We start from the raw sequence: 144179 nt of genomic DNA, 5'->3' as shown, positions 1-144179 counted from the left end.
AAATCAAGCTCGAGGGGAGTTCATAACTGGGAAGATACCCAAGGTCAACACAAGGCTGATATTAGGAGTGAGGGACGGAGACAGCTGGAAGGGCTTAAGTCTATCCGCAGAGTAGCAGTACTTCAACAGTCGTGAGTCTTCTGCAGCGTAAACAGGCTCTCCGTTCGCGGGCAATTCCACACGGAGCATGGCCCCACGTTCCCCTCGCTCAGTCTCAAAGGCACCGGCAGGCCTAGAGGGCTGTGAGCTCTGCTTCGCGTCTGCGTCAGCTCGCGGCCGCACCAGGATCCTCTCCTCCGCGAACGCCCTCCCTCCCCAGGTGCCTCCAGCTTCTGGGCGTTTCGGCCCCTGGCCTCCGGGAGGGTGGGGCTGCGGGGCTCCCGCCCACTTCCACCAGCGCCCACCACACAGTCGCTCTCCTTGGGGCTCATCCTCCACCTAGGCTCGGAGCTGGGAAGTAGGGGCCTTGCTTTTCACACATTTTTAAATTTCTCGATTACCTTCAGGGCCTAGGCTCTTGAAACTTTCAAGTTCCTTTTTTGCGTTTCTGCCATAAGAACCCATCTCCGTGGACGACTCCCAAGGGGTTCCGGGGCTGTCCGTGGGGGAGGGGCGGCCGTAACAGGAACTACGGGGAGGGGGAGAATCATCCAGCAATAGTTTATTTTTATTTTTCTTTCATCTCACTACGGTGTTCAGCCCACACGGCACAAGGCCCGGCATGGAGCAGCCACGGTCACTCTAGAGCGCTTCTCCCCAGTCCCCTTTCATCGGCCTTTCTTTCCGGATTCAACATTGTCTGGGCCTCCGCAGCTGTGTGCGTCCCTCCCTCAGGTGCCTCCGCAGCTGTCTTCCCTCCCTCCCCCTCCTTTCCCGTCCTGCCCTGCCTGGGCCTCTCCAGGGGGCGCTGCACAGGAAGCTTCCAGAAGAATACAGAGCCGCTGGGAAGTGCTTCTGTCCTTCAGGCCCCCGTGTTGCCACCAGCTACTCTGACTTGACCATCCATCTTATATAATTACCACTAAATTCGAGGCTCAAGTTCTTATGTGGCCCCCTGAATAAATCCAAACAAATCCCTGAGGAAAAATACGGAACCCAAGATGAATCAAACCGGGTTTGCCTTTGCTGTGTGCATCAGCTTGTTAATGTCATGTAGCTTCTTTGGTATGAGTGATCCCAGTCACAGTCCAGTTGTTAGCTGGAGAACAAAACTCTGCTCAGGCCCTGAAGTCTCACCCAGGGGGAGGCCCGGGGCTGCTCTGGCTAGAACACCGCTTCCTGAAGACCTCATTTGTGAATCCAATATTTCCTCTGTAGAATTCTCCATCACTTCTGAAATGCTGAGGCCTGAATTTTGTCTATGGCACAGGTTTGAAGTCTGAGACTAAATTAAATTCTTTGGAAATTATTATTCCAAGATTGTGTTATATTCAGCAAATCTTACAACTCAGCCTTTAAACCTAGTATGGTTTCCTAGCCAATGAACTCGTCAAAGAAGCAGCATTTAGCCAAGAAGAAATGGGAGTAAGAAGGTAGCAAAAGTCTGAACGTGAACCTCCGTAGGAGAGAGCACATGACACCACCCCTGAGACACTGATGTGGCAAGGTAGAAGGAAGGGAGCCGCACGTTTATAGAGAGATTTACAGTTTGTAAAGGGCTTTCCCTTATGTCACAGCATTTGTTTTAAGGGTTTACTCTGGCGGTAGCACAGAGTTTCCGTGTTCTAGAAAGAAGGCTGAGCTGGGGCCAGAGCCTGGGGTCATCTCTTAGCTGTGTCACTGATTAGTTACTAACAAGAGCAGAGATCCTGGGTCCTCAACCCCTCTCCTGAGAAGTCGCGTAATGATAAACTGTCCCTCTCCCAACTTGTTTGTTGCATGTGAGGAAGCTGGGTTGTGCCCCCCTTGAAGATTTCTGTGAGGACCCCTTGCATTCCTCAGAAGAGATCAGTCAGCCACCAGGGTGGACCTTTTCCAAAGCCAAAGTGTGAGGGTCAGTGAGCTCCTCTACCTGCCTGCCTGCAGGAAACCATTTGATGGTGTCCCCTGTCATCCACCACGCTGTTCACCTTGGCCACACACTGTGAGTAAACAGTGGAAGAGCAAGGGAAGGAAGCCGGGATTTTTTCCAACAGCTGCAGGAAGGGTTGACCCAACATCAGTGCATTCAAATCTGACCATCATGCTTCTGCTTTGGAAAATACCATCCTGTCAGCCAACTGACACATTCCAGGAATAAAGGGAGCCTGACACCAGTGTGCTTCAACACTCCTGAGACTCTAGAGGGACACATGGCCTGTCAGGCTGGGGTTCTCTCATGACGGTCTGCTTCTGCGTCGGCAAAGCAAGGCATGCCACGTCTAGATCACAAGGATCTGCTCAGGGACTGCCTTTTCCAGGGCAGCTTTTAAGAGTGGTGGCTGGAGCCCTGGGCCCCAAACCCAGGGGGAATGTTGATCCTGGCCCTGCCAGATTTGGGGGGGTTGGTGGCTCACTACACCCTACAATACCAATCAACAAATGCAGATTGGGAAGACCACGTGGGCGTCCCAAAGGCAGCTAGAGGTGCGTTTGTACCCATGACCAAGCAGCCCCATTCCTTTAGGCCTTCCACAGAACTCCAGAATTTCAGTGCTCAGCAAGCACTCTGCGTTATCCAGAGTCAGCCAGAAACTAAAGGGGAGTCTGTTCAACCCAGAGGAAAGAAACAGCTCAGCTCAACCTGCCCATTTTCTTTCTCATTTTTCAAAACCCTTTACCCTCCTCTCAGAAGCCTCCACTGGTAGAGAAAACCAAGTACTGACTCCAGCTTTTCTTCCCCCTTTCAGTTTATTGGCTTTGAGTTTGATGCTTCTGCCTCCCAATAAGATACTAACCTTTTCTAAGGCTGTTTGATTTCTCTTCACTGTTTCTATTATTCTAAGGTGCTTTACCTGTCTTCAAAGAATGGATTCATATCTAACTTTCTGGATAAGATTTCTCCTCCAATAGCACAGGGCCAGGATTTGGGGTGCCTCACACTTATTTTGCCTTCAAAACTATTCCTGCCCATATCTACTATTTTGGGGTGGGAGAATTGCTATTGAGGCCTCTGTGGGAACAGTGGACCTGCCTTAGCCTGGTTTCCTGACCCAGGATGATCTTGACATTATTCATGGAAGACTGTTCTCATCCTGATTTTTTTGGGAAATGGTAATATAATCTCAGCCCAGAAAGGCATCAGGAGACTTGCATGGTTGAGAAATGCCACCTCACCCAAGCAGCCAGCAATGGTATCCTTTCTTTTCTAAAGTCAAGTTACTTTTCCAGACTGACTTGCATTTCTTCACAGGGGTGGGAAAGTCATGAGAACAGCCAGGGAGGAGAGAGGGGCCTGTGGGCAGAGCTAGAAATAAGTGTTAGATCCAAGGGGGAACATGGAGTCTAAAATTGCCCTGAGAGCCTGGGAGTCCCCATCCATCACAAGAGAGAGCCTCGGAATATTTGTTCCTCATCCCCCAAGGCTGCCTGCTCCAAGGCAGTGGACTCACTCCCAGCAGGAAGAAATAAGCAGCGAATAGGGAGAAGGTTTCACTTCCCAAGAGCCAAACGTGGTGCTATAAATGCACAAAAAAAAATCCAGTCTTCTCACTTGAACCAATGATTTCAAGTGCTTCTCCTATGTTGGGTTGCACAAACATTGCAGAAGAGGGAGGACAGAGACCATGAAAAGCAAGGGCACTGAGAATACTAGGTCTTATAATTAATTTAGGAGATACTAGGACTCGGGGAATTGGTTTTCAAAGTGCTTGAATATGGCTCTAGCCAGTTGAGCAACGAGATTGTGTGTGAACTCTTCAGAGAGTATAAGAGGGTATAAAACTTCAGGCCTGCAGAACAGCCTGCCTTCTCTGAACAGCTGCCAGCAGTGACCCTCAGGATATGGCACTGATTTGGTTCAGGCCCCAAAGTCTCTACCAACGGCCTCATCAAATGAGATTATGCCCCAGGCGTTCTGTGAAGATTCTTTGAGTAAGCATTACTCCGAGAACATGGCAGCCGGCCAGGGCCTCTTAATGTTTTGCTGGGATTAATGTTCCCACTCGTGGTTTAGTTTCTCCTTTCTTTCTCCTTTTTCTCCCCTGTCTACCTCTCTTTCTGTCACAGTGCTGCCGTTGATGGTTGATGGTGTAACACTCAGCTGGTATGGTTGATTTGCAAACTCAGCCCTCAGGAGATTCGTTTCCACACACAACCTCTGGCCTCTCTCCCCCAGGGCCTGATTCAAGGGCTCAGGGACTCACAGCCAAGCAAGTGTCAGGAAGAGGCAAGAGTAATTTTGAGGTAGAATTATGGTTTCCTACCCCCCACACACACACATAAAAATTAAAGTTACTAAAATATCTGAACATAACCTTACTAGGTATTGCTAATCACTTAATAAGTATTACCATCTTGTCCCAGATTTCCTGGGTTCCTTTAACATATCTACAGTCACCTACAAACCTGCAGAAGGTTCCAGAACATTCTTTGTAGCCTCTTCCTCTCCAGAGGCCTTTTTTCTCTCATCAGCTTTGAACGCTCAGCCACTTTAGTTCACACTGACTTTCCAGAGAAAATAAAGGGACTCAGGCTGCTAAATTTTACTCAACTCAAAGTATTTGCATTTGTAATAGACTGGATTAGCCTTTTCTCCACACCACTGGAATTTTTTTTTTTTTTTTTTCAATTGCTTACCAGCCCTTCCTCCAGGCTTGCATCAAGCTAACTCTTTGGAGGATTCCAGACACCAAGAAACAAATCAATGTGCACCCTGATGCTTTTGCCTGATGATTGAATGTTAGAATCATTCCTAATTCTGGCACTACTTTTTTCCTTAGTACTGAACAAGGTCTGATCACCTTGATTAAGAAGGTGACTTTATGGAGCCTTTATAATCAGAAGCATTCCTTGTAAAAGTGGCATTTTCTAAGGAAAGCTGTTTGTGTTTTGACTCACTCTGAGCAATAGATTGGGAAATCTGAGATGTGGGGAAAGAAGAAAAGCAGTCTTGGGGATGGCCTAAACCTGGGCCTGGGACTGTGTTAGACCTGTGCCCCCCCCCACCCCCCCACACGCCCTGTGGTGACACATAATGACATGCTGACATAAACATCAACATTTTTACAGAAAAGGTAAGAACCTCAGCCCTGGGCAGAGAAGAGTCTCGGTGAGGCTCACTCAGGGCTTCCGTTTTCCTTCCACTCTGCAAACGCTGGGGTTGACTTCCATGTGTGCCTTGCTGCTTTGGTCCCAACCCAATTGCCTTGGAATGATGTGTTTTTTGCATCAGGTCCCCACAAATACAAAACGCACCCTGACTCAAAATAGACTTGAGTCCCTTGAATACTACCTTCAAGGGAGGCTTTGCATCCCCCCACTCTTCGGGACCTTGCCGGGCGGGGACTGATGCTGGGCCCGAAACCCTGTAGTGTCGGTGTTTTCTCCTCTCTGTCTGTGGTCGTGTCTGTGCTGCTAGGTAGTTTTTGTGATTGTAGGGTTTTGGTTTTTGTTTTTAAAGCAACCTCCAATCGTGTCAGGTAGACGAGGTACCAGACATCTGGCAGATCATGGTCACCCTGAAGCAATGCTGTTCAACAGCCTCACACCACTTCCCCCTTGTATGATTAAGATGTGGTTTCGAATACCTCAAACGCAGTGGCTCACACAAGCCTGCAGTCCATTTTTCTCTCACACACAAGTCTGGAATCAGGTGGACCAGCACTGGCTTCCTCGAGGCCTCAGCGAGATAGGGCCCAGCTCCCTCTGTCTTGCTCTGTGGAGCTTGCACCCAAGGCCACCCGGAGGTCAAAGCTGTCGGGTTCACACTCCTGTCAGAAGGAAGGAAGAGAGCAAGGATAAGGGCATGCTCTCTTCCTCTAAAGATGCTTCTCAGAGATGGCACAACCATTTCTGCTTTCATCGCCCCGACCAGTACTTTGTCACATTGCCACGCCAGCTTCAAGAGGGTGGAAAATAGAGTCTTTTTTCTGGAAATCCTATTCCTTGCTACAAAATGGGGTTTCTATTATTATAGAAGAAGGAGGAGTGGGTACTTCTGAGAATTGCCTGCCACACAGCCTTCATTCTATTCCCCTCAACATACGTATTTTTATATTGCCGCAGTAAATTATCTTTAATCTTATTCTGTGCTCAAATCCATCCCAGACATTGCCAACAGACTCCAAAACTTCAAACTAATTTGGATCGAAATCTCCTGAAACTTCCCTCAGAGGCTAGCTTTGCATTTCCTACTGAAAACCCACTGGCCGTTCTTAATCATGCAATAGTGCTGGCACCTTGCTTCTTGACTCCTTGACTCACAGAGCAGAAGGACACACGGGCACACGCGCATACACACACACATACATACACACACACGCAGACACACAGACACACACACGTACACACACACACACATACACACAGACACACACACACAGACACACACATACACACACATACACACACATATATACACATACACACAGACACATACACACATACACACACACACACACACACATATATACACATACACACAGACACACACACACATACATACACACACATACACACACACACACACGCTCCCGAATTCTTATTTTTCTACTCATCTACAAAGAAATTATAACCACAGACGTTGATTGTTGATGGACCCCTGTGGCTTTCTTTTGTGACTAGAAGGTAGTAATTTTCCAATCTCTTGTTCAAGAAGGACGCAGGCTCCTCCCCCGAATCAGAATCAGAGAGCTGTGCGCCCTGACATCTTTGGGCTATCTAAAAACAATGCCTTCTTACTCTTTTTAGGAAAGGCTGCTTTTTAATCATAAAAGTAACATTATAGGTAGAACACGGCGAAATGGGTAAATGAAAATATCATGTATTATCCATGAGCTCATTAGTCTCACACAGGCACTGCTGTCACTGGGACAATTTTCTTTCAGCCTTTTTTCAAATGGGCATAATTTTATAAAATGTATATATACATCTTTATTTGACATTATTTCCTAACATTTTTCATATTCCTACATTAGTTTTCAATAAGCCCATTATTTTAATAACTACATAATGGAGTAGATATATCATAATTTCTGTAATAGGTCCCCGTGGATGGCATGCAGGTTGCACCCAATTCTTCTTCTTTCCCCGAGATATTAAACAATAGGGATTCATAAAGATGCTTTGTATATTCAGAATCCCAGGGACTCAGAATTTTATTTATTAAGTAGATATTTTAAAAACTAATTTGTTTTTATTACACAAATAATACATTCACGTGTTTAAAAAAAAAAAGTACCCAGAGAAGAAGGCATCAAATGACCTGCCCTTGTCCTGGGCACAAGCCCCACTCCCCAGAGCTATGTTTCTGCTTTCATTCCCTGGTGATGACCTTCCATCATAACTTTAAACAATATTTATGTGACTTTAAATATTTACATCTATGAGTGGGTGACTCCTGAATTTATATTGTCCTCTTGAGTGAGGATTCTATGTGCACCAAGGTCTAATGGATTCATTTTTATTTACTCTCTGCTTTTTTCACATTCCCTGGCTCATACTCACCTCTCTCTGTCTCTTGTTTCTGATGCTATTAATCTTCTGGACTCCTTACTTATGTTTCTTTGGAATACTACTTTGAATCATTTTTTCAAAAGAATGTATTGGGGGTAAACTTTATGATTGTTTTCAGGTCAAAAAGCACCCACACCCCACCTGGTACTGGATGGATAATTCAGCTGGGCACAGAACTCTAAGACTAAATCCCTTTTTCCTCAGGACTCTGAACACAGTCTTGTAAAGACAAACCTCACAATGGCACGGAATACTCTTCCTCCCTGGGATCCAGGAGACTCATTCTACAGCAGGGTTTCTCAGCTTCAGCACTACTGACATTTGGGGTCCAATATTTCCTAGTTGTGGGGTCTGTCCTGGACATTGTGGAATCTTTCACAGCATCCCTGCCCTCAACCCACTAGATGCAATTTTGGTTTAGTAACTGTGCTAACAGAACTAGTCATGGTAGGGTTAGGGCACGGAAGGGCGTTTTATCCATGGCAGTGGCAGGATACACACAGGCAGGGAACTGTAGGGTGACATTGGAGTTGGGTCTGAACAAAGGAGAAGGAGGGTTAGTCGGACAGAGACTGGGGAGACCATGTTCCTGACAGGGCGAAGAGCAGCAGAGAAATCAAACATCACACCCAGAAGACTTTAAGCAGAGCTCTGTGACAGGGACCTTATGGAGAGGAGGGGATGGGGTAGGAGAAGAAGGGAGGGCCAAGTCCTAGAGAGGGTGCTGTGTTCCAGTAGAAGGAGATGTTCGTCAGGACAGTTTGGGTTGCAGGTGACACCAAAACCATTCCTCTTTCCTCTCCTTCTTCCTTCCACCCCACCCTTCATTACTCTATCTCTCCTTCTCTTGGCTCGGACTTTCTGGATCTTCTTGGTCATTGTCAGTCCTCAAGTGATGGATCATTGCAGATCAATGATTCCAGAGGGGAGGGGGTGCTGTTTTCCTCACAGCTCCAGCGAAGTCCCTGAGAAAATGTGGATTAGCCCTGCTATGATTGGCAGGGCATCTTTGACCAGGTCGGTGGCGATGGGGTAACCCAGGGCAGATCTGTGTATGCGCCCACCCCTGAAGCAGGGAAGGGGGTGGGAGATGCTGACAGGCAAAAGGCACGTCTCCTGTATAGGGAGCCACTGAAGGGATTTTAGCGTGATGGCTGCTGCACCAATGTAGAAAATGGGTGGGAGGGAGGGAACAGCAACTAGAAAGATGGCTTGGCAAGCCTTGTAAAGCCCAGGACTGAACTGAAGAGGGCTGTGGGGCTAGAGGGGAAATGTCACACTGAAGAGATGTCCAGCAAGAAGAATACGCTCCAGGTGAGGGCAGCTTGAGTCTGGGCGTGAAGCAGGGGGTCTAGGATGACAGGCCGATTTGTGATTTACGAGAGGGTATCCTCTTGCCAAGCCTCTGCAGACAGACCTTTCCTTGCTCCCTGCAGCGCTCTGGAGCTGAAAAGCACTGGGAGCTGAGAGAAGACACATGTGATAAAACAAAGGGAAGTGGAGAGGGTCTCAAGAGTACTGGGGATTTTTATTCCCTTTCTCACATTTCCTGCTTTTCTAATATAAATGTAAATTTTTTAGCAAGAAAAAGGGGCAGGGGCCTCTGACTAATTGAATCAGCGTGTATTAATTATGCATTAGTGAAGATGATTCCACAATTCATCGCAGTCCTCACAATCAGTCTTCAAGCGAAAGGCAAGCGTAGAATATAATTTTCTGTGATAATAATGATATCCGTTAGAGGAAAAGAGTCCTCTGCACCACTCTAGCTGGAAACCTAATCAGGAGTAAAGTACTTGACACGCCGTCTGTTGGGGGTTGACAAACAGCCAGGCTCTGTGGCCAAACAGCATGCTTGGGCAGAGGCGTGCTCCAGGCTGGGCTGACGGAAGTGTCTGAACGTGCTAACCTATCACAGACACCACCGACTCGGTGGCTTAATGACAGAAATTTATTTACTTACAGTTCTGGAGGCTAGGTGTGTAAGATCAAGGTTCTGGCCCATTTGGTTTCTGATGAGAGCTCTCTTTTTGGCTTGCAGAGGGCCCCCTTACCACCATATCCTGGCATGGCCTTTCCCCGGTGTGCCTATGGAGAGAGCGAGCTTATAAGGACACCGGTTCTATTGGATCTGAGCCCTACCCTATGACCTCACTTAATCTTTATTATCTCCTTATAAGCCCTATCTCAAGTAGGGTTACGCAGTTAGGGCTCTAACATGTGAATTGGGAGTTGGATGGAGACACAATTGCCACAATGCAAGTAGTTTTTACAGCGGGGGAGGGAGGGAGGCTACCTCATTTCTAGAACTTCCGAGGCTACTTGAGCTGGAACAGAGGGTGAGCGCTGGAATGGCTAGATCGAATATGATATCGAATGCTTCTCCATCATTTTGCAAGGCTCTCCTGGCATTCCTTGTCCAGCCTCCGGGTCAGAGAGGGCGGAGGAGGCCAGCATTTCCTCGGAAGTCCCCAACCCTTCCCAAAACCCAGATCTGGAGCCTTGAACATTTATAATATGGAGAAGCAACAACAGAGCCACAGTCAGCCACGTAACACCTGCAGGCTGTCGAAGGCTGGGAATTGACAACCAGAGGTTTCGCCAGGAACATGTGCTTCAGGTTTCTCTTGTATAAAACGGGGCTAATGATAACCAGTCTCACAGGGTGGTCACGCACCTTAGATGAGACGATGCGTGTACATGGCTGGCCTTTCAGAATTCAGTGCTTTTGGTTTTCTATTTTGGCACGATGGGGACTATTCCAAGGACTTCTACTCTCCTTGCCTAGAAAATAAACCTTGCTCCACAGGACAGAGAGCCAATATAGAGACTCTGCCAGCTGCTAATTTCATTGTTTCTGACCACACCTTCAAGAGCCTGGGAAATAGGACGGACCCGTCAGACACGTGAGATAGACATGGACCAAAATGTGACCTTGTGCCCAGCAGCTGATCTCACACTCTGACTGGTAGCATTGTAAGAGCTAAGACTGATGAGTCACTAAGTGGCTGGGTTTTTCCCTCCTGAATGCATAATTATCCTGGGAAATGTCTCCAGGTCCCTTAAAAAGGACTAAATGGGTGATTTAAAGGACATTTTCGTGCCTTTCTCATCAGGTCCTTCCTCAAGTTTACATCACACCCCTTCACTCAGGAACCTCCAGAGCTGTGAACCATCTCCAGCTTGGGAATCGGGGGAAGGGCCTTGACTTTCCATCATGAAAATTCAGGTCAGCCTTCTGCTTATGAGATGGAGTTCCTTCAGCTACACAGTTGAAGGAATGCCGCCCATCCCTCTGAGTTCTAGCGACACTGTGAGCAATCAGCCACCAACAAAGGACCCTGAGGTCAAACCACTCTGATGTGCCATCTGGCCATTTGTCCATAACAGAAACTCTATCAACCTTGCCCCTGGCAGATACATGCCGCTCCTTAGCTCCCCAGCCCAGGAATCTCTCTATCCACACCAAGACCAAGGAGGCCATTTCCTTGCAGCATGTCCCACTTTCATCCCGGCCCTCAGAGCACAGCCACCTCTGTACTTCTCAAAGATATGAGGACTCGGAAGAAGCTCAGTACACCAGCTTGAAGAGAGTGAGGAACAAATGGCCAAAGACAAGCTATTAAAGTAAGTAAAGGCCATTGGACACGGGGACTCGAGGCATAGCAAAGGAGTTGGATTTTCTAGCAGTGGAGCCATTCCAGGGTCCTGACCATGGAAACAGCGTGATCACACCTCATCTTCAGTAACTACTCTGGCTGTGGGTCGAGATTGAGGGTGGATCGAAGGAGAGCAAGAATGTTCAAGGGACAAACAGTCTGGAGGCTGTCGTGGCCATCCACGCCACAGACCACGGGGTCCTGGACTTAGGAGACAGCAGTGGCACAGGACAGAAGGGATTGGGTCCAAGAGGTTGTTAGGGTGGTCAGAGATTGTTGGCATGCACAGTGCTCCCCCAAGAGACCTCTCAGCAGTGGTGAGGCGGCGCCTCTGCAGCATTTCCTGCCCTCAGAAAACGCACCAGCAGCTCCTAGGCTTTGAGCAAGGCCCAGGACGCCCTGACCCCGGGCCCCTCCCGGGGGCATCCCCTGCTCTAGTGCCGGGGGTCCACACGTCCATCACTAGCTCTGCGAGGGAGGCTGTTGGTGGAGTCAGTGCCGGGGATTTCAGCCTCACAGCTCACAGCCTGCTCGCGGGGTGACGGATGCCTCTGCGCGGCTTGCCATCGATCCACGTCCTCGCCGAGGACTCGAACAACGGTGGCCGCAACATCTACATCAGGCGCCGACTCGTGTCTGCAAGGCGGCGCCAAGACTCCCGGGACTGTGCCGGGCGACATCCGCGTGGCAGCACACGGCTCAATTCCTGCTTCTCTCGCCCCTTTGTAAATTGCCTTTGTCAGCTTCTCCTAGCAGAAGCTACTCTCTTCATCAATCAGAACCAATGGGCTGTGGGAATGAAAAATTCCCCTTCCCAGCCGGCTGAAGAAAGGGGTTTCAGGTCTGAGCGCTCCCTCTTCGCTCTTGGGAGCCACCAACAGGCTCCCACACCCAGCACTCGCGCTGGGCCGGGCCTTCGGCTCCTACCCCATCCCCACCACACACACACACACACACACACCCATGCTGCCAGCCAGCTGGGGCCAAACACTCAACTCCCACCTAATGGTTTTGGTGTCTGAGCAGAATTCAGATTTGTAGCAGTCAGAACTGCCTGATTTCTGGTCATAATAAAGACAATATCTGCTTATATGTGTTTGACACTTACAGTACCCATTCAATCTTTCATTTGCTCCTTTATGAAGCATGTGCTGAACTCTTCCTTTCTGGAGGCAGGAGATTTGCATAGATGATTTTGGACAAGATACCGCATAAGGTCAAGAGAGCTACCCCTGGGACCAGGCTGCAGGATTTGGTTTTGCTCTACGACTGCTGGCCAGCTGTGCAGCTTTGGCCAAGTAAGTCACCAAACCTGTTCTGTAAAATGAGGACTGAAGATTAAATGGAAGAATGGATGGCGTGTGCACAGAGCAGTGCCTGGATCATAGAACAGTGCCTGGAACATGTAAGTGATGCCCATCATCTATCATCATCATCAACAACACCGTCATTATTTTTATCAATATGTGAGAGAGGATTGTTGCTAGGCCCATTTTATAGATGGAGGAACTGAGTCTCTGAGGCTTAAAGATGTGAGGTGACTAACTCATACCTGATGCCAGCAGGTGTGTCCCGGCTCCAAGCCTAATGCTCTTTCTCTGTCAGTCAAATAGTTCTATAGAGTGAAGAAGGCTCTTTCACCTGCATTAGATAAGAAAGAATCCAGAGCTCATCACCCCCAACAGAATGTGACCAGCCTCCTCTATGGACAATCTCCTCCTTGTGGGCAGGAGAAAGCACCCCACCCCCAAAAAACTCCCTAGGAGGAATCTCCAAGGATGTCCCTTTCAAACACAGCTGACAGAGCTGGTCAGGGGACTGGGAGGGACAGAGGAAGGGTCACTGCCTCAAGGGACACTACCCAGCCATTCTTGTAGGCTCTCCTAGGCCACCTGCGAACAGGCGTGCCCTGGAAAGGTAGGCTTATCAAGTAAATTGCGAATAGTTTCTGAGGTTGTCGAGGACACAAAGGTACGGGTGTTACCATTAGTCCCTGTCTTTCTGCATCGAAAGCTGCTGGCTGGCCATTGTCAGTGCTGGAGAGGACAGCCACGAAGCAGGACACACTGCTCCCCAGCCAGGGATGAATGTGGCTTGGATTCTGCCTTCTGTTCTGCTAGGGGTGGGAGTGCAGTGTGGAACCAGGGCAATCATTTGATGCAGGCAGATCATTTGAGCCAGGTCATGCTGACATGAGGCTCCTAAGCCCCTTTCTTCCTGGGGCGGATTCAGTCCCGGCTCCTGTTCTCCTGAACTTGGCCTTGTCTGGCCAGACTTCTCCCTTACAGCACCCCTCACTAGGCCCCTCACTGCTACTTCTCTCCCTCTCTAGACTCTGACATAGTTCTCCGTATCCAGTGGCCAGACCTGGCTTCCTGAGGGCTCTCTCAGGTCGGTTCTGGGCCCTGACGGGGTGGCCTGCTGTGCACACCTTCCCTGCCGCAGCCCGGAGCCAGGGGATTCTGTCACACCTCTAGGAAGAACTGGCCTTTCTTCCAGGGTGCTCCTGCCTAACTGCCCTGAACATGACTGCCGACAGAACCGGCATTTGCCGGTGGCCTCCCTCTGCGGCCCTTAGCCATCCATTTCCCTTCACGCGTATCTCCTGAGTGACAGGCCTAATCCATCTCGACCAGCCCACCTCGGAGGCATTAATGCAGTTGATGGCCTCCTGACAACAGCTCGAGGAAATACATGAATCTCTTCGTACAAGGTGGGGGAATGCGTGTGTAAACAGAGGAGCCAATTTTAACCTAGCGAAGGACTGGATACAAATATTGGAAGTTAGAGTGAAAGCACTTATGTGTGCTTACAATTTGTGTCTTCCTGCCTTCTACCCAACTTCTTTCCAAGAAATGTTATGTCTCCTACCGCTAGAATCCCGAATATACCAAAAGCAAAACAGCAACGATCCAAACAAGAAAAAGGCATTTGCTGAAACATACGCTCACTCTGGGCCACAGGAGCTATGCTTGTCGGGTGCTCGGAAGGCCAAACCCGAGGGGAGCAGACACTAGGGACACTTAGATAAGGCTCCAGAGCTAATGTCCGGGCTCCTCCAGGTTAACGGAGGGGCCCTGCACAGCCTTTGGATGAGGAAGTTGAAGTGTGTTGAGAAGATTGCACTGTTTGCCATGTGACCGCTTAGCGCTGCTACGTCTGCAGTCCTTTCTGGAACTTCGGGGGTGAACTTGGTGGTGGCTGGGGTAAGCAGAGGCAAGGACACAGCTGCCGTCCCTGGGCACACAGAGAAACGTGCCCACGGGCGCCGCCGTGCAACTACACATTCTGTGCCAGGTCCCTGAGGACGTCTCCCCGAGCGCCGGCAAAACCGCCATGTTTCCTGGGTCAGGGAAGACTTTGGACACACCAGTGTGGGGAGGGGAAACAATGATTGGCGACTCAGTACTCATGAACATTGGGCGCGTTTGGGGCCAGGAATTGGATAGGTGCTTTCCCCCTCCTGCCGTCTCTCCCAGCTGCATTCAAATGAGGAGGTCCTTTGTGGAGCCAAGGGTCATAAGTGCGATATATTTTGTTCTGGTTGGCGTTAAGCGCACAAAGGAACAACCTAGGTAAGTCCCCCCAGATTTACCTGTTCATTGATTTATTTTTTGCCATTTCCACCCCAAATTGCCCATTAGAATAAAATGTTTTCGTTTTATGTTTTATCAAGCTAGGAGCTGCCTCTGTTCTCTTGACCACGCAAAGCTGATTCTGACTTTATTGCAATGAGCCAGAAGTCACAGGACACAAGAGACAGATACACAAAGAGCTTTCCACACTCCTCATTCCCTTCAAATGCCATGTAATATCCAGATAGAGTATCCACACTGCTCTCAGCTTCCTGTGCAGAGTGGTTGTCTTTTCCCCTCTGGTCAGGGCTGGTCCCCAGGGCTGGTGCTGCTTCCTCCACAGTGGGTGGGCAATAGGAGGCACAGCATAGACCCAGAGGGGCGGCCCACATCTTCGGCTGGCTCACTGCATGTCCAAGGGGCTCTGTTCTAAGGCAAGATGTGCAGGGACCCAGACACTTCAGGTTTCCTCAGGTCACAAATTGTGATCGATATGCAATGTCAACTCTCTACCTTCTTCGAGATAACTAAGGACAGTTTCCCCTTGCTCTTTAACAGTAACATAAAAAGAAAGTACTCATGAGTTCTAGCCCACAGGCACAAGAAGGGGATTTGCAGATGTTACCTGCTCTCTACCCATTCTGTGGCAAGATGCCGTCTCTTCAAAGAAGAGGGCACAGGGGCTTGGGTGTATTTTGCTTCAAGAAGATGGAGAGAATCCCCATATATCGGCTTCCCAGAGGAAGTGTCTCAGGGTCTCAGATCCCTGTGGAGGGACTGTTCTGAAAGCCCCCTGGATAGGACATTGCTGAGCAAGAGGTTTCTTGATACAAGAAAGCTTTCTCTTTCTGGACCCACTTGTCTCCAGCAGGAATCATTTCAGAGCAGACGTGGAGTGGCAAGTCTCTGGTAGCTGCAGTATAAAACCGTGTTGAATTCTACTGCACGATGTTCGAGGGGTAGACATACTTTTTGCCCGAGACAGAAATTCTACGTCTTTTCTGTCCCCGGGTTTCCCCATGCAGCAAAAGCTCTCGATTTATAAACACTTTCACTTTCTCCACCACCACACCTGGGCTATTTTTGGTCCCTTACTGAAGAATGGAAGTAAAATTACATTTTAAAACCAACCATTAGTTTATCGACGCTGAGAAGGTTTGTTAATCAAGTCAGACTTTTTCCTTTCTTGATCAATACCTATCTGGCTTGTCCTGCTAATAGACAGTTACCCAATTACCTGTCTCTAATCGCAGGCTCGGCATCCTTGAAAACTTCAGCTTGTTTCATTGATCAGGTAACAGCTAAATTGGCACCCAGGCTCTTGCAGAAGAGATTTAATCTGGCCTGCAGCTGATTAAAACACCTCCCCCAAACCGGTGCTGGATGAAATTTTATCACTTTTACAGTGTATTCAGGACTTAGCACAACATGTGACAAGGCCTCGCAGGGGGAAATTGAACTTAGATGTCCGTTGACCAGTCCTCAGAGACTTCCAAATGTACAATGGGATAAATGTGTCCCAGAAACACTAAATTCCTGGCTCTTATCTCCTGGAGATAAATTTCTAGAGTGGAATTCTTGAGTCAAAGGGGCAGTTTCTTGAAAAGTCTGATGATTTGTTGGTTGCAGAACAAGAAAGACCAGAATATAGATATCATCAAAATATAATGATGGGAAAATACACTGTTCCCATCGTAAGCTGATTCAATACAAGGGAAACTTCCTGGGAATCACAGTATGATAAGTAATAATCTTATAGAAACCTTTAAAACAATTCCTATGTCCTCAAGCACTTACATTGTTAAAATTTACTTAACAAATCTCTCATATGGTGAAAAAATTTTAATTAAAATGGAACTATAGACTGCAACTCACTCATACAGAGTAATCACTTACCCTGTCCTTGGGGATTGAATAATGAAGCTGAAGGCTTTCTAATTAACAAGGAAAAAAAATATCTAACTAGTATCTATGACATTCGTTTTCACCTCAGCCTTACAAAAGGAGAAAATGCAATGAATTCATTTGCAATAATTTGAAACTCTAAGTAGAAAACCAAAGTATATCCAATATTTTATAATGTGTAAGTGATATGTGATGTAAATAGAAATTATTTATAAATGGATTACATTGTATTTGTAATGGGGGAACAAGGAATTCCTTGTCCAGTATCATCCAAATAAGGAACAAGCTACCTTAGTGTAAGACGCCATGGAAACCAGGGGGATAGTCTGCCTTAACTTCTGCCAAGAACTTCTGCCATGACTCCACATAAACCATGTAGGTAGCTGTACGAAGGAAGCTCAAATTCAAAATCTGTACTCAAAAATACCTGAAAGGAGAGAAAAAAGCCTATCGTTTTTGGAATAATGCTTTATAGTCTTGTTTAAATGATATCACAGTTGGGTTCCAATGAAATACCTTAGCCTCCCCATCTACAACCAGAAATTAACAAGGAGAAGAAGAGGAGGAGGAGGAGGAAGAGGGGGCGTTGGAGAAGGAAGAAGAAGAAACGTATCCTTATTAAATGGTTACTTACCACCCCCCCCCCAATAGGTGTCAATTTCCTGTCTGTAAAAGTCAGGACTATATAATAAAAGAGGAGACAAATATAAAGGTAACAGATAAAAGAAATACATGCAAACAACAAATCATAGAATTTCCAGACTGTACCTTTCTCAATCAGTCATACTGCTCTGAGTTAAACTACTCTAAAACAACTGACATTGGTATTCGGAGCTTCGTAGAACAGGAGCAGAAATAGGAAATCTTGGGATTTCTGGGGGCCACACTTTTCTAGCTACTTCCAGACACTAGAAACGCACTCTGTTTGCTGGGTTAAGCAAGATCCAGTTTGCCACTTCACAGGACAGTGTTGAGGACCTGCATGGATGAGCTGTCTTCAGTAGAACGTCTCCAGGAGCTCCCACGAGGTCCTCCTTTCCCTCCTTCTGCAGCCATCCACAGTGGCCTTTCCCTGCTTTGATATCTCCTGCTGACAGGGGCTCGGGGAGGCTTGGGTTCACCACAGCAGGCCTTTCAGCTTTGCTCAGGAGCAAACTGGCAGGTTCTCCCCTCTTGTGACTTAGTTTTAGCTACTGCTTTCTGAGAAAGCAGAACAGCTTCTATCCTTCCTTCTTTTTTTTTTTTTAATTATGATGTTAGTCACCATACAGTACATCATTAGTTTTTGATGTAGTGTTCCATGATTCATTGTTTGTGTATAACACCCAGTGCTCCATGCAGTACGTGCCTCCTTAATACCCTTCACTGGGCTATCCTTCCTTCTGAGCAAACGTCAGAAACTGTCTCTGTTTTGAAATACTAAGTCGTGCTATCTTTCAAGGTTGATATCACCTTCAAGCTGGGAATGGGGACATTGAGTGCTTGCCTCAATTGTCCCCAGACCCCCAGATGGGGGTAACACCTGGGAGCCCTTAAATGGAAAGAATGCTTTTTATAAAGATGGCACTGAGAAAGAAGTGTTAAAGTGTTTTCTGCTAGTGACGAATTGGAGCCAACTTCCCTGGGTTTGTCACAGCACACAGTAGGTTCCTAGGCCTATAGTAGATGCTTGAAGACTGTTGCCTGGATACCTATACCAGGCAGAGGAGTTGGGTTTTTATTGCCACTTCTGACACAAATCCCTTCATGTCAGACCCGGGCACCTAGGAGTCAGGGGTGGCCATGAACCAAGGCTGATCCACTCAGGAACATCTAGAATAGTCTACTCACTACAAGGTTTCCTGCGGAGTTTAGGAACTTTCTGACTGTTTACATTCTTCCTTTCTTCCTCCAACGCCACAACCTCTATCCTGATTTCACTCCAGTCTGTTTACCTTTCTTTTTTTTTTTTTTTAAGTTCTTAATTTAGGGGCCCTGGGTGGCTCAGTTGGTTAAGCATCTGCCTTGAGCTCAAGTCATGATCCTAGGGTCCTGGGATCGAGTCCTGCATTGGGCTCCTTGCTCAGCAGGGAGCCTGTTTCTCCCTCTGCCTCTGCCTGCTGCTCCTCCTGCTTGTGCTCTCTCTCAATCTCTTTCAAATAAATAAAGGAAATCTTTTTAAAAAACAGTTCTTAATTTAAATTCCAGTTAACATACAGTGTAATATTAGCTTCAGATGTACAATATAGTGGTTCAACACTTCCAAACATCACCCACTGCTCATCACAAGTGTCCTCCTTAATCCGCATCACCTATTTCACCCATCCCCCCATCCACCTCCCCTCTGGTAACCATCACTTTCTTCTCTGTAGTTAAGAGACTGTTTCTTGATCGGCCTCTCTCTCTCTTTTTTCCCTTTGCTCATTTGTTTTGTTTCTTAAATTCCACATATTAATGAAATCATGTGGTATTTGTCTTTCTCTGACTGACTTATTTCACTTACCATGATACTCTTACTCCTTCCATGCTGTTGCAAAAGCCAAGATTTCATTCTTTTTTATGGCTGAATAATATTCCATTGCATATTTTTTTTTTTTTAAAGATTTTATTTATTTATTCGACAGGATAGAGACAGCCAGCCAGAGAGGGAACACAAGCAGGGGGAGCGGGAGAGGAAGAAGCAGGCTCATAGCCGAGGAGCCTGATGTGGGGCTCGATCCCATAACGCCAGGATCACGCCCTGAGCCGAAGGCAGACGCTTAACCGCTGTGCCACCCAGGCGCCCCAATTCCATTGCATATTTATACTACATCTTTCAATGTCAGCTTGCTTAGTCCCTTTTCCCTTATGCAGCCCCAAATCATAGACTTTAGGAGAAAAAAGAACATTAGTGATTTTCTACTCCAGTGCTTTCATTTACATATGAAAAAATCGAGACTCAAACAATTACATGATTCGCTCAAAACCACATAGCTGGTAAGTAATACTTATGATAGTTAACACCTGAATATTTACCACGTGTCAGGCACTGCTAAAGTCATTTACAGATACACATGATCCTCACAACCACTTGCGATGTAGGCACATGTGATATATCCACCTGGCTAAGCTACGGTCGACAGTTAGACAACCATATGCTAATCGAGGTGTTGCTCAGAAGATATTTTGTAGATTTAATTAAAGTCCATGATCAGCTGACGTTAAGTAAAGGAGATTGTCCTGGATCATCTGGATAGGTTTTTGGAATTGTTTAACTGGCACCCACAAATGTGTGAGCCATTTCCATATTACAAATATATATCCTACTGATTCTGTTTCCCGGGTTGAACCCTGACTGATATACTACTGCTATTATGTTCATTTTACAGATAAGGAAACCGAGGAAGTAGAGAGATTAATTAACTCATCCAAGGTCACATAGGCAAATAGTAGAGTGAGGATTCAAAGCTCAGCCCCTGGATTCCAAATCCTGGGTCTTATCCACTGCTTCCTGTCCTAGGCCACAAAAATAACAAAAATATATCCTCTTGCTCCTAACCCAGTGATTTTTTTCCACAAAAAGGAGTCTATTAGTTATATATTAGCAACAATAAATTGCCAATTATTTTGAGCTGTTTTGTTAACTTTTTCCTGATATAAACATGAGCCACTTTGTCTTCACTCACTGATGAGTTCATATTTGTGATTTCTAATGGACTAAAAACAATTTACTCTCTAACAGAAATATCACTGGGTTGTCTGTCATTCTATTTACTTAAAAACAAGAACAGTTCTGCTAGCCATAACACTTGTGATTATTACAAATTTGGTAGTTTGACCAAGTACGGATTTCAAGTCTAAAAATCAAACACAGAGCTATTATCTGTATCTAAAGAGAAAATTCACACAATTATGATTTAAAGTTTCCTTAATATTTCATTTGCCAATGTCAATCATTTGTTAAACTGAGGTAATATACAAACATTAAAAAAATCCTTAGCTTTCTAAATAGATATTTAAATTTTACAACTTGAGTTGAAAATAAACAACCAAGACCAGCCAACATTTTCAAGAAATAAGGTCTAAAATTAAAAAAAAAAATTAGGCTGCATCAAAGAAATGGAAATAAGGTGAATTAAGGCAGCTGTCATTCCCTTAGGTATGCTCATTGTCTTTTCCTTATGGATTTATATTTAAAAAAATTCAAAGCGTAGGGATGGTAAGAGTTCAGATGATCCTTAAAGCCCCTGCACCTTCTGACAGTACAAAAAGGTGAGAATTTGAAGCATTTTGTTGGAGGCGGGATTTGAAGAAACTTTCTATGAGGGTGGCCCTCAGCGGCACCACACAGGTAAGAACTGACCTTACCTTGTGGTGGGAGATGGAGACAAGAGCTCTTTGAAGGAAGAGGGAAGCCAACCATGACCTCCTTCTGCTTCCTACTTGGAGCTGGCCCCAGCTTGGTGTGTGGAGATGCCTCAATTTTAAACCAAGTTCATGGTTTTGATTAGTAGAGGGGACTGGGTTTCTAAGTTCTGAATGAAGACTGTGCTGAAATATAGACTAACTGGAGGGTTGTCATGACTTAAGAGTGACCAGGAAACCCATGTGGTGCCCTGTTTTTCCTTCAGGGAAGGAGTTGGCCCTACCAAATAAATCTAAATGGAAACAAAAATAAAATGATTTTTTTTTTTTTATAATATTATGTTAGTCACCATACAGTACATCCCCGGTTTAAAATGATTTTTTAAAAACCTGAAGAGACACTTATATGAGACAAGTCTATTCTAGGTGCCATTTACATGAGTTGCAACATTTCCGTAAAGTTTAGCCCCCTTCGTGCCCTCCACGGGGGTGCCTTCCTCTCCAGAGCACATAACACCGTTCTGTCTTCTTGGAGCATTCTTCGCAGTCTTAGGTGCTTGGAGCTGCAAATTCAAATACCTGTTTCTTTCTCCGACGTTACTTGTCATCCTGTCAATATGAAAAGAGAAAAATGCAAGCAAACAACTTATTCTTCTTGTTTGTCCCTCTACTTCTGTCAAATCATTAACCTTCACAACTTCTTCAGCTGCCATACTCCTCAACTATTGCTATATTTTAAGCCTTTTAACTTCAAATATTATTTTGGGCCCCAACTATACAGTCAGTACTTCTCTACTCTGCAAGAACAAGCACTGTGGTAGGTCTTAGCGTATATCGTTTTTAATCTGTTTCATGAGAAGGTAAGAGAATGGGAGGTATTTTTTTTATCAACACACACACACACACACATATTTAGAGGGAGATGCTTATGGATTTGTACTCAAACAGAAGACTATAAAAGAAGAGTGCTACTCCCCATAGCAGTAATCTTACATAAAATTTCCTTGTGGATATACCTCAGATGTTTGGCCTCATCTCCCTCAAATTTGTTCTTTTGGGTCCTTCCTTTCCTCTCTCCCTCCCTCTGTTCCTCTTCTCTTTCTAAAGCAAAGCCTCTGTTCTAATGTGAGAAGTTATGTCTTTTCCTTCCTCTGTGGCAAGAACACCTTTGCTCATCTCCCGGGATGATGCAAGCCTTTCACTAATGGAAGTGTCACAGAATCCCTGGCCAAGAAGGATGAGCTTTCCCTTTCTAATCTGTAAAGAAGGATAATTGTCAAATGTGTAAACAGTGAACTGGGCAGGGCTACTGTAGACCAATGACCTTGGATCTTCAGTGTGCATCATTTTAAATATCTTGACTCCGTCACCTTCATGAAAGACAGAAAGAAAAAGAGATAAAGCAAAACAAACCCCAAATCCCACGGAAAGCAAAATCGGTTTCCATTAACTCAAGTGGCAAAAGAAAGCAATTGTATAGGGTTATATATTTGGAAAAGCCTCTTTGCGTTTCAATAGCTCGCCACCTGCAAATATAACCAGCAAAATTGAATTTAGGTTAAATGGATAAGATGCAGCGTCTAACTCAAGGGTTACAATACATGAAAAACATGTATTCATTAGCAGATTATAGTTACATTCTGTGTTTGTTCCAGGGCAATAGCACATGGGCGCAGATAAGAAATGTGATACCCAGGGCCATATACTTGTTTACACCCCGTCATCCTTTCAGAGTTCTACTAAATTCTCCCAAATTGCCGTCTTTCTGAGAAAATTGTATTGCTGTTTACATGGGCTCCTTTCTCCTCTGGACATTCCTCTGTTGGCAGTCACTGTCACAAAGTATTACATTTTCCTCCCTTGATTCAGGTCCAGGTCAGAGGCAGGATGGAAATAAGTGACATGTTCATTCAAGGCAGAAATTCCTGACTGAGTTTTCTGGCCTGACTGTGACCTGAGAATACCTATGACCCTAAAAATGACCTTCTTCTCTTGACCAAAAGAGTCCATGACCACTTCCATTCACTTTTAGTTTCCCCAGGTTTTTTTGGTCTATGACATGCCCAACCTTGAGTAGGTGAAAATCACTGCAAAGAAACACCTCGAAAGAACCTCCTTTAGTGTCACCTAGTCAGAGATGAGCATGGTGCTGTGAGAACACAGAGGTTCATGGGTAAAAGGACTGGCAATATTGTGGGCAGTGCCGGGGCTAGAACCCAGGTGGCAGAGCTTCCCATGCCCCCCCGCCCCCGGGCTCCCTCCGTTTGTCCATCAGAGATGTCATGGACACATCATAGCCTCAAGGATCAGAAGAGCAGTTGACCCACTTGCTGCATCTCTGCTGAAGTGGGAAATTATATGGACATGGAAGACGGGGTTAGCTCAGCAATTTTGTTCACACTGGCCCAGACCTGCCACCGTCTAGCCATCTATCCCACAACCCCTATCCTCATTTTTATTTTAAGGCAAGTTTATTGAGGTATAATTTATGCACAATAAAATTCCTTCCTTTTTGATGCACAGAATGATAAATTTTGAGAAATCTATGCTGGTGAATAACTGTCCTAATAATCAAGAGAGAGAGTATTTCTCTCATCCTCATCCCATAAGGGGCCCTTCTGCCCGCCCCTCCATACTCTCGCCCCCTAGTCCCAGTGCCCAGAAAACTCTGATCTGTTTTCTCTAATTTTGCCTTTTTCAGAGTGTCATATAAATAGAATCGTGCAGTGTGTAGTGTTTGTATCTGACTTTCTTTTACTGAACAGAGTGCTCTGTGATTCATTCATGCTGTTGTACACAGCAGTATTTCATTCTCCTTACTCCCGAGTGCTATTGCATTGCATGGATGTTCCATACTTGCTTATCCATTTACAACTGATGAACATTCTGGTTCTTTCCGGTCTGGGGAGATTATGACTACAGCTGCTATACAGATCTTTCTGTGGGCGTGGATCTTTAGTTATTTTTTGGGTAATACTTAGGAGTGGAGTTGCTGGGTCATACAAAGTATACACTAATTTTATGAGAACTTGCTAATTGGCTTCTGAAGTGGGTGCACCATTTTGCATTCCCAACGGCAACGTTAGGGAGTTCCGGTTGCTTCCCATCCTTGTCGGCACACGGCACTGTCCATTTAAAAAATTTTAGCCATGTAAGTGTATCATAGTATCTCATTATTGGTTTAAATGTACATTTCTTTCTTGATAATGATGTTGGACATATTTCATGTGCTTATTTGTCATCCATATTTCCTCTTTTGTGAAGTGTCTGTGCAAATCTCTTGTGCCGTGTTCAATGAGTGATCGATTTTGTTGTTGAACTGTCATAGTTTTATTTTGATTCACTTGGCTCAGACCTCAAACGGGGGCTGCAGGACTGCAGGAAGCAAGAGGCAGAGTGTGAAGCTGTGGGTTTGTGGTTCAAGGTGCTTCTGACACTTTTTGGCTTTTGGGGCTCTGGCCCTGGAGGCTGGGCTTCCTCCTTGAGCCTCAGTCCTCAGAGCAGGGTTTCTGGCACCTGCTGCCAGGCCTCCCTGATGGCCATCCTCTGCCCACCCTGGGCAGTGGTAAGGAGGTCCTTACCCTTCTATCAGAAGTGAGCTAGTGAGTTTCTTTGGGGTTTGCACTTTTATTTCTGAATGTGTATCTTGACTGCCCATTCTTATGTCTCATCCTGTCCCATCCAGCCAGCACTCATGATTCAAATATAGCCCTTCATGTCAACAAGACCAAAGCATGTCAGTACAGCACTGAAGCTGTCTTGAGGCTGAGACTCCACTGTTGCATTGGTTTCGTTTTATGTCTCTGTCAGCATTGAGTCCTCTAAGAAAGTTAACATGTTTCTTAGGTCTATCTGTGGTACTCACCCTCTGCTGATGCCCCCCCCCCATCTAAATCCCACTGTCATTTCAGGACAAATTGAAATCTCATTTTTCTCTGTAAAGTTTCCCTTGACCTCCCTCTGTCCCCCAATCCATCCTAAAAGACACTTGTTTGCTCCCTCACGCTCTTGCTTTCCTCTGCAGTCTTTAGGAAGCACTAATTATTTCTTCACATTCAACACCACCTCCCACCGTTTAGAGGATTTGTGGTATCTCTTACCTCTTTGGCACCTTGAGTAGTTTTTGTTTGTTTCATGTTTGTCTCACCTGTTCAAAGGCAAACTCCTTAAGAGAAGAAGATGTCGTCTTATTCATTTTCCTACCCTCCACACGCTGCTGTGCATGTAGTCAGTGCTCAATAATTGCTTGTTCACATCTCCTGTCTAATCAAATTCTCTGTGTTTAAAGATTCTCTTCCCCTTCTTTGTGTTGTGGCAAGGACAGTCACTGGCAGCTGTGGGGGAGGGGGGCGAGGAGGGGGCGAGGGGCTGTGAAGCAGGAGCAGGAGCTCCCTCTCCCTAGACTGCTCCAGTTGAGGCAGTGTCCCCAGGGCCAACTAGGGTTCCCCCAGATCCATGTTGAAATCCTAATGCCCAGTGTGATGGTATGAGGAGCTGTCATTGAGAGGGCTCTGCCCTCGTGAAGATGATTGGTGCCCTTGTCAAAGAGAACCCACAAAGCTCCCTAGCCCCTTCTACCCTGTGAGGACACAGTGAGAAGTTGGCAGTTTACAACCGGGAGGAGCCCCTTCACCAGAACCCCTCCACACCAGCTCCACGATCGTGGACTTCCAGCCTCCAGGACTGTGAGAACCAATGTTTGTTGTTTATAAGCCACCCAGTTTATGGTAATCTTGTTATAGCAGTTTGAACTAAGACAAGGTCTTTTCTCCCTGCTGAGGGACCTGGTTCCCATGCATCTGGTGACCTATGGTGCAGATCTAGTCTTCGTCCATACCCAGCCCCCATGCCCCTCATCAGCTCTGCACACCAAAGACCACCTGACTGCTAGCTCCTGCCACCCTCTGCCTGAGTACTTTCCTTCCATTGCTGCAGAGCCTGTGCACCAGGAAGCCAGAAGTGCTGGTGAGTTTCTGCTCAAGGAAGCAGCCTTCAACCAATGACAGATGGGGAGTTGATGGATAAGTGTCTCAGCTTCCCTACCACCTCCTCCCAAGGTGGAGTGGCAGATATCTTCTACACTGTCCCCTGAGATCCTGGCATGGCTGAGCTGTGGTTCCCCCTGCCCCTCTCCTCTATTGGCTTCCTTCTTCTCAATCGTACCTCCCCACTTCCCTACCAGGGGTTCCTAGGGGCAGCCTCCAAATAATCTACTTGCACTTAAAACTTTGTCTCAGGATCAGCTTCTGGAAAAACCTTAATCAGGACAATTTGTTTTCCATTCTTTTGGACATCTTCCCCCATGTGTCGAAAACAGAAGCCAAATCTTTTCAGAGCAAGCCCTGGTTGATGACAACAGAGGCAGAAGGACTGATTCTGGCAGCCTGGTCAGGCTTTTCTGAGTGGTCCACACAGCCCACTCTGGGCTGCCTCCCAGTGCTTCCAGTAGATTCCAGGTCTGGTCATTTCTAAAATGCAGAGCTGACTGCAGTAGCACCTAAGAGAATTCACTGGGTCTTGGCTCTACGTGCTTCATACAAACCATGCAACTTCAGATTCTCTGAAATAAGTGGCTGTAGATAGACTGCATTTCCATAAAATTATCAACACCCTTCACGTACGTAGAAACCAAAGAACTATTTACATTCACAAGATTTGCCTAAGTACTTTCCTAAGTAGGAAATAGATGGGAACATTTTATCTAACAGACCGGCAGAATACTTTAAGAAAATTAGAAAATATTCTTTCATTAAGTAAGGATCAGTCTAGGATTAGAACAAACCTATTCTGCGGTATCCACTAAGGAGCCCAGTCCACTTTTAATACAGTAAAATTTCCTTCTTTACTGGTCTCTGTCATGTTTGAATCCATAAAGCAATATGACCCAAATTTGACATTATTTGTCAGTATAAAAACATGGTGTTCTGCAAAGAATTATAAATGCTTCACTGAACGCTAGTAGCCAGTCTTCTCTTGAAAAATGGAAATCAATGTCTACTGTAATATGCAGCACTCTTAGAAATAAGACAGATTCTATGGGGCTTGGTCGGTTAAGCATCTGCCTTCAACTTGAGTCATGATCTCAGGGTCCTGGGATCAAGTCCTGCATTGGGCCCCCTGCTCAGTAGGGAGTCCGTTTCTCTCCCTCCCTCTCCCTTTGCCCCTCTCCTTGCCTGTGCTCTCCCCCCCTCTCTCTCTCAAATAAATAATCTTTAAAAAGAAAAAAAAAGAGAGAAATAAGACAGATTCTATACAAGTGACAGAATCCTGCCTGAAACAAGCTTGAATATATTCAATCCAGCCATTGCTGTCATTACTGACAATGGATGAAGCAAGTTCTTGACAGAAGGGATTGGGAATGCTGGACTACAGGGCAATGAGAACCATAGATGACATACTGCAGTGTTAGCATCAACCACTGTACTCACTGTCTAGTGGGGTCCCCTATTCAGGCATAATGTCAGTAATTATTGAGAACACCTGGCCCACTGTCACTAGGGACTCGCACCTCTTTTGGTCTGATCTGGGTGGGTCTGGGAATGTCTTTTAATGTGGTCATGTTCTGCTGGTGTTCATCTATGTGTTGTGAATGCTCTTACTATCTTCCTCATGATCGGATTTTTACTCACTTGCAGAAAATTCTCGGCTTCTGCACACTCGGTTGTTCCGTGTTTACTTCAGTCCAGAATCTTTACTTGATGGCGGAGAGTATTCTATTTCCTTCATCTTGTGCAACAACGGACGGGCCACTGGTTACTCACAACCCAGAACGGCACCTCCCTACTGTACGGGGGGGGGGCAGACTGGCTCTGTGTCTGTGTGTCCCCAGGCAGCCACCAGTGCTGCCGTCATAGGAGGCTTTATTATGCACACTTGATTTTAGGTGTGGGGAAAGAAGCATCCAAGGCTCATAAGATTTTTAAAAAATGTACTAGAATATGAATTCCAGGACTAGGTATCATCCCAATTTCATGATACAGAGTGATTCTCTCCCACCTGCATTCTCTGTAAGATTCTCTTTGAACATTAAACTATTGACATTGAGGTATGTTATGCTGACCAGTGTGTCCCTTTGGCTCAGGTCTTTGTTGGTCAGAGCTGAGCTCTCTTGAAATCACATGGAGTTTGGAGTTTAGGTCAAACTCATTTATGTCTCTGTAAATGTCTTGCTTGGAGATGATGCTTGTTGTTAAAACAATTAAAGGCAGAGCAGATGCAATAGATCTTTAGAGAAAAAAAAATGTTCCCTGGATAATGAAAATCAAGTGGATAATGTTAATGTGGAAATGGCTTTCAGAAACGGTTAGAGTGGTTTATCATAATATTAGTCGCAGACCTCAGAGGACATTAAGAAAATGTTATGCATGTATTAGAGTACAGGGAGTCTTTTCTGGATCATATAACTTTAGATATAGATGACCTGTCATTTCTTAGATTTGTTTAATGGCTTCAGTGCTCAGAATCCTACTGAATGGTGAAACTTAAGCTTCTTGAATGTGCGGGGCCAGCCAAAAACATTTCCCTGCACGTGTTTGCTGGATCTCAGCAACAGGTCAAAGGCCAGGTCACAATCATTTACCATCTCGTATTAAAATCACATACTAGTTCAGGGCTTTGTGCTATCGATTATTCCTTCCTTCTCCCATATCTTCAACCTGTTCCCTGCAGCTGGCTGCTTTCCACTAACGTTTAACATTGTAAAATGCTTGAGGCTCTCCTGTCTTAAAATTTAAACGCCTCACTCTACCCCCTTCTTTTCACAGTCAGATTTCTTAAACTGACTGGCTTCAGTTCCTTACCTCTCATTTCATTCCTCAACCCTATGTGAACACTTCTTTTGCCCAGATCACAAATGGCCTCCTTGTCATTGAATACAATGGCCACCTTTCAGTCTAAATTTCCCTTGACCTCTTGGCCACTTTTGGTGTTGCTGATGTCCCTGGGATCTCCCTGGGATGGGGTAGAAGCTGGCAGGTTGAGGAGGTAGCTCTCCGGGACACCAAGTGAAATTATAAGAGGTAGGGGGTGTGCAGAGGAGGTGGGAACTAGGGGAATGTAAGGACTCAGAGTCACGGGACACACATCACTCCTTCGCAGTTTTGCCCACATCGATACGGGAAACACAGCCCAGCGCCCTGTGTCATTTGTTGCAGGGAGGAAGGATTCTGAGTGGCTTTGTAGCACCTATTTTTTTTTTTCCTTTCTCCTTTTCAAAATTCACCTGATTGAGTAAGGATAAGATGACAGTTTCCAGGCAACACAGAAAAATAAGCACATCATCCTTCTCTTTGAATTTCTGGTGAGTTTATCAAGCATAATATGCTCATTATAAGCAAACGTTTTTAGCTGCTGAAACTAGACAGGTTAGCGATCATGTGTGTTTTCCCCTCCTTTTCTCTCCAGTCACATGTCCTTCCTCCACATCAAGCCATTGCCAGCTTTGTGAAATTCTATAAATAGCCGTAACTTCTTGATTTACAGACTACGTCTTCACCCTCGCCAATATATTTGTCTCCACCATGATCCTGTAGCCATGACTTCTATCCAAGTAGCTTTCTGAGGTGCCTAGAAGGGCAGTCATGAATTTGTTTTCTTTACAGTTTTTTTTTTTTTAATTTCCTACACAGAGCTTTCGGCATATAGATATATGGGGCCATAAATGGTGTTCTTCACAATGGTGTCTCTGCGGTCTCCTTCTCCTTTCCTCCCAGGCACTTCGGTAGCCACTTTGAGGTTGTGCCTTTTCTGTGTAATGCCCACTGATGAGCAGCTCTCTCTGCTGGGAGACCCGTCTTACACACAGTAGTGTTTAACGCCTCGGCTGAATCTCAAACCCCCCCACACCCACCGACATTCATTCTTCCTCCCTGGGTCTGCCGTGAGTGGGTGCCCAAGAACACCTGTGTGTTTGGCTAGAGTATTGTGTTCGTGGGACTGATTGTTCTGCCCAACAGCGTGTCCAGTGAGTGAAGACGGATGTCATGTCTGCAGTCAGGGCAGGCCACCGCCTCCGTCTCTTCTGTTACAGGAAAAGAGAATGTTTTCTGCTTTGACTAAAAAAAAAAAAAAAAAAAAAAAATCCAAAGACTTTACAACAGCTTAGAAGGCCATTTTCCTGTTAGCACCACACAAACCTCCGGCTACTTTCCCCTCACTGTGCTCGGGCCACACGGCCGTCCTGCTGTCCCCGAGCTCTCCTGCCGAGGGTCCTCCTGCCTGAGGACCTTTGCTCTCCATTCCCTCTGCCTGACTGCTCCTCTCCCCACTTCCCACTGGGCTTCCTCTTCACCTCCAGCAAGCCTGATTGAATGGGATCCACAGCCTGCACACTCTGCCGCAGAACTTCCAATACCCGGAATTCTTGCTCCATTCTTTTGTCCATAGCAAATGATGTAATTTACCTATTTGTTAGTTTATTGCTTATTGCTTGTCTCCCCAGTGCCCTGCCAAGAGTGCAGGGATAGCTGTCTCTTCCTGCTCTTCAGTGCGTATCCCAAGTGCTGAGAAAATGTCACATGTGTGGTAGCTACTCATTTTTTAAATTATTAGATGAATAAATTAACGAGGAGGTGGATATAAAAAAGTAAAAATGCATTATTTCCTGTATAAGTAAATTTCAACTGGTTATTTTTTCTTTTTCTGACAAATGTCTCGGACTGTATCTTGAATCTTCATGTTTTTTCACAGTTTAGAGGAAAATTGGTGCTTGGAAAACGACTGAAGAGTTTCAGTTGCCAGAAACTATAATTTTGACAAAGGATCGGGTGGTGAGCAGGTTTGAAAAGGAGGTGTGGGTGGCACCCCAGATGAAACAATGAGTTGGAGAGATTTAGATTCAGGAGATGGCCCTGAAGGGTGAAGCAACAGAACCGTGTGCTGACCCACTGAATGGCCGCACAAAGGGGAGGGAGCAATCCAAGCTGAATTCTGTTTCTTGTTTGGAAGGGTCCCAGGCAGGGAAGTCTGCTGCTGCTGCTGCTGCTGCTGCTGCTGCTGCTGCTGCATTTGCTTTCAGTGGTGATGGACCTCAACCATGCTAGCAGAGCCAGAGCAGGAGGGCCAGGAGACCGTGCCAGTCGTCCAGGTGCAGAGAACAGCTGACCTCAGGGAAGACAGGCGTCCCTCAAGAACACGACAGGAACATGTTTGTGATTGTATCAAGGTTGTGTGGCTGCTGACACTGTGGTTCCTCCTGGAGGTGAGTGTTTATGGTATGGACAATGAACTAATCTAAGAGTTGTCCTCACCCCTTAGCACCCTCTGGGAGAGAACTCGTCACTCTCAACTTCCCAAAACTGGGAACAAGAGCTTTACTGAGCAGTGAATTGAGCCAAGTGCTCTGGAGCAGCTTCTCTGTGCCAGACCTGTGTGGAGCCATGTGAGACACGAGAGCCATCAAGATGCTTCTCCTTCAGGGACAAGACCACTGTATAAGCAGATCATCAATACAGTGGCCATTGAAGATGGTAATAAAAACCCTTTAATCTGATTGTTGAGAGGTGGTTTCCATTTGGAAGAATCAGGGAGGCTTTTATAGAGAAGGTGGTGGCTAAACTGTAATAGAATAGGTGGGACCTTGGTGGGCAATCAGTGGCTCATTCCTGGCAGAGGGGACCCCGTGGAGAAGATGTGATGTTGGAAAGGGAAAATATCATAGACATTCATTCAGTAAAATGCATAGCGCTTTTCAGGAGCAGTAGAAGATGATAAGGACAGAGAGGAAAATAGCATTCAAACTGGGGAAGACCCCTAGCAACAATGACATGTCATTGGATGTTTTTGAGCAAGTGTCTAAGTGGATCAGGGTGAAGTTTCTCCCTACATGTTAAGAAGTGGATACTAAAAAGAACGCCCCCCGCCCCCCTGCTGAGGAGGAGCCTGCTGAGTCCTGAATCACTCTCAGGTCCAGCTACCATGATAGACGTGGGACATCAGAAGGTAACATGGAATATTACCAAAGCCTAGGAGGCCGCTCCCTCTGCTCCAAGCTTTGGATCAGTACAGCCAAGCCTCTCGCTGGACCTTGCTGAGATGGGAGGCCACGGGCCCTAGTGAAGAAAGCATATCCAGGCCTGGGAGAAACTGCAGTCATATATCTGAAACTCATGTTCCCTGAGTAGATTTTTTACCTCAAATTGTTTCTGCCAGCTTGCCAATTTCTTTTTCTGCTTTTACATTAAGTCAAATTTTTTTTAATACAACCTTTAAAAGGAAACATAATAGACATACCAAGTGAAAAATAAGCAGAAGGGAGCTGTAAATCATATTTCTAAAAGTAGTAAGATAGAATAATCACATCCATTTGAGAACCGTGGTCACAAAGGCATCGTCTAATGTCTGATTAGGTAGTCCTCTTCAAGAAATAAATATAGATGTCGACAATTTTGTTGCTTTCTGTGCATGTCATCATAGGCCTGACTTCTTTAGAGGTTACAGGGCATGAGTAGAAAAATTGCTCTAAAAATATTCCTCTGTAATTTTTCAATTTTTAAATAAAATTGGTTACTTGGCTCAGAAAGTACCGCACAAGAGATAAATCATTTTTAAGAAACATTGAACTACTATTCAATTTTTTTCTTTATGTGGTAGACATTCTCACTTTAAAAATAAATATATACTTTACAAATTAGAGCATAGCAGGAGCATTTGTTCTACCAAAGTTGACAAGAAAACATGTTTGAAGGAGCATGCCATCTGTTTCTCTGCCTTATGTTGACACGTCCCTGTTCCTTCGAATGTACCTACACGCCTCAGTGTACGTCATGTATTAATAACAGACAGTGTGGCAGATGCTCCCATTTTTGTTGCTTTTGGGAAAATGTCACAGATTGTATTTAGCTATTCCATGGTGATATTGTCTCATGTTGAACAACCACTGCAGACATATGCTGTTCTGTAAGTAGCCAGAGCTAAGCACCGACCCGTGTCTTTATACCTTACCTGAGGGCTCTGGCTGTGGAACTGTATTTAAAACCATGAAGGTCGTTTTAGCCCATTTGGGACGCTATAAAAGGATACCTTAGAGTGGGTGGCTTGTAAACAACAGAAATTTTTCACTGTTCTGGAGTCTGGGAAGTCCAAGATCAGGGCGCTGGCAGATTCTGTGTCTGCTGAGAGCCCATTTCCTGGTTCACAGACTGCCATTTTCTTTCTGTGTTCTCACAGGGTGGAAGGGGAGAGAGAGATCTGTGGGGTCCTTCTCATAGGATACTAATCCCATCAGGGCCCCAACCTCATAATCTCAGCACTTCCCAAAGGCTCCACCTACGAATACCATCCCATCAGGGATTAGGTTTTAACATAAATTTTGTGGGGACACACCTTTCAGTCTATACCAAATGTATAGCAGCCTTGTCTGGCTTCTTCACACATCTTTGTTCTCTCTTCTGTAAAAGGCCTTAACAGGAATTTAGGGGTTTAAAAGTCTTACATATTTTGATTAACGACCATGTGTCCAGAAATACATCATTCTTACTTTAAAAACATTGTGTAAATGCACACATAGGCGTGCTCCCACACGTGCACATACACCAGGATGAGCTTGCATTTTCCCTTAAAGATATTTGGCTAAAGTCCACAGGACCATCCTGGTATTTGAGGTAAAATCCAGTTTGAGTTTGTCTTCAATCAATCTACACATTTGTTTCAGTAATGCCACTCAGTTCTACTCACACACATCTTTGTCTTTTCACAGTATATCTTTGGAGTGTTGCTACTTAGTTAAAAAGCAATGCTTAATAAGCTTTACTGTTTGAACACAGTTACCAGATAGAAGCTCAGTGTGTGTCTATTGGTGAGAATTTATAGACCTGGTTTGACGGCTCTGCCCCTCCACAATGTGTAGATACTTTGTAATGCGTTATTGGATTCTGGCTTCTTTTGCAGCATAAATGCATTGATTAGGTTACATTAAGCGTTCTGTGTTTATATGCAATCATAGTTTTATTTTCCTTTTAGTGTAAACACCTCTGATGAACATAATGTACCCTTCATTTAAGTGTGACATTTCCCTGCTTCCCTCCCACCTAGTCTGACCTTTTACATATACACTCAATACTGTTCTGCTGCAGGACGTGAACAGTCCTTCCCATAGCATGATGAATCTAATCAAAGGTGTGTCTTAAGAGAACATGGAAGTATTGATGCTGATGTTCAAAGAGGAACAGGGTGGCTCAAGAAGCTGGAGGGAAGAAGAAATTAGGGAGGATAGGCCATTCTGAGGTACCTGTGATACTAGGAATATGACCTGAGTAACTTATCTTACAGTCCCAATCCAACAAACATAGCCTCCAGGGAACCAAATTTTAAACACTATTTACCCTTCCAGGTGATGTGCAGAAGAGTCCAGAAACTGCCACATGAAGAAGGAAACTGCTGAGGAGCTCCTTTTCTTCCCTCCCTCTAGCTACACACACACAAAAATGGCTAACAGAAAAGGAGGGAGGAAACTGGTCCTGGGTTGTCCCTGAGAACAAGTTAGTATCAAAGTGGGGAAGTGCAAAGGGACCAAGTTTAACAATATAATAATGGCATGTAATTTGTATGTAGGCTTGCCCACTAATGGAATGAATGGGCTCGGGAGCTCCAGGGCACCAGTGCTTCCACAGGAACCACTGATGTGCTTCTCTGTTGGAGGATAAAATCGGCCAAGGTCAGTGGTTCTTGGAGCCGGCTTTTCTTTAGAATCACCTAGAGAATTTCTTTAAACTGAAGATTCCTGGGCCCTACTTCAGACTTACTAACCAGAATATCTAAGGGAAGGCCCCAAATATAGTCCTTTCATAGATTCTGCAGGTGGCTCAGATGTGCCTCAGCAGTGGGTAGCACTTGGAACATAGAACTTTCAGATGCCATTTCAAATTGAACTTCTATCCATGTATCCACAATGATTGCAACAGCAGTAACAATCATAAAAATAATACCTTTGTCATCAGATGTCTGTTCCTCTTTCCAAGCCCAAGCTTTGCTTTCCTCCATCTTGGATTCACTTTCAGCCAGGATCTCTCCAAGGGATGATAAACTGACAACTAACACATGGTTCCTCCCAAGTAATACTCATTTGCCAAAATCTTATCTTTCCCATAATATGAATAGAGACATGAAAATAAGCAGGAAGGAATTTTTAAAGAATTATGTGCTGTTAACCTGAGAACAGTACAAGACAAATTAAGTTTGGTTTAGACACAAAGACAAGCACCGTGTCACTAAAAGGCATCACATCTGGAATATGTTACTGTGGGTATATGCAAACATTCCTTTCCAGGAATCTCTGGAAACCATGTGGGGTCCTACATACCCAAGAGGACTGAGTCTTGTCTGTAGGTCAGAGACTCTTACCACCCTAAATTTTGTATTAACTTTCAACTCCCAAATGCATCTGCAACTCCAACAGCTTTCTCAGGTCTAGCTTCAGTGTTTCTCTGGGATACGTGTGTCTGTACCTGCTGGCTGGGGTTGTAATAGTTGGTGTGGCCCAAGGCCTGGCTTCAATTTTCCCAAGGAACCTTCATTTTCATGGTCTTCTTTGAAACCAGGGCACAGGAAGATGACTGGACTTTTGTAGTTGCTTTGTTCATTCTTTTGTTTGTTACTTAACTGCCCTCTCTAGAACGAGAGGATTAAATTTGTTTGATTGGTACAAGGATGTATATCCAACACTTATGACTTTTGTTGAATGAATAAATCATAAAACTAATTGGTTTGAAAACTGGAAACAGAAGGGAGATTCATGGCCAAATTGTAGACGCTGCTTACTTTCTCTGCAGAGACTTTGCATACACTAGGTCCATCTGAAACACTAGGTCTCTCTCTTCCCTTCTGGAGACAAGAACCCTGGGCGGGTGACTCCAGAATGATGAGTACCAAAGACAGTCTGTGGTCTGCAAGCTGTGCTTGCCTTGGGAAGAGGTCATTTGGTTGAGCTCATTAACTTCAACAAACTAAGTCACAGACCACTGAATACCATCCTGCCAAGAAGCTGGGAAGGTGTGAGTGGTGTGCAAACTGTGAAGGGCTGTTCACTACACAGAATATCTAGACGTTCCATGGGAGTGTCCAAGACACTCCATGATGTGAAATCAGGGAACTGAAGATAGATGCTTAGTGGGGTCAGTGGAACCAGGTCAACCAATTAGAAGCCTTTCAATCTCCTCCTCATTTTGCTACCTCCTTCTCCTTCTTCTCCTCCTGCTTCTTTTGCTTCTTCTGTTTCTGCTTCTTCTTCTCCTTCTCCTTTTTCTTCATCTTCTGCTTCTGCTTCTTCTCCTCCTCCTTCTTCTTCTCCCTCCCTTCTCCTTCTTCCTCCTCCTCCTCCTCTTCTTCCCCCTCCTCCCCCCTCCTCCTTCTTGTTTCTTCTTCTCCTTCTTCAGAAAAAAATGTTTATTGTCTAGAAATATATATTTAAAAATTCCCCACAAAAGATGCTATTCTCTCATTTCCCCATCTTCTTCCTCTTCAACATCCCTGATACAAAGGACATTATTAGACCTTATTAAAACTTTACCCAAATGTCCAGACAACGCTTCATCCATGTATTCTTCTGTGTTTACAAGCTGCATGTTCACATAGCCATCTAGAGATACCAGGTAGCCTTTGTACTCCATTCCTCATTTCAGTTTCACCATACTGGCTTTCCTGTGAATCTCCTGAGGAAAGGCTTGGGATTGAGGAGCAAACTCATCCCAATTACAAGCAAATGTTGTGGGCCACTCACCACCAACCCAGCTGTTGTTTGTCCCTCGTGACTGGAGTAGCTACGGCTGGGTACAGATCCTCCTTTTACTTTCTCATTTATCTGTATTAGTAAAATTTTTTTCTTTGGACATGTTAACATTGCAAATGAAAAATATTTTACTGCTTTATCCTATAAAAATTCCAACTTATTGAACCTACCTTGCCATTTCTAAGATTGTATTTGACAGAGAATGCCGTCTTCATGAGAATCAGTTGCAAGAGTGATCTAGGTGGTGGCCTGAGAGCCAGGAGGGGGTAGTTTGGAGACACCATTCCACAGGTAACCTGTCCCCCCTGAGAGCTGCCAAGTGGCCTTCACTGCCCCACCACAAATTGTTTTTGGATCCAACATCCTATAATTCACACTTAAACAAGAGACAATGGAATGAACATCTTGAAATTTTTAAAGAATTTCTTTTGCCACCTACCATCTAAACATGACAGACCAAATCTTCTGAAGAGTTTTCAACACCCACAGCCTGGCAACTGAGAGTAAGAAAAAAACTCATGCACAATATACACTTTCAAAAGTATTTTTAGTTTCTTCCATGAAGTGACATTTTATTTTACTCTTCTTAAAAACACTTAACTGTCAGCAAAGGTTCATGTCTGCTAAGTTCTGTAATTCCTATGAACAACGTGCTTAGTTCTTCAAGACAATGGACAGCTTCATCCTAATTTGTTTGCCCATGTTTTATCAGGCTCAGAGCAATTTGGTGTGGTTGTGAAACAATGGAAGTTTACCAAGGGGAGCGGTGGGATCTGCTCTTCTAGAACAAAGAGAGTCCAGGTCCTAATCTAGAACAGGATACACTTAGATCTACTCAAGTTCATATATATGAGATATATTAGTGTCCTTGGAGGGGGGAAATGGCAGATCCAAAGTAGGCAATTTGAGGGTAGTTTTAAAAATGGATTACTTACAATGGTTTAGGTGGGATTTGGAGACCTAGTAAGGAAATTCCCAGGGCTAGCAACAGCAGGGAGGCACCACCCCTAGGCCTTAGACAGATGGAACAGTTACAGAAACTCAGAAAGAGTAGCAATATAAAGAGAACTTTCTAGTCCAGATCTCAGTCTCTTGTCCACCTTCCAGTCTCCTGCCACTGCCTCTCATTGGCCAAACCTGTCAGAAGTCAGGTGACAAAGGGGCACGTTGATTTAGCCTCCTGGGGCAGGATGGAGAGAGTGGACAATGGATTGCAGGGCAAACAGAAGATATGCAGTGGATGGAAACTGAGCGAGGCAAGGGTAATCTAATGAATGCTCTTATTCATCTCTTTGTTCATTCTTTCACTTATCAAACCTACATTAGGTAAGCACTTTCTGTACTTGAAAGCACTTTGGAAAACACAGGCAAAGGATGATAAGTTGTCTCTTCTCTCAAGGAGCTTTAATTTTTTATTGAATGTGGAAACCAGACACAGCCATGTGGAACGTCATAAAACAAAAGCTCACTGAGAGTAATAGTATGGCAGAGCGTATCAGAGGTGGGGCAGTCTGTGTGGGTGCTGAGGCAAGGCAGGCTCAGGGGAAACGTAAGAGGATTTTCACAGGGCTTTGTGGGACTCAAGGGAGAGTCTTGAAGCCATTAGTCTCCACTTCAGTACCTCTGTGGAGTAATGGACTGGCCTAGTGAATTGTCAATGAATTCTAGGACTATAAAAGAACTAAATAAACGTACCATTTTTTTAATTGAGTACTTATAATGCATCAGTCATTTCACATGTAATATCTCAAGGAAGCCTTACAATGAGGTTGCTGAAATGAGTGTTATTTTTCATATTTTACGTACGAAAATAAATGAAATTCCAAGAGGTAGAGTTACTTATCTAATGTCAGATACCTGGTGTTAGAGAAACTGGGACTCAAAGCCAGGCATTTCTGACATAAAAGTCTAAGCTACTAAGCTCTTTAAAAAATGGCAATAAAGGACTCAGCAGTGGTGCCTGCCTTGGGTGTAAACATTGTCCTGGTAACACCCCTGTGTGTTCTCAGATAACTGGTAGTTAGAACTTTCTCCCTGTTTTAAGAAGCTGCTTGACTTATAATAGGTTATGTTTTCACAAATGCTGCCTGCACTTAGGTACAGTATTGGCCCCTCAGGAAATCTGAATGGAAGTGCTATTGTTGCATTTTTCCTACGGAAAACCATCTAATGACTTCTCATTATGCTTGGAATTAATTCTTTGAACTATATGGGCAAATGATCTGGCTTCTCCTACTTCTGATTTGATCTCTTACTATCTACCACTTACTCCACTCCAGCCACCCTGACTTTCTTTCTCACCTTTGAATAAGCTTTGCTCTTCTCATCTTAAGCTGTTTGCCCTAGGTGTTTTCTCTGTCTAGAATCCTCTCCCCACAAATCTTCACAAACTGGCTCCTTTTGTTATTTAGTCTCAACAGAAATGTCAGATGCCTTTTCTGACCATGTCCCTCCTACTCAATCTGTAGAACTGCATCCTGTTTTATAATCACTGTAACAGACATCTTGTTGGTCTATTTATTCTCTGTCCATAGGAGGCTTGGACAGCCTTATGCAATGCTAGATAACCCCATGTCTTGGATAGTGCCTGGATCCTTAAATCTTTCCAAATGAATGAATAAACTCATGGAGATGAACTCTGGTTCAGAAAGAAAAGTAGTAACAGTATGGTATATTTATTCATTATTTAATATCACTTACCTCTCAGGTATTATTTCTACTTATATTTTAAGATGAGAAAAGTGACATTTAGAGATGCTCAAGGTCATGCGAGCAATGGAGCAGGACTACACACACCTTTGACTGCAGCTCTACTGAGCTTTCAAAGCCACTACGTATGAGTTACGGCCCCCAAGTACTGTCTTAAGTGGGGTCAACACTGATTTTTCTCTCATGTGTTAGTATAGAAGTGATTGTCTCCACCAGACAGAACATGTCATCACTGGGTCCAGGCTAGCTGTTCTGGTTTTAGCCATTTCCTCACCAGAATAAAGGGGGAAAGCGGTGGGGGAGGGCCACAGCTTCCTTGTGAAGGTGTGATCAGGAAGTTATATGCACCCCCTTCATCGAGCTACAAGAAGAGCTGGTGGATGTAACAGCTGGTTGGGAGATGTGTAACCAATTAAAACTTGACAATTTCTATTACTAAAGGGAAGAATGGGACACTAGATGTGAAGGATAGTAGGGAAACTGTTAGGTCTAATACCAACTGCATTAGGTAGAGATTAGTATCATTTTCATTTAACATATGGAGAAACTGGGCTCCAAGAGATTAAAGACCATAGCATTAGTCAGGAAAAGGGCAGAACTCATGACAAGATTCCATTTTAGTCTCCCGTTTCATCATTATCATCTCTATTTCTCTCTCTGCCTCACACACACACACACCACGGCTCAGTGTTCTGTGCTTTGATGGGATTTACTCCATTTTCATCCTTGGAATGTCATTTCAGCCTTGATATATTAAAGAGAATTCAACCAACAACAAAAGAAAGTAAATAGAGGTGAGGGTCCTGAGGGCTAGGCCAGGTCTGACCATTTACAGCAGAACTTGCCTTCTCCTGGGTAGAGTGGGTGCCCCGGGAAGCTGCCTCCACGGGCAGTGTGTTCTGATAAGTCAGGACCTGATCTTGGGTGGAGGGGCTTTGTAAATAATGAGCCAGGAGTCCCTGACTCCTGCCAACAAGAACAAATAGGCCATTAGTAGGTATGGTGGACACGTCTCGTGTACTGGGATAATAATCCTTGTTTACAGCTGTTGTCCCAGTGCACTTATTAAAAGCATCCCCCTCAAAATTGCCCTAGTTCAGATGATAAATTATATGGTCACCCTATCAACAGCCCTATGTTACCATTGGTATTCAGCCTTAAAAATATTGGGGCAAAATCTCTAAAGATGTTGGACAGCTAACTAAGCAGAAGAGGTACCTAAATATGAGTCCCCGAATTTGGCTGCCACTGTAAAGTACTAGTAAGAAACTGATCGACTGTTTAAATTAACGGTAATTCCAGCCTTCTGGATAAGCCCAAATAATCTCAGTATAAAGGTTAATTTTATAATTCATTCCTAGATTATCAAAGGGAGTAAAAATGTCTTGGAGGGTGTTTTATGCTGCAGCATCATTAATGATTAAAATGTCTGGGAACAGAAGCATGTATAGTTACAAATTATTCAAACCACACAAGACTTTATAAAATTCTGTCTATGAGAGGCATTCAATAAATAACCCAGAATTCATCTATTTCATGTCTATGCCCTTTGGTTTCAATGACATTCTCATTTTTCAAAACAGTATTGAGTTACACTGCACATGGAGTTTCAGAAAAGTTCTTCCCAGTTAATCAAAATTTACTCAATTTGTAGCACAACAATTTTATTGCCCAGAGGTCGTTATTGACACTCTGTATCTATGAACCTGGTTGACAAATCCTAGAGGGAGACTTGCAAAATGACAGTCCTCAAGTAACTTTGTTTTTCGGGATCAGAAAAATGAAATTAAAAAAAAAATGAAATTAAAGAGCAACACATAAAAGTAAGTTTCTGCTTCTTGAAGTTAGAATGAAGTAAAGGACATACTCATTATCTAAGAATAATGGGTAAAAGAAAAAAACAGCAATCTAAAGTGAGCTCACTTAGAACAGGGAACAAAATTGTACAGTAAAAGAAAAGAAAGTTACCATAGGATTTAAAAAAATTAAAAACTACAGATTTTGGTGTAACTTTCCATCAAAAGTGTACTTCAACATATACCATATTTCATTTGATGTTTTAATGACCAGAAAGAGGATCACTTAATAAAAATGTGTGAGGGCTTCACTGGTCTCCCCAGGGGATTCTTTTCAACCTGTTCATATACAAATACTCTCTTTTGGAATGCTTAGCTACACAGTCTCCATGCCCTTCTCTTCTCTCAGTTGTCAATAGGTCTAACTCCACCACGGCCTCATTTATCAAAGTCTTAGCTTGTGTGATTTAAGCAGTTTTCTAACATCACTTCCACCAACCTCACGAAATCCCACATCTTTGGTAAAGTTTGCCTTTTTTCTTTGCAATCAACGTGCACTGTATTAACAATGAATTGTTGGATATTCTAAACAACAAATGATCCTGGAGTCCAATCAACAACGACATTGATGTAATTGCTGGGAATCAACACTAAATGGAGTAGAATATTGAATAGGGAATAACTTTCTGTTTGGTCCATAGACAATATCTTCCTTTTAAGGCCCCGGGGCAACTGTGTAGTAGCAGGGCCTTAGGTAATAACTTCAGGTAGCCAGGACTCCCCTGTACTGTAGGCTTGAGCCCCAACTCCATCAGCTTGTTCTGTGGTCTTGAGCAGGTTACTTCATCTCAATAACCTTACAAGCCCAAGACACCCAGATTCTTTTCTGGGATCTAAGAAGTTCTGCATATATGTTTTAACGTGCATGTTCTCAGGGAGTGTGTGCATGTTTCTCTCAATTCTCATTAAGAATCTAAACCACTAATCATGAAGTATCTCACATGATCTCTAAAGTTGCTTCCAGCTTTCACATTCTCTGATTTCTGATTTTCCCTGGGTAAAACCATCTATAGGGAATGAAAGTAGAAGTTTGGGTTAGGCCACGGAAGGGAAAAAAAAAATCTGTAAACTGTTACCAGTAATTAGTGCTGAAATGTAGGAGGTTACCCTACATCAATTCTAACCAATGATCCACCTCCCAGCAGCCCCCAGAAGCTTGTTCTGAGAAACTAAAGATTTTCAAGTTTGTTTTTTTCAGAGAAGCCAGAATGCTATATAGAAGATTGACTGATGTATGTGCAAATTGTTAAAGAAATATTGGTCACTCCACTCAATGTACTTCTAAGGATTTGAAACATCACTAAATAATTACCATCCTACATTTGTAATTAATTATGACTAAGATCATTGCAAATATCAGAACTAGAAAGATAGAAAATGACACATACTATCTGATGTGGGCAGAGCAAATAGGGGTTCTGAGAGCTATAGTAACTGGGCCTTTAATACAGCTATTCTAAATCTTGACATCATCATAGCTATAACTTTATCAAATACTAAGTGCTAAATTTACCTTCTGAACTTTAAAGAGACCTCAATATGATATTCTTATAATAGCAAATAGGAAAGAAGAATAGGGAAATTGCTTTGATGACATCAGTCCCACTTTTAAGACTCTTTAGAATCTTCTTCATTGGATTAAAAAAAATCTGAGTATCATTTATTTATTTATCCATCAGGAATTCAGGATGGGGAAATCTGGTGTGACACTATTGCATTAGTGTGCAGGCCTATACTCATGAAATCTTGAATGACAATACTCAACAGTGGAGAGGCTAAGGCCCAGGACTGCAGGAAAATAGTTTGTATTTTTTATTTAGCATTCACAGGCAAATAGAACCTACCCCTCTGTCAATGTGGGTCTTAAGAAGTGTATGGAAAGACTTGACACAGTGATAGAGAGTAAGTTAATTCAAATATAATCAGAAACTAGAACACGAAAATTTGTTAAAGTGATTTACTGATGTACTTTCTTAGCCAGAGAAATTTTTTGATTTTTAAAGGGGTTGGAGAGACCATTTGTTGGACTCCTGATCAGACCACGATTCCTTACAGGTATGAAAAACACATATGAACAAAACAACTGAACCTGTCTGGAAAGACAAAGAGCATAGTTTACTAATTCTAGAATATGCTAGGATTTAAATTCAAACTGGATAGAAAGAGTAAGTAACTGACAATAGGAAGAGATTATTTTCTATTGCCAAACTGCCATGAGCCTATGAAAATCACAGATTTTCCAAATTGCACCATGTGAAAGTAAATGAATAGTTTTGAAAGAGATTGATACATTTTTATGACCATGACATTTGAACATTTGTGGACATTTGCCTTCCCAGCATTCATTTCCCCTTCTTTCTCCTACTTTTTCACTGGCATCCACCCTTCCACACTGTTGGTGCATGGGTCTATGGAACTCCATCCAAAGCTCCACGGGTGTCCTTGTGCTCAAATATGTGACTCAGGCCTGACAAATTACAGCAGCTCTTCCTTTTAGTCACAGTGATTGGAAGAGTAATGAGTATGACCAAAGTTACGGTAATAATTTTGAATGTCTGGGCTGCTAGGGATGCTACTGAAAACAGTCCTCTTTCTCCAGACCTAGAAGGGTATGAAAACATAACTGCCGTAGCAACTTTGCCAGGCACCATCTTGAAAAGCCCGAGCATGATATATTGCTACTGTCTAAGCCTCAGACCTCACTCCAGTTTAATCAAAAAGGTCCAGTTCTGAATCATGCGCTGCATTTGTCATGTCTGTGAAGTCCCCATTAGTGCAGAACAGTTTCTCAGTTTTTCTCTGACTTTCCTGACCTCAAATCTTTTGAAGATTATTGGCCAGTCACCTTTGGAATTTTCCTCCACTTGGGTTTTTCTGATATTTCCTCACAGTTGAATTTAGATTACGCATCTTTTGCAAGAATATCACAGAAGTTCTTCTAAAGGCCTTGTATTAGGTGGGGCAGGATTTCAATGTGTCTCATTGATATTTATTTTTTGACAACTTGAAAATGTGACGTCTGCCAGATGTTTTCACTATAAAGTTACCTTTTCCCCCTTTGCAATTAATAAGTGTTCTGTGAAGAAGTACATTGAAATTATGCAAAATATTATTTTTTCGTAAATCAAACTTCCATTTATTTATTTATTTATTTATTTATATCTGAATGGATTCATAGTTTCCTATGTTTTTCATAATCATTATTTCTTCTGATGCACAAATTGTCCCAGTTTGGCCCGTCTCACTTACTTCTGAGTCTTTGTGACCTATCTTCATCATTTGCTGATCACTTATTTCTCTGGCTCTGTTCTGTAGAAAGAACCTGAACTCAACCCCACCACGGACACACTGAATCTACAGCTCCATGTGGAACAATTTCCTCTGAAAACTAGCTGAACAGTTCCTACGCATGGACAAACAAGAAGATCTCACCATAAACCTCACGCTCAGCATGGCGACCCACAATCAGGAAGTAACTTACAAACCCAGAGCTTCAACCTGGGGAGTGAACTGTTCATACCCCCATCAGACACCCCAGATTTTAAGACCTTTACCCGAAAGATGAGCTCCCAAAACATGAAAACCAATGGGGCTCACTTCCACAAGACCCAAGAGGCTATGATGAACTGAGCGATGCCTCTTTAAGGGCTCATGTGTGAACTTACTCCCTCCAAGGCCCGGTGCAGAAGCAGCTATTTGAAAAGTCCAGACTTTATGTAAAATAGATTCATTTGCTAATCTTAAAGCATCATCCAGAGAGGCAGGGTCTGTTGGGATACTCTCCAGGGATGAAGGAGAGGGCAGGCACCATTTTCATGCTCTCGCTCTACCTTGCTAAAGGTGGCAGAATGCTTTTTTTTTTTTTCTTAAATCACTTTAACTCCCTTTCCCCTCAGTGGGTAGCATCTTTGCCCTCTAACCAGTGGGATCCATCTTTGCACTCTCCTTCTGCATCTTCTGCACGGGAACTTTAACAGATGTCTGATGCCCTAGTTCTTACGTCTGGTGCTCTGGTTTTTGCAGCTGCAGCCCAAGGACACCCCTTGATTATACAATTCTGGAGGCCAGGGGAGCTTGCATTCCTGGGTCCTCTGGGATTGTAACAATTAGAAAGATGTTTTTGGCAGACTACCACCCACAGGGCACTGCACAGATAGCAGACTGAAACACAACCCCAGGTGTTCAAAGAAAGAGGCCTGTTTACTTATTCTGGAGCCTGGGGGACAGGCTTCAGGTTTGGAGCACATCTAGAGGCCTAAGGAGGGGTTCTCAGGGAACACAGGCCAGGTGACACACCATTTCTCTGCTCTCCCTCTGCCACACTATACCTTATCAGTGTCTCTAAGAAAGGAGATTATATGCTTGTCTAGAGCCCTGGTTTTTGTGACTATTGCCCAGGGGATACCTCCAGATTACCTGGTCTGGTGGCTTCCAGGGCTTACACTTGCAGTCCCACAGAAATGTATATATTTGCATACTCTAAAAGCTGCTGCCTGAGGATCTGACTTCCAACCAGCCTGAATCTAGGTGTTCACTCAGATCTCCTCCTTTGGGACACTGACAGATCTTAGCACACCTTCAACTACTGGGTGCTACTGAAACCCAAATAGGCTGCCTGGACAATCACAAAAGCTTGAGAGACAACCAAGAGCTAGGACAAGGTAGATGATAAAGTTTATCTCCTACATGAGGCCACTCCTTGAAGACTAGAAGAGGTGGCTGTTCCATCTAATACATAAAAACAGAGTCAGGCAAAAAGATGAAAGAAACAACAAGATAAAACCTCAGGAAAAAAATTTAATGAAATGGAGTGAATTATTTACCAGATAAAGAGTTTAAAGTACTCTTTAAACTTTAAAGTGGTCTAAAGACACTGACTGAACGTGGGAGAAGCATGGGTAAACACAACAAGAATTTCTCTTTCTTTCTTTCTTTCTTTCTTTCTTTTTTTCTTTTTTTCAAGACACTGAATACACTTTTATTGAGCCTTTTGATTTACAACATGAAGTAAAAGGAAAGTAATTTTTTTTAACCAAATATTTCAAACTTTAGGGAATTATAATGGACTACATATATTAAAAGTTGGGGATTGGGTAAACAATATCTGGATTCTTGAATTTTCCAGTTGACTCTTCCCTTACAATAGTAACCAGCTGTAATTAGTTACGTATATTTCCTTAAGGCCACATTTTATTGTTGCTGATGTCTTCACCGAAGACAATAGCAATCCGAAGCATTGCTATTTCAGTCAATATCAACTAATTCCACTTCAAAAATGAATTTTGCATTTGGTGGAATTTTAGCATCAGACTGTCCTTTCTTTCCATAAGCCCATTTTGGTTCAATCTCTAGTTGAGCCTTTTCTCCTTTACTCATAGTTAAGAGTGCTTTATCCCATCCTCTGATAACTTTGCCTATTCCAACTTTAAAACTTAAGGGCTTGGCGTTTTTCTTCTTTGAACTTGTTTGAATATTAGTATCAAAAACTGTCCCATCCAACACAGTAGGAATTTCAGCAAAGAGATTGAAAATACATGAAAATACCAAATAGAAGTCATAAAGCTGAAGAATAACTGAGCTGAAAAGAGACTAAAAGTGTTCAATAAAAGACTAGATAAAGCAGAAGAAAGGATCACTCAATTCAAAGATAGGGAAGTGGAATTCACCAAGAGAAACAAAATGAAAAAAGAATTTTAAAAAAAGTGAAGATGGTTCAAGGGACTTATGGGACAACATCACATTATAGGAGTCCCAAAAGGAAAATAAAGACAGAAAGGGACAAAAAAATTATTTCAAGAAATAATGGCTGAAAATTTCCCTAACCTGGAGGGAGGAAACAGACATCCAGATCCATGAGGCCCACAGAGTTCCAAGTAAGTTGAACCCAAAGAGACCCACACCAAGACACACTTAATTAAAATGTCAAAAGTTAAAGATGAGAAAAGAATCTTAAAAGGAGCAAGAGAAAAGCAACTTGTTACATACAAGGGGACCCTCATAAGACCATCAGCCAATTCTTTAGCAGAAACTTTACAGACAAGAAGAGAGTAGCACAATATATTCAGAGTGCTGAAAGTAAAACAACACATGCAACCAAGAATACTCTACTTGGCAGAGTTACCATTCAGAATTGAAGGAGAGATGGTTTTCCAGACAAACAATAGCTAAAGGGTTCATCACTAAACTGGCACTATAAGAAATGTTAAAAGGACTTCTCTAAACTGAAAAAGAAAGGGTGTTTATTAGTAACAAGAAAACAATGAAAATATAAATCTCACTGATAAGGGTAAATATATAGTAAAGGTAGTGGATTAATCATCTATAAAGCTAGTATGAAGGTTAAAAAAGAAAAGTAGTAAAAACAACTATAACCACATTAATTAGCTAAGAGATACACAAGATAAAAATAAATAAACTGTGACTTCAAAAAAATAAAACTTTGTGGGGAAGAGTAAAAATGGAGAGCTTTAGAATGCATTCAAACTTAAGATGTTATGAACTGAAAATAGACTGTTATAAATATAGGTTGTTATATGTAACCCTCATGGTAACCACAAACCAAAAATCTATAGTAGATATACAAAAGATAATGAGAGAGAAATCTAAGCATACCACTAATGAAAATCATCAAACCACAAAGGAAGAGCGCAAGAGAAGAAGAAAGGAATAAGTGGAACTACAAACAGCCAGAAAGCAATTAATAAACTGGTAATAACCACATACCTATCAATAATTACTTTAAATGTAAATGAATTAAATTCTTCAATCAAAAGACACAGAGTAGCTGAGTGGATAAAAACACAAGACCCACCTATGTGCTGTCCATAAAAGACTCACTTCAGATGCAAGGATACACGCACGGATTAAAAGTGAAAAGACTGAGAAAGATATTATATGCAAATGGAAAACAAAAGAAAACTAGAATGGCTATACTTACATCAGACAACATAGACTTTAAAATAAAGGCTGTAATCAGAGAAAAAGAGGGGTATTATATAATAATAAAGTAGTTAATAACAGAAGGATCTAACATTTGTAAATACTTATGCAGCCAACATAGGAGCACCTAAATATATAAAGTAAATATTAACAGACCTAAAGGAAGAAATAGACAGCAGTTTAATAAAAGTAGGAGACTTTAACACCCCATTTGTGTCAATGGATAGATCATCCGGAAAATAATCAGTAAGGAAACATTGGCCCTAAATGACATATTAGACTTAACAGATATATGTAAAACATTCCATTCAAAAGAAGCAGAATATACATTCTTCTCAAGTGCACAAAGACCATTCTCCAGGATAAATTATATAGGCCATAAAATGAGTCCTGATAAATTTAAGAATATTGAAATCAGGGGCGCCTGGGTGGTGCAGTTGTTAAGCGTCTGCCTTCGGCTCAGGGCATGATCCCAGAGTCCTGGGATCAAGCCCCACATCAGGCTACCCCGCTGGGAGCCTGCTTCTTCCTCTCCCACTCCCCCTGCTTGTGTACCCTCTCTCGCTGGCTGCCTCTCTGTCAAATAAATAAATAAATAATCTTTAAAAAAAAACCAAAAAACAAAAGAAGACTGAAATCATATCAAGCATCTTCTCTAACCACAATGGTATGAAACCAGAAATCAATAACAAGAAGAAAACTGGAAATTTCATAAATACATGGCAATTAAAAAATATGCTACTGAACAACTAATGGGTCAGTGAAGAAACAAAAAATATACCTCAAGACAAATAAAAATGAAAATACAATATACCAGAATGTATGTGATGCAGCAAAAGCAGTACTAAGAGGGCAGTTCATAGTGATAAATGCCTACCTCAAGAAACGAGAAAAAGCTCAAACAATCTAATTTTACACATCAAGGAACTAGAAAAAGAACAAAGTTCAACATAAGTAGAATGAAAGAAAACAAAGAACAGAGCAGAAATAATTGAAATGAAGACTAAAAAGACAATAGAAAAGATCAATGAAACTAGGAGCTGGTTCTTTGAAAAGATGAACAAAATGGCAAACCCTTTAGGTACACTTACCAAGAAAAAGACAGAGGACTCAAATAAATAAAATCAGAAATGAAAGAGGAGCCAATACAACTGATATTGCAGAAATCCACAGAACCATAAGAGACTACTAGAATAATTATATACCAACAAATTCGACAGCCTAGAAGAAATGCATAAATTCTCAGAAACATACAACCTTCCGAGACTGAATCATAAAAAAACCCAGAAAATGTGAATAGACCGATTACTAGTAAGGAGATTGAAACAGTAATCAAAAACCTCCCAAACAAATGAAAGTCCAGGACCCTATGTCTTCACTGGTGAATTTTATCAAACATTCTAATTGGAATTAATACTAGTTGAAATTAAATTTTCAGACTCTTCCAAAAATAGAAGAGGAGGGAACACTTCCAACTCATTTTATGAGGCCAGCATTTCCCTGATACCAAAACAAGAAAAAGACATCCTCCCGCCAAAAAAATAGGGAAAGAGAAAATTACAGGCCCATATCCCTGATAAACATAGATACAAAAATCCTCAACAAAATATTAAGAAATCAAATTCAACACTAAATTAAAAAGATCATACACCATGATCAGGTGGAATTTATTCCAGGGGTATAAGAAGGGTGCAACATCCACAAATCAATCAATGTGATACACCACATTAACAAAATGAAGGATAAGAATCATGTGATCAATTCAATAATTGCAGAAAAAGCATGTGACTAAATTCAACATACGTTTATGATTGAAAGTCTCAACAAAGTGAATACAGAGGGAATGTACCTGAGAATGATAAAGGACATATATGACAAGCCCATAGCTAACATCATATTCTTTCCTCTAAGATCAGAAATAAGACAGTAAGACAGTTGCCACTTTTAATCAACATGATATTGAAAGTCCTAGCCAGGTAAATTAGGCGAGACAAAGAAATAAGCATTACAATTGGAAAGGAAGAAGTAAAACTGTAACTATTTGCAGATGACATAATATTATATATAGAAAAACCCTGAAGACTACCAAAAAACTGTTAGAACTAATCAAAGGATTTAGTAAAAGTTGCAGGATACAAAATCAATATACAAAAATATGACACATTTTTAATAACAAACTATCAGGAAGAGAAATTTAAAAATAATCTTATTTACAATTGCATCAAAAAGAATAAAATACCTAGGAATAAATTTAATCAAGAAGGTGAAAGACATGTGTAGAAGGTGAAAGACATGTATGCCAAAAACTATCTGACACTGATGAAAGTAACTGAAGAAGACACAAATAAATGGACAGATATTCTGTGCTGATGGATTGGAAGAATTAATATTGGTTAAAATACCCATATCACTGAAAGCAATCTATAGATTCAATGCAATTTCCATCAAAATTCCAATGGCATTTTTGACAGAAATAGGACAAATAACTCTAAAATTTCTATGAACCACAGAAGACCATGAATAGCCAAGGCAATCTTGAGAAAGAACAAAGTTGGGGGGGTGCGTGGGTGGCTCAGTAGGTTAAGGGTTCAATTCGTGATTTTGGCTCAGATCATGATCTCGTGGTCATGGGATTGAGACCTGCATCGGGCTCTGTGCTCAGCGCGAGTCTGCTTGAGATTCTCTCTCTCCTTTCCCTATGACCCTTCCCCTGCTCCCATTCTCTCTCTCTCTCTCTCTCTCTCAAATAAATTAATAAATAAATAAATCAGGGGCTCCTGAGTGGCTCAGTCGTTAAGCGTCTGCCTTTGGCTCAGGGCGTGATTCCAGAGTCCTGGGATCGAGTCCCGCATCAGGCTCCTCCGCAGGGAGCCTGCTTCTTCCTCTCCCACTCCCCCTGCCTGTGTTCCCTCTCTTGCTGGCTGTCTCTCTCTCTGTCAAATAAATAAATAAAATCTTAAAAAAAAAAAATCCTGAATTCCCAAAGTAATGTTGAAAAAGAAAACCAAAGCTGGAGGCATCACAATTCTGGACTTCAAGCTGTATTACAAAGCTGTAATCATCAAGACAGTATGGTACTGGCACGAAAACACACAGAGATCAATGGAACGGAACAGAGAACCCAGAAATGGACCCTCAACTCTATGGTCAACTAATTTTCGACAAAGCAGGGAAGAATATCGAATGGAAAAAAAGACAGTCTCTTCAACAAATGGTATTGGGAACACTGGACGGTAACATGCAGAAAGATGAAACTGGACCACTTTCTTATACCATACACAAAAATAAATTCAAAATGGATGAGAGACCTAGATGTAAGACAGGAATCCATCAAAATGCTAGAGAACACAGGCAGCAACCTCTTTGACCTCTGCTGCAGCAACTTCTTGCTAGACATGTCTCCAAAGGCAAGGAAAACAAAAGCAAAAACTAACTTCTGGGACTTCATCAAGATAAAAAGCTTCTGCACAGCAAAGAAAACAATCAACAAAACTGAAAGTCAACCTATGGAATGGGAGAAGATATTTGCAAATGACATATCAGCTAAAGGGTTAGTATCTAAAATCTATAAAGAACTTATCAAACTCAACACTCCAAAACCAAAAAACCCATCAAGAAATGGGCAAAAGACATGAACAGACATTTCTCCAAAGAAGACATACAAATGGCTAATAGACACATGAAAAAAATGCTCAACATTACTCATCATCAGGGAAATACAAATCAAAACTGCAATGAGATACCACCTCACACTAGTGAGAATGGTTAAAAAATTTTTTAAAGATTTTATGTATTTATTTGACAGAGAGAGAGAGTGAGCAAGCACAAGCAGGGGAAGTGGCAGAGGGAGAGGGAGAAGCAGATTCCCCGTGAGCAGGGAGCCTGACACAGGGCTCCATCCCAGGACCCTGGGACCATGACCTGAGCCAAAGGCAGACGCTTAACCCACTGAACCACCCAGGTGTCCCTAGAATGGCTAAAATTAACAACTCCGGAAACAACCGATGTTGGTGAGGATGCAGAGAAAGGGGAACCCTCTTACACTGTTGGTGGGAATGCAAACTGGGGCAGCCACTCTGGAAAACAGTATGGAGTTTCCTCAGAAAGTTAAAAATAGAAGTATCCTATGACCCAGCAATTGCACTACTAGGTATCCCTCCAAAGGACACAAAAATAGTGATTCTAAGGGGCATGTGCACCCCCAATGTTTATAGAAGCAACGTCCACAATTACCAAACTATGGGAAGAGCCCAGATGTCCATCAACAGATGAATGGATAAAGAAGATGTGATATATATACATACACAAAATGTAATATTACTCAGGCATCAAAAAGAACACAATCTTGACATTTGCAATGACATGGCTGGAACTAGAGTGTACTATGCTATGTGAAATAAGTCAGAGAAAGACAAATACCATGTGATTTCATTCATATGTGGAATTTAAGAAACAAAACAGGATCATAGGGAAAGGAAGGAAAAATAAAATAAGATAAAAACAGGGAGAGAGACAAATCATAAGAGACTGTTGACTACAGGGAACAAACTGAGGGTTGCTGGAGGGGAGGTCAGTGGGAGATGGGGTAACTGGGTGGTGGGTCTAAAGGAGGGCACGTGATGTAATGAGCACTGGGTGTTAATATGCAACTGATGGATCACTAAATTCTACCTCTGAAGCTAATAATATACTATAGGTTAACTAGAAATTAAATTTAAAAAAAGAGAAAAAAATACGAAAAAATCACATACAAAAAAAAAAAAAGAAATGCTATCATCAGAAAGATAAGAAATAATAAGTGCTGGCAAGGATTTGGAGAAAAGGAAACCCTTACAGTTGGTGGGAATGTAAACTGGTGCAGTCATGATGGAAAACAGTATGGAGTTTCCTCAAAAGTTTAAAAACAGAACTATTATATGATCCAGCTATTCCACTTCTGGATATTTATCTGGAGAATATGAAAACACTAATTCTAAAAGATACATGCACCCCCATATTCATCACAGCATTATTTATAAGAGCCAAGATATGGAGCCCACCTAAGTGTCCACTGATGGATGAATGGGTAAAGAAGATGTATAAAGAAACACACACACAGGGATACTATTAAGAAGGAAATCTTGCTACTTGCAACAACATGGATGGACCCCCTCAGGGCATTATATCAAATGAAATAAGTCAGACAGAGAAAGACATAAACTGTATGATTTCACTTACATGTGAAATCTAAAACAGCTCAAAAAACAAAACCCAAGAAACCCTCAAGCTCAGAGATAGAGAGAAATGACTGGTGGTTGCAGGGGTGGAGGGTATAGGCAAGCTGGGTACATGAGGTTAAAGAGTACAAACTCACAGTTATAAAAAAAAATAAGTCCTGGAGATATAATGTACAGCATGGTGCCTATAGTGAATAATACTGTACCGCATACTTGAAAGTTCCTAATAGATCTTCAGAGTCCTCATCCCAAGGAAAAATAAATTTGTAACTGTGTATGACACAAACATTAATTAGGCTTATTGTGGTGATCGGCTCATAAGATACGCAAATATATGTTGTTTGAATCATGATGCCATACACCTGAAAGTAATGTCATATGTCAATTATACCTCAATTAAAAAAATGCAACCAGAATGTTTAAAAAATGTTAATAGGCAACCTTTATTGAGTGCTTACAATTGGGAACTTTGAGAGGATCTGAATAAATAGCACTCCTTTACCCTGATCAAATTCTGAACAAACTGAGAAAAAAGACAAAGGAGTGGCTGATAGTGGCCAAAGTAGCACCCTGTTACCGATAAAGGGTAGGGTCTGGGAAACGGCTTGTTTCCATGGGCAAATACTTCTCTCCAGGGCCACCCCTAGGATGGGCAAGACCTTTGAAAATATTTTTGTTGGGCCCTTGTCTATATAAACAATTTGAATAAAAAATATTTAAAACCCATGGGTCCAAGTGACGTATTGTGATTTATCAATCAAAATTTAGAACAAATAATGAGAAGACATACTTACATACTTGTCCGTGGTCCTGTCAGTGCACATGAAGATTTTCCATACTATTCAGGCATCACTTCTTTCTGTCCAGGTGCAGGAGCCATTCAATCACGTTCTTTATTGTCAGATGTGATGTTCCTAGCTAATTTCATATCTCCCACACTGAGGAAATGATAATAGCATTATTACTCATGATGCCATGGCCTTTCAGAACCTGTTTGTACTGAAACAATACAGGTCTTCTTGCCTCTGCAGTTCCCTAATTCCATTTATTTAATGCTGGTTACATCATTGCATCACCCTGAAGTGTCCCCTGAGAATAGCCACAGCCAATGACTACTCTATCAAAGGTCGGTATTGTACTTCGTCGATGATGACCACATATGCAAGTCTCACTGAGAATATGCAGGAAGATATGAATAATTTCAGTTTCCAAATGCATTAAGTGTAGTGTTCTGAATCTTACAGCATAAACAGAGCAGCATGTCTTCCAACTACATCCTTTCCTGAATTCCTTAGGCCATAGTCTCTGCATTTCTAGAATGTCATCTCTTTCCATGGGAATGACACCCCTGCCTTCCACACATCATGAGCAGAGAGGAGGGGTGATGAGCAGCTCCTTTTGCACAAGAAATGCCAATCCCTCATCCAGCACCGTTTAAAAGCACCTTGTGAGGAGAGCATGACATCGCCACAGTTGGAGGCAGGAGAAGGCATGAATGGAAAGGGCCTGCTGGTGTTGCAGAGGAATGGTCTCAAGTGTCCTCAGAGGGGATGGGCATAGACACTCTGGAGTCCGCCTGCTGGGGGTTGGCCCCCTGGGTTCTAGCGGTGGGGGTGGAACAGGGGAAAGGACACCTGCGGCCCCCACCCTGAGTCACGTAGACCAGGTGGCACCCTGGTGACGTAGGCCCACACATGCAGCTCAAGCCAAGACCTGAACTTGCTTTGCTTCGGAGGTGAGCGAGAGGTACTCCAAGTCAGCTTGATTCTGGGGGCTTCATCTTGCCCAGTCTTGCAAAAAGAAACATCCCACCAGTTAGCAGGAGAGTCGCTGGTGAGGACGCCTTCCTGGAACCAGAGCATGGTTGCGGCCGCCAGCATGAGCCCATGCGTGCGAGTCCTGGCAGCCCTGGGAACGTCTCTTTGAGCCCACCTACAGGGTAGAGGGGAAGGGGGCACCCGAGGACAGACACAGGGCTGGGGCCCACTCACCCCTGCCCAGATGTCACCGCCTGTCAGGCCAGTCCAGGCTCTGGAGGGAGACTTGTAACATTTTGAGGAAGGAACTCGGAGGCGCGGGCCCCCCGCTTGTGGCATGCGCAGGGAGGTGTGAGGGCGGTGCGGCTCTTCTCAGAGGGGAACCCCGGAGTCAGCCTGCCCGAGCGGTCCTGACAGCATCACCAGTCTCAAACGAGGGCTGCCCTTGGAAGAGCAGAGGCCAGCGCTCACTCGCAGGGGAGGAAAGGAGCTTTAGCTTTACTCACCCTAATCCTGACCAGATGAAGTCACTCCCCAGCAGGGGAGGGGTGGAGAGAGCCCAAGCGTGTCTCAGCAGTAGGATTCCCTCCACATGAGGGAAACATGGGGAATGCAGACTAAGTGTTCCCACCTCCCCAGTACCGTGTACCGGACAGGATTCTAAGTACTTTGCAGGTATGACCTCACTCGGTCCTACAAGAGAGATGTTTTATTTCTCTCCCTGTTTTATAGATGCAGCCAACAGACACATGGAGGTCAAGTAAGCTGCCCACGAGCTCACAGCTAGTACGTGGTCAGACTTGGGATTTAAACTCCGGCAACCTGGCTGAGGGAAGAGAAAGAAGGACAGACAAAGGAAGAAGAGGGAGGAGGAAAGAAGGGACAGAGGAGAGTAAGAAAAGACCAGTGCCTGTCGCCTCTGGAGTAGAGGGCAGGATTGAGGGTTTTCTCCTTCACTTAAAACTTGCACTGTGCCGACATGGCCTCAGCTTCCCTCTTTTCAGGCTCTTTCAAGAAAGATCGCCCAGAACAACCTTAAATTTGGAAAGAAAAAGTATTCTCCCTGGTGCAAAGAAGCTTATCCTCACTTTTATAGACATCATCTTTGACATTAACAGGTCACCAGGGAATGCTGTTACTCAATTTACAAGACAAAATATTCCCTTCATTGTGATTTTTTTTTTTTTTTTTTTTACCCAGCAGGTTTCCTACTTCAGGACCATGAAGCAATCACCGGGCTCCTAGGGATTATTTAATCAATATTGTCATACTTAAAAAGCCCCAGATTTCACCCTGTACTTTCATTTTAATAGAGGGCCCGCTGCAGAGCAAGCTGTCAAGAATGCCAAGGCAGGCCAGACTCCAGTCTAGAACAGACGAAGCATGCTTAACCTTCAAGCCCAGAGCTGAAGAAACGCTGTTTCCCATGAGGCCTTCCGCTGACTCTGCAGGGGTGAACTACAGTGGCGGCAAACAGGCCAGAGGTCAGATGGTAGAATTTTCTGCAGAGACAGTCCAACCAGAGAAGGACAAGCTAATTTTTTTCAGACATGAATTATGGATGTCTTCCCGAACGCGCTGCAACTCAACTTTCTCAGTGATTTGGGAGCAGAGCGTTACAATGGTGCAGTCTCTTCAAGCACGCAGGGAAGGAAGCTTCTCTTGCTTCCGGGGTGAAGGACTGTGGCACATCCCACTGAGAACAGAGAGGTGGTGGGGAGCAGTGAAGTAGCGCTGTGAGCGGGGGCAGCTCTCAGGCCCCCACCCCGCCTTTCCTGCACATTCCCATACACATTCCCAGTCGTGGCACTGTCTTTCTGAGCCGGTATCCAATAGTACCCCCTGCAGCCAACTGACCAGAGGCGAGGAGCTAGGCAAAGCCGATTTATCACCTTTGACTGCGGGAGACCCATAGGGTTTTAGGAGGGCCTCTGAGAATGAGTCAGGGTGTGGAGGTTGAAATCAACCTTCCTAGAAGATGCTGCACTTTTTTGAGGAAAAGGAATAATTACATATACCTAAATGTATCTATGTGCATTTTTTTTGCCAATATGGTAAAATATTAACAATTCTTAAATTTTTAAAGCCATAAAGATAGATGATGGCTACATAGGGATTTGTTATATATTCTTCTAATTGCTCATGTATTTTTGAAATATTAAATTTTTTTTTTTAATATTGACATATCTTTTTAAAAATCCCTTAGAAGGTTAACATTTGTGCTCTGCAAATGTGGCAAATAGTCTGTAGAGAAATTCTCAGTTGCTGGAAGCTGGAGAACCACTGACATTTGCTTTTATTTTGTCTCATTGTGGTTCTCCTGCTCTCCTGCTCTGTGCACACATTCTCCCGTCAAGACTTTCCTAACTTAAAACTGACCCAAAAATGGAGGCAGAAAAAAAAGGAGCTCACAAGTAAATGTCTCGATCTGCTTATTTGTCACATTTTCCCCCTTGGTCTGCTTGCAGCTGAGGACATGTGCACAAAGCAGGCAAATGCAACCTATTTCTGATCTAACCTTAGCGGCTGCTCTGACTTACCAAAGGATTATTTGGGGGCAAGAAAGCAGGAGCGTAGCTTTTGGCCAAGTAGGACAACTGTTCGCAGTCAGAAGACCTGAATTCAAGTCCCAGCTCTAACACTTTCTGGCTGTGTGATCATGGGCCAGCCACTGCCTCCTCCCTAAGGGAGGTCATGTATTGGTGATTTAATCTTTAACTATTCATTGATTCTAAGTACAAAGCAGTCTATAAACAGACAAGCTCCTTCCTCCAAGTTGCTTTGGCCATGCTCTCCTAGCCTCCTCTGGTGTCTGTTACTGGAGATGATGGGCCATGGGTTTTCATTAACCAAAAGGATTAGCTGTCAGGGACAGACTAGGGCAGAACAAGATCATGTAGAGTGGACTTAGTATAAGTCACAGTAGGGACCCAGCATTTACCCCAATTCAGTTACAACTTGCTATCTACTTAGGCCTTACCAGTCTGAAGAAATACAACAGGCTTCCTTTGACCACATCATTGATCTTGCTTGGAGATGCGGGCAGTGGTCACTGGCACTGTGGGGGCCACAGGGACTGACAAGAGAAAAATGGTGGAGGTGGAATTCTCTCCACCTCCATAAATGCAACATAAACTTCTGCATCTCCTGAGATCATGTTTTGCAGGTAGGAGAATAAATCAATTTAATATGTTTAGGCTCCTCTCCTTAGCTTCTTTGGGCTTATTCTGTGTAACACTGGTAATTCCCAACTTCCGAATCATTTTTGATCCAAATGTAGTGTTTTCATCTCCACTGAAACAATGTTATAAAGGGCTACTGAACTTCCAGATGAGTCTGCAAGACCTATCAGTACTGCAGCTGAAATTTACCTTATTTATACTTACCTCGAATGTTAACTCACTTACGTATGCAGGAGAGAATATAATAGAGCACTGGACTCAAATCCTGACTCCCTTACTTGCTATGTATGTGGCCCTTGGCAGTTACTGAACCTTTTGATGCCTTTTTGAGATTAGAATAGTCTACCTCTAAGAATTTTTGTTGGGATTAACTAAGCTGGTGCATATAAAAATTCCTGGCATAGAGTATGCACTCAACAAATGGTAGCTCATTTACTCACTATCCTACATCTTTCTGCACCTCGTCTGTTCTTTATAACCCAAACAGCATTCAGCTGTTGAGTTACAATATAGCAAATGTGACAGTTTGGCAGTGGGCCTTATTCCTTGTCAAGCCCTGAATAAGACAGTTTCCAGGGTATGTTGGTTCTGGTCCGTCAGCACAGTTACCAAAACCTGTAAGATATTTTGCCCCAGAGGTTGCACAGCCAGCAGGAAAGCAAGGCTTCAAAACTGCCTGGTTTTGTTCCAATTTCAGGTAAAAACACACTGGATGTTTATGTGTACATGCCATAGAACACAAGGAGTAGAAGGGAAAGGTAATAAAAACATAGCACAGGAAAAGAAGGTAAAACACTTTTAAGTGTTGATTTTTTTAAGCTCCCCATCTCTATCCTCATCTGCCGTAAATGTGAATTTAAAGTAAAATAAAAACTGACAGTCTGTAATGGCATCAAACCTAGGGTACTGCAATACCTCGGTCGAAGGATCCTTAGTCCAGGTCAGGAGGAAGAATTACTTGTTGAGGCCAAAGCCTGGTCAGTATGATGGTATGTAATGAAGCCCCTTAGAAAAGCTGTAGCACTTGGATTCTTTTAACAAAACAAAACCAAAACCAAAACCAAAACAAAACAAAAAACAACAAAACAAAACAAAACTAAACAAAACAAAAACAGGAAGACAAATGGAAGGAGGGCATAGCTTAAATTCCTGGGAAGAATTTAAAATAACACTTAAGGATTGGAATAAAAAGGAAACCCCCTGTCAAATATCTATGCCTATTGATGAAACAATCGGGGGTAAGGTTCTCTACTCTTTGGCGTGATTACAATTGTTGAGGGCAAATGCCCATGGCTTTTTAAGGAAGAAATCCAGAGACTTTTGAAAAGGGTGGGGCTGAGTCACTTACAGATAGATGTCTACATTATTGAGGACTTACTGGCTTAAGAAACAAGGGCATGGGGCACCTGGGTGGCTCAGTCCTTAAGCATCTGCCTTCGGCTCAGGGCGTGATCCTGGAGTCCTGGGATCGAGCCCCACATCAGGCTCCTCTGCTGGGAGCCTGCTTCTTCCTCTCCCACTCCCCCTGCCTGTGTTCCCTCTCTTGCTGGCTGTCTCTCTGTTAAATGAATAAATAAAATCTTAAAAACAAACAAACAAACAAGGGCATGACATACATCTCAGGCCACTCTCGGCAGAATAACTTAAGGATCCCATATTATCAAGCAGTTCGGAGATTCTCATCAGATCTTTTTTGTTGTTCTTTTTTATTTTTTATAAAGATTTTATTTTATTCATTTGAGAGAGAGAGGGCACGAGCAGCAGAGGCAGAGGGAGAAGCAGCCTCCCCGCTAAGCAGGAAGCCCGATGAAGGGCTTGACTCTAGGACCCTGAGATAATGATCTGAGCTGAAGGCAGACAATTAACCAACTGAGCCATCCAGGTGCCCTTCATCAAATCTTAATGGTGATTAAGAAACTTTACTAACCAGGACATTAGAACTTCGGTCAGCAGTACATAACTTAAGGCAAAAATGTCTCTCTGTAACAATTTAGCAAAGCAATATGGCAAGGAAAAACAAAATATTTTTTCAAAATTTTGAACAGCAACCCCCGCCTGCCGTTTCTTTTCCTCATTTTTAAAATTCAGACTGCATCTCAAACAAGTTATTTAAATATTAACAATGATCAGATAGGCTGCTCCTACCCAGGAGGGTGGCATGAATAAGAAAGAACCCTTGAGCTCTTAAGAACCAGGACTCAATATTTTAATTTGTGAAATTGGAACAAAACAACCTATACTGCAAATTCATTATGAGGAGTAAAACAAAGAGCCTAACACAATGTCTAATACTTAGCACTTCATAAATGAAACTATTCTTATAATGTAAAAGTGCATTTTTTTCCTGGGCACCTGGATGGCTCAGTCGGTTAAGCGTTCTGCCTTTGGCTCAAGTCCTGATCTCAGGGTCCCAGGCTCGAGCCCCACCTGGGGCTCTCTGCTCAGTAGGGAGACTGCTTCTCCCTCTGCCCCTCACCCCTGCACCCTGCTCCTTCTCAAATAAATAAATATACATTTATACATTTTTTTCAATGAATCTTAGTAAGAAGAGATGCTGTGTTATAATCAAAAGAAATCATAGTGGCTTGCAGAATTTCTGTTACTGCAGTGAATGGCTAAGAGGTGGTATCTATTTCTAAAAAGATAAAGACCTCCTCCTTCCATTTTTCACTATAAAAACTGTATATTGATTATAAACTAAAAATACAAGATTGAATACATTGCCATATCCAGGCATGCAGCCTTTTAGTAAAATTATTGGTTAAATTTTAATAAAGTTCCCCTGTCAAAATCTTTCAACTTCTGAGAGGTAATTAAGATACTTTTATGATTTTCATCTGAAATGTTCATCAATCCTCACAGGTAGTTCCAAAATCAAACAATGATGGAAAGCAACGCTATTTCCCCATGACTTTGCATGTCAACAAAGAACATCTTTTCTCAAACCTTTTCCCATGCACAACCAGTAGTACTGAACCTATAATTTAGATTCATTATAGAGAAAACAAGCAGAACAATTAAGTGACTTGTCAAGGTCATGTTACGTCAAATATCGCAATGTTTGAGAGGAAAAATAGTAGATTCTAAGAATTATAAAAATGAGCTTGACATCACAAATTCTAGGGCAGATTAATAAACAGATGGCATGTGAACAGAGACAAAAGGAGGTAGTGTTATTTCACTAAGAATAAGGCATTTCCAGTTAACTTCATTTCCTTTTTTTTTTTTTAAAGATTTTATTTATTTATTTGACAGAGATAGAGACAGCCAGCGAGAGAGGGAACACAAGCAGGGGGAGTGGGAGAGGAAGAAGCAGGCTCATAGTGGAGGAGCCGGACGTGGGGCTCGATCCCGTAACGCCAGGATCACGCCCTGAGCCGAAGGCAGCCGCTTAAGCACTGTGCCACTCAGGCGCCCCAACGTCATTTCCTCTCTTGATTTAATATATTAGCAGATTAGGCTACTTCCATAGACAGTCCTATCTGCTTGTCTGCCAAACATGACATTTCTTGTGTCCTTTCAGGAAAAGATGAAGAACCATGAGCACGTAAGTGTTGGCAGTTGCCTCAACAGCTGTACCTGAAGTACTGATAAAGGGATCAAAGTCACCCGGAGCACAGCCTCTCGGGGCATTCTCGTGAGGGTCTGCCTTTCATCTTATTCTATTCAATCTTTATCATTAACTTGAACAAAGCCACTAAATACTAAAGGCATGCTTCGTCAAAACTGAAACGGACACAAGGCTAAGAGAACGAATCAGAACTCGTAAGGACCTTTACAAGTTGACCGAATAAGGATCAATGCAGTGCTTCAATGAGGTTACGGAGAAATTGTAGAAGTAATTTTAGGAATGGATTTGGCTTACCAGCAATGTCTGTTAAGTTCAGCAAGAGACAACAGTATGACATGCTTCCCTAATGGTGACGGTAACAGATAACATCAACATATTCCAATCGTTAACAGTCCTGAGAATCACTGACGTTGGCAATAAAGCCTCTGGACCCTGCTCTTCTCAGACCACGGAAGAACCGTGTTTAGTGCTGAGCAACGTATTTTGAGAGGGATTGAAAGTGCCAATACCAGGTTGGTCTGGAACGGACATCATGTAAGAACTGGGAAAAATGTGAAGTCTGAGGGAAGGTGTGAAGAGGTGACCACACAGAAGAGACAGGACTTTTCTGTCTAGTGTCACATGTGTGCTATTTATAAACACACGTGGGCAACACTCTTCTAACAATGAAATCCATCCTTGTAGTAATGCTGAGTGGCTCTAACTCTGGAAGCAGTGGCTGAATAAAAATCGTATGAAAATTATAAAAGGATTTGGCAGTAGAGAAGAGGTGTGCCAACCCTGTCTCTAGTTCCGAGACTCTTTCTCTAGCATGTGTTTATTCTATTAAGGGAGAATCACAATTCTAAATATTCTAAAGCTTCGAAACAAAATTAATGATTCGTTTTCTAATTTAACGCGTGCATAACCTATCAGCACTCAATTTACCCTTCTGAAATGGGTGAGGTCTTTGAACCCTTTGGAAGTCATGAGGAATCTTACTCAACAGGTAGATATAATAACAATCCTATGTCTGATCTGGAAGAAGCCACTGAAGCGAGGTGGGCCTCTGTCCTGGAACTTTGAGGGTTTCTGCAATCCCGAGTCACTGTGGGAAATCCAGCCCTGCTAAACCCACAGGATTGCTGTGGGCAGGGACTACTCCTTCAGAGCCCTTCCGGAAGTCCATCAACAACTTCTGTATAGCTGGGCTCTCTGTTAGGGCCTTCTTAGTTCACAGTTCAAGGACTATGAAATCATATGCCCAGGAGCCCATTCCAGACTTTAACAGCTATGTTCTTTGCCATTAATGCTAAATCCTCCAGGGGCTTAAATTATAGAAGTGATGTGACTGCACAATTAAATATTAGAAATGACCACTGAGTACATCCTGTTTATTGTTTATGATTTACACGGAAAATGATGGACTGGGGTTGTTGAACAATAAACCAATCATTACATTTAGACCTGGGCTTTTGAAAACTTGCATTCCATTTTAACAGTTCATATATATTTAACAGCTTATATATAAATCCAAATCACAAATAATCTTAAGAGTTAGTTAGCTCAGAGATAAACGATTAAGAAACACAATAGAAAATCACATGGATCTACCTTTAAATATCAGCATTCATATTACAAAGAAGAAGAAAATGTTTTAAAAAAATAAAATTAGGTCAAGTCACTTAACATAGAGAATAAGAGAAACAATATTTTTATCAATATTTATACTTATTCCTAATTTTCCTTCATATATTCTTAACTTTTCTGAAAGAATCTAAACAGTATTTCAGAGGATCAAACAATATTTTGGCATCTGAACTTTTCCACCTCTGCTTGTATCAACTTGTTACAATGAAAATCCTAAAATCTCAATTTTCATAAAAAAAAATTTTTTAAGCCAACTCTTTTTCAACTTTTCTCCTTCATAGCAGCTGTTTATAGACAGTAGGGAGCCAAGAATGAAGGAGAGAAACAGATGGAAAGCAAAAAGTACAACCGCTATCTTAAGTTCAGCTCTCAACACTACTGGTTGAGTTTGGAACCCAAACCTCTTAACAACTGGCAGATAATAGCTAAATCTTAACAGGCAAAGAAGAAATATTTTCTTTGGGACAGCTGCTACTAGGAGAAGAAAACTGACGTCCCTTAATACTGCCTAAATATAATTTGTGGCTTACTACAGAGCAATCTGTAGCAATGTCAGGTTAACCAGTAAGCATCACAACTGATCAGTATTACTTAAAGGAAACAAACAACAACAAAAAAGAAACAAGAAAAGGAAAAGAAAAAAAAAAAATCACACTAGCCACAAAGTTCCACAATATACACATGAGAATTAATTTTAATCTGATTTGACTCCTTGACACTAACTGATCATCAATGAAATATGGTATGGAAAGATCACAGAGTAGAAAACAAGCAAAGATTAGTTTATACAACAGTGACTATATACATCAGAAGGAAAACATGCTAGCTAATGCAACATTAAGGCCTGAATGTAAGCATTTCCAAAGTCACAGAAGCCCCAAAGAACCCCTAAATTACAGTCACCACATTACATGCATGCAATGTTCAGTTTTGTTTTACCCATAAAAGGATACACAGTATTTTGCTGTAAATACCAGACACACATTTACAATATATGCAAAAATTAGAATGCAAGTGTTATGTTCCTTATATTTAAGCCTCAAATGTGCCAACAGTGAAAATTCATTTAAGAATGGAGAAAAGAGATGGAATATAAATACTCAGAGAAATTACACAAATAAAATGTAATTTTGCATTTGGGAAGCCATATAAATACTCCTTTTACGTGTCCAAACTAAATTATCAATGTACTACTCAGATGGATGTACGCTCACTACGTGCTTTACAATTCTACTTGCTCAAATGTGGTATTCTAACACCTATCATTCTCTGGTGCTGACAGCAAATCACATCTGTAAGTTAAATATTATGTCCATTTGTACATATTTGCCTACTGGGTGTGATCAGCTAAACGGAAAGCTGTGCAGTCTTATTTTGGGGTTATATAATTATGGATGACCCTAAGGGCCAAATTTCCCCTAAAAACAACTAAGGAAAGCTCAATTCCTCACTATTATAGAAGAATCTGAACAGAACTCTTTTAGAGGGCAGATCGGGGGTCAGGGTCATCTTTTCTCCTTTAGAGAAAGGTAAAACAAGAAAGGAACCGTGTTACATGTTCAGTTCTGCTCATAGTCACTAGATGATCATATAATTTACTCCCTTTTCACCCAGGGCTTAATTTGGTTTAATTCAAAACAACCCATTTTTATTATTTATTTCCAGGTGAATAATTTTATCAAAATAAATCAGTGTAATGAAACAAATGCTGAAAATGTACTATGAATAATCCTTGTTCAGGAATACTTTAAAGGAATAAATTATAACACAGTAAGGTTTAGATATGTTGTAAAAAGATGCGGCCAAATCTGTCCTATACCCCATCAATGTTATACGTTATAAAAGTTGGTACCATTAAACTTCTGGTTTTTTAAGGATCAGATTTCCTCTTGGGATACAACAGAATGTTTAAACACTTTGATGCACGTTTGCAAACTTTCCAAAATATTTCAGAACAAAATTACTTTAAACAAACTGTATCTTCTATAAATTTATATACTTATTTATAAATTTATAAATTAAAAAAACAGTATTTATTTAACAAATGTGCCATGAATGTTCTCAAGTATACTGTAACCAGGTAGAAAGGGAGAAAGGATTTCATAAGGGCCATCTAATTCATCTCATCATACCAAACACTGAGCACACTAGATTGTTCATAAGCTTCACTAGCCTTACCTCAAGCACCAACCATAGTAAAACACCCATGCCTTTTGCTAACCTTACTTTAAGCACATCCACCATTTAGAAAAAGAAAAAAAAATTATTTTACTATCTAATCATTCCAAGGGGATTACATTTAAGATTTTAAAATTTTGTGATGTTTAAGCCAAAATTCTAGCCTTTGTTTGGCAGTCTAAAAAGTCCTAATGTTAAGGAAAGATGGAGGAGTAGACACCTTCCTAAAAAAAAAACAAACACTCAGTATTATGAACCAAGAGGTTCTGATGTAGCAAAAGCAAAGTGACCAATGAAAAAAAGCATGTTTTAGAATTCTTTTTATTTCCAATGAAACCAAATTTTACTACTGTTGTGATCACAGTCTTCACATTTGATGCAAATAGGAGAGCTTAATTATAATCACTCAGTGGCAGTACTTCAGACAAAACCAATAATATGTGCCACATATATGATTATTTTTTCTGGAGAGAGTTAATTGGTAAGCTTGGCTTTACAATTAATACCAACATATTCAACTAAAGAAAATGGATGCACTGCTTCAACATTCAGCTTGAAAATGTTTAGTACTTTCTGCGAACCTAAATTTAGTTTAGAAAGGTTAATATTCTTCTTTCTAAACTATGGCATAGACTATATATAGCATTTTAAATTTATTTATATATAATTATTTGCACATCAGATTGAGAAGGAATTTGCAGATTGATTTTGACAGAGTGATCGCATTCAAGCGTTAAGGTTTAGGGGGCTTCTGCAGAGCTGTCGCCAGAAGGGGGTGCCTCCTGGTCAGGCTCGGAGGATGGAGCTGCTGATGCCTCGATGACAGCAGGTGGGAAGTGGCGGCGGCACACAGGGCACGTTCCCGACTAGAGGGGGAGGAAAACAAGGTCAGAGCCAAAGGAAAGGTCTTAACTGCCACACAATATCTTAGCAAAGAAAAAGAAAACAGTATCTGTTACACAAAAAACAAATCAAATAAAAACAAAAACTAAATCAACTTTAACCCACACAATCCAGAGACACAAAATTGTGATGCTATTTCCTCTTTATCCCAACCAGATTCTAATTTCTTTGAGGGTGAATAGTGTCTCCTAATTGTGTTTGTATCTCTCAGTCAGTCGTCTTTCATTTAGAATTAACGGAGAGTCTACTACACTCCTTGCCCAGCACTGGTGCCATGGGGGAGTGTGAGCAAGGAATCACAAGGCACGTCCTCACCTGAACTGAAGTAGTTTTATTATTTACTCCATGATGCCTACATTAGAGAAACCACAGACCTAATTAATTCACATATTTGTATCACCAAATCATCCCCTAGGATGGTCCTCCCTTACATATATTGAAGCCTCACTTAAGTTTATGTCAAAACAGATGGGCCTCACACCTTCCTTATTAGCCATAGAACTCCTTTTCAAGAAGACATGGAGAGTTAAGTGCCTGCTAACTAGGAAGGAAGATGGGACAGGGAAAGCAGTCATACTGTGAGTACATCCTTGGACCAAAGATTATAGAGATGTGTCATCTGGTGATAGATTATCCCCTCGAGAATATGTTTTTTCCTCTCAAAGAGGCAGCCCTGATAGAAATCATGCTGTTGAACAAAGATTTGTATCCTGGGGATCTTTTCCCCAGAGGAAAGGCTTTTTCTTGATGGGAAAGAGACCGAGGAGATTATTACTTTGGGTTAGAGCCAACTCAATGACAATTCAAAGCTGTACAACATATATAATGTTGACAATTCAAGAATTTAATTTAGCAAGCACTTATTGTGCTCCTGCCATACAGACTGGGCGTGAACAACAACATTTTAGAGTCACATCAATGTGGTCTCAAATCAACCCATACCAGCTGTGTAACCCTGGATGAGTAACAGTCACTGGAAAATGAATAAGGATATGTCCCAGTATGTCCCAGAGTTATTGTGAGAATTAAATGAGAAAATACACAAGTCATCTACCACCGCCTGACACATAGCAGGAACATTTAGATCCTTCTTAAGGCTTAGATACTATCATGGGAATTTAAATAAAGGGTATATGAAGGACAGAAAAGGTGGGATTTAAGCTAGCCCTACCTAGATCATCTAATCTTACGGATGGTACGGGGGAAAACTACACCAGCTAAGCAAACATCAACAAATGTACAGACGAGTAAATCTGAATAAACACGCTGGGGGCTAGATCACAGAAGGCCTTGAAAGCTGAGAGAGAAACTTCAAACTTTATAATGGAATAGTGAACATTTCTGCATTGGATTTTACAAATCTTAAGTAGAACTTGGACATCCATGAAGTGGCAGTAGAAGGGTAGCAACAGCAAAGAAAGAGAAAGGAAAGAAAGGAAAGGAGGAAGGAGGGGAGGAAGAGAGGAAGGGGACAAGGAAGGGAGTGGCTGTAGGGAAAAGAGGGAGTTATATCCCTAAGTAAATAAGCTGTGAAAGTGATTTGGGAATTTCTACCTTACTGCCTGTAAATATACTTTATGTAAAAATATAGTTCACAGAGAACATTTAAGTAAGACTCTTTCTTTTTTTCTTAAGTAATTCAAATGTTGTTAAAAATTATTGGGTAAATATTTAGGGAGAATATATATAGTTGGAATAAGAGGTACATGGTAGGTGATTACATATTTCTCATATACATTTTCAAAGACATTGATTTGTATTAGCAGAATATCTGTATATTATTATAGTACTTTGAGTAGTGCCAAAGGCTTTTTTTTTTTTTTTTTTTGCTTGTGATATTTTCAAAAACACAAATTTCAGGGATATGATTAAAGATCTAATTAGTTTTATCCTAAAATAATTTTTTGATATTTAATCATTTCCAAAAGTGATTAAATATGTCAAGCAATTAGTGTTGTCTATATTGTTTTTTTAGAAATGTTAGTAAAATAGTTTCACATTATCATTAATCTGTAATCATTAAGAGGTAATCAATTTTTTTTTAAAGATTTTATTTATTTATGTGACAGAGAGACAGCCAGTGAGAGAGGGAACACAGCAGGTGTAGTGGGAGAGGAAGAAGCAGGCTCCCAGTGGAGGAGCCCGATGTGGGACTCAATCCCAGAATGCCAGGATCACGCCCTGAGCCAAAGGCAGACGCTTAACGACTACGCTACCCAGGTGCCCCAAGAGGTAATCAATTTTTAACACTTAATTAAAAAGTACTATGAGTATGTAGCTAAATAAAACAGGCATAAAAGATACTATCATCATTAACTTTCAGGAGGAACTATTAAAATATTAATTCCAAAAAAAGTAAAAATAAAACTCACCTTCTGTAGCCAAATTGAGACACAAGGTTTGTGAAAGAAATGGTGACAGGGAAGCTCTGTTGCTATATCATCCTTAATATACTCACTGCAACAGATTGGACAGCACTGCTCCTGACCAATCGCTGAAAACAAAAAATAATCTCATCAATCCCACAGAGTTCAATTTTAATAAAACTGAAAATCAACATATTAACTCACAGATGATACCTATGATAGAAGACCCAATCTTTGAAAAAGTAATTTGCAAACATGTTTCTGCAATACATGACAATTTGGAATTTAATAAATATTGCTTTTATAGAAAAGTTGGCTGGGGCACATTTGTTCCAGCCCATGACTTAATAAATTAAAAATATTCTTCTACTAGGTGAAAGTTTGTCAGAATCTGGTTTCATAGAAAAACTGATGAAAGTTTCTAACAGTCAGTATTTTCTCTTTCAGGTGCATTGATAATATACTTAAACATGCAATGTGTCATTTGACATCAGAGATCAACTTTGTCCTTACCAGTGTGGTCTTCAAGAACAAGGGTCTCTGGAAGACCATCAATGCTCTCCTTACTGGCTGGTGGATTGGCCACCTCAACATCCACTGCAAGAGACTCTAAATGTGCCAGTGCAGTCTGAAAAAGACATCACAGTTCCTTGTTAGAAAACACTTTAAAACAGTAATAAACTATTTTTAAGGTATCTTTCAAAATTATATGCACCACTATTCTCTTCTGCTTCAGTCCCCTGCCCTTTTTGTCTCCTCCCAAAAGGAACCACCATCACACCATCAAAAAACATACCAAAAGAAGCACCGTACTTTTCACAAGAACAATAAAAATCTATCTTGTCTCAATAACCATCTACTTGCCCACCATATTTGTATCTTCAGAAGAGTGGTTACCTCTTCCAACTTATGAGTTCCTGTGTGGAATCAACAACATGAAAAAAAGTAAACACTTTTGGACAGGCTCAACATAGGAAAGATAAAATATGACTGAGGTTACCTGATGATGTTCAAGGTATAGAAGCAAATAATGTATTCCTGAATGGCTGTATCTATCATGGCATAGAATCAGCACACCCACACGATGAGTTCACTAGTATTACTAGGTTATCTGGGATGTGAACTTTATTTAGGGGTTCAATGTCTATATAAAGCTACTATTCTAACAAGGATGAATGGAACAACAGATCATATGACCTCCTACTATAATCCTTCTGTGGTTTGATTAGCCTTCTGGATACAATTAAATTAGAACTACAGGTGGGATTTACAGTCATGGGATCCAAAAGGTAGAAACCCAAATACCCATCAATGGATGAATGGATAAACAAAACTGTGGTAGGTAAAGGTAAGTATACAGTCAAATTCAGAGTATTATGGTACTATAATGTAGTAATGTGTCAACTGCTTTATTCTAGTATAAAGGTTAAAGGACAGGAGTTATCACTATAGCTACAATAATTTGTTAACAATATACAATATAAAAAGAGGTAAATTGTAACATCAAAAATATAAAAGGGAGGAACAAGAGTAGAATTTTTGTATGTAATATAGTTTAGTTGTTATCACCATAAAATAGAGTGTTAAGATATTTTACGTAAGCCTCATGGTAACCAAAAAGCACAAATCTATGTTAGATTCACAAAAGATAAAGAGAAGGAAATCAAACAATACCAATATGGAAAATCAAGTCACAAAAGAAGGCAGCAAGAAAGGGAGAAAGGAAAAAGAGAACTACAAAATAGCTAGACAACAATTAGTAAGATGGTATTAGTTAAGTCCTTACTTATCAGTAATTATCCTAAATGTCAATGGACCAAATTCTCTAGGCAAAAGGCACAGAGTGGCTGACTGGATTGAAAAAGCAAGACCCAACTGTATGCTGCCTACAAGAGACCCACTTCAGCTTTAAGGACACACAGGCTCAAAGTAAAGGGATGGAAAAAGATGTTCCATGAAAATGGAAACCAAAGAAAGCAGGGGTAGCTACACTTGTATCAGAAAAAATAGACTTCAGGCCAAAAGTGGTAACAAGTGACAAAGAAGGTTATTCTTTAATGATAAAGGGTCAATTCATCAAGAGGATATAACAATGACAAATAAATATGCATCCAACATTACAGCACACCTAAGTATATTAAGCAAATAAAAGCAGATCTGAAGTGAGATACTACAACAATAAATAATAGTAGGGGACTTGAACACCTCACTTTAAAGAATGGATCATCCAGATAGAAAATAAAAAAGAAAACATTAGACCCGAACTACACTTTAGATAAAATAGATCTAAGAATATCCAAAACATTCCATGTAACAGCAAGAGACTACACATTCTTCTCAAGTGCACACAAAACATTCTCTAGGATAGATCATATGACAGGTTACAAAACAAGTCTTAGCAAATTTAAGAAGACTGAAATCATACCAACTCTCTTTCTGACCAAAATGGCAAGAAACAAAAAAAATCAACAACAGAAAGAAAATGGGAAAATTTACAAATACGTAAAAATTAAACAACACACTCCCGAACAACCAAAGGGTCAAAAAAGAAATAAAAAAATATCTTGAAACAGAAGCAAATGGAAACAACACGTCACCACTTATAGGATGAAGCAAAAGCAGTTCTGAGAGGGAAGTTTATAGTGATAAATGCCTACATTAAAAAAAAAGATCTCGAATAAACAACCTAACTTTACACCTCAAGGAAACAGAAAAAGAATGAAGTCAAAAGTTGGCAGAAAGAAGTAACAAATATTAGAGCAGAAATAAATGAAACAGAAATCAGAAAAATAATATAAAATATCAATAAAACTAATAGCTGTTTTTAAAAAAATAAACCAAAATGATAAATATTTAGACTAAGAAAAAAAGAAGAGACTCAAATAAAATTAGAAATGAAAGAAGAGAGGTTACAGCTGACACTACAAAAATACAAAGGATCATGGGAGACTACCATGAATAATTATACACCAACAAATTGGATAACCTACAAGAAATGGCTAGATTCCTAGAAACATACACAACATGCCGACATCAAGAAGAAATAGAAAATCTGAACAGACTAACACAAGTTAAGAATATTGAATCAGTAATCAAAAATTTCCCAACAAAGAAAAGCCCAGGTTTGGATGGCTTCCCTGGAAAATCCTATCAAACATTTAAAGAATTAAAGCCAACCCTTTTCAAGAAGCTCTTCTAAAAAAAAAATGAGAGAGGGAACACTCTCAAACTCATTTTATGAAGCCAGCATTATCCTGCTGTCAGAGTCAAATTAGGACGTAAGAAAGAAAATTACAGCCCAATAACCCTGATGAACATAGATGCAAAAATCCTCAACTAAATACTAGCAAGCTGAACTCAACAGCACATGAAAAGGATCATACACCACAATTAAGTGGGATTTATCCCTGGATGCAAAAATGGTTTCAACACATGCAAATCAATAAATATGATATACCACATTTAAAGAATAAGAGATAAAAATCATATGAACATCTTAATAGATACTGAAAAACACATTTGAGAAAATATATCATTCTTTCATGATAAAAGCTCTCAACAAATTAGGTATAGAAGGAACGTACCTCAACATAATTAAGGCATCCATATATGACAAGACCACAGCTAATACCATAATCAACAATGAGAGGCTGAAAGCTTTTCCTTTAAGAACAAAAACAAGATAAGGATGCCCACTCTCACCACTCCTATTCAACACCGTACTGAAAGTCCTACCCAGAGCAATCAGGCAAGAAAAAGGAATAAAAGGCATCCAAATTGGAAAGGTGTCTTTGTTTGCAGACATCATCTTTTATATAGAAAATCCTAAAGACTCCACCAAAAAGCTGTTAGGACTAATCAACAAATTCAGGGAGGTTGTATGGTACAAAATCAAGATATATTAATCAGTTGTGTTTCTATACACTAACAATGAAATATCTGAAAAAGAGATAAAGAAAACAATCCCAATCCCAATGCATCGAAAGCAATAAAATACTTAGGAATAAACTTAACCAAGAAGGTGAAAGATTCTGTTTATTGAAAATTGAAAGATGTAAGAGACTGAAGATACAATGGAAAGATATTCCATGTTAAGGAACTGGAAGAATTAGTATTAAAATGTCCATATTACCCAAAGCAATCTATAGATTTAATGTAATTCCTATCAAAATTTCAATGAAATTTTTCACAGAAATAGAAAAAAATCCTAAAATTTGTATGAAACCACTGCAGACCCTGAACGGCCAAAGCAAAGAACAAAGGCATCACACTTCCTGATTTTAAACTATACTACAAAACTGTAGTAATCAAAAACAGTATGGTACTGGCATAAAAACAGACGCATAGACTAGTGGAACAGAGTCAAGAACCCAGAAATACATCCTGGAATATATGGACAATTAGTATTTTTGACAAGGGAGCCAGGAATATTCACTGGGGAAAGGATGATGTCTTCAATAAATGACATCAGAAAAATCAGATAATCACATGCAGAAGAATAACTGCATACATGAAATTGGACCTGTATCTTAACACCACTCACAAAAATTAACTCCAAATGGATTAAGGACTTAAACATAAGATCTGAAACCATAAAATTTCTAGAAGAAAACACTGCTCCTTGACACTGATCTTGCCAATGATTTTTAGGTATGACAACAAAAGCACAGCAACAAAAGGAAAAATAACTAAGTGGACTACTTTAAATTAAAAAGCTTCTGTATATCAAAACCCAAACTAAAGAGTGGAGGAAAACATTTGCAAATCATGTATCTGATAAGGTGTTGATATCTGAAACATATATGGAACTCAAATAACTCAGTAAAAAATAAATAAATAAATAAAAATAAAAAAAATTTAAAAATGGGTAGAGGAAATGAACATTTTCCCAAAGAAGACACATGAACGAATAAGTACATGAAAAGATGCTCAACATCACTAATCACCAAAGAAATGCAAACCAAATCACAATGAGGTATCACTTCACAACAATTACAATGGCTATCACCAAAAAGCAAGAAATAACGTGTTGGCAAAGACGAGGAGATAAGGGAACCCCTTGGAGACGGTTGGTGGGAATGTAAATTGGTACAGCCAATATGGAAAACAGTATAAAAGTTCCTCCAAAAATTAACAGAACTACCATATGATCCGACAATTTCACCTCTGAGTATATATCTAAAAATGAAATCAGGATCTTGAAGAGATATCTGCACTCCTATGTGCACTGCGGTATTATTCACAACAGCCAAGCTATGGAAACAACCTAAGTGTCCATCAACGGATGAATGGATACAGATGAGGTACCTATATATACACACTGGAATATTATTCAGCCATAAGAAAGAAAAAAATCCTGCAAAGTGAAATAAGTCAGAGAACATAAGTATTGTATCATATAACTTAAATGTGGAATCTAAAAAATCTGAACGCACAGAAACAGAGAGTAGAATGGTGAGGAGTAGGGGAAGCAGGAAGATGGTGGCCCAAGGGTACAAACTTCCAGTTACAAGATGAATAAATTCTGGGGATCTAATGTATTAACATGGTGATATAATTAACAATACTGTATTATATACCTGAAAGTTTCTAAGAGTAAAAACCTTAAATGTTCTTACCACAGGAAAAAAATGGAAATTATGTGAGGTGATGGAGGTGTTAACTAACCCTAATGTGATAATCACTTTGCTCTATGTAAGTGTATCAAACGAATACTCTGTATACCTTAAACTCATACAATGTTATATGTCACTTATACCTCAATAAAGCTGAGAAAAATGCGGTATATCATACAATGAAATATTATTCAGCTTTCAAAAGGAAATTCTGACACATGCTACAACATGGATGAATCTTTAAAGCATATGCTAAGTGAAATGAACTAGTCACAGAAGGATAAATACAGTATGATTCCACTTAAATGAGGTACTTAAAGTAGTAAAACTCACAGAGACATAAAGTAGAACGGTGGTTCCATGGGTTGGGGAGAGGAGGAGGAGGGAGTTACTGTTTACAACGTACTTAATGCTACTTAACTATATAGTAAATAATGGTAAGAAGGGTAAATTTTACATTATGTGCATGTTACCACAATAAAAAGCAAACTGAGCCTCCCATGTAGGAGGAGGGTTCTGCCTGACAGTTAACGTTGCCCTCTCTTGGATGGCAGACGTAACCTTTATATACTCTTCCAGGATTTAGCCCAGATAATCTCACAATGAACTATGTCTTTCCAAAAAGGATCTGTGGGGACTTACAATAGAGGACAGGGCCAAGGCCTAAGCAAAGTGAGAACTAAAAAAGGGGAAAGCAAAAAAGGTTCATCATGAGTTAGTAAATAAAGTTAATAATCCTGAACACCAATTTGACACTGAATTTGCAGAGGGTGCAAAAAGAAAAACAGTGTGCCAGGAAAGGCATTACTGACTCTTAGCTCCAAATTCACCTTTCATTTCTGTTCTGTTAAAATAGATCTGGGCCTTTTGAATATTTTTCCCTTTTTGGCCAGCATGAGGTTTTGTCAGTAGAGGGCTCTGGAGAGATCGCACGAAGGACTTTGCTTCTTGGTTCTAGTGGCCTTGCTGGGCAGGCCCCTGTAGCGGGTAACGGCTCCCTATTGTGGGCTTATGCATCACAGATGACTTCTTCAGCATGAGGCTCCTCTAGTGTGAGTGGCTTCTCCTGAGCCTAGCTCCAGAAGCACATGCCGTTTCTCCAGCGCCTGACAGACACAGTGTAAGGTAGCCAGCAGCTTCCCCTGGCACCCATCTTGGGTGGCTTTGCAGCAGTTGCTTCCAGTTAGTCACCTCCCTGTAAACAGTTTCTCTAGCACTCCAGAGGGCAGATTTCCAGCAAGTTCTGCCAGCAGGGTAGCACAAGAACTTCTCTAAGAGCAATGGCTGCGTCCTCCCCAATAGTCTGGATCTCAGCCCTGGGTGGAGATGGGGGTGGGGTGTGTGTGCTCTACTTCAGTCCTAAGGTTATTCCTTAAATCTGCTATTCCTGCTTCTGGCCAACAGGAATGGAATATTATCAATCCAAAGCCCGATTACAAATAATTGCATTAATCACAATCAAACTACCACTGTGGTCCACTGTAATAAGTGCCAACTAATACATGTGTCTTGGGAGCCCAGGTGCCTGCTGCACTTGACCTTAGGGCAATAATAATGACTATAAAATCTAACGTGGGATGGGATCCTTTAGAGTACCCTTGCTCACATATGAAGAGAAAAAGACAAACTCAGGCCCATTTACTCTCAGAGCGAGGTATTGTATAAGAACCACAGAGTTTCCATGATAGCCCTAGAACAAACAACTTATCTCTGAAGATCAAACACAAAATTTAATTGTGTGAACTACTGAATTAAAATGAGAGTTTAATCCTGTCTTGTCAAGTTTTTTAAAAGTTGTGTCACTGATTGGTTCAATCAGGATTCTGATATTTAAAATGGGAACATCTGGTTGGACTTAGAGGAAACAGACTATTTTGAATTCCCAAGTCACTCAGAGCCTCCTTTTTCCAGTAGAAATAGCATACAGACCAGCTTTCTTCAACTTGAGAATCCTGTGATGCTCTCACTTGGAATGTACATCTCTTATTACTTCTATGCCCAACAGTGAAGTTACCAGAAAACGACAACATTCACCCCTCCCCCCCAAAAAGGCAGGATGATTGAGAACACATACTCTTCGGGAATGGAGATTTGGGTCACTCCACCAAGTAAAGAATCCTAACCAGCTGAGAGTCTTGCTGAAGGCACAGAAAATATGGAATGGGTTACCGAAGAAGGAAACCACAGCTATCAATTACAGCCTGTGACCAAATATAAAAACAATGACTAATAGGCTTTGCATATTTTCTATCTGCAAATCATTTTCTTTTTCTCTCTCCTTCCCATTTTTATTTCATATAGCAGTTAACTTTACAACTTAATCTTTCTATAAGAGAATATTCAATGTGACTGACTGAATTTGTAGAGTAATTAATATTTAGTGATGGATATAATGACCCTTGGGAGTCTATTCATCTGTTCATTCTTGAGAAAGGGTGAAAACTTCTTCGTTTTAAGAATAGCTATATCTCGTTAGGTGGAATAGTTGCATTGCTGTTGAATAGAGTTCAAATATGTGTAGAAAGGTGTATATGGGATCCAACTGGACTGTTCTCCAGTTATCAATTATTGCTCCTCAAATCCAAATTCACTATTTTTGTCAGCTCTGTGAAAATGGATTTGGGCTATTTAAGTATCTTCCTCTGATAGCTGTCACACCGTTAACTAAGCTTTGTTCACAGAAGACACTGAAGAGACACGGCAGAAGGAAAAGGGCTTTGCTTCTAATCCCCTTGTGCCTGCTTGACACAGGCTTCCATGGCATGCATGGTTTTCTCCAGCAGCAGACTTCTGCAATGCCCACAGCTTCTCCAGCATCTAGCTCTTATAATGCATGCTGCCAGCAGCATTCAGTGGCCAGTAGCTTCCCCCAGCATCCACCTTGGACAGTTCTGTAGCAGAGTGCTTCCAGTTAGACATCTCCCTATAAATAGGTTCCCCCAGCAGCACCCCAGGGCTGATTTCCAGCAAGTTCTGCCAGTCCAGCACTCCAGTGACTTCTCTGCCATTCAGCAAGCCACAGCTGTGCCATCTCCATCAAAGTTTGAATCCCAGCCTTGGAATGGAGTGGGGATTCTTTCTTAGGTGATCTGAGCCCGACATGTGGTGGCCATTCCTTGCATGTGCTTTTTCTGTATTCTTTAGAAGTATCTTTATTCCTTACTAAGTAAATCCTTGTTACTCTAATCCCCAATTACAGTTAACAATTCTTTATATTAAACTTTACCATCAGGAAATAGAAATGGAAAGTAATAGCCTATTACTTGTCCCTTCTTTCTCAGATAACTATAATCATGAATCTCCTCCAATTTCCTGTGTACTTCTCAAGACATACTGTTAAGAATTCATCTGTACAGTACCAGACATTAAAAAAAAGGTGGGGATACTATTTATAGCAAATTCCACTTTTGGTAGGATAGTTATGCTCTGATACATGTTTGTCTCAATAGGTTCATTATTCCTTTCTGATGATTAGCACATTTGCAGTGCTAATACATACCTGGAATTTCACATATGTAAAAATAATTTACTGGCTTGGTACTGTACTAATACTTAAGGTGATCTGGAGTCTTAAGCAACAAGAGTATGAGAGACTGCTTTAAAAACACTGCTATGAAAATCGATAAAAATACAAAAATCTATCTACACCTCAGGCAGTATATTTTCCTGTTAGTCCAAGTGTCAGAAAGACAACAAAATAGACTAAATAGGACAATTCGAATATACTTGGGTTTAAAGTAGCATAATTCTTTGTCAGTACAAAATTTAGTTTTTAAAGAATAAAACACAATTTAGTTTTGAAAGAATGAAGATTTATAACAAGTGATTTAATATTGATTTTTGAATGATCACTGAATCCAGATTTGCTAGATGATTACCACCTGTTTGACTGATTTGAATAAATTTTTCAATACAGCCACTTATTGAGAGCTTACACTGCATCAACTAAGTGCTTTAACATAATGTCACAATGATCCATAAGGTAATTTTATTATTCCCACTTTGTAGATGAGGACCTGAAACTTAAGGTTAACTGAATGGTGCAAGGTCACACAGCCTAAATTAATCTATCTAACTCAAAAGCACATGCTCTTACCTCATGGACTACTTTCCTAAGGCCGATAACCCAGTGTATATGAGGTGCTCTGTAAGTGTATAAAGACTTTCCAGGGGTCCATGGACATGGAGAGTCTTAAGAGACTCAATTTCAATTCAATTAACTTTCTTTCATAACCTTTCCTCATACTGATCCGCCTAAAAATGTACAGGCAGTCAAAGTAGCATGCTGGTTCTCCGTTTCCATGTTCCTTTTTACATTAACCTTTTCCCCACTTTATAAATAAAAGCATACTTCTTACCCATTCAAAAGGGCAATCTGAAATACTGGGGTCAAACTGAAGTAATGACTGAGTTACATTTTTGTAGGTAGGCTCCAGTCATGTGCTTTCAAAAAAAATTGGAGGATCTAGACAATCTGTCAAGTTGATGTGATTTTGGCAAATATCTCAGAAATACTAGGTGACGTTGCTATAATAAACTTCTTCCATCCCCATCAATTTTTATGTGAACTAGGTTTTTTCAAGCTTACATTCATAAAGATGAAAAACAAAATTGATGTTGAACTATATTTCATTTTAGGAATAAATAAAATTCACTCATAAACATAATATGGAAGAAAAAAAGTCTCCCTCTATCTCATTAAAAAAATACATTTCTGGTAAAATTTTACTTTATGTTTCAATATTTATCAACATTTATAAATTTGTTTTTGATGCTACAACTGGATGCTACAAACAATTTTAACTCTAAACCAATTTTTTATACATTTAATTCTTGACAAATTTTTTATTTTTATTGCAAAGAGATATGATAGGTAAACAATATTGGTTAGGGTGCAAAGGGAAATATTTTTTTTCAAAACTGGCTGGGAGTAAAAACCTTTATTATCATTATATCAAACAGTTAAAGATCTTAAATATTTTGTCCTGTTCGCACTCAAATTTGAGACAAGATAGGAGGCAAATGTTTACTGTCAATATTTTCACCAAAAGCCTCTATCTGGAAAAATAGATCAGTCTGGTATTAAGAAAATAGCAGAAATGGAAACAACCAGTGCTGCAGAGAGATCAGGCTGCTTGAGAAAAAAAAAAAAGCACACAGTTTACCTTATTAGTTGTTTTTGTTTCATTTAAAGAACGTTGTTCAATTTAAAAGGAAAGATCAAAAATCAAAAAATCATAAATTTTTTCAGCTTCATTTTTCAAAATGATTAAACAACTAGATACTAGACACAGAAAAATAAAGATTTCTAGAGAGTGATAAGAAGATGGAACTGTATTAATGGTCAACTGAATTCAAATAAAGCAAAGCAGAGCACTAAATATGAGGAAGCTGTGAAACAGTAGCGAAGGGAGACACTTAACACCATTAGTCAGAAGCAGGAGGATAGACAGGTCAAAACGACCTGTCACTGGGCTCCCTAAGAGCAGACAGAAGCCAACAATGTGGGGACTGTAAGTTCCCTGGACATACTACGTTCTTTCTTGACTCTTTCTTTGCTGACTCTGCTAGTGACTTTACACAGTATGACCCCCACCCACCCGACCAATCTTTCTGCTGCTTCAAGAAGCCAATCAAACGTCACATTTCCTACTGGTAACAAATAATAAAACTTCTATTTTAATTCTCAAAATTTCTTTTTAAAAATATCTTTATACCGTAGGAGATCATAAACCACTCGCATACTAATGGGAAAAACTGTTTAATAAGCACTGTGAAACCAGACTCCAGAATGTATATATTCCATTGTGGTCACTTAAAATTTATCGAACTCAAGAAAATTAGTGACCCTTCATCTTTATATATTATATTTCTGATACAAACTATTACACTGTGCTACTATTTCATGTGTCAGAATTTAGCAAGGCAAGAAATAATCTGGGAAAAGTCCTAAGTGTATTGTCCTATGATGTTCTTTCTTTCTCCTAGCACACAGTATTCCTGCTATGGTTACTTTAAAAAAAAAAAAAAAAAAAAAGACACATCAAACAAAGCATATAACTGATCAATGATCTCCCTGGAAGATTAAACAAGACATAAAAAAAGTGATGTCAAAGCAAAGCTACCTTAAGTGTGTGGATGTGTAAATAGATAGGTTGGTCTATCTACCCACCTACCTACCTACTGTCTAATTTGTGAATCTAAACTGGACTTTCTAACTTCAGAAAATGTCAAGATAAAATGCTGTTATAATGTCCCTGAAAGTTCTCTCATTCATTTTTGTTCTCTCACTTTTGACTCATTCACATTCGTATTTTTCGACTTTGGAAATCATTTCAGAAATAGTAACTTAAAGAACAGACTTCTAATAATGAAATCCACTAGTGCAGTGGTAGCTCCCAAACATGAAAGTTTGGGATTCTGAGCTTAGGAAAACACAATTACAAGTAAGTATTTGTGTTTTAGTCAAATATGGAAAAGAAGGCAAGACAAAATTATGTGCCACACTTAAGTATGTATGTGTATGGAGATAATGGGAGTAAAATTTCTAACTTCGTAAAGCAGCAAGGTAGTATAAAGAAGCCATGAGGACAAAAAAAGAGAAGTGATTTGTAATATATCCTTAAAAATCTTCCACCTCATTTCACAAATATACCTGTGTGTGTGTATATAAAATACTCAGATTCACAGACCCAGATAATTCAAGAAAGGAAAAGTGTATTTTCTAAATGTAAGCAAAACATTTTCTATTCTGCACTAACTAGGAAATACTGCAAATTCTAGGCAAATTGGCAGAATGTCTAGAGTGATTTATATACATACACTAGTGGCAATCACCATTCAGTAAATGTTACTGATGAAAAATTATTCACCTTTTCTTAAAAGCAGTTAAAAAAACTTTTAATTTTTATAATTTTGCATCCCACCAACTTATATATGGGCATCAGCAAGAGTCCCTAAAATACCTCCATAGCCTGGGCTAAGCGTTCTTCCAGTGCCATGTAGGTGAGGAACTGAGGATCCACGTAAGAAATCGCTTCAGCAACTCCTAGTCCATCTGCAAAGCCGTCGAACAGGCTGAAAAAAATATATAAACATGATTTGGGAAATCTTTATGAAGATATAATTATATTAGCATTCCAATAAGCCAATAAACATAGTATAAGCAGAAAATATTAAATATTTAATAATATTTTAATATAAAAATATTTTAAAAGAAATAAAATACTTTATTATAAATCTTGTGTGGTGAGGGGCAGGAAGAACCCAACAGAAAAGTGAAATACTAAGCATGAGGAGTTAGGATACCACTACCTCTCCTAGCTTACTAGAACACAAAATTTATAGGAAAATTCTTACGTTTCTAGTTCTAACTCTGGGGATTGCTTAGGGCTGCAATAAAGGTAGTACTTTTTCCCCTCTTAATTCTTTCCCATATATTTCCCCTTCTGTTGGTTTGAGATGCCAACCTAAATTTACATGAGAACATGGTAAAGACAATTACTGCATTTATTTCAATTCTATCATTAGTCAAAGCCTCTTTTTCTCCTTGTACTGCTTAATTACTTAGGCCTTAAACAATATTTTATTTTCTCAAGTCTTTCTCTTTAATCTCTCTTCTATTCTCCTGAGAAGTAGGCCTCCTCTGTCATTACTCAGTTTGAAAAATAGTTAGCTCTTAACTTCTCATTTTTATTATCTTTTTTTTTTTACTAAAGGACTATAATCCCCTTAAAGAAAATAAGTTTTATTCTGGTCCTAATCTCCTTCCTCCAGCCCTAGACATACATAGATTCCTCCTTTTCCTCTAGTCTTGGAAATACCATATACTTCAAAATTTGGAAACCATAGTATGTCCTCAGTCCTCTTCTTTTTAATCTTGCCTCCTTGGAAATTATATTCAAGTCCATTTCCTCAGTTATCCTCTCTGTAGGTTAATTCTTAAACCTTCACCTAATTCCTAACCCTCTTCAGCTCTTGACCTACATTTTTAGTTTTCTGTGGGGCACTTTAACTCGATTAACTCCCACCACCTCAAATCCAGTATCTCCAAAACGGAGCTTATTTTGTCTACCTAAAGGCAAACTTCTGTTGACTTCTGTGTTCCTATGAGAAGTCGAATACAGTCAGGAACATCCAGTTATACACACTAGCTCAAAATAATTTTGATGCCAACTTTTGTGCCATCATTAAAATTACAAATCTATTGCCAAAAGATACAAAAGTATTCTTACGAAGATTAAAGCTCAGTATTTAAAGATTAGCAGACACCACATAGTACAAAGAAAAATTCTCATATAATCACAGATTATAAAATTAAAATTTAAACTACAGGGGCGCCTGGGTGGCACAGCAGTTAAGCGTCTGCCTTCGGCTCAGGGCATGATCCCGGCGTTATGGGATCGAGTCCCACATCAGGCTCCTCTGCTATGAGCCTGCTTCTTCCTCTCCCACTCCTCCTGCTTGTGTTCCCTCTCTCGCTGGCTGTCTCTATCTCTGTCAAATAAATAAATAAAATCTTAAAAAAAAAAAAAATTTTAAACTACAAATTAGTGAATCCAACCTTCCCTGTAACACTAGAACTAGCGTTGTGCAGTGAGATATACTGCAAAGAGGAAGAGACCTGGAGTCAAAATAGGGACTTAACTCCACATTTAACTGAGTCAGAGTTCAGCCATGTGAAAACTGTATTTAACTGTTACTCTGTTTCTTCATCTATAAAACAAATTAAATGAGTCGATGCATACACATGCCTAGCACAGAGATGGCACCAGAGTAGGCATTCAAGAAACAGCAAGAAGCCTGACTTACTGAAGTAAGTGCTCTAGTTCTGCCTGCTGAAGCAACACAAACTATGTCCACTTTTTCTCTGCAGAAAACTCCAAATGGTTAAGAGTCACTATCTCCTAATTCTTTTCTTCTCTAAACAAAGCTAGACATTCAAAGCAGAATTATCTACTTGTAAATTTGATCACTGCAAAATAATCAGCTAATATTAAAAATTCTAGTGTCATTCATTCAGCAATCACCATGGTTAATAAATGTTTCAGACAAAAATCACAAATGATACTAAAACTAGTAGACGGAAGTTTGGTAGTTTGAGAAGAAAGAAGTTATTTACATAGTTTTAACGTATTTTCCCACAAGATGCCGATTATTTATTTAAAAATATGGCAACAGTATAGTGAAGAAATCTGAAAGATAACACCTTAACCAACTGATGAGAATTAACATCACCAGTAATGGGACAATCTGGCAACACGTGCCTTCTGACATGAACTAAGAGAAACAAAATATCATTTCTATGGTGTTCCTGCTAAAAATCTGTAACTCGAATCTAATCACGACATCAAATCTAAGAGACATTCAGCAAAATAAATGGCCTATACTTTTCAAAAATGTCAAGGTTATGAAAGACAAAGAAAAACTGAGGAAATTTTCCGGACTAAAAGTGACTGAAGAAACATGTTAAGCAAGAACAATGAGTGATCTTGGTTGGACTAGGAAAAAAAATTTCTAATGGCATTGGCAGGACAACTACAGACATCTGAATAATATCTGTAAAGAACAGAATTGTTATCAGTGTTAATTCCTGATTTTGAGGATTTTACTTTCTAATATAAGAAAATGTTCTTGTTCTTCAGGACTTCAGTCTAGACTATGGGTAAAAAGGCACCTTGTTTGCAACTTATAAATGGTGGGGAAAAAAAATACCATAAATATAGAGAAAGAAAGGAAAGAGAATAACACAAATGTGGTAAATGTTAACATTTAGGGAATATTAGTGAAGAACATATGGAAATTCTTTGCATTATTTTTGCCACTTTTCTGTATGCTTGAAGTAATATCAAAATTGTTTAAAAAATTCATGGTCATATCCACAGGGAATTAATTTCCCACAATCTTAGGTTAATAAATTATAACCCCAGTTTCTTATAGGAAGATAGGGAGGTTTAATAGTTATCAAAAAATAAATAAATGGTACAGTTGGGATTTGTCTTTATCTGAAATCAACTCCCAACACACTAGTTTGAGTATTTTACAACACTTCTATGACATCATCAAAACAAATAAACTTTATAGAGGATTTTTTCCATTTTCTTTTAAATTAGAATAAAGGATCAAAAAGTTTAACTTTTTGTTAAAGCTGTGCTAAAACAAAAAAATACATTAAATTTTGGCTTTAGAGAGAAGAACTGCTGCTGTTAGCCACGGCTTTTCCTTTTAGTTGTCAAAATGATGCTATTTTAATAGGAAAATCAAATTATATTTTCACTTTATCAACCTGTAGTGACTGCCACATAAATTAATATAGCAAATAATGAGGTGTTGCCACATTTACATAAAAGTCAAAACAGTAACCTTCAGGATTTTGTCTTAAAAAAATCAATGCTAAAATGCTTTCTGTATTAAAAACAAAACAACTACTTTGAAGCTCCCCAAATTTGGGAACGATCAGCAACATCTCTAAAATCTTACAACAGCCATGTCCAGAAAGATCATCAGTGAATTAGAACCAAAAATAAAAAGTTTTCTAGTTTAAAAATTATATTCAAGAAATACCTCAATTATTTCTTCAAATTTTTATGTAGTACAACCTTTTTTGAAAGTTATTTAGAAATATATATCAAGATCTTAATAAATACTACTTATCTCAGTAATGTCACCTCTATTAAACTGCCCTAAAGAAATAACCTGAAATACAGAACAAGTTCTATGAGGGGAAAGGTTCACTGTAGTATTTCAATGGGGAAATGACCAATTAAATTTTAGTGCAACTATAGACTAGAGCATCTACATAATGGAGCTATAAAAAATGATTTTCATAAAATTTTGAAAATGTGCAAAAGAAAACATTTCTTCCTATTAAACCATAATTGCCTCCCAACATGCACAGACGATGCTAACTAAATCGACAATTCTGTCATCTGCTGAGCATTATGAGGAATGACTTTGCATAATGGAGACAGAAGACAGCAGCATCACAAGGAGTTCAGAAAGAGGGTAACAGGCAGATATGAGAGAGGCGGAAGAGGTAGGAGCACCAAGATCAACAAGACCAGGGCCAGGTGAGCCACTGCTTTCCCATAAAGTATGGGAAGCCAGAACATGGGTTCTGGAGCCAGGAATGCTTAGGATGTAATTACAAACTGTTTGTGTGGCTGTGAGGAAACACCACTTCCTACTTCCACAAAATGGTCACTGAAAGTCTGCTTTGCACATATAATCTTTTTTCGCCCTGGGAAGTGAGAATAGGAAACAGTAAGGAGGATTTCAAGGAGATGCTGAGTTTCATAACTGGAACAATGTGGAGAAGCACAAAGAACTAGCTACACATAGAGAAAGAGACAGAGAAGATACAAAGGAGGACTCAAAAACATAAGTTCCAGAAATCTGTAGTTATCAGGGGATATGAATGAGTTTTTCTTATCTTTATTCTTCTAAATTTTCTGTAATGGAATTTTAACTAGAAAAACAAAACAAATTCTTAAAAATGTATCTGTGTAGAGATGGAAACAAAGGTAGCACCAAGCCGTATTTTCTCCAGAAAAAGTCACAGAAGAGATTAGTTGGACCATATATCCTTTCTACATCTCAGTAACTACCCGCTTCCAGAGGTCTGCTGCACATTTGAAAGATAAATCTAACCATAAACCAAAATAATTCAATTCTGACCATTATATCATGAGACACAGCAATATAATCCACTATAATCCACTTAATTTATAAGCTTCTTTTATTTGAAGTTCATTATTTTTTGTCAGCATAAAGTAAACTGAATACTTTCAGCATATCTGGGAAGGTACAATTATATTTTCCATATTTTGCGTACAGAGAAGGGTAACAATATTCTTTTGATTCTTCTGATTCAATCAGGGGTTTTGAATTCTTCAAGTAGTATTTATTAAGGACTTTTTTTTAAAAAGGATTATAAGAAGTGCTATATTTAGCATATACAGCTAAATTTAAAAGTTCGAAGCCTCAAACCATGAATTTATAAATAACCAGGATATAAGGTGGGCTTCAAGAGAGCCAAAGGTCAAAGAGGAAAAGAGGTCACTGCCTGGGGTAGGTAGGAGGGAGTCTGTAGGAAGTGACATCCAGAATGAGCTCTGAAGAGGAAGACTGACAGATGGGAAAATGAGAACACTTCAGAGATTCGAGATACAGTGTTCATAATTTAGAACCATGAACAAATTCTGCTCAATGAACAATCAAGCATGGTAATACCACTGTGTTACATACCTCCAGTCCACATCTAAGTCTTCACTTACACTGGAGTCATCCTCAAGATTATTGTTTCCATCCAGCATGAAAGCTTCCGGCTGTGCAAATTCATTGGCAGGCTCATTTCCCTCATCACTGCTGCTTTCATTAACTTCATTGTACTGTAACCAAGGAATCTCGCCCTCTTCCAAGGATGTCTGTTCCCTAATACAAACATTTTGAGGGAAGAAAAAGCATTATTTTAAAACATAAACTTGTTCTCTAAAAAGAGTTCTATTTAGTGCAAATAGACTCTTTATTCTTTGAGTTCTAAAGTCTTGGTACTTACGTGATTCTAAAAGTCTGATTTCTTTAACTGTAAAGTTATTTAAAAGGTAAGCAAATTTGTCATATGTATGTAAGAAATAGCTCCCAATTACCTAAGAACCTATTTATTTGACATACAAATTACCTATGCTCCCACATTTCCTCTTCATGCAGAAGAAAAATAAGAAAAATTCATTCTAGACAATTTTAATTTTTAAACACTGCTTTTGAGGGTGCCTGCGTAGCTCAGTCAGTTAAGCATCTGACTGTTGATTTCATCTCAGGTATGATCTCAGGGTTGTGAGACTGAGCGCCGAATTGGGCTCCTCGTGGAACCTGCTTAAGATTCTCACCCCCCCCCGCTGCTCCTACCCACACCCCACTCCTGTTCATGTATGCTCTCTAAATACATACATACATACATACATACATACATACATAAAAATAAACACTGCTCTTAAGTAGTTTCCCTTCACAGTTAAAATAAAGTCCAAATTCTTCAGCCTGGCCTACAAATCCCTACATTATACATGCTTTCTCCTTGGCCCTCTTCTCCAACTGTTACCTCTGACCACTCTTCCCTCTATTTACTATATTCCTATTACTCTTTCTACCTTTGGAACACATGGAAATCATTTCCACCTTGAAGCCATTTTCTCTACCTGAAATGTACTTTTACCAGATTTTTGCACAGCCATTCCCTCCTTGATATTCAGGTCAAAGTAAATGTCAGCTCCTCAGAAAGGCCTGTCTTAACCACTCATTTTAAGTAGCTGTCCAGTCACTTACCACATAACTCTGCTTATTTTCATTACAGAACTTACTTCTACTTATCATTTTCTTACTTACTGTTAGTCTTTCTCCCACTAGAAAATAAGCTCACAGGAACAGGGACAGACAGACCAACGGTATAGATAAACAAAACAAGGAAGAGAAAAAAAGCATTTCAAAGCAACAGAAAAAATAATTATTCAATAAATGATATTAGGACAACTGAGTATTCACCTGGAGGGAAGGAGGTTAAATTTTGTCATTATTTACTCATTAACATGTTTCAAATCTACATTTTAAAAATGCACGTGCACCTCACCACCATTTCTAAAACAATAAAAGTATTAGAAGAATCATGAAATTTTTACAAAAATCTGTGTCATTGTAACCATGATGTAAAACCTAGAAGCCACAGACAATATTGTTAAATTACACAACTTACATATTAAAGAAATGTCAAAACACCAGAAGTATGGACACAAAGATCAAATTGAGAAGAATTAATTATACTACATGAGAAAGAGAAGCCAAGGCTGCAATAACTGAACAAAAGGTACTTTATGAATTTATAACAGAAAATTATACTGGTAGGATTTTCTTATTTATATTATTTATATTATACTTTTTTAACAGAAAATGCCATTTAGTATGTCAAAAGGAGATTGATTATTACAGCATAGTTTTGACAAAGATGAATTTTAGTTTGATTTTATGAAGAAAAATAATATTATATAATAACGTATTTCAAGAGCAGTTCTAATTAGAATTCTATTCATTCTAATGTGCAGATTTAACTTTGGGGATAAAAACATTTATGAAAGAGATGTAGATGATGCCTACATATACGAACCAAGACATTTTAAAGACACAGAAGTAGTAACACCTAAACCCATAAATGTTTCTTTAATCTCAGGTCCTAAGCAACACTTCAAAAATAACAGGTTTGTAAGATTCAGTATCTAATATCATCTCTCTAGTAAAATCAGAGAAATTAGCATAACAAAAAATGCTTAATTTGTTGAAGGTTTACTATCTAACATATAAAGATAATGGATATTTTCCTTTTATGCATTATAATTAGGTCCAATGAAAAATGAAACCCAAAGTGGATTTAAAATACAAAATCAAAAATCCTTAAGCAACAGTTTTTTGTTTATACCTTTATGAAAGCAGTCACCACACTGTTTTAAAAACTTTCCTGTGACTCACCTGTCTTCTCCCAGACTGGGAGTTTTCCAAAGGCATACAGTGCTGTCTGTCATCATTGTAGCTTCACCCCCTTGTAGCAAGTGCTTGGCACTCAAGAGGTACTCTATTTGTGTTGCAAATGTTAACAATAAAGCCTTGAAAAACAATCTTTTAAAAAACAAATAATCTGGGGATTAAGCTGGAATAGCCCTTGGAAATTTCTGTTATTTCTAGTGTACTGGTACAAAAAATGCTTTTCTTTTTCCTATCATACAGACATCAAAATAACTCAGTCACTACACTCTGTACTCAGAGATAGAACACAGAACTCAAATATACTGGTGAAAATGATTCAATATAAGAAATAAATATGTTTTTTTAATTCAAAGAAGAATAAACCTAAAATAAGAAATTATTCTGAATACAGATAATTTATAACACATCATTAATACTCTTTTACTATAAAAGGGATTCTTGGCTACATATTTTGCTTAAACATTTGATTCTGTCTTTAATGACTCATAATAATGTAGTCATAGAAATAGAAAATAAGTAGTATATGGTATACACTTTCAGTATGTTACCTAAAGTTCACATCACTTCTTACCAGTTAACATAAAATTTACCAGGGTAGAAGAGTGGCACTGTGCTGGGCCAGAGTTGGCTTGATACTGTAACAAAAGGAACTTTGCTCTTTACCAAAAAAAAAAAAAAAAAAAAAAAAGATTCTGAACAATAGGGTCAAAAGTATCTTTCATTTTGTGACCTAACAAAGAAACAAATATCCCTGTGGGAATGTAAGCATATAATGTAAGTTTAAACGCTTCAGAACTCTTGAATATATTCAAAGCAATATTTCAGTCTTCTTTCTCTCTCCTTATACATACACATTTACACACACGCCAGACATACCATATGTAACACAGTCACAAAAATTTCGACCTTCAATGTCCTTTCTTCATTTTGGTAATTCAAAAATTAATAAAATGCCATTATCACGTTACACAGTAATTTATGAGGTTTAAAAAGACGAATTATCTAATCATGTCTCCAAACGGTCAATTCTAAAAAAGGATTCCAGTAGGTGGAAGATGTAGAAGCCTATGCCTACCACAACCACAACTAAAGTCACAGGTATTTCAACTGGGAAGGGAAATTGCCAAGTTGTCCTTTCCTTTTGAGCACTTCCAGCACAGCCTGGAGGAAGTGAATGCTGCTGCCATGAGAGGAAGCTGAGAATGCTTTAAAATGTATCCCCACAACCTATTCCCAGTAAAAATCCTAGAAGACCATCAGCATCATCGAATCTCTTGATGAAAAGGCTATGCTTTAACTCAAAGCTTCAGATAAATAGAGTGATGTTCCCTTTATGATATATGATTAAAAATCCCCATTCCTCAATAATAGAAACTAAATTTAATGACATGTGAATAGCAATATTAAAATTATCAAAATAATTTATAAGCCAATATGGAATATTTTAAAGAACTTCCAATTTTAGAATATGCTATTATATAACCATGCATCATAGAATTTTCTGAGAAATAAAGAAAATGAAAGGCAGATAAGACCTCTGAAAATACTAACTACTCTGATTTTACATTCTGAGCGGTTTCCTTTAGGTAACTGATCAGCAATTTGAGTATCCATTATTTGCAGCACAAAATTTAAACCTTTGGGTTAACGCCAACATTTTAAAGGGCTGAGGCTTTCATGAAATAATCTATATTATAAGAAACTTTATAAAATCCTGGACAGCATAATAAGCATTTCTAATTAACTGGTATTTAATTAACTGGTTTTCATTTTATAAGTCAAGACACATGTTAAGTAGTTGCTAAGCTTGAGGCATAAGCTCATTTTTAATAATTCTAATTGTATAGCAAATTTTTCAAGATTTCAAATCCCTATCTTGGAATTAAAGTACAAAGGGAAGTAACTAAAATTTGAATTAAAAGTCAAAAAAGCCTCAAAAGGAATTATAGCTTACAAAATCACTGGTACCCTGTTCTATGTCATCCAGTCACAAAGAAGGAACCCCAGCACCTAATTTGAAGAACTGTTTCTTTATTCTAATAAATTCAGTGTTAAAAGGAAAGGCAAAACATTAAATTTTCATTAAAACATTTTTAGAATATTTATGTAAAAAGTTTGTAAAGTCACCAAAACAGCAGGAAAAACTTAAAGAAAAATACACAAGTGTGATATACTAATTTAAATTCAAAAATACTAATTTTAAATGGACATGCAATACTGTCCAGCAATTATTCAATGTTTACCTAATAAGTTTGTTGTCTAGCTTTCTGAAAGCCTCTTTTCCACCTTTTCTTCTTTCCTTCAATTTCACAATTGTCCTATCCTACCCACTCTCACTATCTAGTAACAACAAGAATAATGAAGTCACTAGAGACTATCTTTTCTTCCCACTAGAGAACCTACCTACACCTTCCCATTAGTTACAATGGAAGTCTCTGTTCCTAAAGGCCCTCTCCTTAGATGTGGATCGGAACCCTCCTCATCTTCTCAAGGACTTCACTTTATCTTTCCTCTAATTATTAGTCAGTTATTCTCCTCTGGAACATTCTATAAGCAAACAATCATGCTTCCAGTTTTTGGGGGTGAGGACATTTTCCTAGGCCCAACATCCATCTGTGGCTCCTTCCCTTTGTGAAGAATTAGGTATGGTGACTATCTCTACTCTCTCACCTTTAATTCCCTTTATTTTTTAATTTTCCCCCCCAAATGTAAAATATATACCATCTATTTAAATTATAAAGCATATTCTACTGAACATCCATAAACCCACCACCCAAACCAGGAACTAGAATATTATCACTGACTAGCACACACCTTGTACCCCGCACCTATCCTATCTCCTTGGCCTTGCCCTCCAGAGAAAAGTACTATCTGGATGCCACTGTCATTCCACTGTTTTTTAAAACAAGTTTTCACTAGTTTTGTATACTTAAACAAGATATTTAACTTCTGCTTGTTTTTAAGCTTTGTGAAACAGACATCATATACATTATTTTTCCAGAAACAGCTGTTTTCATTCAGCACTAAGATTCGTGTTTTTGCATGTAAGTGTGGCTCACGCATTCCCAATGCTGTCTAAAACTCCATGCATGAGTACACCACTAACTTTTCTCCACTGAATATTTGGGTAATATCCAATTTTATAGCTTTCATGAAAAATACTCTAACGAACACTCTTGTACACAACTCCTGGGCCACATGGGGAAGTTTCTCCAGAGTATACACTTAAAAAGTGATACAGCTGATAGTCTACCATGCAAATTGTAAAATTATTACATGATTTCAGTGCATGTGACCTCCTTCACACTTCAACAAGCATTCATATCCTCCAAAACACCTACCATTGTCAAATTTCTTAGTGTTTGCTAATCTGATGGGTAGATAAAAAAATGACACCACCTTCTGATCTTAATGTATACTCCCTTGATTACTAATGATCTACGAACCTTTTGATATTTTTACTCACCATTAATATTTCCTCTTTAGTGAATTATCTGCTCAATATTTTGAACATTTTGCCATTAGACTGTCAGTTTTTCTTCCTGATTTCTAGATCTTTATATCCCGCACATTAACAATTTATATTCTATAAATATATTCCACTAGTTTCTTTCCTTTTTATTTTCAGTTCCTCTTCTTTTTATGTCTTTGTGTCCTTTAATAATTTCCCATCGTATCATGCCCACCAAGACCTTTACCATGCACGATGGCTGCTGAAATGGTGCTATGAGCACGCTTGTCTTGCTCCTGATTTTAAGGGGCGGGGGGGTTAATGCTTCATTATTGAAAATGATTTCTGATTTTTTTTTTGGTAGCTACCTTTTATCAGGTCAAGGAAATTCTGTTCTGATCCTAGTTTCTGAGTTTTTATCATGTTGAGGTACTGAACATTACTAAGTGATTTTTTCCCTATATCTATAGAATCTATCGTATGAATTTTCTCCTGTATTCTATTAATGTGGTGAATGACATTTACAGGTACTCTACATTAAAACACCTTTACATTTCTGGAATAAACTCAGATTTGTAATTGAGTTTTATCAAAAAATATATACTTACTAATTCAGATCTCTAATTCTGTTTGGGATTTTGACATGTATGTAATGAAAGACATAGGGTTTTTGTTGTTTTTGTTTTAAGATTTTATCTATTTGATGCAGACAGACAGAGTACAAGCAGGGAGAGCAGGAGAGGAAGCAGCAGGCTCCTCACTGAACAAGGAGCCCAATGTGGGAATCGATCCCAGGACCCTGAGATTATGACCTGAGCCGAAGGCAGATGCTTAACCAACTGAGCCACCTAGGTGCCCCAATGAAAGACACAGGTTTATATTTTCCTTCACATACTCTTTTGGTATTAGGGTTATACTAGCCTTTTAGAATGATTTGGAGAAACAGCTCTTTTTCTGTTCTCTTGCAGAGTGGAGTGACATGATCCTTAAAAGTTAAGTTTAAGACAATTTAGCTCTAAACCATCTGGATTAGTTGTTTTCTCCACAGTAAGATTTTAAACTACTGATTACATATCTGTAATACTTATAATATTATTCAGACTTCCCATGAGTTTTGGTGAATTCTATTTTCCTGGGAATTTGTCAATTACTTCTAAGTTTTCAAATTTACTGGTACAAAGTTCACAGTATTGTTTTTACTCTATCCAATCCTTATTGTATTTATGGCTGTGTACACTTTTGTATTTCAGTTTTATTTATTTGTGCCTTGTCTTTATTTCCTTGTTCACTATCCAACTGGACTGTATATTTCTCTTAATCTTTTCAAAGTATTACCTTCTGATTTCCTTGATCCTTTCTATCATAACTGTTTTCTAACTTACTGAGTTTTGCTCTTATTTTTCATAATTCTATTTCCTTACTTTATTTTAATATTCCTTTTCTATTTTAAGTTAAATGCGTAGTTCTTCCATGTTCAGGTTTTCTTCTTTTCTAACTTAAGTATTTAGAAAGATAAATTTCCCTTTACCAATTTCACTGTATCCCTCAAATTTTAATTGTGGTGGTACTCTCATTATCAGTAAGTAGAGAGCAATTTAGATTTCAATTATAATTTCTTTTTTGTCCTACTGGTTATTTTGAAGGATGAACAATTTAAAATGTATGGATTTTTTAAACTTTTATATTTTTGTTATTTATTTCTAAGTTAACTGCATGGTGGTCAGAGAATATAGTCTGCAGTATACTGATTCTCTGAACTGTGTTAATCTCTGCTTTGCAGCCTAGTACATGCTCAGATTTTTGTTTGTGTAAGCCACAGGGTGGAGCGTTCATTAAACCATGCTGAAATAAGTTATTCAAATCTGCTAAAGATGATGAATTTTTTATATCCACGAACTACAGGTAATTGAGAAAGGTATTTAAAAATCTCCCCATATGACAGTAAATTTGTAAATATTCTCTAGCTTGGTTAAATTTTGATTTACATATTTTGAGTCTATTTTATTAGGTGCATTCAAGTTTAAAGCTGCTACATTTTACTGGTAAACTGGATTTTACTACTTACTGACCTCTCACTCTCTACAATAATGCTTTTTCATCTTTAAATCTATTTTGCTAATGTTAATTTAACTATTTCATTCTTGTTTTGTATTTGTCTGAAACATCATTGTCTATCCTTCTACTTTCAATCTGTCTGTATACCTAGGCTTTAAGTGTATCTTTCGTAAAAAGCATTTAACTTTAAAAAGATAAATCCAACTGATTTGGAGCTTTGACTTTTACAAGCAGAGATTAGGCAATTTGTATTTGTTACAGGACTCGTTCCATCTTACTTTTACCCCTCTGTTTTTCTCCCTTTTTAATGATTTTTTCCCCTTTATTTTTATTTGGATTGACTTTTAATATTCTTTTTCCATGTCTTAATTCCTTTTTTCCTCATCTACAGGTTTCTAGTATATATACTCTTATGGTGGTTATCCTTGAAATTTTACCATACAAATTTAACTTACATCAAAAGTTAACTCTGAACCCTCTCCCAAACAATACACTTCAACTTTGATCTTCCCCCTTTCAACTTAAAAACTATTGGTGTCCAGTGTTTTAGTTCTGTCCCCATCACCCCACACTTTTATTTTTTTTAAACGAATTACTGGGCTTTATTACTGTACGGTATCAATGGAAGTAACTGATGACTTCCAAAAACGTTTCTGTTCATACTCGTATATTTCTATATATAACTATAATCTGGAACATTTCCCTTCAACTTAAAAGTTAAATATTCAAGAGTCTACTTATCATCTACACTGCATGTGTAACTGGCACTTAAAATTTCCAAAAAGAGCTCTTACTTCCCATTCCTCTCCCCAGACCTTCCCATCTCAGTCAAGGACAGTAACAACTACCCAATGCTCAACCAAAAAACCCAGCCATAACTGATTCCTCACTCTCCCTCATCTCACAGTCAATCCCTTCTATTATTTATAACTCAGAAATACTCTCAAACCTGTTTACTTTTTTTAATCCTCACTACCATCCCCTCGTCCAACAGCCTAGCCCAACTTTCTTCTCTCTTTTGTACTTTGATACCTTTCTTATTCAATCTCCAGAGAGAGAGCAACTAGAGTGAATCTTTTAAGAAGCTGTGTCAGATCAATTAAGCAATTAACTCTCCACTTAAAATCTCCCTGCTCTATGAATAAATTCCAGATGCTATATATCCAGCATAGTTTGGTACCTGCCCACTTCATCTTCTATCACTCTTCTTTTCACTTATTCACTTCAACCCCACTACCTCCCTACATATCAAGCCCTTTCCTTTGCAACACCTCTGCTCTTACCTTTCCTTTTGCCCAGAAAGCTCTTCCTCAACCGCTAATTCTTATCTTTTAGATCCCAGCTCAAAAGTCAGATCCTGACAGAAGTACTCCCTGGCCACTCTAATTAATGTAGGTCCCTATCAGTTACTTTCTATCATATGAGTGTTTTCTTTCCTTCACAGTAATCATCACAATTTGTTATTCACCAAGCGTGTATTTTGCTTAATACACCTGCCTCTCCCACCACAATGTAAGCTTCAAGCTGGAATCTTAGTTTGTCTTGCTCATTTAATTCCAGGATCCAGCACAATGCTTGGTACATATTAAATGCTCAATAAATATTTGTTGAATGAATAATTACCATCACAAATTACATATGAAAAAATTGATAATACTTAGTAAACTAAGTAACAGTGATTAAAGAAAATCAAACATAAAATCAGAAGAGGAAAAAACCACCATTTTCAATCACTGTCAAAACAATTGCAGTTGTAAATTTCTTTCTTTATAGATTTTCTAATATATTTTACTCCTTACGGAATTCATCTCAAGCTGGAAATTTATACCTTTTGAGAAGTACAGATTTTAATATTAGTCCAAGCTGAAAGTTATGAAAATATACCTAACAAATTAGATTCCATGAGAGACTAAAAATTAGAACCAACCAATTATTAGAAAAAAACATTTAAATTAACAGATACTGCCTCACAATAAAACACAAACCTAGGTTTCACAAGAAAATACTAACAACTTTTAAAAGAATAAGCTATTTAAGTAAAATATTTAAATAACCTTTAAAGGAATAAATAAGGTAAACATCAAAGGGCTTGGGAAAAAAAGCATACACATTGTTTTAGCAAAGCAAGTATCACACTACCCAGACAAAAAAAGAGACAATCTCACTTATGCATCTCTATGTAAAAATCCTATGTCAACTATTAGCCAACAGAATCCAGCAGCTCATTAAAACAACAAACCACGACTATGTGATCATGTTGTTTATTTCAAGAAGCCAGAGTTAACTATTAAGAAATCTAGTAACAAAATAATTCCTCATAATCATTAGGTCAAAGGTGAAAAATCACTACGATCATTTCCACTGATGCTAAAAAACTTTTAATAAAATTTGGTAAACATTCTTGCTAGAAACCTATAAAATAATAAGGGATATTTCCCTAGTGTGATTTAGGAAAAAGAAAAACTGTGTGTGTGTGTAAAATCAATCTAAAAGCCAGAATCATTCTTACTTGGGAAATATTAGAGCAAGGGATGTAAACCATGCCCCTGGATTATTTCCAGCCTGCCACATGTTTTTATAAATAAAATTTTGTTGGAAGACAGCCACACCTGTTCATTTACATATTGTCTATGGCTACTTTTACACTACAACATAGGAACTGAGTGCCTGCAATAGAGACTGGTGCACAAAGCTGAAAGTACTTACTATCCAGCCCTTCACAGTGTAAGTCTGACAACCCCTGTAACTAGAGCATTCCCATTAAAGTTAGGAAAAGACAAAGGTGTTTACCAGCAATCACCGATTTCAGAGGTATCATCGGATGCAATTAGACAGAAATATTAAAACTTCAACTTTTGTAACCTTCTCCATTTCTGTGGATAAATCACTGATTTCCCTCTTGAGGCTGTCCCTTTCCTTGCCATCACCACCACTGTAGAGCAACGGCAACTCTAATTCACTCGCACCTAACTCAATCAAAACAATCTTTCAAATGCCCAAGTTTTCTTTAACGTGAAGTGGAAATATACACTGAATCTCAAGAGAATATAATGAAATTACTAGAATTTTCAATCTAATTGTTCTTTGTAAAAATAATGAAAAAAATCAGTAGGATTTACTGGTCCTACATAAGGCTTGTACATGCAATTAACAGTATACACAACATCTGAATGTGATGGATACCACTGTCGGACAATACACATAAAAATAATAAATCTCACTGTTAAAACATACCCTTCTTGTAGAGACAATTCTTGGTTTTCTTCTTCAGGACCACTGCTATCACTCTGTAGTTCAGGTTCATTCTCATCTTTCCCTGGCAAAGTCTCCCAGCTTTCATCACTTGACGACTGATCTTTCTCTGTACCAGAAAACCGATGAGGCAAAGAGGCAGACCATTCTCCATCACTGCATTCTGAACTGCAAATTCAGAACAGAAATACAATAACTGTCACTATTTGTGCATTTGTCATTTGGAGGCATCACAGTATACAGTGGACGACTGATGTCCACATGCTTCATAGCTGTCAAGTCAATTTAAAAAATATTTTAAAAGTAAATACAGAAATAAATACATTCAACAGAAGGTAACTTTTTCAGATGAATAAAGCATATGGCAAGTTACAGAAATATCAATTTATTATTTTCTTCACTGAAGTAATTAATTCCATGGTGCTTAGATAAACATTATTTTTTAGGCCTATTTCTAAATAAAATTTTAAATATAATTTGGTAATCATAAATTAAATGCTTTCTGAAATAAATAATAATAGATTTATTACTCATCCAACCCGACTAAAACAACTTTCTAATTACATACTGACAACTGGGGACATTTTCTCTAAATAAATTTCCACTATTACCATGTTTTAAAAGCTTAACTATTTTTTCCTTCCTTTTTTACAAAAGACTTTATTTATCTATTTATTTATTTATTTATTTTTAAAGGTTTTATTTATTTATTTGACACAGAGAGCAAGCATGACCAGGGGAGCAGTAAGCAGAGGGAGAAGCAGGCTCCCTGCCCAGCAGGGAGTCTGATGTGGTGTTTGATCCTAGGACCCTGGGATCATGACCTGAGCTGAAGGCAGACACTTAACAACTGAGCCACCTAGGCACCCCTACGAAAGACTTTAAAATGAAAGTAGATTTAAATTCATAAAAAGCTGCACGACTAATCTTTACTAAAGTTCTTCGGTAGAACTGTGAACACAAAATAAATTTCAGAGCAAGAGAATATATAGATTAGGAACCAAAAGGTGTGATAAAAGGGTTAATGAAGAACCTCAGAAAATGACTTTTGGTTATATTTAACTTTGGTTAATTTGGTTACATTTAACTACTCTTAAAGTACAGTTATCTTGTACTTATTAATGGTGAAAATAAATCTTAAATGCCCCTTCCAACCATATCAACCATTCTGGTCAAGAATCCCCTTAAAGATTTCCCTTTGTGCCTTGACTTTTGAGAAACAAAAAAGTAATAAACTTTAGTCTGTTTCTGAAAGAAGTGATAATTAGTAAGAAATAACTTTTCTTTATGGTGATGTATTACTCATGGTTATAGTAATGATATATTAACTAGACTAGTTAATGAGTTCCTCCTTCTATAGGCAGATGAACCTGAGAGATCAAGAAAGAAAGAGTAGCACTAATGTAAGCTCTCAGAAGTCAGAAGTAAAAAAATAAAATCAACTTCCAATCTTCAGTAAATGATGGGTAGCAGGGCACAAACATTCCGGAGAAGGAATGATATATAGCTCTGGTATAGCAAGTAAAATGTGTTCCTTCAGTTGGATAGGACCTCAATTGCTTTTATTTTGTAAAATTTTCTGTAACCCAAAAAATAATCTAAGATCAAGTAAATCATTTCTAGATTTGTGTCAGTGTAAAAATCTAACACAGAAAATAGTTTTAAAAGACTTCTTGAACTAAGTTTCCTTGACTATGAAGCCTCTCAAATTTAAAGCTGTATTATCAGCTCAAATTTTGGTATGTCATTAACAATTAAGCTAAGCTTTCTTAATTAATTTGTGGCAACTTTACTTATTTAAAAGAAAACCTCATCTTTTAAACACTTTATGATCCTGTCTAGAAAAAGAATACCTAAAAACCTCTGAATTTTTTTAACTTAATGAAATAATTGATGGACTATCTCCAAATTTTAATTTAAAAAGAATGACTGTGATCAATAGTCAATATATTTAAGAAGCCTATGTCACAGATTGGTAAATTCAGCCTGTCGGCCAAATTTGGCCCTTCTACCTGTTTTTCTTATGGTCTCTGGATTAAATGTGTTTTTTTTTTTTCTTTTTACAAGTTTATCTTTGATTCTGCCTCTTAGTCAGCAAAATCTAAAATATATACTATCTGGCCGTTTAGGGAAAAAAAAATCTGCAGCTTCTGCCCTGTATCATTATTACTCATTATATATAATCCTCACCCCTAAGTAGGTAACTTTTAAATATATAACCCTAGCCCTGACCACTTAGCTCTCCAGACAGTTTTAGATTTTCACCCTCCTTTTCAAAGTTATAAAACAAAACTTATCTCACAGATAAGTGTCTTCTTGATTTTCTATATGCTAATGGTATTTCCCTGCTCTCAAGCTGAAAATCACGTGTCTTTGACGCTCACAAACTCCTATGTTTGAGTCCTTTTTACTTTCCATTCTTTCTGTAAAATATCTCCTTTTTCTCCATTTCTCCTAAAAACCCTGGCTCCAGTATTTTTCTCCAAATCTAGACCTACACAGTCAATTATTAATTGGTGTCCTAAATTTAATCTCACTCCCTCAACTCACTTAAAAGATACATTTTAAATATCACTGTGGCTTCAATTTTATCAAATAGTACATACATAATATTATTCCAAAATCCTTCACTTTACTAAAGCAGTGTTTCACAAAATTAAGGCAGTTGCCTACTGCCCTCACAATTTTTGCTGCAGTCATACATTAATGCTGTATCTTAAGGTACCACAGTTGAGGACACAGGTTCCGGAGTCAGTCTGCGTGGATTTGAACCCACGTATTAGTTGTGAAAAAGTTACTTAACCCTTCTGTGCCTTTATCACCTCACACATCAGGTGAATTCAGTAACAGTACCCAGTAACTCACTGGTTCGTATGAGAAATAAATAAATTAACACATACAAAACATTTTAACAGTGCCTGGTAAATAGTAAGCCATCAGTAACTGTTAGCCAATCTTTTTTTAGCAACTTTTTTTTTTTAACTTAAATACTATATTTCGTTTTCAGGTTTATGGAGCTGTTTAAGTGAATACTATAGATAAAATGTTTAGAACAATTTTTGGAAAATGGTAAACATTTAGTGAAGGTGATAGTTACTTTATTATATAAGCTGTCTGCTTAGATATTTCAACTGGATTTCCAACCAGCACACCACCATTTTGCTCTTTACTGAAGAAAATCTACTCTGAACCCTTGGTTTGTCTTATTGAATGTCAAGATCAGCCTCCTGGTCACCCAGTCCGCTTTAGTCTTAGTCTCTCTCTATACCAGGGGTCAGCAAACTATGCCCTGACCCATGAGCCAAATCTAGCCACATGTTTTTTTTTGTTTTGTTTTGTTTTTTAAGATTTTATTTATTTGACAGAGAGAGAGAGCCAGCAAGAGAGGGAACACAAGCAGGGGGAGTGGGAGAGGAAGAAGCAGGCTCCCAGTGGAGGAGCCCGATGTGGGGCTCGATCCTAGGACCCTGGAATCACGCCCTGAGCCAAAGGCAGATAACGACTGAGCCACCCAGGCGCCGCAACCTGTTTGTTCTTTAACGGCCTGGAAGCAAAGAATATCTTTTGCTTTTTGGTTGTTTTGGGTTTTTGGGTTTTTTTATTTTTATTTTTAAGTGGTTGTATAAGTACCAACATAATATCCTTGATTTTGCTTTTTAGTCCACAAAGTCTAAAATATTTACTATCTGGTCACCCTTTTTAAAAAGTCTGCAGACCTTTGAGGTTCAGAGAAGACACAGCAAAGAGAAACCGAACATAGGTCAATGGAAGAGAAGTCATAGAACAGGAAAGGGTGAACAAACTGCTCAACAGAGGTACTAAAAAAAAAAAGAAAAAAAAAGGGTACCAAGAAAAGTCAACTGGATGTGAGAAAGAAGAGGTCACCGTTAATATTAGAGAATATAGAAATAATACTGGGAATTCAATTTCAAGGCATTTAAAAGTGCGGAGTGCAGAAACACTGGGTATAGAATATTTATTCTGAAAATTCAGCAGTGGAAGAGAAAACAAACAGGCAAGTGGTTAAAGGAACCCTCAGGATTTAGAAAAGTTACAGAATGAGGTGGAGGGAAGGAACTTTGGTGTCAGAATAATAAACTCAGGTGTCACATATGACTACAGATACAGAATGAGACTAGTCACCTCTCTTCATTGAAGAAAAAATTAAAAGCAGCAAAAGATACTAATATGTTACAATACAGAGAAAAGGAAAACAAGAAAGTTCAGATTCAATTATTTTACTGTGTCCAGGAAAGCAAGAAACAAAGTTATCTACTAAGAGCAACAGGCGTGTATGGAACAAAAGCAGAAAGAGAAAAGATTTAAAAATAACTTTTCAAATAGAATAAGCAACAGAACAAATAGGACACAAAACTATCACTGAACAGCGAGGACCCATTTGTTCTTGAATATAAAAACAAATGAGTTAAACATTTTAAATTCTCAAAACAAAAACTAAGTACCACTTTGATTTTCGTATGGTCTTTCATTAGTATTGTCTCCCATTAGCATTTAGCGTAATATACAAAAGCAGACAACTGTAACTTGAATGTTACATTTTACACATTCAATTGTGAACCAAAAACACTTTTTTCACATACAGAATAAAATTACATGTGATTTCTAGAGAAATAAGATAATTGTGTAGTATGAATCTTAGATAGAAATAAGATACAGAAGTAAAAGCATCCATAAGCAATCTTATGCCTTAAATTCCCCAAAGAACTGGTCTGTTAGTTTTCCCTGGCATTTATCACATCCATAAAAACTGAAGTATATAGGAGCCTAGAGAAAAGTGAAATTTTGGATAATTTTGTTATCTGACTAGCTGAGGACTGAAAACACGTTTTGAATTTTATTGAAAATACTCTGGATGGAAGCTATGTTAAGACATATCATTTTCAGAGAGTATACTGCACTTTCAGACAGTATACCGAACATAATCTAAGCAGTCTGGGACATTTTACCATTAACAATGAACTATGTAGTAATACAGTGATACAAATGGAAGTTGTTCAAATCTATTAAGACTGCTTAATTCAGTAAATAAGGTCCAGATGGTTCTGAATTGTGCCTGCCTTTTACAACTTTCCAGTCTTTTCCCTAAACATCAGAATATTGTCATCTGTAACTCCCTAACATGCCTGAGGAACAAAGCTCTTTATCTCTAATTTACTCCTTCTAAACTTTTATGAACTTGGAAATAAGATAAAAAGGTTTGCTAAAATGTTACAGCATATGCTTTAGGATCTTTGCTGGCTGCTCATAGATGCTTTATGTGTTGGGATACAGGGGTATCAGAGGAACTCCTTCTGCAAGGAGCTTACCTCATAATAATTAGCATTATGTTTTATCTTCCTCATAAGGCTGGTGAACACCAAGGGGACAGGGATCATTATTCGCATTGACAGACTACGTGGCAGAAAGTCTGACACTGAGGAAGATTTCAATACATCCTTTTTGAATAGAACACACTGAAATCAACTAAATAGCTGATATTCCTTTCATTTTCCCAACATCATCAACAACAAAAACATTGTCCTGACATTTTTATCTTAGGTAAGGATTTTTTGTGTTTGTTTGTTTGTTTTTAACTTTTTAAGCAATGTCAAGGCTTAGAGACAGAAAAACTTTGAAGGAAACCTCAAGTGCTCTAAGAAATGGTCAGTGGATAGCATGCCTCTTCCCTCACTTAGACCCAAGGTTAAAATGTGCTGGCATGGTTAAAAGTTCTTTTAAACTCAAGATCTAGTCATCAAACAGTTATTAAAGTTCTCCGGGTATATTTCCAAAGAGCTGGATGTTAACCTTAGCTCTTTGGTCTAATTCCAAGTCTGGTAATTACATACTGCCTATTAAAATCCCCTCACAATTCTAATTTAATAAGGTGGTGTTCAGTTCCTGTCAAACAGCTCAGAGCAATTCTACCAGCTGCAATGCTTATTCCATAGAGTGTAATGTTTCAGATATGATTAAGTGATCATTTAAAAGTTTTCAGGAAGGAAATGGATCACGCATTCAAATACTTTTCACTTTTAAAGAATATAAGAACTATGTATTTTTTTTTGAACTGTATTTTTAAAAAGTGGCCAAAATTCCTATTACAAAAAATGTCACAGTGATTTCAGTTAAGTTCTGGATAAGAGGGCTCTATTTGTAGCTATTATAATACAAGTGTGACAAGAAAAATTTTCAAGTACAGCATCTTTAAGTTTTACAAAGCAAAGAAAACTCAAAAAGAATCTCAAAGGCTCAAGGCAAAGGGTATTTATACTTTCTTTCTCAAGACACTTATTGTACAATCACTTTGTTTCCCCATTTCTCCAATCTCCTATTATCAGAACTCAGCAGGACTACAGCAAAACATCAAGCAGATGAGCAGGTGGCAAAATGAAACTAAGTAGGAATGTATGGTTATTAAATTTCAACCTTATTCTAACAGCATATTAGGAGACATTCTGGCAACTATGATCCATTGCAGGGAGTTGAGGGCAGAGGAACTGGAAACAGCATAGAAAAAGAATTACTTCTGACTCTGTCCAGACTACTGCAATCTGGTCCTAAACCTATGTCAAGGCTTACAGATACAAAAGTGAGTGGAACCCAAGGTAAAACCGTTGTTCTTAGAGAACTTATTCTGTGATGGTAGTCTTAAACAAACAAAAACACCCCTAAGTATTTCTGGCATTTCAATGTGTCTTAAAGATCGCTCCAAAATTAGTTCCATCTTTTAAGCACAACCCAACTTCAGGTTCTGTAAATCAATATATTACTAAAAGGTCAAAGAAAAAGAAGTTTCTATTAATTGTTTTCTTCCTCTGTACATTCTACTTGTAAAAAATCTATCATTATTTAGAATACTGACATATCACTTAAGGAAACAAATTATAATTAAACATACTAAGACATATAACCATTCAAAGTCCAGTCATTCTAGGCAAATAAAACACTAATACTATTGTCACACACAATTTAAACCAAGAGCCAAGAAAACTACTTTTGAGGTTGATAAACAATGCAAAAGTTTCATCAATTTTATTGGATGACATTAGGCCTGATTATAAAAAGCAAAAAAAAAAAAAAAAAGAAAAAAAGAAAAAGAGATTTTCATTTTTGATTAGCGTATCTCCAAAGATGAAGGAGGCATGGCCAACTTAAATTATTTCCTTCAAGAAAGCAAAAATGTAATGGGGTAAAAATGCAACATTCTTATACTTTAAAAAAGATAAATTATCTAAGACAATAAGTTGATGTTATTATTATTTAACAGTAACTTAGAGGTATAGTAAAGGTTCACAATCCAATCCAAAAATCTTAGGGCTGAGTATGTTTTGAAATTCAGATTTTTCCCCTGAGATTTAGAAATACTACTTTAACAATTCCCAGTGGGGTCCAAGCCAAAAACTCAGTAATCAAACACTTTCATATTGCTACAGTAAAATGTTAGGAATGCTTCAAAAAAATAGGCCTCATGTTAGTTCAGATCCAAATCTGCATCAAGTAAGTTAACACCAATTCAGGTTTTGCTGTCAATTTCCATTTTAAGAAATCTGTGGATTTTCCATAAAAGACTGTGAAACTAAACTAAAAAAAAGAAATAAGTTAGACCAAAGTTCTTAACTAATTTTACCCTTAAGCTTAAAAAACAGGTTATATAAATACTGTCTGCTAACTCTTGAAGTTTCTTGTATTTCAACTGTTTGTACAAATTACTTACATTGTATTATAGAAGCTTTATCCATATGTCCAAAGAAAACAAATATATTTTATTAATTTTATGACATGAAATAAAATATATAATATGTATTCATATTTAAAAGGAAATTTTTCTTCCTTTGTAGTAATTTCTAGTTTAAAAAAAAAGGTAACCATTATTTCTGCAAGTTAGTAAAGATCTTGAAACTGTACTGTAACTGAGCAAGGTCGGTTTCAACTGGCTCAAAAGGATATGTGACAGTCTGGACTCGGGTAATGAAAAATCAGAGGTTGGACAAAGAAATTTTCCATTTTTCTCTTCTTTCTATGGTCTTACATTTTGAGGGTAAGGCGGGGGGGAAGATTCTATACACAAGGAACCAGAACCAGAATGCTTATTCTAAGAAAAGTTGTGGAGTACCTCGGTGCCTTAGTCGGTTAAGTGTCTGACTCCTGAATTTGGTTCAGGTCATGATCTCAGCGTTTTAAGATTAAGCCCCAAGTCTGGCTCTGCGCTGGGCATGGAGCCTGCTTAAGATTCTTTCCCCCTCTCCCTCTGCCCTTCCCCACCCCTCTCACGCTCTCATGCTCTGTCTCTCTCTTTCTCCCTCTTTAAAAAAAAAAAGAAAAGTTGTACGTTCTCTTAAGAATATCCACTTGGATTAGGCTATAAGTAAATATGCAATTACAGCTCCAAAATTTACTAGCTTTGTTACTTTGGGAAGTTAACTCTCCTGTGCTTCAGTTTCCGGGTCTATAGATGGGGGAAATAATAATATATACCACATTGAGCTATGACCAAAAATCAAATGCTACATAAAAATAGGTAAAAATAAGCCTAAGAATAAAAAGAGCAAAAAGAACAGAGAAACAGGTGATATTAATAAATATTGGCAAAGTTAATACAACATTATCAAATTTTCTGTAATCTTAATCACTTTTTAAGCCCCAGATGGATTAACATACAATTTTTTAAAAAATACAATGGACGTTTACCTTGCATTTTATTAAATGAAATATTATGAATTTAAATAATTAGTATCTCTATCCTTTTGTAATAGCTAATTATCATTATCTGAACTTAGAATTTCTATAAACTCCTGAAATGCCCCAAAGAAAGTTTCTGTAAATAACTAACCAGTAGTTAGCATGTGTGGTCAGCACTCAGAAAACAAGAACATTTGATCAGTCAAAATACCTAATTCCCTGACCATGTCAGAGCGCCCATCCATCAAACATTACGGTTAGTAGAAATAAACCACCTTGCTTACTACACAATCTGACAAAGCACGAAATCTTACCTATCTTCATCCTTGTCATACAGTTGGTAATAATCTCCACAGCCATTCCAAAAGGCGTTCTCTACCACTTCTTGCCTTCCTGCTGTGGCTCCACTCTCCGCTGTTATTTGGTTATGTTCTGTTTCCCTATGCGTAACTCTTGAGTAAGGTGGATCCAAGAACATGCAGTCATGTTCCCCATCGTAGTCGTCACATTTTATTAAGAGGTCATCTGACCCATTTTCCTCAACTTCCAAAGCCTCCCTCCATCTCTGAACACTTCTTTGTTTAGCCTCATGCCTGTTAAAACCTGTTTCTTGGTCCACCTGGCTTGAACTTATCAGTTTTCTAACTTTGGGCCTCACTACCTGTTCAGGAAAATTTCCCTGGTTCTTGTCCTTACCACTAGTATTTTGTTCACTGCAGATATGCCCGGGAGCACACACTGCATCTTCAGCTGCATTTTCTCTCTGACTCTCCTGGCTAGTATCATTTTGTTGTTTCTTTCTAACAACTTCATCTTCAGAAGAGGACCTCTGAAATTCCTGATTGTTCTGACTGACAAACTCAGTATCACCAGTAGAACTTTTGACTAAATGTGCTGAATCTAATTCTTCAAATTCATCTCTTATTTCACAGTTAAAAGAGGGAACTGGTGGTGAAAGACCAGTATATGCCTCTACCTCTCCATTTGCCAACTCAAATACTGTGTTGCCCAATGCTTCCTGATATCCACCACCTTCCACAACTTCTGCAGAAAGCTGAAGACGGTCATTGGTCTCTCCATGTGTGCCATCTGGATTGTAAGAGTCAGTCTGAACCAATGAAATTCCATTTTGTACACTTGAAGCACTGCAAGCTTCTGTAGTATATTCTCCCTCAGAGTGATTATGAAGATCTGTACTGCCTCCTAGAGTCTCCCTGCCCTCCTCGCTAGGATGTACTGCAGCAAAGGATGGACTGCTCTCAGTGGTTTGATTTAATGTTGTATCACAAATGGGAATTTCTGTTTCACTTTTGTCAAATAAAGTGTCATTGGATAAAGAAGAATGAACTTGATCCGATGGACTGGAACCTTCATAGAGAACAAAGAAAACATATTTGGAGACATCAGATATAATTTTATTTAATAATGACTATTTAAGTAGAAATTATGCCACTTATTATGCACTTGAATACAAGTGAATTTCTGCGCCAGGTACTTCTATGCTCCCTCACTTAACTGTGAGAGCACACTGGTTACCCTATGAATTCATTTATGCCATTGTATAGCCCCTCAATATCCTCTCCCTCAAATGTCTTTTGGAGGTTTTTCACCTAAATCCTGAGACCTAAAACATTCTGTAAAAGACATTAAAAGGAGAGGCATAAGTCAAGTCACAGGGTAACCAATCTGCTCTCCCAGTTATTAGGGTGCACAATTCAAACTTAACTTCTTTTATTATGGGCAGGTAAAAACACTTCAACAGTATTTTTGACATAAAAGAACAGGTTATAGATCGAACAGAAATGAAACTCTACTGTGTTTGATGTCAATTCAGAAGATTATATCTCAGTCTCCAGATATTATTAGATTTGTCCCCAAAATGGATATTTTATAATACATCTATAATAATGAGTTAACTTTAGATATGTTATACCTATGACTGCAAAACAACAAAAAAGTCAACAAGTTGAATCTCTTTGCCATGGTTTGTCATAATCTTGATACAAGAATAAAATCATATCTATTCTATAAATCACTTTAAGCTTGACTATTTTTTATTACTACTAACGTAATAATAAAAAATGAAGACATCTGAGTTTTATTGGAAGATATCTTGTCTTGTTAGAACAAAAATTTATAAATTATAAAAAATAAAGCACAGTCTTGTCATACCACAGAAAGGCTTCTTTAACAGAATAAACTTATTAGCTAATAATTTAGACTCTTGTTTATAAATGAAAGTAAAAATAATCTAGAATTATCAAATTTGCTCAGGATAAGAAGAAGACCACACTCCGGCCCAGAGATGTGTAATTATAGTACATGGACATCTCCAAAATACTTTCCCAAACCACTGAATAATAAAGAAATTTTAATTAAATAACTACTACTTGACATTTGTATTTCATAAAATGATTTTAAAAAAAAAATCAAATTGGCCAAGCTAAATTATTTGAAGAAACAAAATAAAAAAAGCTATTAAACATAATATAAAAGAAAAATATATTCAGTTCACATTAAAAAGTTTTTTGATTGAAAGATGACAATCCCCACTGCCTGAAGGATGTGATAAGGTAATCACTACTATGGCAATGTAGTTAGTATTTTAACGACTGGCTGTATTCTATATTCTTCTATGTTTAAATGTATATAGTATTAATATTAAATTCAATTAAAATATCAAAATAGAATTTCTTGGTAGGAAATGTACATTTGTATTCGTAAACACATAAAACCCACACACAATTTCAAATTTTACAAGATCAATTCCTACATGCTTATTAATAGCTCTTATAAAATCCCATGTTGCACACCTGAGGAATTTTCCTTTGGCACATCATCTAGTTCCAATACTTCATAGTCATCACCAGCCCGACCCAAACTTCTTTCATGCCTGGTCATACATGGTTTAAAACTGACATATGCATGTCTTCTTCCATATCTCCTGCCTGTGATTGTCTGATATCCTCCTGCTGGTTTGGGCCAGGCAGCCTTGCTGGATTCTTGATCCATTGCTGAAAAACAGAGTTAAAAATAAGAGAGGCACACAATGACTTTTATTCTGGTGACCAGTAGGGATACTATTTCAACATATATGCTATTACTTGCCAAATCATACGCTACTGAACATCCACTACACCTTACTAATACTATAAAACACACTTGAAAAGTAAACATGAAATACGATGTTATGAGAGTTATGTGCCTCCCTACCCCCAAAATAGCTTTTAAAGTTTGGTACCTTAAAGATAGTTTAGATTTTTATGATGTAACCTACTAAAAACAATTTTTCATATGCCAAATTCATACGCCACACTGCAAAAGCTCACTGAGGTTTGGACAATAATCCTCCAAATTATCTAAATAAAGTACCTTACATAGAACGGCTTAATGCGGTAGTGAACAGTAGCAATCTTAAGAACATTACCACATCTATACATAAAAAAGTTTAAATTTCTTTAGTCAATTAGATTTTACATATATTATACAAGAGCAAATAAAATCTTTTCTCACAGTATATGAAACAATGAAACAATTACATATTTTTGTTTTATTGCATTAAAATAAGAAAAACAATTGCTTCCAAGCACAAATAAAAAACATACATGTATTTATAACAGTTATCAAGTTTTACATTGTTATTTAATTCCCTCAACAAACTTATGAGGTAGATACTGTACTTCATTTTAAAGCTCAAAAAAATTAAAGTTCAGTCTGTAGTAACTGTCCAATAATTGAATAGTATGACTCCAAAACCAGTACCCTTAACAACTCCTCCAAAGGAATAGTCTCCAAAATGGAAAGCAGAATAGCAGCCCAAGGGGTATGGAAAAAAAAAATAAAAATTTTTATTTATATCTATTTTCATATCAAAAATTAGAAATTAAGCTTTACAAATATTCAATATGTGGATTAAAAATGGCCTTAAATAAGACCATGATCCCATGTCATGTATAATACTCAAGGTATCTAGAGAGAAAAATAAAAGTCCTCAATGTAGAGGAACTGACAAAAACACTTTGCTTACCTGCTGGCTCTTTTTCAGTATACTGTGACATATATGGCAGTTTTCGTGTGCCCAGTTCAGTGCAATTATGGATGTGATTTAGTTTTTACTCACACAATGAATAAGCTGCAGAAGATTCCTACAAAGAAACCATGGATTAAACTAAATAATTATACAAAGCACAGAACAAAAATGACAAAACTAATACTCCTCCTAGTGAAGCTCTTTGTTAGCCCCATAATATCAGAAAAATATTATCTGATCATCAAAAAACCTTACAACTATCAAGATGGCTATTTGAAAAGTTACATCTCCTCTTGAAAAATCTTGTTGTAAGTATATATCATCCTTAAGACTGACAATGATAACGACACACATATAATTTAAAAGTAAATAAGCAAATATATTGGAAGACGTGTTGACTGAGGTAATGACCAAAATATCTGGGAGTCTACCACACTGTGCTCTCTTTGCTGCTCCACCAAGCACTACAGTTCCTTTAGCCCTGGCACTGTTAAAGGAAGTTAACTCTAAGAGTACAGACTTTATTTTTTAAATGCATAATGGTTTATAACAATTAAAAAGTAATGTGTGTAAATAATGATACTCTTTACAAATAGTCAATTTATCATTCAGATATTTTAATTCCAAATAAGAACCTATTCTAAATTAGAAAAATTAAATATTTTATCATGTAACAAATATAAAAAGACCTTCTTTTGTTTTGAAATTAATCCATTTACTATTTCAAAAGTTGCAACCTGTGCTTTTTTAAAAGATATGGTAAGGGGTTACATTTCTATTTAAACACCTTATTAAACAATGGAGCTATTGCTAATTGCCTATCACCACTTATCAGAAGATGATAGTTCTGCAAATGAGCTTAACTGTATATGTTATCTGTCTAGCCACAGGTAGCTATATATTAACATACATAGGAGTACACACACATTTTCCAATATAAATTACAAATTCAGCAATAGGTTGTGATCCTCTAATACATCTGAAACAAGTCAGACTGTTAGCAACAACTAAAGGGTAAATAATATTAAAAAAAACCAATCCTATCATACTGGCAAAAACATAAGCTCTAATTAATATTGCTTTAATACTAAGAAAAATGATCTGAAATAACTTGAATCTTCACATATCCACAGTACAGTACGTGGCAATCGTAAAGCATGACCACGGATTTAAGTTCACAAGTGTTTTACCCAAAGTCTTCTCTATAGAATAAAGCTTTATTTCACCATGTTCCAGGCACTATTTCCAGTGCTGAGGATATGACAATGAACAAAGTGGACAAACATTCCTGCCCTCCTAAAATTACAGTATGTGGTACAGACACTAAACAAAACAAGAAGTAAATAAACACATGCTAGATAATACATACTGTGGAGCAAAATAAAACAGAGACTGAAGAGTTGCTGATGGTGTGCCATTAGGAATAGGGTGGTTAGGGAAAACCTCACTTAGAAAGGATCATCTGAGCAAACACCTGTGAGGGAGAAAGCCATGTGTAAATCTAGGGAAAGAACGTTTCAGGCAGAATAAAAGGAAGCTCCTGAGGTGAAAACTTCCAGAAGTGATCAATAGCAAGAATTCCGGGATGGAACGAGTAAGAGAGAAAGTAACAGATGAAGTTAGAAAATTAATTAGGTGGGTGGGTGGAGGGTGAGGTGGAACAGATCACATAGGCCCTTACAGGGTGATGCAAGGAATGTAGGTTTTATTCTGAGTGAGACGCAAAACCACTGAAGAGTTCTGAACACAGAACAAGTATTACCTAACTTCTGTTTTAAGAGGAACACTCTGGCTACTGTTTTGAACAGACTGAAGAGGAACAAGGTCAAAGGTAAGGAGCCTGGTTGCAAAGTTATCGAAATAATACTGGCAAGAGATGACAGTAGTTTAAACCAGGGTAAAAACAGAGCTGGTGAGAAATGGTCAGATTCTGAATAAACTGTGAAAGTAGTGTCAATAAAATTGTCTGATACAGGTTATAAGATAAGGTAAGGAATCAAGGTTGACTCTAAGTTTTAAAGCCTGGGTAACTAGAAACATAAGAGTGACCATTAACTGAAGTAGGAAAATTTGTGGAAGAAGCAGGTTTGGAGAAAATATCTTCAGTTTAAGTTTTAGATGTGTTAAATTTGAGGTATCTATCAGACATTCAAGTAGAAATGTTAAATAAGAGCCTGGAGTTGACTAAAGAATGCTGAGCTGCCAGTATAATTTGGGAGTTATTAGTATAAAGATAATATTCAAAAAGGCATGAACTTGGACAGGACATCTAAGTGTACTTGGAGAAGGAAAAAAGTTCAAGGACTGAACCCTGAGATGATTCAACATGAAGAGGCCAGGAAAAAAGAAATATCAGAAAAATTGACAGAGGCCAATGAGAGAAAAGGAAAATCCCGGGGTGTGGATACCAAATGAAGAAAGTGCCTCAGACATAAAAACTGATCCACTGTGCCAGATGCTGCTAAGAGACAAAGTATGAGGAGGATCTGTACCTGGCCGCTGAACGTAGCAACATGGAGGATACTGGAGATCCTGACAAGGGCACCTTTGGTAGAGTGGTGGCTGTAAAACCCTGATCAGAATGCTATAAAGAGATAGTGAGAGAAAAGGAACTGGAACTGGAAGAGTACAGAAAAACTGAAAATCACTGTTTCTGAACAATAGGTTGGTTTTTTTTGTTTTTCGTTTTTTAAAGCAAGCTCCATACCCAGCATGGAGCCCAACTCGGGGCTTTAACTCATGACCCTGAGATCAAGACCTGAGCTGAGATCAAGGACACGTAACTGACTGAGCCACTCAGGCACCCCTTAAAAATTGTCTTTAATGTGATCCCACTTGCTTCCTAAAGATATTTTCTTCTGAGCCCTCCAACATCCTCATCTAAACTTAGTCTACTTGTTTTCAAGGCCTGTATGACCCTGGCTCTGATATCTTTTGATTGTACTTCTGAGGTAAGTCCCCTGATTTGAATCCCATGTTCGTGTGTGTGTGGGGGGGGGGGGGTGTGTGGCTGGCTGTCTTTACTAGAAGATCAAGTCTGTCTGTTTTTACTAGAAGATCAAGTAATTGTTTCAGAAATTTAATGTAAGGAGGTAAACTCTGGGTCCTTGCATGCCTGAAAACATTTTCATCTCTCCCTCACACTTTAGGTATAGCACAAGACAAAACTATTTTTTTTTCCAAATTCTGAGAGACATTGTTTTCCAACATCCCATGCTGCATATAGCAATCCCATTCTGCCAATTTATTTCTCATCTTTTGGTAAGTAAACCAATTTTTCTCCCTGGAATATTTAGGATATCCTCTTAATAAATAATATTCTATAATGCCACAGGGACTTAAGGGGCAGGCCATTTTAAAATTTCTCCTACACAGCCCTGATTGGGCTGTTCTAGAGACTTGTGTCAGTTTGTCTCAAAGATGTCCTTTTTCAAAATTCCTATTTTCTCTGTATTTGGCCTACACAGATTAATCCTTTGCAAACTTTTCTTTCTTATTTTCACTCTATGAGATGGTAAACTTCATCCACTTTTACTTCCAGCCTTCTAGTATTCTCTATAATAATCTTTTAAATTTCTTGTACTTTCCTGTTCTCTGCTTCTTTTATTATTTTCAAAAGTGGCTCATGCCTTATGAATGAAATGCAGAATAGAATCTCTCTGCAGATACTAATTATTTTTATTTCACCTAAGGCCAGCTATAGTAAAGTACCTAACAACAGTGTTATCTCATTTCCAAATAAAAAAGTATAAAGAAGGAAAAAAGAGGAGAACAGGGAGGAGAGAGGATGAGTAACAAGAAATAAAAACCAAAGTGGCGTGTCAAGATTAAGTTAATTCATCAGTCCTGAATCTGTATCTCAAGTGAATCAGAAACATTCAGTCTGAGTTCTCTCTGAAGAGATGCTGGCTTGCTGAATTAGTCTCTTGCTCCTTGTACTATTCACTTAATAAGTAACATACGATTCCTCTCTACTAGTGAGGAATTCCAATCAAAGGCTTCGGTACTTTTAAATATTTCTTACTAATTGTCATAAAGCAAACTATAAAAACATGTTGCTGTCTAAGAATTAAAGAATGAATCAGCAAAGTATTAATTCTAGATCTTATTAACCTAGAAGTCATCACTTTATCATTTTAACTAGGATAGATATGCCAGCAGCTATTGAGAGACAATAAAAACAATCTTCAAAAGAATACAAGGGAAAGCATGGGTATGGGATACACACACCCCACAGCAGAAATTAAAGACTGGTGATTTTAAAGACAAAGGCCTTGTTTTATTTTTACCTGAATGCACTATTAATGCAGTCTATTAAATGCACTGCTTCTAATACATTGTCTAACATCGTATGTATTCAAATGGATGAATGGATGAATGAATAAATGAATGAACGAACAATTCTGTTCTACAAATTCTTTGATACTTCTCCCAATCTGCACCTCTCCAGTGTGGGTTGTACTTAGCGACTTGTTTCTACTGAAGACAATGTGATAGTAGTGACAATGTATAATGTACAAGATGAGGGCATAAAAGGCATTGTGGCTTCCTTCTTGCTCTCTCTTAGCTACTCTCTCTGGGAGAAGCAAGCTGCTGTATCAGGAGATCATTCAAGTAATCCTAAGATCCACGTGTTGAGGAACTGGCAGTTCCTGCCAAGAGCCGGAAGGAACTGAGGTCTTCTGGTAACCGCCATTTGAATGAACCACCTAGGAAGCGGCACCTTAAGTCCCAAACAAGTCTTCAGATGACCGTAGCCCCAACCCATATCTTGACTGCAACCTCATGAGAGACCATGAGACAAACCACCCAGCCAGGCTGCTCCTGAATTTCTGACTCAGAAACTATGAGATATAAATGTTCAGAGCTACCAGGTCTGTTGAAGCAAACGAATTATCCTGCAGTAAATAACAAACACAAATAATTTAAATTACATGCACTAAGATACTAGATTTACTTATACTTCTACCTATTACTAGAAGAAAGATTTTCTAATGCCAACTCGTGAAGTATATTTTCTCCCTTTTAAAAGATCTGCTTATTCTCAGCATAGGTAGTGCCATGCTAGGGTTGACAGTATCAGAATGAATTATACCAGTGTTTTGCTTGCAGGCTATGTCAGACCTGCTGCTTAGCTCCTATATTCTACCTATCTTCTAATAAATATTCACTACATAGCTACTACATCAGGAACACTTACTTTTAGAATTTAAATCTAGTTGATTTAAGTGAAGTTTTAGGCAAAGGGAAGGAGAAATTGGTTGAACTTCTGGAAGAGTTTCAAAAGCTTGGATCTATACCCCTGTGAACTGTCTGCTGGGAGCCAAAAATAATCCACTTAAAAAAAAACAAAACAGGTATGTTGATATACTAGTACTGGGTATATAACATAATGATTCGTTATTTGTCTATAGTGCTAAATATCATCAAAGTAAATCTAGTTAACATCTATCACCATAAATAGTAAAATTCTTTCTCTTGTGATGAGAACTTTTAAGATGTATTGTAGCAACCTTCAAATGTACAATATGGTATTATTAACTACAGACACCATGCTGTACATTACATTCCCATGAATTTCTTATTTTGTAACTGTAAGTTTGTTACCTTTTGCCCCTCTTCACCCATTTTGCCTGCTCTCACTCCCACCTCTGGAAACCACCAATCTGTTCTCTGTATTGATGAGCTTTTTCACTGATTCCACTTAAAAAATCATACAGTACTTGTCTTTCTCTGTCTGGCTTATTTCAGTTAGTATAAGGCCCTCAAGGTCCATTCATATTGTTGCGAATGGCAGGATTTCATTCTTTTTATGGGTGAATAATACTCCATTGTGTACATGCACACGCACTGCATCTTTTTTCTTCCCCAGGAAAATCCCTTCCTCTTTTTTTTCCTCTTCGCTTAAAACATTCTCTCACAGTTCTGGAGATTAAAGGTCCAGAATCAAGGTGTCAACAGGGCCATATTTCCTCCCAAAGGCTCTAGAGGAGAATCCTTTAGCACTTCTAGCTTCTGGTGAATGCAAGCAAACTTCTGCATTCCCTGGCTTTGTACCACATCTTCTTTATCCGTTCATCCATCAATAGACACTTAGGTTGTTTCCATATCTTGGCCATTAAAAATAATGCTGCAATGAATATGGGGGTGCATATATCTTTTCAACTTAGTATTTTTGTTTTCTTCAGATAAATACCCGGAAGTGGAATAACTGGATCATATGGTAGTTCTATTTTTAATTTTTTGAGGAACCCCATTCTGTCTTTCATAGTGGCTGCCCCAGTTTACATTCTCCCCAAGAGTGCACAAGGGTTTTTTTCTTTTCATATTCCCGCCAACACTTGTTATTTCTTGTCTTTTTGATAAAAGCCATTCTAACAGACGTGAGTTCATATCTCATTGTGGTTTTGATTTGCACTTCTCTGATGATTAATGACATTGAGCATCTTTTCATGTACCTGTTGCCCATCTGTATGTTGTCTTTAGAAAAATGTGTGCTCATATCCTCTGCCTATTTTCTAATTAGACTGTCTTTTTGCTATTGAGTTGTATGAATTCTTAATATATTTTGGATATTAACCCTTTATCAGATATATAATTTGCAACTATTTTCTCCCATTTAGTAAGCTGCCTATAAATAACTCATTGTTAAACTATCTTTCCTAGAAATAGAAAATAAGTTGAGAAACAAATACAATTTAATCCAACTATCTGAAAGGCAAAGTCTTGATTACCCTTCCAAGTGCACTGGAAAATTTGTTTTATATTCTCTCATATTTGCCTTTATAAAAATACCTGTAAAATGTCCTGAAAACGTTTCTTAAAATTCCTCATAAAACAAACTTCTAAAATTACGAAGCCTGCATTTCCTTTCAGTAAGATAATTATTTAGTCATACAAAATTTTGGTAATTACTGAGTTATAAATTCAATAATACAAACTTCACGACAAAATGAGTTTAGGACAAACTATGACAAATACTGCCAGAAAGCTGTGTTGTATATGTTGGAACCAATAACATTTTAACTTAGTTTGAAGATTTTATTTGAGAGAGAGCAAGAGTGAGACAGATCACAGAGGGAGAGGTAGACTCCCTGCTGAGCAGAGAGCCCGACACAGGGTTTGATCCTAGGACCCCAAGATCACAACCTGAGCTGAAGGCAGACACTTAACCAACTGAGCCACTCAGGCACCCCTTAACTTAGTTTATTAACATTATCTCATCTTTCTATTTTTAGCTGCTAAGGCAAAATAAATATTCCAAGAGATTAATAAAGTATCTATTGTGAATAACAATCTAAGCTTGCACTTATTGTCCATACTTACATATTCTTTTTAATCTCCCTCTAGATTTTTTGTATCTTCTAGACACAAGCACAAAAGGTTGCTTTTACATATAGACAACTGCAAAATACGCCACTAAATCCAACTAGTAGATACACAATAAATAAGGACTAAGGTGATATGATTCCCATATATTTCTATAAATAAGTGGACACATTAATAAAATCAATTGCAGCAAATCAAGTAACGTACTATCAGCCACTGGACTTCGAAGTTACAGGCTGCTGAACAAGAAAACCTCCAGGATACTACTACTAGATTTTGTAAATGAACAACAGTAGAAATGACAATAATAGATAAATCAGAGAAATTTTAAAATTACAACTACTAAACTTCTGAGATAAATGGGTTTACTATCCCCAGGAACACAAAGAGATAATCTGATAAAAGGCTAAGCTTACTTAAATACTATCTTTCATGACAACTTTTCCGTAAACTATTGTAAAAGTGTTAATAAATTCAGCACTGATATAATGAAAATTCCACTAAAAAACATAAAATATATGTAATTAGAAACAAACCTTTAGATAATCCAAAATTTTTATGTTTAAGTAGATAAAAAACTGTATTTCCAACTTGTTATGGTAAAGCCTTTATCTCACCAAAAATGGTTTAAACAATTGTTAAAAACTTGTTACAAAATGGGGTACCCGGGTGGCTCAGTCGGTTAAGGGTCTGCCTTTGGCTCAGGTCTTGATCTCAGGGATCTGGGATGGAGCTCCATGTTGGGCTCCCTGCTAAGTGGGGAGTCTGCCTCTCCCTCTCCTTCTGTCCCTGCCCCCCTCCTGCCCTCTCAATCCCCACTTGTGCGATCTCATTCTCATGCTCTCTCATTCTCTCACATGAGTGTGCTCTCTCGCTCTCTAAAAAATAAATCTTTAAAATAAATAAATAACTGCTACAAAATGCTATTTTTAAAGACTACCCATAGAGAGAAATCTGTGAAGAAAGAATTAAATGAGCATAAAGCCAACACACTAGAACAATAAAGATTTTCTATGGTTTACTGGAAATATACTTGGGTAAGGGGAAGAAAAGATTAAAGTCAAAGACAAATTGAGATGGAAGAATAAAATACCAAACCACTGAAAAATAGGATTAAGAATATTCCTCAAATTTCCCTCCCACTTAGATAGGAAGATCTGATTCAGATGTGGCACATCTAAGAAGGGCCTTGCTCAATCAACCCACCCACCCTCTGGGATGCCAAGTCAAATCACTTAGAAATAAAGAAAAAGCGTAGATTTATTTCCGTGTCAATGAGAAAGGAAAAGAAAAAAAGAGTACAGGAAAAAAAGGAAAATAGAAAATTCAATGTTATGCAGACCAATGCAGCAAATTTCATTGATAATATAAAAATTCACAAAATGTGTTCAGAACAAATTAATATACCTGTGATATCTGGACACTTGGATGTGTCTTAACTACAAAAAAAAAAAGAGCTTATATGAGTGGGTTTGGAGAAACAAAGAAACAAGCATGGCAAAACGTTGATGCAAGCCTGTACTCCACAGAAATCTGTTTGGAAATTTTCATGATAAAACTTTTCAAGTATTTTCCTTTTCTCTGCAATCATTTGTTGAATGAATGAATTTTTTCACGTTATATATCTGAGTAACTACCACCTAGATCAAATTATAAAACACTACCATCATTTCAGAAGGTTCTCTCTTACTCCTTTCAACTGATTAAACTTCTCACAATCCACAGGCAACCACTTTCTGGACTTCTTCTACTCCAGATTTAGTTTTTCCTGTTTTAAACTACACAAGTGGAATCATACAATATGAACTCTTTTGTGTCTACTTTCACTCAACACAATGTTTCTGGGATTCATTCATGTTGTTATAAATACTCTTATACGTATTTTTTACCTTTCTTGGGTAGTATGACCTGGAATTAATGGGTCATAGCACAGGGCTATATTTAGCTGTAACAGTCATTACCAGTTTTCCAAAGTGGCTGAAACAATTTACATCCTCATTAGCCATATATAATAGCATCACTTGTTTTGTATCTTTACCAACACTCCTTATTGTGAGTTTCTAACTCTGGCCATTCTGGTAGGGGTATGATGGTGACATTTCCCTCATGAATAAATAATACTGTGGAGCAACTTTACCTGTACACACTGGCCTTTTGTATATCTTCTTTTGTAAAGAATCTGATCACTTTTTTGCATGTTTTTAAAAACTGAGTTGCTTGCCTTTTTCTTTTTGTTTTATAATTTACGTATATTTTCCAGATACAAGTCCTTTACTGAATTTATTTATTGCAAATATTCTTATACTCCATGGCTTGCCTTTCCCTTTCTTAATGATATATTGAAAAACAGAAATTCTTAATTTTATACAGTCTCATTTATCGATTTTATGTTCTATTTAAGAAATTTTTGCAAAGGTGAAAAAGATATTCATCTAGGTTTTCTTCTACAAGCGTCATAATTTTAGCTTTTACATTTAGATCTATGTTCAAACTCAATGAACTTTTGAAGATAGCACAAGGTATAAATCGAGGTTGATTTTGTTACCATGTGGATATCCAGTTTAACAGGATTTATTAAAAGTAAATGCATTCTCTTCTAATTTCAGTGGCACTTTTGTCACAAATTAAAGATGGTTTATGTGAAGGGCTATTTCTAGACACTCATATTCTTCCATTGATCTTTTTATGTACCTTGTTCTAATACACACTGTTTTAATGACTGTAAATTCATAGTAATTCTTAACATCTGAGACATTTACATTTTGATATAAATTGTGGAATCCATTTGACCAAAAAAGAAAAAAAATTCTGGGATTTTCATATTGTATCAATCCCATAGCCCAACTTGAGGAAACTGACATGGTAACAAATTTGAGTTTCTTACTACATAAAGATGGAATATTTCTCTATTTATTTAAGTATTTTAAAATGTCTCTGGGAGTACCTGGGTGGCTCAGTCAGTTAAGCACCTTGGCTCTTGATTTTGGCTCAGGTCAAGATCTAAGGGTTCAGAGAGATCGAGCCCTGAGTCAGGCTCTGTGCTCAGCACAGGGAGTCTGCTTGAGATTCTCTCTCTCTCTCTCTGCACCTCCACCCCCACATTCTTTCTCTCTAAAATAAATAAATCTTTAAAAATAAAATGTCTCCGAGCATTGTTTTATCATTTTTAGTACAGAAGTTTTCCCAAATTTTTAATATATTTATTCTTAGATATATTATGTTTTGATGCTACTTTTTAAAATATTCATTTACTTCAGAGAGAGAGAGCAGAGAGGGAGAGGGAGAAGCAGACCCCTGCTGAGCAAGAAGCCCAGGGTCCTGGGATCATGACCTGAGCCAAAGGCAGACACTTAACCAAATGAGCCACTCAGGTGCTCCTTGATGCTATTCTAAAGATACTTTTCTAATTTTATTCTACACATTTTTCATTGCTAGTATACATCATACAATGCATTTCTGCATACTGGCCATGTCTAACATATGCAACAATATAACAGAGAATAGAAGGAAAGATATTGGACATGAAACAAGGCTTTTCATTGAGTATATTGTTTGAGTATATTCATTGAGTACATTTTGATACTTTTTTTTTTAAGATTTCATTTATTTGAGAGCAAGAGAGTGTGCCCATGAACAGGGGTGGGGGGAGAGGGAGAAGGAGACTCCTACTGAGCAGGAAGCCTGATGTGGAGCTCCATCCCAGGACCCTGAGATACTAACCTGAGCTGAAGGCAGATGTTTAACCAAATGAGCCACCCAGACACGCCCATTTTCTGATACTCTTAAGGAAGTTAAGGATATTTCCTTCTATTGCTAAGTTGACAAGGATTTTTATCATGAATGGATGTTGAATTTTGTCAAATGATTTCTCTGTTTCTACAGAAATGATCCTATTGTTTCTATATATTGTTCTGTTAAAGAGATGAACTACACTAATTTTAAAAACATTAAACCAACCTTGCATTCCTGGAACGAATTTGTAATCTATATTATACTTGATATGTATCCCAGATTATTTCCATATCTATGTTCATGATAAATACTGGCCTATAATTTTCCCTTTTCTGTTATGCTCTTGTCAGGTTTTCCTATCAAGATTATGCTAGAGGAAAAAGATGGCAGAGGAGTAGGGGTACCCTTTTTCAGCTGGTCCCGAGTTGAGCTGGATATGTACCAGACCATGCTGAAAACCCAAGGAATCAGCCTGAGATGCAGGAAGATACATCTGGATCTCTACAAATGAACATCTCCAGCACTGAGTATTGAGGTATGAAGAGGGAGCCGTGAATTCCGCGCACAGATATCGGAAGATAAACTTCTAGAAAGGGGAGGGAGCCGCCGTGCTCGGCCGGGAAGCAGTAGCCACCTGCACTGGGGAGCGGGCTGGACTCGCAGAACGGCACCCCTGAGAGAGCAGCCTGGGAACGCACACAACAGATTGAAAGCTGGAGCTCTGAGCACTCACTGGAACCAGACTGAAACTGGGAGCTCTGGCACGTGCGCGTCCAAACTAAAAACCGGAGCTCCAGAGCGCACACTCGAACTAGACTGAAACGGAGAGCTCGGGAAAGCACGCGCGACCTGACTGAAAAGCGATCCGGGGTGTGCGAAACACACTGAAACAGAGAGCTCGGGAGCGCGTGCGGGAACCGGGGGCGGCTGGCGGTGTTAGAAGCACAAAAGACAGAGACATGCAGACCCTGGAAGTGAGGGCTGGGACACCGGCTATGGAGTGCACGATCCGGAACGCTGCAGGGGTATTGGCAGCACTGACAGAAACAGAGTTAAAGACGCCAAGAGAGCTCAGTGGAGAGCAGACTGTGATCTCTCTGTTCTGAGACATAGGCTAGGACAGGCCACTGCTGCTCTGACTCTCAGAAGAGCCACAGCAAACTGCCAGGGGAAGCCGCCAGAAAACAAAAGCCTGGAAATACCAGCTCACATTGTGCCCATCCCCAGGGGACAGGGAGACTCTACCCAAACAGGGCTGCCTGAATATCAGCATGGCAGGCCACTCCCCCAGAAGGCAGACTGAAAAGTCAAGAAGCCCACATCCCTAAGGTCCCTATAAAACAAGTGCACACTGCCTGGGTCCTGGTCAATAATTTGGGCTCTGGGAAACCCTGCAACCTCTCCTCATCAGAATGACGAGAAGGAGAAATCCCCCCCAGCAAAGAAAAGATAAAGAGTCTGTGGCCTCTGCCACAGAACTGATGGATATGGATATAACCAAATTACCAGAAATAGGGGCGCCTGGGTGGCGCAGTCGTTAAGCATCTGCCTTAGGCTCAGGGCCTGATCCCAGCATTCTGCGATCAAGTCCCACATCAGGCTTCTCCGCTGGGAGCCTGCTTCTTCCTCTCCCACTCCCCCTGCTTGTGTTCCCTCTCTCACTGGCTGTCGCCCTCTGTCAAATAAATAAATAAAATCTTAAAAAAAAAAAAAAAATTACCTGAAACAGAGTTCAGAGTGACAATGGTCAGACTAGGTGTAGACTTTAAAACAATACTAATGAAAATATTAACGAGAATATAGAATCTCTAAGGGAGGAAATGAGAGTGAATCTGGCAGAAATTAAAATGCTATGAATCAAATCCAGTCAAAACTAGATTCTCTGACGACCAGGGTAAATGAGGCAGAAGAACAAATTAGTGAATTGGAGGATGGGATGGTGGAAGAGAAAGTTAAAACGGAAACTTGGCTCAAAAAAATCCAATCTCAAGAATGTACATTATGGGAGATTACTGACTCAATGAAACGTTCCAATGTCAGAATCATCGGCATCCCCGAGGGGGTGGAGAAAGAGAGAGGTCTAGAAGAGACATCTGAACAAATTGTACCTGAAAACTTCCCTAATCCAGCAAAGGAAACAAGCATCCGTGTCCAAGAGGCAGAGAGGACCCCTCCCAAGGTCAACCATGACAAACCCACGCCATGTCACGTCATAGTGCATTTTGCAAATATTATATCCAATGATACAGTATTGAAAGTGGCCAGGACAATGAAATTTCTCATGTACAGAGGCAAAAACATCAAAATAACATCAGACCTGTCTACACAGATGTGGAATTAGAGGAAGAGTTGGCAGGATATTTTTAAAGCTCTATCCGAAAAAAACATGCAGCCAAGGATCCTTTATCCAGCAAGACTGTCATTCAGAATTGATGGAGAGAAAAGGACCTCCAAGATCAGCAGAAACTGACCAAATTCATAACCACAAAACCAGCCCTACAGGAAATATTAAGGGGGGTTCTATAAAAGTAAAAAAGGCCCCAAGAGTGATACAGAACAGAAATTTACAATCTATAGAAACAAAGACTTCACAGGCAACGTGACATCATTAAAATCATCTCTCTCAATAATCACTCTCAATGTGAATGGCCTAAATGCGCCCATAAATGCCACAGGGTTGCAGATTGGATAAAAAGACATGACCCATCCATTTGCTGTCTACAAGAGACTCATTTTGAACCTAAAGATACATCCAGGCTCTAAGTGAAGGGATGCAAAACCATTTTTCATGCCAATGGACCTCATAAGATAGCTGGGGTCGCAATTCTCATATCAGACAGATTAGATTTTAAAGTAAAGACTATAGTTAGAGATACAGAAGGACAATATCTTATTCTTAAAAGATGTATCAAACAAGTGGATATGACAATTATATATATCTATGCCCCCTACAGGGGAGCAGCTAGATACACAAGCCAACTCTTAATCAGAATAAAGAGACATATAGATAATAATACGTTAATAGTAGGGGACCTCAACACTCCACTCTCAGCAATAGACAGATCGCCTAAGCAGAAAATCAACAAAGAAACAATAGCTTTGAATTACATACTAGACCAGATGGACCTCATAGATATATACGGAACACTACACCCCAGAAAAACAGAATACTCATTCTTTTTGAATACACATGGAATGTTCACCAGAATAGACCATATGCTGGGTCACAAAACAGGTCTCAACCAATACCAAAAGACTGAAGTTTTCCGTGCATATTCTCAGACCACAATGTTTTGAAACTGGAACTCAATCACAAGGAAAAATTTGGAACAAACTCAAACACTTGGAAACTAAGAACCATCCTGCTCAAGAATAATTGACTAAACCAGGAAATTAAAAATCAGTTTAAACAAATCATGGAGACCAATGAGAATGAAAACACAACGGTCCAAAACCTATGGGACACTGCAAAGGCAGTCCGAAGGGGAAAATACGTAGCCATCCAAGCCTCACTCAGAAGAATAGAAAAATCTAAAATGCAGTTTTTATAGTCTCACCTCAAGAAGCTGGAGCTGGAACAGAAGAACAAGCCTAACCCACGCACGAAAAGGCAGGTGATCAAGATTAGAGCAGAGATCAACGAATTAGAAAGCAAGAGCACAGTAGAGCAGATCAACAGAACTAGAAGCTGGTTCTTTGAAAGTTAAATAAGATCGATAAGCCAATGGCCACACGTATTCAAAAGAATAGAGAAAGGACCCAAATTAATAAAATTAAGAATGAAAGGGGAGAGGTTACAACCAACACCAATGAAATACGAATGATCATTAGAAACTTTTATCAACAGCTTTATGCTAATAAATTAAACGACCTGGAAGAAATGGATGCCTTCCTGGAAACCTATAAACTACCAACTGAAACAGGAAGAAACTGATTATTTAAACAGACCGATTAATTATGAAGAGACTGAAGCAGTGATCAAAAACCTTCCCAAAAACAAGAGTCCAGGGCCTGATGGATTCCCTGGGGAATTCTACCAAACATTCAAAGAAAAAATAATACCTATTCCCCTGAAGCTGTTTCAAAAAATAGAAACAGAAGGAAAACTACCAAACTCATTCTATGAGGCCAGTATTACCTTGATCCCCAAACCAGGCAAAGACTCCCAAACAGAAAGGAGAATTATAGACCAATATCTCCGAGTAATATGTAGCCAAAATCCTCAACAAGATCCCAGCTAATAAGATACAACAGTACATTAAAAGGATTATCCAACAAGACCAAGTGGGATTCATCCCTGGAATGCAAGAATGGTTCAACATTTGCAAATCGATCAGTGTGATAGATCATATCAACAAGAAAAGAGTCAAGAACCATACGATCCCTCAATTGTAAAGAAAAAGCATTTGACAAGATACAGCATCCTGTCCTGATTAAAACACTGCAGAGTGTCGGGATAGAGGGTACATTCCTCAATTTCATAAAAACCATCTATGAAAAGCCTACAGCAAATATCATTCTCAACGGGGAAAAGCTGAAAGCCTTTCCCTTAAGATCAGGAACACGACAAGGATGCCCACTCTCGCCATTATTATTCAACATAGTACAGAAGTCCTTGCAACAGCAATCAGACGACAAAAAGGGATAAATGGTATCCAAATCAGCAAAGAAGAAGTCAAACTGTCTCTCTTCTCAGATGACATGATACTCTGTATGGAAAACCCAAAAGAATCCACCCCCAAACTACTAGAACTTATAGAGCAATTCAGTAATGTGGGAGGATACAAAATCAATGCTCAGAAATCAGTTGCATTTCTATATACGAACAATGAGACTGAAGAAAATTAGGGAATCCATTCCATTTACAATAGCACCAAAGACCATACGTTATCTCGGAATTAACTTAACCAGAGACGTAAAGGATCTCTATTCTAGAAACTACATATCACTCTTGAAAGACATTGAAGACACAAAAAGATGGAAAAATATTCCATGATCATGAATCAGAAGAATTAACATAGTTAAAATGTCTACGCTACCCAGAGCAATCTACACTTTCAATGCCATCCACATCAAAATACCAATATTTTTCAAAGAACTGGAACAAACAGCCCTTAAATTTGTGTGGAACCAGAAAAAGGCCCTGAATCGCCAAGGAATTATTGAAGAGGAATAACAAAGCTGAGGACATCACGCTGCCGGATTTCAAGCTATACTACAAAGCTGTGATCACCAAGACAGCATGGTACTGGCACAAAAACAGACACATAGACCAATGGAACAGAACAGAGAACCCAGAAACGGACCCTCGGCTCTTTGGGCAACTAATCTTTGACAAAGCAGGAAAAAACATCCAGTGGAAAAGACAGACTCTTCAATAAATGGTGCCTGGAAAATTGGACAGGTACATGCAAAAGAATGAAACTTGACCACTCTCTCACACCATACATAAAGATAAACTCCAAATGGATGAAAGACCTCGATGTGAGACAGGAATCCATCAAAATCATAGAGGAGAACATAGGCCGCAACCTCTTTAACATCGGCCACAGCAACTTTTTTCATGACACACCTCCAAAGGCAAGAGAAACAAAAGAAAAAATGAACTTGTGGGACTTCATCAAGATAAAAAGCTTCTGCAGAGCACAGGAAACAGTCAAAAAAACTAAAAGGCAGCCCACAGAATGGGAAAAGATATTTGCAAACGACACTACAGATAAAAGACTGGTATCCAAGATCTACAAAGAACTTCTCAAACTCAATACACGAGAAACAAACAAACAAATCAAAAAATGGGCAGAAGATATGAACAGACACTTTTCCAATGAAGACATACAAATGGCTAACAGACACATGAATAAATGTTCAAAATCATTAGCCATTAAGGAAATTCAAATCAAAACCACATTGAGATACCACCTTATGCCAGTTAGGATGGTAAAAATTGACAAGGCAGGAAACAAATGTTGGAGAGGATGTGGAGAAAGGGGATCCCTCTTACACTGTTGGTGGGAATGCAAGTTGGTACAGCCACTTTGGAAAACAGTGTGGAGGTCCCTTAAAAAGTTAAAAATTGAGCTACCCTATGATCCAGCAATTGCACTACTGGGTATTTACCCCAAAGATACAGACGTAGTGAAGAGAAGGGCCATAATCGCCCCAATGTTCATAGCAGCATTGTCCACAATAGCTAAATCGTGGAAGGAGCCAAGATGCCCTTCAACAGATGACTGGATTAAGAAGATGTGGTCCATATATATAATGGAGTATTACTCAGCCATCAAAAAGAATGATTTCTGAACATTTGCTGCAACATGGACGGGACTGGAGAAGATAATGCTAAGCGAAATAAGTCAAGCAGAGAAAGACAATTATCATATGGTTTCAATCATTTATGGAACATAAGAAGTAGGAAGATTGGTAGGGGAAAAAAGGGAAAGGGGGGGTAAACGGAAGAGGGAATGAACCATGAGAGACTATGGACTCTGGGAAACAAACTGAGGGCTTCAGATGGGAGGGGTTGGGGGTATGGGATAGGCTGGTGATAGGGATTAAGGAGGGCACATACTGCATGGTGCACTGGGAGTTATACGCAAGTAATGAATGATGGAACTTTACATCAAAAACTAGGAACGTACTGTATGGTGACTAACATAATAAAAATTTATTAAAAAATAAATAAAATAAAATTATTAGAGAAATATAAGAAATCTAAACATGAAAAAAAAGATTATGCTAAAATCATAAAATGTTGTGGGTGACATTTATATGTTTTCTCAGAAGAATTTGTGTAAAAGTCGCAGTATATCTTACCTAAATGTTTAGAATTTACCAGCGAAGCCTGGGTTTGTGGAAACTCAATAGACATTAGGCAACTCATTTTCCATTTCCCATGTCAGTTTTGATAAGTCGTGTTTTTCAAGGATTATGATCTTTCATTGAACTTATCAAACATTAATATAAAGTTGTTCATAATTTCCCCTTATTGACAATTAAATATCTATAAGACCTATACTAATGCCTCCTTTTACATTCCTGGTATTGGTAACTTGTGTCTTTTCCCATTTTTTCCTTCATCAGTTCATTACAGATTTATTATTTTTAAAAAGTCCTCTCAACAGACTGTAAAACATTTGTAGTCCCTTAATTTCTACTTTTATATATACAATTTCCTTCTGTCTAGTTTCTTTGGGTTTGATTCGTTGTTCCCTTCAGTTGCAAGCTTACATTAACAATTTTTAAACTTTTTTCTTTACTAACATATGCATATAAAGCTACAAAGTTCTCCCAAAGTACTGCTTCAGTTCCATTCCATAAATTCTAATGCAACATTTTTGTTGTTTTTCAGACTGAAATGTTTTCTAACCTCTACTGTGACTTCATGTTTGATTAATGCAGTATTTAGAAATGTCTTGCTTAACTTCCAAACACCTGGAGCCTTTCTAGTTATTTTTCTGTTACTGACTTGTAATTAATTCCACAACGATCAGAAAACATGTACATGTCAATCTGAAGTGTGATACTTATTTAAGAATTATTTTATCAAATGTCCCAAGTGCACTTAAAAAAAAAAGGTGTAGTCTTCAGTTGTTAGATACAATGTTGTATAAAGGTCAATTATGTCAAGTTGATTAATCATGTCATTCAATTGTATTCCTTTAGTGATTTTTTTTACATAACTGTTCTATAAGTTACTTTAAATGTATATTTAAAATCTCAGCTATGAATATATATATATATATACGTCTTTCCTGTTATGCTAACTTCTACATTCAAAAGCTGTATTATGTCTGTGTGTGTGTGTGTCTACATTCAAAAGCTGTATTTTGTGTGTGTGTGTGTGTGTGTGTGAACATACATTTAGAATTATTAGGTCTTCTTGATGAATTGACCCACTTATTATACTATATTCCTCTTTATTTCTTATAATACATATTGCCCTACATCTATCTTATACAAGTTTAATACAGCCACATCAGCTTTCCTTTGGTGTTTGCAGACAATACTCAATTTTTTTTTACTTTCATCTTATTTGTACTTTCACATTTAAAGTGTTTTTTATAAGAAAAATATAGGTGGGTCTTACTTACAAGGCTTAACAATATTTGTATTGCTATTGAAGTGCTTAATCAATTTACATTTAACATAATTACCAATATAGATGAGTTTAAGTTATCATCTTTCTCATTTTTTCTTTGTTCCTTTATCCTTCCTTTCTTGACTTTGGTACTGGTCAAAAAATTTATTTATTTATTTATTTTTTTACTATTTCATTTTATTTCACCTACTAGCTTGTCTGATGTACCTTTCAGTACCAATCTTTCAATGGACTCCTTGAAATTACAAAATGCATCCTTCTTATATTCTGAATGTTATTTCCTAGAGGATCAGGATAATTTATCTTCCCTAAAGAGTGTTTTAAGTTTTCTCATCTCAGGTAATTATATTGCAGGTAAAGACAAAGTGTGGGTTGGATTAGAGTACAAAATCTCTGAGAACTGCAGAAATACAGAAAGTTGGCATCTACTCACAGGCTCTTATTCAGAGGTGCTAAAAAAATTGGGAACCAGGCTGGAGACTAAAGAGGCATCTTTCAGAGTGGAAGGAAGGTACTGCCTGCCAACAAAGGAGAAGAATAAAATTCTACCTGGGCCCTTCACCCATATGGGGGGCAGAGGGGACCTTACACTACTGCCAGAAGGACACCAATCACTGTCCTCCATTGTGGCTAGGAGATGAGTAAAAGAAAAAAAAAATTTCTGGAATAGAGTTAGGAAATAGATCAAGGATTTCAGGAGATGGAAATGCAAATGCAAGAAACAGAAGATACATTAATAGTGACCAAAAAGAAAAAGCACTTTACAGGCTCATCAAAGGACCGGGGGGGAAAGTACAAATGAAATTCAAGACAGGTCATGAAAAATTACCGAAACTGAAATACAAAGTAATTAAGGAAAAAAAAAGTGTGGAAAAGGACACAAAACAGAGCCTCCAAGAACCGCAGGACTATATCAAATGAACTACCGTCTATGTAATGGGATTCTCTCAAGAAGAGAGAGTAGGTGGTGCAGGACAACTATTAGAAGAGAAAATCTGGAGAAATTTCCAAATATGAGTTAAGAGATCAAACCTTAAAGCTAAGAAAAGCTCAGCAATCACACACAAAAAGCCCTATAAGTAGTAAACATGCACACCTCAGACAAATTACTTTCAACCTGCTATAAAAACCCAACAGTAAAGGAAACATTTTTGATGCAGAGGAATGAAGAATTACAACTGACTTCTCATCAGAAACTGTGCAAACAAGAAAACAATATATATGGTATCTTTAATGTAAGAAAAACACTGTGAACAAATAATCTATACCAAAAGAATCTTTTCCAAAGTACTTCGCAAAAAAAAAAAAGAAAAGAAAAAAAAAAAGGAAAGAAAGAAAAAAAAAAGAGCACATTATAGCCAACCCAAGAAATGCTGCTACCAGTAGACATGAACTACAGAAAGAGTACAAAACAGACATTTGATTCTACAAAGAAATGTGGAACTCTAAATTATCTTTACTTAAAGTGAAGATAAATGTAAAATATATTTGTTCCTTATTTGTAATTACTTCAGAACAGAAGTATGTGAAGTAGCACTCACTGTCTGATCGAACTTCCTGAGATGATGGAAACGTTCTATCTTACACAGTTCAATCTGAAAGCTAAAAGCTACATATGGCTACTAAGTGTTTAAAAAGTGGCCAGTACACAGAGGAAATTAATTTAAACTTAATACTAACTACGCTAAATTCAAATTAAATAGTCACACTGGCTAGTGACGTGATGGACAATGTAGGTCTAAAGCAAACATAACAGCAAGGTATTACAAGCTTATAGCATATGTAAAAATAAAATAGATGACAGTATTAGTGAAAAAAATAGTTAAAAAAGAAACTGGCAATATACTGTTGAGGAGCTCTGACACTATATAAAAAGTTGTGTAACACTGCCTGAATAGAGACTGGAATTAAAGATGTACAATACAAATCACAGAGAAACCAGTATAAAATTTTTAAAGAGGCAAAATAAGTGTAAGTAGTGAGCTAATAATTAAGATAAAAATACAGAACATTCAGTAGATAAGTTAAATTAAAAACAACTACTAAGATGGTAGATTTAAATCCAGTCACATTAATAATTACATTAAACATAAACAATCTAAACAACCTAATTAAAAAGCCAGCCTGTCAGGATGGATGAAAAAAACAAAAGTGGGTTGTCTATACCAAAACTACTTTAAATATAAAGGCACAGATGTAAAGCAAAAGGATTTATCATGCAAACACTAATCAAAAGAAAGAGTGGTAATATTAACATCAGATAAAGCAGACAGCAGAAGATGGAATACTGTCAGAAATAAGGAGGCATATTATATAATGATAAAGGGGTCAATTTACTAAGAAGACGTAACAATCCTAAATATATGTGCACCTAACAACAGACGTTTGAAATTCATGAAGCAAAAATTGTTAGAAAAGGAAAAACAGACAAATCCACAATTATACTTGAAGAGTTCAATTCTTCTTGAAATGATCAACAGAACAAGTAGAACTCAGTAAGGAAACAGAAAACCATAGAAGCACCATCAGTCAACTTGACCTGACAATTACAGAATACTTAATGTAAAATATAAAATTTAATATGAAACACAGAACTTACAGAATACTCCACCAAGAAGCAGCAAAATACACATTATTTTGAAGTACATAAGGAACATTTACCAAGACTGACCATTTTCTGGGCCATAAAACAAACTTCAAACAACTTAAAGGAAATTATACAAAGTATGTTATCTGCCTACAAAAAAATTAAACAGAGAAATCAATTACAAAAAGACATAGGCAAAATCACCAAATATTTGGAAATTAAACAATATACTTCCAAGCAACCATGGGTCAAAGTGAAAGTCACATAAGAATTTAGAAAATACCAACATAACAAAATTTGTGGGGATATCTAAAGTAGTGTTTAGAAAGAAAAGAGGTCTCAAATCAATGGTGCAAGCTTATACATTAAGAAATCCTAACAGAATGGATTTAAACCCAAAAGCATACAAAAAGAGACAGTAAAGATTAAAAATCAATGAAATGGAAAAGTTTTTTTTTTTAATACAATAAAAAAAAACAACCCTGGATCTTTGGAAAAATTAAGAAAATTAATAAAGACAAATCAATAAAAACAAAAGAGAGGACACACTGCCAACATGAGGAATAAATGAAAAGACATCACTACAGTAGGACAGACCCTGAAAGTATAATAAAGAAACTAACTCTATGGTGATGAATAAGTGAAACAGACAAATTCCTTCAAAGACACAAACCACTAACACTCACATGGTGAATAAAAGTGATTCATGTAGTCAAAAACCAAGCTTTCCAAAAGTAGATAACCTATTAAGGTAATTGAATTTATCCTTTAAACCCTTCAAAAAGAAAACTCTGGGCCCAGATAGTTTAGCTTGCAAACTCTGACAAAGATTAATGAAACAAATACCACTCATCCAAAATTTTTCAGAAAATGTAAAAGGAAGAAACACTTTCAAGCTCTATGAGACCAGCGTGATCCTGATACAAAAAATTACATGAAAAAAGCATCCTTCTTGAACATAAATACCAAAAAGTACTCAATAAACTATAAGCAATTCGAATCCACAGATTTATGAAATTGATAATACATCATGACCAAATGAGATTTACAGAATGCAAAGCTGATTCAACATCTGAAAATAAAGCAATGTAATTCATGTTATTGACAGACCAAAGAAGATAAACCATATGATCATCTCAATAAATACAGTAAAATTCAATGTCCACTTGATAAAAATTCCCAACAATCAAGGAACAGAATGGGAGCATCTTTACCTTGATAAAAATAAATGCCTAGTATACTTAACATGGTAATATATAATATACATAAAATAATTCTTACTACATAATAATAACTGGATAAAAGGCCCTATTATACTTAATAATGAAAGACTGAAGCCAATAAGTCACTTCTAAAAAATTTTATGGAAAAGCGAAGAAACCAGAAAATCCAGAATTATTTTGAAAAATAGTAAGTCAGTCAGAGAAAGACAAATACCACATGATTTCACTCATATGTGGAACTGAAGAAACAAAACAAACAAGCAAAGGGACCAAAAAAAGAGAGAGAGACAAACCAAGAAACAGACTCTTAAATATAGACAACAAACTGATGGTTACCAGAAGAGAGGTGGGGAGGGGATGGGTTAAATAGGTGATGGGGATTACGGAATGCACTTGTTATGAGCACCAGGTGATGCATGTAAGTGTTGAATCACTATATTGTATACCTGAAACTAATTATTACACCATATGTTAACTAACTGGAATTCAAATAAAACCTTGAAAACAACAAGAAAAAAGTAAATACTAAAAAAAAAAAAAAAAAGTAAAGATGGGAGTATTTGTACTACCTGATTTCAAGACTTATTATAAAGCAACAAAATGATCATGTCAATGTGGTACTGGCAAAATGAGATGTACAAAGATCAAGCGGATTTTGTCTTTATCAATTTTCTTAATTTTCCCAAAGATCCAGGGGTTTTTTTTTTCTTGTTTTACTGCATTAATTGCAATTATTGCATTTATTGCATTAAAATCCAGTAATAGACTCATACATATACGGTCAATTGATTTTTGACTAAGTTAATTCAATAAGGAAAGGAAAGTTGTCCTAACAGATGGTGCTAGAACTGAGAAAATGAGCCTTAACTCTTCTCACACCATATACAAAAATTAACTCAAAATGCATGATACACCTTGTCATAAAAGCAAAAACTATAAAACCTGTGGAAGAAAACATAAGAGATCTGCACAACACTGCATTGAGCAAACTTAGAACACAAACACAAATCATAAAAGACTAATGAACTGAATTTATTTTTTTTAAAGATTTATTTATTTGAGAGAGAGAGAGAAGGAGCACAAGTTGGAGGGGGAGAAGAAGACAGAGAGAATCTCCAGCAGACTTCTGGCTGAGCGAAGTGCCTGATGAGCGGCTGGAAAAGCCTGACCATGAGATCTCCACCTGAGCTGAAATCAAGAGTTGGACATTTCAGGGACTGTGCCACCCAGGTGCCACTGAATTTAATCAAAATTAAAAGCTCCTCTATTTTGAAAAGTTAGGAAAAATAAAAAGTGAGCTTCAGACTGCATTGTGTATGTATGTGTCTGTGTGGGTCAAAGGACTTACACAAAAATATATAAAGTATTCTTAAAACTCAGTAAGACAAACAACTTAATATTTAAAAATGGGCAAAAGGTTTGAACAGATACTTCACAAAGACACATAAATGACCAAGAGCAAATTTCCAGTATCATTAATCATCAGATAAATGCAAATTAAAATTACAGTGTGATACTACTACATAAACTCACTAGAAGGGCTAAAATTAAAAAGACTGAAATAACCAAGTGTTGATAAGGATATAGAGCAATTGGAACTGTAAAATGGGAAACAGGTTTTTATATTTAAACATTCATTTACCATTCAATGCAACAAATCCACTTCTAGGTATTTACCCAAGAGAAACAGAAATCTGTATTCACACAGAACTTCATGAATGAATGTTCTTAGCAGCTTTATCAATAACAGTCCCAAACTGGAAACAATCCATCTATCTCTAAATAGGTGAAATGGTCAACAAATTGTGGTAGATCAATACCATGAACTACTACTCAACGATGAAAAGTTACGAATCAGTTAAACACACAGAAGCATGTATGATTCTCAAAGATATCATAATGAGAGAAAAAAGCTAAATGCAATTTAACTTTGCTAAATTTTTTGCTAATGCAAAAAAATGTAATTCCATTTATATGAAATTCTAGAACAAATGAAACCAATTTATAGTGAGAAAGAGAGGACAAAGGTTTCATGGGGCTGAGGGGTATAAATGTCACCGTACAGGGCAAAAGGGAACTTTTGGGAATGACAGATATATTCTATATCTTGACTGTGATAATGAAAGCACTCTAACTCTTGAATGTGGTGGTGGTGACAGGGACATATATATTTGTCAAAACATACTGAACTGTGTATTTTAAACACACACATTTTATTGTATGTAAATCATCCTGAATAAAGTCGATTCTTTTTCTTTTTTTAGGATTTTATTTATTTGACAGAGACATCATGAGAGGGAACACAAGCAATGGGAATGTGAGAGGGAGAAGCAGGCTTCCCGCTGAGCAGGGAGCCCAATGCAGGCTCAATCCCAGGACCCTGGGATCATGACCTGAACCGAAGGCAGACACTTAACGGCTAAGCCACCCAGGCACCCCAATATAGTCGATTCTTTAAAATGGAACTCTCTTGGGAAAATATTAACCAGGAAACATTGGTGATGCCCTTATATAACCACTAAAAAGTCAAAAACATCAATAAAATTCAACACCCAGTTATGGTTTTTAAAAACATCATCAGAAATAAAAGAGAACAAAAAATCATATTGGAAAGCCAAGAACAGAAAATATTTTAACTTAATATTCTCCATTTGTAAGAAAGTTTGAGCAAACATCATAACTGATGCTAGAACTTTAGAAGCATTCCCTCAAAGTCAGAAACGATACCACATTTTTAGCTATCACTGTTATTCAAAATTATACAGGAAGTATACTAGTCAAGGCAACGAGGAAAACACATAAGTTATAAAAAATAAGAAGAAAGTCAGAAAGCTTGAATACTTTCAGATATCATCAGCTCAAGTGACTAGATACATGATAAACAGAAAAAATCAGAAAGTTTTCCTATAACCAGAAAGAGAGAGAATATGTTACTGAAAGTTTCTATCCACGAGAGCAAATCAAATCATAAGATAGCTAGGAATTCTAGGAGGGAATGCCATACATATGGGGGAGGGGAAAAAAAAACAAACAAACAAGAACTATAAAACTGTACCTAAGAATATAAAGCGAGATGTGAATAAAAGGGAAAGACATACCATACATGCATACAGATATGAGGGGAGAGACTCGGTATCAGAAAGGTCAGTTTGCCACAAATTTATCTAAAATTTCAATGTAACGTTATTCAAAAAAAACCTAAGGATTTTTTATTTAACTTATAAGTTGAGTCTAAATTTATCTGGAGAAGAAATGCATAATAGTCAAGAATAATTGTGAAAAGAGGGAGAAATGGTTATCAAAATTTAAAATATGCACACCATTTAACCCAGCAATTCCATTTGCAGGAATCCATTCTCCAGAAATAATCACAGAGGAAGTTTCCCTAACAGTTGACTTTTAAAATAAAGGTAGGACTAGAAAGGGAAGTGGGAGCTGCACTTTTTAACTTACATTCCTCCAAAATGTCTGAATTTTTAAAAAAATTTTAAGATTTAAAGTTTGTAATTAAAAACTAATCAAATTAAAAAGTTGGCTTCAAATAAAGCATTATTTGTGATAGCAAAACGAAACTAATTAAATATCTTTCAACAGAAGGTTAATAATAGCTCATTCAAACTAATGAAATACTACTTAACCTTTATAAAGTATCAGATCTATATATATAACAAAGATGTGCAAGACATACAAACAAGAGAAAGAAACAAGTGATATACCAATGTGTTTGGTATTCCTCCCCGCCCCCCAAAACCCAACTTCACATGTATGTGTATGTGTTTAAAAACGCATTTATAAAGATGCACAGCAAATGGTTAACTTTAGACACTGGAGTAGGACTGGAGAATGAAAAATGTTCACATTTTACCTAATAGTCCTTTTTCTATGTTGTTAAGTTTTACCTAATATTTTTTTTACCTAATAGTCCTTTTTTTACCTAATAGTCCTTTTTCTATGTTGTTAAGTTTTACATCAAGCTTGCATATCTGTGGTTAATTTTCAAAACTTAAACTTATTTCATATAAAAATGACATGAATTCTAGGAGACAAAAAACAAAAAAAATAGTTAAAACGTTTGTTATCTTCATATTTATTCACATACTCTTCAAATGATCTGTAGTCTTCAGTAGAGGTGACTGTCATTTTAAGGAAATTTAACTGACCAAATAGGTCACGATAAAAATACTGTAAGCCTTTTTCAAAAAATCGTAAACTTCACAGAACCAGCGGACTCAAAGCAGCGTCCATGCGTACGCAAAAAAATTTTAATGCCTGGAGAGGGAAGTCTCCTAAACAGATTATTCTTCCTCCTTGCAAAAACAGTATTTACCTCCTCTCTTTTTCTTCAACTTGGTCTACGCGACTTTAAACTCACCATTTTGAATGTGCGCAAAATGATTAACAGTCATCTCAGGGAGGCCAAAACTGAAGGTGGATTTACCACAGGAGTGCTCTGACCTGACATCGCCAACTGGCAGAAGCATTGATGGAATGGTGCTAATATCGGGAGAAGAACGATTGCTATGGTTTGTACTGAGGGTCTGCGTGCCCGAGGCTCGGTGACAATCGGGAAAAATGCAAATACAGCCAGGAGAGCGACCGCAACGGAAGGTTTCTCGGGGGAGGGGGGCTGCAGGCCTGTGGCGTAAGATGGATCAGCTCTATGCGGGATGACTGGAGAAGGGCAGAGAAGGCGGCTGTGAGGTTTTGGTGGGGACACACTCATAGAGCCGCCAGTGTCGGGAGAAAGGCAGCGGGGTCCTTGGCCAAAGCACCAAGGACAGCAGAAGAGGCGGCAGGGAACAGCGGCCGGTGGAGACCCCCAGATCAATCGATGCCATTCGCTGGGGGAAGCGGGCGCGGCGGCCACGGACTCGAGCGCGGCCCCAGGTCCGGGTTGGACCGGGCCCAGAAGGCGAAGAAGGCCTCTCACAGCCATCAACCCCACCCACCATGGCCGGCGCAGCGGGCAGGGACAGGCCCTGCTCCTTCTCGAGGACAGAAATTAAGAAATGGAGGGGGTGAAGGCAGCAATTTCCTCGCCCCGACCCTCACATTCCTGACATCAGAACAAGCTAGATTTAAAAAAAAAAAAAAATCCCCTCACCGAACTGTGCAGCGGCTCCGGAGCGAGAACAGCGCTCGATCCTCCAGCCGCCACCACCGCCTTCTTCTCCGCCTCCGACTCCTCCCCCGCCGAACGCGCAGCGGCAGGCGGCAGCGGCGGCGGCGGCGGCGGCGGAAGCAGAGGCGGCGGCAGCGGCGCGTCCCGCCCCTAGCGCCGCGGTAGAGGCGAAGGAGGAGAGCACGCAAGCCCCGCCCCCAACCAGCACCGACCAATAGAGTCAAAGGGCCTCTGCGGGGAAAAATCCACCTACCCAATCGGAACCCGAGGAGTGGGCTAACGTCAATGGTTGGGACGTGGCAGAAAAAGGGAAATATATTTGGACGGTGTCTACTCCCCGGACCCCTTGTGGCTCAGAATGACTTCGCCGATTGGCCAGAAAGCGGAAGGATGAAGCTACACTCCCCCCAACCCTGTCCCGGTCTGGGCCCACCTCCTTTCCCCGCAGCACTGCGACGTTCGGGGGAGGGGGCGGGGCACCGTGCTGGGGCTGGAACAGCACGGCCTTTTGTGGTTTGGGCTGGGAGAAAGGCGGGGTCTCAGAGAAAGCGAAGGGGGTGTGGAGAACTAAGGGAAGGGCTGGCGCAGCTAGACTTTTTCAGAAATCCCAAAGCAACAGCCAAAATGGAGGTATTACAACCAATCCTAACTCGACTGGAAACCTGACTAACAAGGTTATGGTCTCCTGGCATAAAGTTCAATCCGTTGTAGTTCAGATATGGGTGGGACAAGAAAAAATAGAAGGGCAGATTGCCCACCCTAACTCTGCGCACTATCTAGTGCCTTTTCCCCTCCCACCCTGCAGTGAGACCCTTGCATCCTCATTTCTCATTCTGTTGGGGCGGGAGCGGGGAATAGGGGATGCCTGCGTTTCCTCTCTATAGCCCTGGCCCGACGAGAACCTTTCCAGTTTGCATCTAGACGCTAATCGGCTGTGAAGCAGAGAAGTAATAGCTCCCATCACATGCAACCAAAATAAATACAACAGCTGTAGTCCCTGTACATCTTACTTAATTTAAACATGGGTAACAGTTTACTTAATCATGTCAGTGATGCTAAATTGTTTCTTCGTCCCGCACACGTCCTTTTTTTTATCCTGAACATGCCTGCTTCTCTGATTACAGTCCTGCTCTCCTCTCACCTTATTCCCCAATCCCCTCAACTCCTTATGTACACGTCCAGTGCCCAGGATATATTTATCGCGTCCCTCCCCCAAGAATTAAGCGCCCCACTTCTAGAGCTGTCACCGGCAACTGCAAAATCTGCTAGTGAACCGAGACTTTCCCCCCCTGTTGATTAAAGCGAATTATCCAAAATTTACTATGGGAACTTCAGTTACGAGGATTTGCTATAGACATTTTGTGAAATCAAATCTAAGTCTCAGCCCACCCTTATAGTACATTTCTTACCAAGAAACGTTTCTCACTTGATATTTCTCTGCTTTACACATGTTGCTCTAGAAGCTGTGGCTCTTTTCCATCCAAGTCTCTCCCTCTTTGAAAGATAATTCATACTTTAATCACACTTCCCTATCTTCCTTTGGGATGTTGCATATTGATCCAGTTGGATATACTAACATGTTTGTTAGGGCAGGGTTTCTCAAACTTCAATCTTTTTCATACCATACCTGTGTATACTACTAGCAGTATTACTTATTATTTTCCTTAAATAAATGTATTTTTTCTTCAAAGTCTTTAAGAGGGAAACTTTACAAAAGGACTATGATGGGAAGTCTCCATCATCTATCCTAGGTTGAAAAATAACTGTAAGAAAAGTACACAAAACAATTTTTAAAATCATAGCTAGAAACTATTGCCTGCTAAAGTCTCTGAGCCTAAACTCCGAGCCTGTTAAAAGGAGAGGTTACCAAGCATTAGACACATTAAAGATCAAGCAAGCAAATGGTGTTTTTATCATGATGTAATCAAAGGATAGAAAAATAGAGCTAAAATAGGAATCACTTTCTCACTATGTGAGTCGCTGTTTTTAATCCTGCATGCATGCCCCAAATGAAGTCATCCAAGTCATCAGAAGTGATCTATGTTACTCTTTGGGAAACACTGGCATGGAGGCCTAAAGCATGTATTCTAGAATCAAACAAACCATATTCTTATAATAATTCCTGCATTTATAGCTGTGTGCCTCTGGGCAATCTATTTACCTCTCTGGCCTTGATTTCCAATTTAAATACGGGAAAAGTAATAATGTCTACTCATGGGTCACCTAATAAAGGTAAAGCATATCATACCTACCATGTTTAAGTACTAAATACATATTAGCTTATGTATTATTTTATTATGTGTCATAGAGATAATAATATGTATTATTGATTCCAGAGTTAAGAAGCACTTCCTAAGGCAATAGGTTGAAGGTATGGTGTAAAAGAGTGTTTCATAAAGAATGGTTTTTAAAGAGTGATCCCCAGACCAACAGCATCAGCATTACCTGGGAACTTTAAAAATGCACATTCTCAGTTAGGCCCATCCTCAGACCTGAATCGGAAACTTTAAGTGTGGAGCCCAGCAAACTGTAGCTTAGTGAGTCTTCCATGTGATTCTGATGCACGTAAAGTTTGATGAACACAGATATCATAGAAAGAGGACTGACTGGTCAAGGAGTGAGAAGGCCTGAGTTTTAATTATATAGTCTAAAAGTGACATCAGCAGAATGGAGGCATAAGGACCTCTGAAAATTCTTTTCTCCACTAAAGCAGTGAGAAAACTGGCAAAATTGTCAGAATAAACTTTGTCCGAATTCTGTATATTAACCAAATGCTTGCAGCAATCCAGGAAGAACTTATTCAAGAAAACAGCTAAATCTCTCAGTAAGAACAGCAAGCTTTTGTGATGTTTTGACTTGTTTTAACCCAATTCCTTCAGCTCCAGCTTGGCTGTTGCATTGAAAAACAGTAGCCCACAATCGTGGTGAAAACCAGCAGCCTGGCAGCCACTTAATGAGGCTAAATGAGATTGGAGTGCCTTCAAAACCTAATTCTAAGACAATAATTTCACCTAACTGATGTTTCCCTAGAAGATCTCACTTGCAAGGCTGCCTTCATTTGATTTGATTCAGAGCCACGCCAGTGCAAAAAGCCTTTACCCCAGAAGCATTTATCAACAACAATGAATGAGAGGAAACCGATTAACTTTCCAGTCACCTTAGGCAGTAGAAACAGTTGGGACAAACAACAGATTAACCAAAAAGCTTAAAAAGTTGGAGAATGTCTGTAGGAACTTTGAAAAACTCCAGCATATTCATAGGAATCTAGAAACCCACAAACATTAGAAACTCACACATATGCCCAGGGCTGTGTTAAACTGTGCCTAAGATCCGGAAAAACCCAAGGAGGCCAGAAGCATTCACCATAGGCTGACCTTGAGGCTTTGTAAAAGCCAGAAATGAAGGCTAAGAGAGAGTTGGCAATGCCTGGCTTAGTGTTGATGCCATGCCCCAACACACACACACCTTCAATAAACACTGGGAGACATAATGGTTCCAGACATTTAAGGAAATCTGTCTAATCACAAGCAGAGCACTACACTAACCAAGCAGAATCTTTCATGGCCACACACAACAAAAAATACAGACTTTATGCAGGTAGTTCAGAAAAGTCACTGAACAAACACAAAGCAACTATAACAAACAGCAACAACAAAAAACCCCAGGGAGGAAGAAGAATCTGATTTCCAGAGTTTCTACATTATTATTATTTTTTTAATGTCTGATTTTCAACAAAGCCAAAAGTTGCTTCTTCAAAAAAATCAACAAAATTGAAAAATTGTTACTAGACTGAACAAGAAAAAAAGCGAGAATACTCAAATTACTAAAACCAGGAATTAAAGGGGACATTACTACTAGGCTTACAGAAACTTAAAAAAAAATAATTATAAGGGAAAACTAAGAATATTTACATGTTAACAGGTTAGAAAACCTTGACAAAAATGGACAAATTTCTAGAAAGACACAAACCACAAAAACTGACTCAAGAAGAAATAGAAAATCAAATCTTACCCTTGTTATTTATGAACTGAATGACCTTTATTTAGGCGGGTCATTTAATTGTCCTGAGCCTTATTTTCTTCAACTAAAAAACAGATATAATAAAAACTATGTCATACATTTAAATGAGGTGATAGAGAGGTTATATTAGGTATATATTAAATATATTAAGATACTCTAGCCACTGAAACAACTAAAATCCTTAAGACTCAGTAGCACCTATGCAAGATTACTTATTATTAAACGCCCATTCAGTAGAAAAGCTTCACATTTAGGGACCTGAGCTCTATCATCTTAAATACATGGCTTTCATTTAAAGTTTGAGTACCAACATCTAGCCACTAGAATAAAGGAAGCATGGAGGAAAAGAATGTGAAGGATTTCTAAGGTTTTTTATTAGCCTAGCATGGACATAGTTATTAGTGATCATGATCTACCAGCAGGTCACCTTGAACCTATGGAGGCTTGGTTTTACTACTCTACTTTGGTTTTGTCCTTGCTATTAGGATGTAGACCTTATGCCTAGGATGTGGTTCTGACTCTTAGGGTGTGACCGTTTTTGGGGTCTCAACTAGAAACCTGGGATATTTACTAAGATCCTTCTCTCTTGGCAGGACTGAAATTCCTATTTTTGACTACCAAACTGTATGATTACTGAAACCTCTCCTTCATTCTTTATAATCTCAGTCACTGTTTTCTGCTGGGTTTCTTGGAGTCTTGCTCTTCGCCTGCATCATTGAAGAATCAGCCAACAACTTAAAAGGAATTTATATGAAGGTTTCGAGGTTCCTTATTTGCAGTTCCTTCCTCTTGGGGATTTTCCACTATAGTTCAGCCATTTTGGCAACTTTGTACTCTGACCTCTTGTCTTTTCTGTGCACTAAGAATACCACGTTCTGTTTGAACTCTGGTCCTGGGTACCACAATTTGGTGTATACTCTCAGGGAAAAGGCCAGAATGTGAAGCTCACCTTGTGTTTAACTTCTCTCAAGAATCATAGGCTATCAAGTCCTACCTGCTTTGCTAACTCTTCCATGCCTTCAAACATTTGTTTTACATGTTTCCCCAGTTTTTATAATTGCTTTCAGTTGAAAGCTTAGTCAGATGGAAGTTAATTCACTGTGGTTGCAACCAGAAGTTCACCAAATGGTTGTTTTAAAGTTTGAACAGGGAAATGCTTTTCTAGTCTAGACTCATAGCTCTTTATCAATAGAATTCCTTCCAAATCTTAATAAAAGTTCTGATATTTTTCTTCCATAAGTGGAACGATTATGATTTATGATTATGATTTATTAGCCATATCCAAAGTTCTGTGCCAGATTTAATTCTCAAGTCTGGTTTAATTCTTTGCATCTTAACCTCCATGCCCCTCTTTTAATTTAATGGTGACTAC

General features: G+C 38.9%; 2 protein-coding genes across 3 annotated transcripts; both read right to left on the bottom strand.

Moving 5' to 3' along the window:
- Window positions 1-36379: 36379 nt before the first annotated feature.
- On the bottom strand, window positions 36380-37343 carry LOC121100684 (small nuclear ribonucleoprotein F-like). The gene is given in 2 exon segments (XM_040621984.1): window positions 36380-36680; window positions 36683-37343. Coding segments are annotated over 2 exon segments (408 nt in total). The 5' UTR covers window positions 36888-37343; the 3' UTR covers window positions 36380-36477.
- Window positions 37344-63362: 26019 nt separating this feature from the next.
- On the bottom strand, window positions 63363-138899 carry PJA2 (praja ring finger ubiquitin ligase 2). 2 transcript variants are annotated; one of them, XM_040621983.1, is made up of 10 exons: window positions 138770-138899; window positions 110694-110811; window positions 109480-109680; window positions 106981-108034; window positions 97967-98152; window positions 86944-87129; window positions 81663-81774; window positions 69596-69710; window positions 69089-69210; window positions 63363-66679 (listed from the first exon to the last, which is right to left on the bottom strand). In XM_040621983.1, exons 2-10 carry the CDS (start codon window positions 110722-110724, stop codon window positions 66554-66556), a joined length of 2133 nt encoding a protein of 710 aa, XP_040477917.1. In that variant the 5' UTR covers window positions 110725-110811; window positions 138770-138899; the 3' UTR covers window positions 63363-66553. The 2 variants fall into 2 exon arrangements, with proteins under 2 accessions (XP_040477917.1, XP_008703144.1); XM_008704922.2 differs by lacking the exon at window positions 138770-138899 and adding an exon at window positions 112066-112142.
- Window positions 138900-144179: the final 5280 nt, after the last annotated feature.

Source organism: Ursus maritimus, unplaced genomic scaffold (assembly GCF_017311325.1).
Source record: "Ursus maritimus isolate PB19 unplaced genomic scaffold, ASM1731132v1 scaffold_5, whole genome shotgun sequence".
NCBI classification, from domain to species: Eukaryota; Metazoa; Chordata; class Mammalia; order Carnivora; family Ursidae; genus Ursus; species Ursus maritimus.
Note: the sequence above shows the minus strand (reverse complement) of the source record. Positions and strands in the feature narration are given on the sequence as shown.

Excerpts from the sequence above, each read along its gene's own strand:
- PJA2 (XM_040621983.1), bottom strand. The coding sequence starts at position 110,724 with ATGTCACAGTATACTGAAAAAGAGCCAGCAG. Across the intron at positions 87,130-97,966 it reads GAATTGTCTCTACAAGAAGG|GGAACAGACATCCTTGGAAG; the intron begins GTATGTTTTAAC and ends TGTTTGTATTAG. Across the intron at positions 66,680-69,088 it reads TCTCAATTTGGCTACAGAAG|TCGGGAACGTGCCCTGTGTG; the intron begins GTGAGTTTTATT and ends CTCCCCCTCTAG.